Raw genomic sequence first — 121,896 nt, 5'->3', positions numbered from 1 at the left:
AAAGAGAGTCACCCTTCTTGGTTGAAGGAGGAGAGGCTCCTGCTGCTGGGTGAGACCCGGGTGCCTGGGCCCTAAGTGTGGAGGGCCTGGGAGGCAGCAGAAGGGGAATAAAGAGAGTCACCCTTCTTGGTTGAAGGAGGAGAGGCTCCTGCTGCTGGGTGAGACCCGGGTGCCTGGGCCCTAAGTGTGGAGGGCCTGGGAGGCAGCAGAAGGGGAATAAAGAGAGTCACCCTTCTTGGTTGAGGAAGGAGAGGCTCCTGCTGCTGGGTGAGACCCGGGTGCCTGGGCCCTAAGTGTGGAGGGCCTGGGAGGCAGCAGAAGGGGAATAAAGAGAGTCACCCTTCTTGGTTGAAGAGGGAGAGGCTCCTGCTGCTGGGTGAGACCCGGGTGCCTGGGCCCTAAGTGTGGAGGGCCTGGGAGGCAGCAGAAGGGGAATAAAGAGAGTCACCCTTCTTGGTTGAAGGAGGAGAGGCTCCTGCTGCTGGGTGAGACCCGGGTGCCTGGGCCCTAAGTGTGGAGGGCCTGGGAGGCAGCAGAAGGGGAATAAAGAGAGTCACCCTTCTTGGTTGAAGAAGGAGAGGCTCCTGCTGCTGGGTGAGACCCGGGTGCCTGGGCCCTAAGTGTGGAGGGCCTGGGAGGCAGCAGAAGGGGAATAAAGAGAGTCACCCTTCTTGGTTGAAGAAGGAGAGGCTCCTGCTGCTGGGTGAGACCCGGGTGCCTGGGCCCTAAGTGTGGAGGGCCTGGGAGGCAGCAGAAGGGGAATAAAGAGAGTCACCCTTCTTGGTTGAAGGAGGAGAGGCTCCTGCTGCTGGGTGAGACCCGGGTGCCTGGGCCCTAAGTGTGGAGGGCCTGGGAGGCAGCAGAAGGGGAATAAAGAGAGTCACCCTTCTTGGTTGAAGAGGGAGAGGCTCCTGCTGCTGGGTGAGACCCGGGTGCCTGGGCCCTAAGTGTGGAGGGCCTGGGAGGCAGCAGAAGGGGAATAAAGAGAGTCACCCTTCTTGGTTGAAGGAGGAGAGGCTCCTGCTGCTGGGTGAGACCCGGGTGCCTGGGCCCTAAGTGTGGAGGGCCTGGGAGGCAGCAGAAAGGGAATAAAGAGAGTCACCCTTCTTGGTTGAAGGAGGAGAGGCTCCTGCTGCTGGGTGAGACCCGGGTGCCTGGGCCCAGGGCCGGCGCGCCCATGGAGGCCAGGTAGGCGGTGGCCTCGGGCGCGCGGGCACTGGAGGGGCGCTGGAGGGGGTGTTGGGGGCAGAGGCGCGCGCAGCGAAGCTGGCATGACAGGGCTGCCTGTAGCTACTGCTGCAGCCAGCCAGCCAGCCAGCCCCTTGCTGCTGCCGCCGCCGCCACACACCTCAGCCGGGCGCAGCCTCTGTGCGCCGCTCGAGCAGCAGCTCGCGGCTTCTGCGCCCAGCTGGGGCGCGCGGCGGCGGCAGCACGGAGCTGGCTGGCTGGCTGCAGCAGCAGCTGTAGCCAGCCACGCCAGCTCAGCTGCGCGCTCCTCCGCCCCAGCCGGGCGCAGAAACCGTGAGCTGCTGCTGGGGCGGCGCACGGAGCAGCCTCCACGCACTGCTCCAGCAGCAGCCCGCAGCTTCTGCGCTCGGCGGTCCGCGCGCAACCCAGCCCCCCCCGTGGTGCGTGATGACGTCTGCGATGACGTCATCACGCCTCCCGTGGGGCGCGTGTGCGCCCGCCGCCGCAGGCGCTGAAACCTCTGGTGCCGGCCCTGCCTGGGCCCTAAGTGTGGAGGGCCTGGGAGGCAGCGGAAAGGGAACAAAAAGAGTGAACTTCCCCTCAGACCACCCCGCCCCCTTAAGGTAGACAGTGTGGTAGGGAAAGCAGGCGGCGGTCCCCCTCAGTGTGATTTTCTGCCCTGTGAGCTCTGAACGGGGGGGGGTCTACCCCTATGTGTGGTGCCTTTACCTGCTTTGTATATAGTGCTCTGTATATAGTTATTAAATTATGCTTTCTTGGAATATAAAGGACCTTGTGGTGCTCTGACTATGGAACCCCCACACACACACACACACACTTGGCACGCTACAGCGAGGGAGGGAGCCCGGGAGAACGTGATCAGGCCAGACCTTGGTGGGTTGCCAGTTCTCCAGGGCCCAACCAGAGATTGGGGAATTCACTTCCCAGGAGGGAAATTCAGCCAGAGGGGTCTCACTGCCCCTCAGTCAGGCGGTGTACAATTCAGGGAGTGGTGGCAGCGACCGAGAGGGTGAGCCACGCCCACCAGGGACGGTGGGAGGCGGATAGCGGGGCTAGCAGGCCCTTGACGGCGGCTCAGTTGCCCGGACTGAGAGCCAGCGCCCGTGCCGCCACAAGCTGCAAGCCAGGCAGAGCTTGGACCGAACCCCGTTTTTGCAGCGGAGACCCCCCCCTCTCAGCCTCAGATTCTCCATCTGAAGATGAACGAAATGTTAGAACTGCCACTTCAGGCCTAAGGGCTGTGGTGAATCCGATTTTTAGAAATGAAGTCACAAACGTGTTGAAATGTTAGATATGTTTTTAAGGCATCAATGCTGCCTCCCTGTATTAACTTGGCGAATTAACTCCCCTCTGCTATTCCCCAACCCCAGCCACAAAAACGACATTACAGTTCGGGGTAGGTCTGAATTTTGGGAGCAAATTAGGATGAGGAGAACCCTCCTGCGTTTTGCTTCTTAAAACCTTTGGTTCGGGCGCGCTTTGGGGAAAGCAAAGTTTAGCGGAGGGAGAGAGAGGGGGGTCTCAGCGAGCCGGAAGTGCCATCTCGTGGCCGAGCGGGGAACTGCACGCTCCGTGTTCCCCAAGGCGCGCGCTAGCCAAGGCCTTGGCGCCCACCTAGCTTTGGGGGGGCCCTCAGCCCTCCTGCCCAGACATCCCATCGCTGACCTAAGAGGAGTAGTTCTCAGGCAGAGAAACTTCAAAGGAAAATTACAACAGAAGATTGCTGAAATTTGGCTTATTTGCAGATTTGGAACCATGGATCGCCTAGGGTGGAATCGGGACGAAGGATTTTTCTCGCACTACAGGTGCTAATTTGCAGAACTTCACACCCAGGCTCTAATCTTGCTCTACCACATGTATTACAGCTAGCCCCCGGACTCTCTAATTTACAATACCCCTCCCACCCTCTGCCTGGATTATGAGACTACTTTCTTTCCCCAGTCCTCATATCTCACAAGGGGACTGTCGAAATCTCAGACCCTGCAAATCGTTGCTCTTTAAGGTACTACCGGAGCCGAATCTTGCTCTGCCCCAGAGGATGAACTGGGAGGAGAGAATCCAGCAGGCGGTTTGGTCCTTTTATACTCTGGACTTCACGGTTTTTAGGGTGGGGGGCCCCTTTCCATGGGGAATTCCAATGCAAAGCTACAGCCTTCTGGGCCCTGGACTTCTGCCCCAGGGTGCTGCCTTCGGCTCCTGGGGCGGGCGGGGGATTCAGCCAGAGGTGCCAAGCGCGGCTTCCCAGAGGCGCTGCCCCAGCTCACCCGGGCTTCCGGGCTTCCTTCCAAACTCTGGGTGCCCCGATGCCACTTCCCCTCCCCTTCTGCCTTCGCCCCTTCAGCCTTGCTCAAAGCTCCCCGCAGCCCCCCCCCGGCCTTATCTGCCCCCTCCCTATAAAACTGCAGGGCTGTTTCTCCAGCTGAGCCACTGCCCCGGCGGAGCAGGCCGAGGAGAGCACCGGGGGCTCCAGCAGCTCTCGGCCATGCGGCCCAAGAGGGACGGCCACCGCCTCCCGGGCCTGCCCGCCTGCTGCCGGCCACCGCCCGGGGCCTGCCGAGGGTCCAGGCAGGGGTGGGCGGGCCTTGCTGGGCCCCGCAGAGCCGCCCGCGGCTGCCGGAGGACACTCCGGGATCTTCCCCGGGGAGGAATCTGGAGCTGCTTTTCCTCTGGCAGGGCAGAGCAGAGCTGGGCCGCGAGGGCTCTGGCCGCTAGACGGCGCGGTCGGCGCCCGGACCAACCCGAGCGGCCGCGGCCGCGGAGAGATGCCCGTTGCCCGCCCGGCTCAGCGCCTTTCCTCGGCTGCCCCGCGAGGCTCCGCCGGGCCCTGCGAGGGCAGCCGTGCGCTCCCTCCGCGCCCCCCAGCGCCAGGGCGGGCGGGGCTCCTTCGCGCCGGGGGCCGGGTCGGCTCCCTCGCCTGGGCTGGGACTTGCCGTCAGGCGCGGCCTGGCCGAGGCTCCGGAAGGATGCCGGGATGCAGCAGCTTGCTGACGGGGCAATTCCCGGCCGGCGGGCCGGCGGCTGCTGAGAGGCGAGAGGCCGCGCTGGCAGATGGCGCTTGGCCGCCTGCGAACCCGGCCGCCTGCAGGCCTTGAACCCGGCGCCCGGGTGGGGCGCTTTCCTTCGGGGGGGGGGCAGGCCGGCAGGGAAATGCCGGGCCGGGCCAGCTGCGCCGCAAGACCAAGCGCCCTGCCCGCCAATCCTCCCTTCCGGGCGGCAGGGCAATGCCAGGCGACGGGACCCCCGGGTCCCCCGGGTCCCCCGTCTCGCCTGGACCCGCTTCCTCTGCAGCTTCCGAAGGCGCCGAGTTGGTAAAGGGACCGGCCCAGGAGAGGCTCTGGGCGAGACCTCCGAAGGACGCCGCGTGCCCCGGGGGCTGCCGGCTGCGCCTATCCCGGCGCACTGGACCACGTGGACTGCCGGTGGAGGGAGCGAAGCCCGGAGCGGCGCTTCTGGATCGGGGCCTGGGAAGGCGTCCTCCGGCAGAGCCACTCCGCTGGTGGGTCTTCGGGAGAGCAAAACTGACCCTGGCCGTTCAGCGCCCTGGCCGGGAATCTTCCTCTTCGGGAATGTGGTCAGAAAGGCTGCCTCGAAGGAAACGGAGGGGCCGAGGGCGCTCGGCGCTGGGGAGCCCGAAGGGACGCTCGAGGGAGCGGCAGCGGAGCCCGGACCGCGCCCTCTTGCTGGCGCCCTCGCAGGGCCTTCCGGCGGGCATCGCGGCCGCCAGGGAGGGGGCGGCGGGTCCGAGGGGGCGCCCGGCCGGCCCCCAGCCCGCCGCGCTGGGGCTCAGTCCGACTCCCGAGCGGGGGCAGCTCCAGGAAGGGCCTGGTTTAGACGCGGGGCTGCCCCAGGGAGCCGGGCGGCCCTTCCCACGCCGGCCCCAGTTCCCAGCTCGCCTCCGCCCGCCGTGGGAGCCCAGCGCAGCAGCCCCTCTTGCCAGGCCCGGGCGGAGTTTCGCAGCGGGGGGTCCTTTGCCGCCGGTGCCCGCTGCGCTTCAGGGCGCGCCTCGCGACGCCGCGACGGGGACTCAGCCCAGGGAGCGCAGGTCCGCGGCCGGCCTGCCCGAAGCGGCCTGGGGCTGGGCGAGGCAGCTGGCCCCGTCGGTTCCCCCGCGGGCAGGCGCACAGGCGAAGCCTCTTCCCTGGCGCACAGTTAGGGGGCCAGGATCTGCCCCCCCGGCTCTGCTTCTTGGCTTGCCGGGAGCCCCTGGCCAGGGCCCGAGCGCCCCCCATACAGCCGCCTTGCCCGGCCCCAGGCGCGCTCCGGACTTCTGCCTCCCCCGGCTCACCCCCCCGCGCTGCCCGGTGAGGTCAGGCCAGGTCGAGTTCCTGGCGGGGGAAGTCGCCAGAGTGTGTTTGGGGATCGCTTCGTGCCGACGGGCATGGGAGAGCTCCCCGATCGAGTGCGATCCCGGCAGGGGCTGCTGACTCGGCCGGTGACTCTGCGGCGGCGCCCTCGGGGCATTTGGCGCAGCTCCGGGCCAGCTGCTGGGGCCGTCGGGTCGGCGCAAGTGTCCGGCAGCTGCATCCAGGAATTGAGGCTGCTGCCGGCCCGGACCGACGCCAGCGCCCCCCTCTCCTCCGAGCACCTGTGGGCTCCCAGCTGGCGCGGGGCCTTGACTGGGGGGGTGGGGGTGGATCCAGCGCAAACCGGGAAATGACACAGCAAGGCCGGGGGGTGGGACGCGGTGGGGGGGGGGGCGCCGCAGTTCAACGACCCTCCCTGAGCACGAACGCGCAGCCTCCGACCTGGAAACTGGGCTTCCTTTGGTTGGACCCACTATGCAGCTAGCGCATTGAAACAGTGCCTCTGAGCATGTGCAGAGAGCTTCGCCTTGGGTCCTGCGGAACCACAAGCAGCCTTAAGTTTCGGGGCAGCCAGATCCAGGGCGGCCTGGGCCCTGGGACCGCAAATGGCCTGGTGGGGCGTTTCAAGCGCATCGGGGTTGCTTTCGGGGGTGGGGAGAGCGGCCTCATTCGATTGGAGGGTCTTCTTCTCCTGGCCTGAGGGCTGCCCGGAGGGAGAGTGCCTCTGACCATGCACAGAGAACCCTCTTCAGTTGTCCGCACAATGGCCTGGTGGGGTGGCCGCGCCTGCCGGGATGCGTGGCTGGCAGGGCTCCCTGCTCGGCCACCTGCTCGGCCCCATGGCCCGGGGGGATGCGGAAAGAAGCCCCCCCCCTTCCCAGCCGCGGTCCAGGAAAGCCTGCCGGCCCCTCCCCTCCCCTCCCGGCCATGCCCAGGCCCAGCTCCTCTCTGCCCCTTCCTGGCACTCTCCGCCTCTCATTTGCTGCCGGCCTCCGGGGAAAGCGGGTCGGCAGAGGGACGGCTCTCCTCCTCCGGGCCTGCGCCCTGCTTAGCGAGCCCTCTCCGGGCTGGAGGATGCGGGCCGCCGGGCACCTCCTGGCCGCCGCCCTCCTCGGCTGCGCCCTTGGCCCCCAGGTAAGGCCCTCCTCGAGGCCTCCGCGCCGCCTGGCCAGCTGGCTGCGGTGGGTGGACCGGGCAGGCGAGAGCCGGAGGCAGCCGGGAAGGGGCCAGCGCTGCTCCCAAGCACCGCCGAGGCGACGTGGCTCTTCGCGAAGGAGGCAGCCCGGGCACGACCCGTTGGCAGCCGCGCTGCGGAGAGCCGGCCTGGCAGGCCTCTCCGGCCGGGACAGACCCCGGGATGGTTCCAAAAGCCCCGGGGCGGAGGGGGAAGCCCCTAGTCCGCCCTCCCCCCCCCAGGCGCCAGATGCTCCGGGCCGGCCTTTCCGAGGCGGCCGAGAGAGCAGGGCTGGGTTCGGGCGGCCCCCCCTTAATAAAGAGGAGGCGCCCCCCCACCGGGGAGATGCTCCGCGGAAGCCCCCCCCCCCGCCCTCAGGAAGGCCGGCCAGGAAGGCTTTGGCGCAGGCCCCTTCCCAACTCGAGGGGCGCTCAGCGATTGCGAGGCTGCGCTTTTCAGCTGTCCCGAAAGGGCGAGACGTAGGGCGGGCCCTTGGAGGCTGCCCTGAGAGAAACGCTCCCGCTCCCTGCCCCGAGGGGGGCACAGCTAGTTTAGCCGGTTTCATAGGGGGTGGCACCCACTGAGGGCAGAGGAGAGAGGCTTCGGGGGCTGTGAGTCGGGAGGGCAAGGCAGGAGGCCGAAAGGCACTGCGCGGCGGCCCCTCCGGCCAGTCAGGCGCAGCTCTTCTGTTCCCCGGGGAGCCTTCGCCCTCTCCCCAGTAGGAGAGGCCGCCTGGCTCGCCGCTAGCCGCCGGCTCCTCCGGGAAATAACTCTCAGCGCTCCCCAAGCCGGAGGGCGGGAGCGTCACCGAGAAGCCTTCCCTGAGGTCGCGGTTTCCGCGGCTGGTGAGTGTGCTGGTGCCAGTTCAGGCTCCTCGGGGCAGGGGCCCTCCTCTCGGTGCCTTTGGCAAGTCTTGGCAAGCGTCGCCTGTCGCTGGGTAAATACTTCCTGGCGACGATCCGGACTGAATGGGGGAAACCAGCAGGGTGACCGCAACAGGCAGCCGAACCCGGGCTGGGACCCTCCCTGGGAGAGGCAGGAGCGGCCCCTGCCCGGAGAGCGCCCCCCCCTCCACACGCGCGCCCCGGGGCCGAAATCCGCTCGGTGCGAATCTCTGGCGGGCCTCGCTCGCCACCTGGCGGCCTTCTCTGGCACAGCAGCTGCTGCGGTGAAAGGCTTCGGGCCTCCATAGAAGCCGCCACCACCCCGCCCCTGCCCCGGGCCCCAGGCCGGGCTATCGGGGCGGGTCTGGCAAGGAAGGGCTGCAGCAGCATCTCTCACAGGATGTTTGTAGCCCGCCTTTCCCCCTCCGCAGGACATGGGATTGTGTTTGTTGCGACGCTCGTCCCACCTGAGCGCTCCCTTTCATTGTCGTCTCCTCGGGGCAGGGGCCTCCCCGCCCTGGCAACAGCGCTCTGTTTCCATGGGAACACGCGCGCTGCAACTTTTGCTTCGGCGTCAAGGGGACGAGAAACCGCCCGGCTGTTTTCAAGGGGGACAGCGGAGCTTTGGGGGGTGGGTGGGCTGGGGCGGGCTGAATCCCCCCTCCCTTCCGGGGCGCCCAGCCCCTCGCCCGCCGCCGCCCGTTCTGACTGCTGCCCCTTCTTTTGCAGCGGGCGCCGTCTTCTGACCCAGCGACGGGAGGTGAGCCAGCGCCCCTCTTGCCCTTCCTCCGGGGCCCGAGCCGGGCCTGCCGCGCGTGGGGCGGGAGAGGGCGGGAGCCGCAGGCCTGAGCCCGCGCTCTGCTTCCCGCAGTGGTGCCCTTCGAGGAGGTCTGGAGCCGCAGCTACTGCCGGGCCCGGGAGACCCTGGTGGACGTGCTGAGCGAGTTCCCCCACCAGGCCGAGCACATCTTCAAGCCGCCCTGCGTGCCCCTGCGGCGCTGCGCAGGCTGCTGCGGCGACGAGAGCTTGGAGTGCGCCCCGGTGGAGACCCGCCGCGTGGACCTGCAGGTCGGGAGGGGGCGGGAGCGAGCGGGAGCCCTTTCTGCCCCCCTCCCCGAGGCGCTGCTCTGGCACTGCCCTCGGGTGACACGGGAGGCATCCCAGCAAAGCGGACGGTCTGCTTGAGTCGCTGTTCGACGTCTGCCTTCTGCCAGGAAAGAATCGAGCCAAGAGCAGGGGCTCCAGCGGAGGGGCAACCAGCTGTCTGTTAAAAGGCCGGGCAATTCTGCGGTGTTTGTGAATTGGGAGCAATTGAATGTGGGGATGGCAGCCGGGCAAAGGCAAGGCAAAATTACCAGCCCCCAGAAGAGACAGATGGCTGTCACCCAGAGCAAAACAGAAAAGAGACCAGTAGCACCTTTAAGACTAACCAACTTTACTGTAGCACAAGCTTTCGAGAACCACAGTTCTCTTCGTCAGATGCAACCGACAGAGAGCTGTGGTTCTCGAAAGCTTATGCTACAGTAAAATTGGTTAGTCTTAAGGTGCTACTGGTCTCTTTTCTATTTTGCAACTAGACTAACACGGCTAACTCCTCTGGATCTATGACCCAGAGCAAAGACTCAGGCAGGTGCAGAGGCAGCCTCCCCTGTTTGGCTTCATAAAAGCCTTCATGTATTTCTCAGCAGTGTGCTCCCGTGTGCTAGGAGCTGTACAGTGCAAGAAAGGGGTGGGGCTGCCTGAAGAGTCAGGACAACCCGGGTCAGTCAGCAGGGAAGAGCGCCCAAGCGGGCTCCAGGGATGGGGCTCAGGAACGGTCTTGAGAAGAAACCTGGTGAGGAGGAGCCCAAGGACTGACTGGCCCAATCGGACCCCAAGTCCAGCCTGTCCCAGTGCTCTGCCTCCGGCAGTGTGTGGCCAGCTGGGTGCCTTGGAGAGTCCACCGGACAGAGCCCAACAGAATGGAGCTGGGCTGGATGCTTGCCAAGGGCCTGGCTGAGGGCCTGCCAGAGGCACGTAGTCTGCCCACTTTCAGCAGGAAATGCCCCCCCCTCCCCGGACCCTGCAAGGGTCTCCCAGTTCCTGGCCTCGGAGATGCTGGAGGCTGTGGGGCAGAGCTTCCCTTTGCCCCCAGAGAAGGAAGAGACAGGGGCTCTCTTATGGGGCCACTGGAGGGCATCTTGCCAAAGGCACACTGAAGTCTGAGGCCAGGCCACTTGGCTGGGGTGGAGAGACGAGGCCAGTGACGTGTTCTGTTCTGCCCAGCAGGTGGTGCAGGTGAGCCCCACCCTGGGCACGACTCAAGAAGCGGAGCTGACCTTCCTGGAGCACACGCAATGTGTGTGCAGGTGAGCCGAAGCGAGGGACATGCCAGCAAGGCAGGGGGGAGAGGTCGGCTGCGGCTGACTGGGGGCGGAGGGCTCTGGCCGAGGCCTGGCCCAGGAGCACTTCGTCTCAGCAGCACTGTTATTCACGCTGCAGCCCTGGCACATGGCCCTCCGTGTGTTTGGGCCGCGCAACGTGCCTTCCTGTGGGCAGATTGAAAGCTCTCCTCTTCTGTTTTCAGGCCACGCCGAAAGCGCTTGAAAAATGAGAGGTATGTGGGGGGCAGCTGGTTGTGGGGAGTGGAAGGGGTTACGCGGGAAGGGGGACAAAGGGGTGGTTGTTAACCCTCACATACTTCCTAGAGAGTGCTGTTTGTCTGATACCTGTTCCAGGCAAATCTGATTCCAAGCATGTTAGTGAGAGTCATTTCCCTCCCCCCTGCTTCAGGCACCATCGGATAGGGGCCAAGAGGAGACCGCGGGAGCCGAGCCTGATGCCTTCCACCCCTCTGTATGTACTCCATATTGCATTTGACAATACACTGTTGCTCTCTGTTGCTCCCGGATCTGTGTGCAGAAGTCCTGCACTGAATGACTCAACAGGTGAAACCACCTTGGTTTATCGAGGTCCAGCTGGCAGTGGCTCCCTGGCAGAGAAAGGAATGGCCGGCACTGAACCTGGGACCTTCTACATGCAAAGCAGGTGCTCTTTTACTGAGCCACCGGTCCCCACTCCAGTTTTCAGAGCGAGCAAGGCTGGGGAAGAGCTCTGTCTCCTGTAGCCTGAGCATATGAGCAGCTGTCAACTATGTTCTTGGTCCCGATCGACTCAACTCAGTCGGGAACACTCCCTTAAGCAGGGACAGAAGCTGCCCGGGTGAGGGGGTGATACCTCTAATTGCCAGTAGGTGGACCCACTGCTTACCTCGCTCTAAGGAACAGGCTGGTTAGAGGCAGCGGCTGGGACCGGGACCTTCCCACAGGGCTGGGGTCTCCTGTAGTGCCCCCCTGGAAGGCAGCAAGGCAGCAGAAAGGGAGGTGATGGGGGAAGGGGGCCCTTGTGGTTCTGCGCCTTGGCTCACTGGCAGGATTCTAGCCACCTGTGCAGCCCCTTCCTCCCAGTCTTCAGTGCTGGCCACAGGTGTAGTGTGTGTGTGTGTGCGATATGCCTTGTGAGGGTTGGAGCCCCCGGGCAAAAGGAGCATTGTCCTCGCTCCCCAAAGCCCTCCGAATTCCGTTCATTACTTTTCCTCCTGCAGATGCAAAGTGCCCCCTGTGGAGAGGCCAGGAGACCAGAGTCAGAGCCCAGAGCAAGTGCTGGGCCCAAGTGCTGCGAGCACAGGCACCTGCAGTTGACCTTGGGAGACAAGCTGCCGCCGGAAGGAGGACCTCCTGGAAAGACTTGCGAGTGGAAAGGCGGCAGCTCCAGCTGCCAGGAGCAGCCGGTGGGCTGGCCTTGGGCTGCTGTTCTTGGCACCGCTGGGCTGTGGGCACGCTGGCTCCTTGTTACCCAGGTTTTTGCCGGAGAATGTTGCTCCCTTCGTTTCCATGGCATAGATATTCATTTCTTCTTCTCCTGATGGCCCAAGAGGGCTTCGGTGTCTGCGCTGGGCTACTGCAAACAGAGGCCTCTTGCAACGCATACCCCCCTCCCAGCCCTCTTCTTGCCTTGTTTATGGCACGTAATTCTTTCATACTAAATACGCTTGCCTACTCCATGAACGTATTGACCTGTGTGTGTGTGGGTGTTCACGCGCGAGATGTCACCGTTGCATTAAATGGCATTTAGCACAATATCATCTGTTACCTTCCACGCCTGCTCTTTTTAAGAGTGTTCCATCCTCTACGAGCAAAGAAGCCAGGAAGAGTCTCTGCTTCGTTTCTTAATCAGAGACGGGAGGTGGCTGTGACCTGTCTGGAACCTCCCTGTAATTCCTGAGGGAAAGGCACTTTGCACAAGTTCAGACATTTCCTGCCCATTATGAAGGACTATTTTGGCTTCTATATCTCTTCCTGTTTTACACTGAGGTCTCCAAAGAGGCCTTCCCAGTGTATGACATAATTCTCCTCTCCCCTATTTTATCCTCACAACAACCCTATTAGGTGGGTTAGGTTGAGAGTGTGTGACTGGCCCATGGCAGAGTCAGGGTTTGAACCTGGTTCTCCCAGATCCTGGTCTGACACTACACCACCATGCTGGTTCTCTATGTTGTCCAGCTAAATAAGGAGAGTCTCTTCTCTTTCCTTGGTGCAGCAGGCTTGTGAGCTGCCATACTTGAGTCTCTGGAGGGGGAATGGTGTGGCCTCCACCACCCCCAACCTCCCTCCTGCCCACACCCAGCCCTCCAGCCACTAGGTCCTACCACCTAGTTAAGCGGGTCTCTCAATTTTGTTCTTAATTTCTTTTCTACATATAATAGTAATACATTTTGTTAATAAAAAACTGCCAGCTGACATTCTGCGCATGCTTACTTGAGAATAAAACCTACTGGAAGCCCTCTAGCTAGCAGTGCAGGGCAGAACTTGGCTGAAATCCAGAAAGAAGACTCAGATGGATTCAGGAAGGAGATGACAGCCTGCCAGCCCCAGACAGGCAGGCCGTTCAGCATGGCTCTTACTTTTAGTGTGAAGGCAAGAGGCAAGGAGCTGGGCTTGGTGGGCACTGCCCCCCTTGCCCCGGTGGACCAGCCGGCCCGGACAACGGATGGACGGGCGGGCAGACACAGATGCACCCCCCCAGGCGGCCTCTCTCTCTCTCTGTGTGTGAAGTCAGAGCAGGGGGCTTCCTGCTTTAAGCCAAGTCAGCAGCAGAGCGGGATGGTGCGGGGGCAGCCTTCTTCCTGTGGGACATCTGCTTGTTTCACACTATGCTTCCTGCTGGTAGGGTCCCCAGATGGCTTCCTATTGGCCACTACCCCAGTATGGGCAGGTGAGCGAGTGATGGAGCAGAGGGGAAGGGGAGACATTGGAGGTGATTCACGAACGCCGGCTGGTGCTCTTGCCAGCTCATGTACCCCAGAGGCCAGCCGCTCCTCTCCCATGCACAAAAATGCCAGACGTTTATATGTCTGGTATTTTAATTCCGTTTCCCCTGGGCAGTCCACAAAAATATTGGACTCTGCAGGTGAAAACTGGACACCTGTCAACTTTCCGGCTGGACTTTTCCTGGCTCATCAGAGACCAAGAAATCATAATTGGGACCCTCTGCGCTAGGGTTGCCAGCTCCAAGTTGGGAAATTCCTGGAGATTTGGGGGGGGTGAAGCCTGGAGAAGGCGGGGTTTGGGGAGGGAAGGGACCTCAGCGTGGCATAATTCCACAGAGTCCACCCTCCAAAGCAGCCATTTTCTTTAGGGGGGCTGATCTCTGTGGCCTGGAGATCAGTTGAAATTCTGGGAGATCTCCAGCCACCACCTGGAGGCTGGCAACCCTACACTGCGCCCATCATGGGGTCTGAGGCAGCGGTGATCCCAGTACAGAATCCAGACCAAATCCTGGCACATCATCAACCCCATGAAAGCTGCCTGTGGACCATCATGGAAACCTTATCAAGGAAACATCACAGGTTTTATTCAAAGTTATCAGTCTGCAGACTTTCAGGTGCCACAGAACTCTTCCCCGACTGTCGCCCTCCCTGTCGTGATCCTAGAGAAGAGGATGTGTCCATTTATCATCCCCCGGGCCTCTCAGGGGCCCTTTCGGGGCATGGGGGCTTTCACGGCCGGAGAACGATGGTTGTTGTGGGTTTTCCGGGCTGTATTGCCGTGGTCTTGGCATTGTAGTTCCTGATGTTTTGCCAGCAGCTGTGGCTGGCATCTTCAGAGGTGTGGCACCGAGAGACATCTCTCAGTGTCAGTTTGACACGGCTTCTTCTCTCTCCTGCCTCATTCACTCTCTCTACAAGATGTAGTCAGATAGCAAGGACTCTATCCCTATCTCTCCCTCTTCGCTATCAAGTATGTATTTCCTCAAATAAACTTTTTTGCCTCTTTAATCAGCACAGTGTAACTTCTGCTCTGTTTGAACTCAGCTAATAGGCCATTCCATCAAGTGGAGGAAAGAATGGACTTTGGGCAGGGCTGCCAGCCTCCGGGTGGGGGTAGGAGCTCTCCTGGAATCACAGCCAGGCTCCAGCTGACAGAGCAGTTCTCCACTCCTCACAGAACTCCCCGAGACCGTGGTCCAGTCGCTCTCAGCCCAAAGCTAGAAATATCCCCCTAGGAAGGGGATGAGAATGGGAGACAGAATCCCTGCCTTGCCTGCCAAGGGCATCTTCTCCCCAGCTCTCTGCCAGGCAAGTAGCCATACTGAAGACCCCACAGGCATCCTAAGCACGTCTTCCCGGGTCCTCTCCTCCTCCCTGCAATTCCTGTTCCAGGCTTTGAAGCAGGCGGGCCTTCCCGAAAGATAAATCCGGCTTTTCCGACCAGCTGATAGAACATACTTCCCTCACAGCCAGGGAACATGCACCCTCGAGAAGGGGATGAGGAAGGACAGATGCACCTGTGGGAGAGAAAGCTGCCTGGCACGTTGTGTGTGTGAGGGAGGGCATAACTTGCGCAAAGATGAACATTCGCTGGGTTATTAGGCATAAAACTGCATGCAAAAAGATCAGCAAGAATGCATCCAACGTGTCCTGCTACCTTCCTCACAATTATCTGTTGAAGACCCTCCCCACAGCAGGTTTTACGTCTTCCCATTAGGTGAGGGCCCTAACCAGAGGCAGCAGTGATTTTCACCAGGACTGTGGAATGTGTGATGTGGGCTTTAGTGTGCTCGGCCCCAAGCCAATAGCCAATGTGCTGGAACTGTAGGTAGTGAACGCCTGGGCCGTAGTTTCTGAAGATGTGGGAAGCCTGTGAAGAGAAAGAGAAGGGACTGTCACCGCAGTAACCACGCTCGGGTGCGTGCTGTTGCAGTACAGCAACTGGAGTGAGTCTGGGCCAGACCTGTGTTCAAACCCTCTCTGCCATGGAGCTTGCCAGCCAAGCGGTGGAGCAGGCCTAAGCTTGGAGCCGCACACCCTCTCCCTCTGTCACCACAAGCACAGGGACTCCAGAGACCCTCAAGAGCTGGGAGTAAAGCAGGCTGTCACAGCACACGGCACCTGCTGAAATGGGACATTCCACTCCTCTGTGAGGTCGGACTCCGTGACGAATCTGGCGATCACCGAGTTCTTGTCTGCTGCCAGGAGATGGATGTAGATGTTGTAGGTGCAGCCACATTTTTCATAGGTGCCCCACCTGTGGGGAGTAGGAGAAGCAATGGGGTACAGTTAAGGCGGCAGAACAAAAGGCAGCAGACTGAAGGGGCGCCGAGAACAGGCCCAGTTGCCTAACAGGATGGCTGCGGAAGCAAGCCAAAGCCCAGCTATTGAGAAGCTGCAACGTCTCTCGTCTGGCTGGTGGTCAGGGCGTTTTCAGATATTGCGTGAACTGATCTGGCCTGGAGCGAAAGAAGAGTGAGTACTCACCAGTCAGAGATAAAAATTTCTGGCTGGAAGGTGTCCAAGAGATCTTCCCATAGACCTTCTTTCACCAAATCAATGAGCTGCGACATCCAGCAGGTGCTTTGGGGAAGAGACAACAAAAAAGCTCCTGGATCCATCCGGTGCAGTCATTCCACCCAAATGCTCTGGCGGGAGGCAAGGGTCCTTCAGGACTACCAGAGGGTTGCGCACCAACGTGCACAAGGGGCTGTACAAAGGAATGCTCCCCGCGCCAGAGGAAGGGGACCTGAACCCAGGGCTGCCCGCTAGAATGCTGCCACCTCACTTGAAGTCGCGGTGAGCTGCAGGCTTGGGACTTGCCTGAAGCATTCCCCGCCCCGCTCAGCTTCTGTCTTTTGTGAAAGTTTGCCGTGCCGAGAGTGTTCTTTTTCCAAGGCAGAGAAGGACATGGAACTGAGAAAGGGGCCCCAGTCTCTGCAAGGAGGGGCCACAAGCTGCCGACACCCTCCAGAGTCTACCCAGGATCCAAAAGGATGCCAGAAGTCCTTCTGGCTTTCCAATGAACGGGGGTAACAGGAAGGGGAAGAGTACCCGGCCCAACTCCCCACAATCAGGAAAGAAACTCACTTGCCCCCCCCAGCAGGCGCCACCCCCATGCCAGACTTGCCAGTGTTGAACCTGTTCTGTGAATGCAACAGAGGAGACATGGACACAGGGCAGGTCCAGAAGGCCACGATTCCCTCTTCCCTTCTTTCGCCTCACACACCCCCAGTCCATGATTAAGCGGAAGCATCCCCAGAGCCCAGGGCTCGCCTTCCAGGCAGGACTGGCCAGCCCCGCCATCTCTTCAGCGGAGGAGAGAGGGACTCTGCGCTCCACATGCTGCTCCCCCCCCCCTGCAAGCCCCCTTCCGACTCGCCTTCCCCCCCCCCCGCCCGGGGTTCTTGATGAGGTTCCTCCCGAAGGGCTGCAGGATGCCCACCCGGCCCCACTACAGTCGGGGGCAGTGAGGGGCAGCTTCAAGGGCGGCCCAGAGAGCTTCCCGCTTAGAGGGGTCCCTCTCCCACTGATGCCTCCAGAGGACGGGGCTGTCAGCCAAATCCCTCCACTGGCGGCACACCAGGCGGCGGTGAGTCACCACTGTCCGGCCTGGCACCCAGCTCAGGATCAGCACCAACAGCTCATGCGGCAGGAGGTGCAAGGGGGATCCTGCGGGCCTTTCGCCTGCTCTTTGCCTGGCCCATGGTCAGCCCCACAGAACTCGGGAGTCTGAAAGAGGAAGGTTTCGGGATAAATTTCAGCGGCTGCCAAGACGGGCCACACACAACAGCAGGGGTCGCTTGTGTTCAAACCGGCACCACCCACCAGTGTGGGGCCTGCATTCCGGCCCTCCCCGCCCTTAAGGGGCTTCTGGCATCCCTTTAGGGCAGCGCTTCCCAAAGGGGGCAATCCCGCGGGGCGGGGGGGGGGGGTGCTGGAATGATCCAGGTGGGCGGTAGGAGCCTCGGGTGCAACTGGGGGGCGTTGAATAAAAACAAGGGGGCGGTGGAAGCATAAAGAAGGGAGAGTCCGGAACCTCCCGAAAGCAGCCTCTCCGGGCCTTCCCGGGAACCAGGGAGGGAGGGGGCAAATTCGCCACAGCATCTTTTTGTCCGCTCTGCTTTCGGGTACTGCAGAGACGCGAGAGCCGGGCAAGGGCGGGCCAGCCTAACTCGCCCCCCCTCCCTGCCCGGAACGGGGCGCCACCTCCCCCGGGCAGCCCTCTGCCCCTGCGGCGGGCCAAATCGCCAGCAGCCCTCCCAGGCCCCGGGACCCGCCCGGGGGGGGGGGGGGGGACGCAGCAGCTCCGGCGGAAAGGCCCGCCCCGTGGGACTCTTTCCGGGGCTGCGCATGCGTCCCAGTTGCGGGCGGGGGAGAGAAGACGGCTACTTTGCTCCTGACGGTCGCCCACCAGAGGGCGCCCTCGCTTTCTGGACTTTTGGCCGCGGGGGCCGCCACGCCACCCACTTCTCGAGGAGCCCATCCGTCCACGTCCGCGGCAGCCAATGACCGTGTCCGCCCCGCCCCCTCCTCTCGAGTTCACCCGCTGATTGGGTAAGCGCCTCGCCTATCGTCGCCCGTCCGTGCTCCGCCAACGAGGGCGAGAGATCCTCTCCTTCCGGCCTGTCCGTCCCCGCCCCTCGGAGGGCGGGCGGCCTGTGTTGCCAGGGCGACGGGAGGCGCTGTCCCGGATGTGGCTTGGCCGTCTCCCAAGATGGCGGCGGCGTGAGGGGAGCCTGAGCGGGACGAGGAGAGGCGAGCAGAGCCGGGAGGCGGCGGCCGCGCGAGTGGGACGGGAGAAGGAGGCCGCAGGTGGGCGGGCGAGGAGGGCGGGCTCGGGAAGGGGCCCGCGGGGCCGAGGGAGAGCTGCTCCCCCCCTCCTTTGTCTCCCTCCGAAGGAAAGCGCAGCCAGCGGCCCCTCCCGCTATGCCATCCTCTCAACAGCCCTGCGAGGTGGGACAAAGCCTAATTTGCTCGCCTGCCCAGGGAGGCTTTTCTCTCGCTCTCCCTGCCTGGTTCTCTTTCCCCCTCGCAACAGCCCTGCGAGGTAGGACTAAGGCCGAGAGAGAGCTGCATTGGCCGTGGGAAGGGAGGGCCTTGGAACCAGCTCTAGGCCGGCTTCACCGCTAGAGTGCGGGACTGCTGGTGTCAGGGCCTCACGTGAGATAGCTCGCCTGCTTCTCTGGACTCCTGGCCTTCAGTTGCTCAGGGCAGAGGACGTCGCCCTTTCCCTCCATCATCTTGACCATGCAAGGGCCCTGCGAGGTAGGCGGTGCTGAGAGGGAGCAGGTGGCCCAACTCACTAGGAGGAATTCGTGGCCAACGCAGGATTTGAACCCAGGTCTTCGACACCTGACATTAACCGCTGCCTGAGGTTGGCTGTAAATCACCAACTGCTCTCTCTTTTCCTGTCCCCCTCTCAGGTTATGCCCCACTTGCTCCTGAAACAGCACGCAAGGTCCTTGACCAGGGCCAGGCTTTGCAGCTCCAGCTTCACATCAGAAAAGAATCAGCCGCTTTGCTGCTTCTGTCTTTGTATCCCCTGTGCTTTTCTTGCCTGCCCCCAATGCCCTGGGATGGGCATCACAGAAGACAACAGAGGAAGTGGGGCAGGCAGACAGGGACTTGGGGCCCTGCAGTGGACATTTTGGAGCCAGCGTCACCCGTATGGTGTTGTATGCTGGAGTCTGGCACAGAGTGGATTTTTGCTTCTGCTGAGTTCTGTAAACGGCATATGGTTCATGCCCACAGAAATCACCAGTCTGTGTTTATTGAGCCTTAAATAACAATTTAAAAAGAGTGAATGGCATTTCTCAACCAAGTGTTGCCAAGCTGCCTTCCTGTGCTAGCACGCTGGTCTACCTCCTGATTCTGTTTTTGATCCTCCTCTGGGTCAAGATCTTTTCTCTAAAGGCTTCCTTTGCCCCCTTAGTTGCATTAAAGGTGGGCAGGAATGATCCACCTTTGCTGGGCAGAGAAATCAGTGGCCTGCCTGTCTAGCGAGCAGAACATTTGGGCTGTGACTGAGCAGCCAGGAGAATCCTGTGTTGTCCAGGAATGCAGTGGGGGAAGTTTTTCCTGGTGGGCCATAGGATGGGGGTTCAAAGTGAAGGGGGAAGTGCTAACATCCACTCATGGTAACTGGGCAAAGCGTTCTCTCCCGTGCTTTGAAAGTTAAGAGTAGAAGAACACATATCCATGGGGAAGCTGGTGCCAACTGTTTGAGAGGCAGGAATGTGACAGGTGTGCTTTTGAACAGCAGTTGATGTGACCACGGTTCTTGCTGCTGGACAAAACATATGAAGAACTGCAGTCATTTGAGTCAACAGCTGCCCGTACACAGGCATTCTCTGTGGTGGCCCCTACTTTATAGAACAGCCTACCTGAAAAGGTCAGGAAAGCTCCCACTCTCCTGGCTTTCTGTAAACTATGCAAAGCTGAATTAATCAAGAGGGCTTTTGACTCAGGTAGGAGGACTGCATCAGTAAAGAGACAGGGACCATAGCCTTTGCTAGTGTGTGCTACTGTGTAGTATTTGTTGCTTTAAGTATGATATTACTAGGTTTTATGTTGCTTAACATGTCAGTTTTACAGTTGCTAATGCTCCGTTTCAGCGTTTTCTTCAACTCTTTGTTGAATTTCTGTGGGTTTTAAATCTTTGCAAATTTGCATTTATATACCCTATTACATTGAAACGTCTGTGAAATTGACTGTACTGACTCACATTGGGTAGTCTGCCTTGAGTCTCAATAAGAAATGATGAAAATAAATAAGCTCAGTGGTCACCTGCTCTTCCAGTTGGAGCGCTTCTGAGGAAGCCTTGCAGCCCAACAAACGTGTTGTTTAGGATGATTGTGGTTTCACTGGGGTATGGGAGTGCAGTCTATGGCTAGAAGACATGAGCATTTTTTCTAAATGTTAGTGTACTTTTGGAGATGGAGCTTTTCCAGCCTTAGAGCAAGCATCAGAATGTCTTTTGCACGGGCTGGCTTCTTTGCTTGGCATGTTTCGGAACTGCATCCCGTGGAAGAGTCTTTCTGAGCAAATGTCTCCAGCAGAAGAGTACAAAGTTTCTGTTGGCCTGCCTTTAATTGCTAGGAAGTGGAATGCAAGCGTGCATTAAAAATGAAACTGAGGCTTGTCCTCTGTCAGGTGATGTGCCTGAAGAGTGTCGCCTTTCACTAAAGCATATTGGTCGGTGAATGTGCTTCTGGGCTTTTCTCTTGACAGTTGCTTCTTGTGATGGATGCAGCTTGACTAAGCAGACAGGACCACGGCTTGCAATTCACTTTAAAACAGCGATTCACTCACTTGGAGTGACAGCCAGGGCTCAGCAACACATACACGTGTGTGTGTTGTGCCTAAATAGTTGCAGCGGCAAGCAGAGAAGCTTGAAGGACAATTCTGTAACTGAGCAGGGGGACAGACCCTCTTTTGGAAAACATCTTTGGCTTATTTTTTCCCAGCATTTCTCTGAGTTTATGGAATTCAGGCTATAGTTACAAAAATATAAAATCTCCAGTTGCACCCAATAAAACATACTAGAGCGCCACTCCTTACCAGTTTGATTTAGACCACCGAAATGATGAGTCTCCAGGGGAAGAATGTTCTGCAGCTGTGAGCCAGCCACTGCGCATCGCTCTCTGGGTCGGTTTGGAACACAATCTCTGGGGCTGAGACTGAGCTCTTTGGCTGCGTATTCAGAAGTATCACTCACTCCTCTTTGGCTGTTTAGGATCTGTGGTTCTAATTATTTTTAGGTTGCAGAAATGTACTTTGAGAGTACTCTGGAAAGGTACAAAGGATCAGATTGAAGGAACTTGGCTCAGTGATATATTTCATCACTTTTTCTGAGCTTACTGTATACCTGTTCTTTTTTAAGGACTGGCATATGATTTGCAGAAATGAGAATGTCATAAGAAAACTCACCGCATTTATTGAAACGTCAGCTGTTCTGAATGCAAGTGGCAATATTTGCATCTTGCCAGATGTTCATAGGGTTGCTTTAGCATGCATGACAGCAGTCCTGTGAGGAATCTCACAGGAAGTGAGGAAGTGTGACTTGGTTGAGACCATCCCTCTTGCTTCATAGCTGAACGCGTTGGCTGCAGCCACTGGTCTGAGCAGAGCTCCGGTGGGTCTCCTGGCCCTCTGGGAGAGGGTGCCAACCAAGTCCAGTAGAGTAAGGGTGAGATCTCTGCTCTGTGTTCCTTTGTGGTCTGTGTTTTTATAGCCTTCTTTACATAATTGCGGGTCAGAGGCTATCTTGGAGTGCTAAACAAATAAAGATGTCCTTACTGCATACCTTTGCTGACTTTTTGGAGTCATTCGCAAAGCCAGTGGTTTTCTCAGTGGAACTGCAATTTCTGCCCACTGTAGGTAATAGTTGGTGGCAGGCCAGAGAGAGAGGAGCCAAGCACCTTCTTTAGAGAGGGCTGTAATTAAAAAAAAAGGAGCCTGCCCTTGCCAGGATTTGAGGTTTTCAGCTCATTTCAGCCTCTGGTTTACCCTGTGAATGTGTGAGCGAAACAGAGGTTAAGTTCATGGGCTTTATTATCCCTGGATATCTTATGTTAGCAGGCTCTAAGGAATTCTGAAAATGTTTCACAAAAAAATGACAAAGCATCTGATGCTAAAAGCAAGTCTCTAACTCATGGCCTCTTTTGACTGGAGGATACTTCTGTCTATCATTATTCCCAGTTTGGAATCACTTGAAAGGAATAGAGGGTCCCTCCCTCCACAAGGAAGAGGATCCCTCTGCAAGTAAACCTCCAAAGGAAAACCCAAGGAAGTGGAAGAGGAAACGCTTACTAAACTTGGCAAGAGTTGATCAGGCATGTGGCAGAAAGACAAATCGCTCCATTCTTGAGGATAGCTGGATTGAAAAAGTTTGCCGTTGTGCACAAGAACACGACTGCAACCATGAGGACTAGAAATTTGCATTTTTTTTTAAAAAAACACTATAATTCTTATTGTTGAGTGGGCTGGGCTGGGCTCTTTGGCAAATGGGATCTTCTTGAAAACATCCAGCTGCAAGGTAGTGGGAGGGGAGCTGTGGATGACCCCAGGAGCTCCAAAAATGCTTTCAATACAATGCAGTAAACAAGGTCTGAAAGCTAGCCAAAGAAACCGCGTTCTCCTGCCAGTGAAAATATTAACTAATCCCAACAGCATTATTTTTTTTAAAAAACTTGACTTCTGGTAACAGAATAAACCTGCTGGATGAATAAATATATTGTTCTTTGCATCTGGTAACTGGCGTAGGACAAAATAGCTTGTAAAAATGTATGAATAATAAGCCGGAAGGATTATGTTTGAACGGAGGCAGTAGGGGTCATTGAACTGTAGGCCTTGAGAGGCGAGAGGTCTGGCTGCATCTCAGGTGGCCTTGAGTGCTTGCAGCCAGAGTTTCCAGCTACCCAGGACCAGTCTTGTTGAACGTCTTTGTTTCCCCCCCCCTTAAACCGAGTTACGCTTTCTAGATTTTTGTTTCCTGTTTAGCTGTAGGAACAAGAATCTCTTTTTAATTTTATCATCTATTTGAGTGTCGCCAGCTTTTTATGGATGAGAGCATAAGAACTGATTATGCTATATCAGACCATGGTTCTGTCTTCAAAAACAGCCAGCTAGAAGCTCGCAAAAAGGATAGGGCAGTTGCAGCCTTTCTCTCTCCTTTGCATGCAGCCTGTGTACACGGGGGCTCCATTCAGCGGCAAGGGCTGGTTGCTGTGGAGGGGGCCTGCTCCATGTGTTCTGCCTAACCCTTTTGGAAGAGCTGCCTAAGTCTGAGGTGGCCTCCCCTTCTGGTGCTAATGAATTCCAGATGCCTGGTGTGTGCTGTGAGGCATCCTACATGATTGTTAGTGCTGGAACTCCAGTCAGTCAGCTGCATTGACTCTTGAGTTCTCATAGGGGAAGAAAGCGATTTAAGTTTCCCTCCATATACTGATCATTTTATAATCCCCCCCCTATGGTGATGGCTGTTTCTAAACTGAACAGGCTCGTTTGGCATCTTTTCTGTAAGGAGCCCGTTCACGTGGACTTACGCCCTCCTTGTTGTGAGTTCACCTCTGTGTGATTTATGCCGCTTACTGTTCTATGAACAGGCATGTAGTCATCATTGTAGCCTGTTTGGTGAGAAAATTTTAGTTAGGAGAAAAAGACATAAAAATTATCAGTATTAAAATAACCCTTAAAATGGCCCTCAGGCTAGAAGCAGACCATAAAACACGGGGGAAAGATGTAGCTGTGTGGCTTGTTGTGTGCTGCGAAATTCATTTGCTCAGAAGTAGTAGTAGTGTAAAAGAGGATTTGTTGGGTGAGGGGTGTGTGTATTTCACCCAAGTTTATCAGCAATCAGACAAATTGTGGTGTGGGGTATGATCAGGCAAGTGGCTGCTAGCAGGAGCTCAGAGGATTTCTGGAGACTGTTGAGGGGGGTCTTGATGAAGCAGGTGCCCTTGGGGTGGGATGTCCAAAATGCTAGTTTGCCTTGGCCTCTCATGAGAACCGTCTGGGTGCTGATGGGTAGAAAGGCAGAGGGTTTACTTCTTGGCCAAGAGCAGGAACCCACCGGTGGGCCCAAAACGGCGGGACCAGCACGCCCCCCCATGCCTCTTCCTCACCTTGCATTGTCGTAGTTGTTTCACATGTTGCTCTTCATGTGAATTCACCTTTTTCTGTCACTCTGTGGTTAACCCTCCATACACTTAAATTGTTGGTTTTATAGTGAGAAATACAAGTTTATCATGGAATTTGCTTTTATCTGACAGCAACAGCGGTGAAGTTTCAGTCGATATCCACTTGTTTTGGTGACGTCAAAGTGAAAATACACGAGGCTGTTTCCACTGTTTATTCCATTGACCAGGTGTGGCTTTAGATACTGTGCTTTGTTCCCTGTGTGGTGTTTTGCTAACATTTATCAGCACCCCCAAAAGGAAACAGTTCTCTAAATAGATATATAAAAAACTGGCCTGCTTCCTTGGGATTGTGGATTGAACAAATATTTGGGGTGGGGGGAGCGGGTGACTGCATTCATTCGTTGGTCATTAATATTCACATTTGTATAGCATTTTCAGAGTGCAAAGCAATTTGTATAGGTTTTCTTGTAATCCTTGTCACAGCCCTGTCAGGTAGGCTAGTACTCTTTCTTCTCTATGGCAGATGGGAAGCTGCAAGAGGGTTGGCTTGCCTAAGGCCACCTAGTGCGTTTGTGGTAGAGGGGGATTTGAATCTTGGTCTGCTTAGTCTTGTTTGGATTGTCTTAATTACTCCTTCATGCTGCAAAATCAAAAAGAGTCTAGTAGCATAGGAAAATGCGAAGCTGCTTGGAACCCTTGGTCCGCCTGGCCCCAGCATGGCCTGCTCTGCTCTGTCGCTCCAAGGTCCTGAGCCACTTTCTTTCCCAGCCCTGCTGCTGGAGCGCCATTCGTGCTCTGTCAGGGAGGTGGAGATAAGATAAGCAAGGAGGGGAGTTTAGTGCATGAGGTCAAGGCAGAACTGAGGAGGAGGAAGGGGGTGGGCAGAGTGTATGTAAAGAGCACCAGATTCTTCCCAGGCTTTCTCACTGATTCCATGGTATGTGTATTCTCCCCCCCCCCATAAAAATTCAGGGTTTGAGTGGGTGAAGGAGAGACAGGAGGGGAAGGTTGTATTTTTACATCTGAGCCTCATCTTCTGTACAGCCTTATGTTATAATTTTGAGTGCCTGCAGAACATAAGGACGAGTGTCTCGTCGAACAGCTATGCTAGAGAAGGAAAAAAATTGCCCATCTGTTCAGCGTTCATTTTTTTGTGTTCGTGGGTTGCAGGAAGCAGGGAGGGGGAGGGTGTCGTTTGCCTGTATGCTCTGCATTAGCCTCAGCTGCATGAAAGGAAGCTGCTGATGCAGTGGTTGGAGCAGAGCTGGCTGCCTCGAAATGGGGATGGCATGTATTTGTTTGGGAGGTCTTTACTCCAGCCATCTACTAAGACAGGGCTTTGAACATTTAAATATATTAGAGTAAAAAAAAAAAAAAAGCCCATAGCAGAAGTCAGTTACAAACAGAAGCAGGATGGGGCCATTGTAAAAGCCAGGACTTCAGCCTTGTTGAGCGGCAGTTTGTGACTGGATTCAGGATCTCCTTGCTGCCCAGGCCCCTTTGCTGTGATGTGGGCAGCCCTGGAATGTTAGCAGCCAGTCCGTTTCTCTGGTGAGCGGCTTTTCCTTTGCTTTAACAGACCCAACTGGTGAGCGTTTAGGAAGTTCCCTTTCTTGTGTGATGTATGCACACAGGAGGATGGAATGTGCAGTGTGCACTTTGCTTCATCAGGGTGACAAGAAGAAGTGGGTAATCTGTCATCTTGCTAAATAGATTATTTGAGTCAGGCACGGGAGAAAAGCAGGGGGCAGTCACTGGGACAGGGCTTTTGGCACGCAGAAATGTCTGCTTGAGTGGTTGGGCCAGACGGGTGGCGTTGACTTGAGTGTGCTGCCTAAGCCAGTGAAATCTGGGGATGGGAAAAGCTGGTAGAATGCTCTCCATATATCTCGTGTGTTGTTAAGCTAGGCAGCAAGTAGTCTGTAGAAATTTCAGATACTATTTTACTTTTACTGTCACCCATCCCAGGGTTCGGCTGCGTTCGGATGTCACAACAAACCTTCATTTGTTCACGACTGGCAGAACCGCAGCTACTTTTCCTGCTTGCACTCTTTTGCCTCCTCGTGCATGGAATGTGTTTGAAAGCTTCTTGGCTTGGAAAGCCTTCAGTCACTTGCCACTACACCTGGACGCAGGCGTCTGGGCACATTGGGGTTTTCCTTCCCACGGACCAGGACTGTAAGCCATGGTTAATCCCAACTGAGAATCCAAGCTTCTGGGGAGAAAACAAACTCAGTTTGCCCAGGCATGTGCATTAAAAAGCCACAGCAAACTGGAGTCTGAAGGCTTCCCAAACCAAGCGGCTTTTGGCCACGTGTCATGTTCTAGGGGAGGAGGGAGGGGAGTGTGCAGGCATGAAAATAAGCGGCATTCTTGCCTGTCGCGAGCAAACAGGTTTGTCATGCTGTCTGAAGGCAGCCATGCTGTGCATTCCTAAATGTTCTCAGTGCCTCTGATCAGGTGGTTTACATTGTGACCTTGAAAAGCAATTAGGGTTTGGAATGCTAGAGCTGTTTGAAGCAGCGGGCGCTCCAGGGAGTCCCTGTTAGCAAGGCAAACAAGCAAAAATACCTTGAAGGAGGAAAAAATAAGAGGGAAGTCCAAGTTGATAGAGTGGTCAGGGCAAGGCAATTGGCAGGAGAGATTTTAATAGGGAAGAATTGGCTGGAAATGACTCTCATTATAAGTGGCTTGTACTGTAGCAAGATGCAAGATGATGTACCCTGGAAAGGAGAGGTGCAGGGAGGAAATAAGTCTTGCTTATAACAACTCAAGGCAGAAAACAGCAGAAAAATCTGGAAATCAACAAAACATCCAGGTGCGTCGCGCCCCAAACCGGGCAGTATTGCCTTGAATTCTGGCTGTTGGGATTTGGTGCAGTTACTGTTAGTCAGAGTAGGCCGCTCCAACTCTAGGCTGAGTCTCTTAGTTGTACTTTGTTCTTCTAGAGGTGGAAATGGAGGGATGGCGGATGCTCCGCAGTAGCCCAGGGAGAAGCGTCTTCTCTGAGGCGGGCAGGCACTCGGCTGTGCCTGAGGAAGGGTGGGTGGGTGGGGGGGTTCTGACGGTAGCAATGCTGCCTTCTTTGAGATGTGCTGTCTTCTCTGCATTTTCTGAAGTCATGGGTGTGTTTCCCGGTAATGAAAACTGGTAATGTTGCAGGGAGAAGAGCAGTGCTACGAATTCTGCCTGCTGCTCTTTTCAGCCATCCCACATGTATGCTTAGCAGAGCGGATGCTCTGTAATTTTGGTAAACAAAGTAAAGGGCTAATTAAGGGTCTTGCATAATCAGCTTGCAGCTTAATTAGTAGCAAATAGTACTCACTGGCTGGAATGCGGCTGTGGCGCCACCTGAGAGCCTCCTGTGAAGCATGGAAGCGAAGCTCCCTTTGTAGGCCCCCATCATGGCTGGGACTTCTGGGGGTGGCAAAGACCCCTCCTGCATTTCCTTTCGGTACTTAAGCACTCTCCTGGTGCTGCTCCAGGGGTTCATTTACCAGGGCCTGTAGCCAGCAGATTTCTGACACTAGGAGGAGACTGCAGTGTGTGTTTGTTGTGTGTGTTTGTTGTGGGTGGGTGGGTGGGGGTCACACTTCCCGCATTGCACTACGGACCCTGCTGTTGTACTCAGTGCTGTTTTGGGGAGTCCCTTGCACCTTGCAGACAGTGATTCTGGGGCTAGAGGGGGTTACAGCACGGAGGGGGGAAAGTGGAAAAGGCCGGTTCCCACCAACTCTCTTCCCCGTGCGGTTCTTGTGGGTCACAGCCGGCATTTCTATTTACCTTTCCTCTGGGCAGCTCCGTGCATGATATGTATTGGTTCTGTGTGTTCCTTGGCCTGATCAAGACCTTTTGCTTTTTACTTATAAAATATTTATTAATTTTTTTACCTCACACTTTTAATCATGGTTCTCAAGATGGCTTATGATTCATAATTAAAACTAGTCATGCCATAAAAGTGTCTTTTTAAAAACTCATAAGAACATAAGAACATAAGAACATAAGCAAAGCCATGTTGGATCAGGCCAGTGGCCCATCCAGTCCAACATTCTGTCACACACAGTGGCTAGAAATCCAGTGCCATCTAAAGGACTGTCAGTGAGGCCAGGACACCAGAAGCCCTCCCACTGCCTTCCTTCCAGCACCAAGACAACAGAGCACCACCTCCCCACAAAGAGAATACCATCTATCTCCTGTGGCTAATAGCCACTGATGGACCTCTGCTCCATATATTTGTCCAGTCCCCTCTTGAAGCTGGCAATGCTTGTAGCTGCCACCACCTCCTGTGGCAACAAATTCCATGTGTTTATCACCCTTTGTGTAAAGTAGTATTTTCTTCTATCTGTTCTAACCCGACTGCTCAATAATTTCATAGAGTGCCCACGAGTTCTTGTATTGTGAGAAAGGGAGAAAAACACATCTTTCTCTACCTTCTCTAACCCGTGCATTATCTTGTAAACCTCTATCATGTCTCCCCTCAGTCGTCTTTTCTCCAGGCTAAAGAGCCCCAAGCGCCTCAATCTTTCCTCATAGGGAAAGTGTTCCAACCCTTTAATCATTTTAGTTGCCCTTCTCTGTACTTTTTCCAGTGCTATGATATCTTTTTTAAGGTGTGGCGACCAGAACTGTACACAGTACTCCAAATGAGGCCTCACCATCGATTTATACAGAGGCATTATGATACCGGCTGATTTGTTTTCAATCCCTTTCCTAATAACCCCTAGCATGGCATTAGCTTTTTTTATGGCAGTCGCACACTGTGCTGACGTTTTTAGTGAGTTATCTATCATGACTCCAAGATCTCTCTCTTGGTCAGTCTCCGCCAGTTCAGACCCCATCAACTTGTATTTATATTTTGGATTTTTGGTTCCAATGTGCATTACTTTGCACTTGGCTACATTGAACCTCATTTGCCACATGGATGCCCACTCTTCTAGTCTCGACAGATCCCTTTGGAGTGCCTCACAATCCTCTCTGGCTTTCACCACCCTGAACAAACTCAAAAAGAGTCCAGTAGCACCTTTAAGACTAACCAACTTTACTGTAGCATAAGCTTTCGAGAATCACAGTTCTCTTCATCATGCATCTGACGAAGAGAACTGTGATTCTCGAAAGTTTATGCTACAGTAAAGTTGGTTGGTCTTAAAGGTGCTACTGGACTCTTTTCGATTTTGCTACTACAGACTAACACGGCTAACTCCTCTTTAAAAACTCAGGCAGTCTAAGGGCCAAATAAAGGGGGCACAAAATAGTAGAAAGAGCAGAGATAAAAGCACAGCAAGGTGAGATACAATTTAACTGTCATTAAATACCTGGAGAAATGAAACTATTTTTGCCTGTCACTTGAAGCTCCACAGAGGTAGGTGCCGGCTGGATGGGGAGAGGGTGGGGGTATATCATAAATGAGTTGCCACCACAGGTAAACCCCTGGCTCTGGTCGCCACCCACTTTGCAACCTGGAGCGGGGCCTTTGACAGTGATTTCAGCCATCGGGCAGATTTATGTGGGACCAAGGAGTCCTTCCATCCCAGACTGAAGAGCAGCTTGAACTGTGCCTGGAAAAGAACTGGCAGCCAAGGCTCTTCTTTCAAAATGTGCAAAATCTGTCCCCTCGTAATCCTTAACCAGCTAGCCATTCCGCATTTTGAAGTAGTGCACAGCTGCAGTTCACAGGCTCTTTAGGTGGGACGGCTGGCAGTTCTGGTGTTGGCTCCTTCTGCATTCCTGGCATGCCTGCTTTCCCGTTCTCCCTCCTGCATCCCCTTCCCTTTGAAGACCTCTCGGGTTCTTTGGCAGAGTGAGTGCTGCTAAATTGTTTGCATCTCCTAGAGCTCCAGGAGAGAGCTGCTTTGTGTGTGCGCCCGTGGGGGAGGGGGCTGTGCATGCATGCATGATGATGGCTCTGTTTGATGCCTGTACCCTTTACCCCCTGCATCCGCTAATTGCTAGGAAATTGGGAGGGTCCAGCCCTGAAAGTGGGCAGTGGGTGAGTGTGTTAGTTCACCCACCAGGCAGGCAAGCACTGAAGTTCCCTTTGGAATGTAGCCATTCTCTATGCCATGGAGTTCTTTGGTGTCTATACAGCAAAAAGAAGTGGGGTGGAGGCAGAATATTTCAGCAGTCGTTGTTTTTTTTATTATTATTAATAAACAACTTTTATTAATTATAAAACAGAAACAATAACAATAAACATTAAATAGCAAATACCTGGAGTAATATATTGGTTATACAAGATGGCAGGTTTCGAAGAAAAGCATTTAAAACACTTGCTTACTATAGTTTGTAGTTCATATACCACAAGAATAAGTCCCAGTATATCGGTATAGTTGGTCTAGTTCATAGTGCTAGACTTTCAGTATATCTTGGTATAGATGGTTGGGAGGAGGTGTTTCAGTTTCGTCAATGAAATTTAAGAGCAGTCCTTGTTTGAAGCCAGAGGTTGATCCCTGGGTGGGACTGACTGGCCCAAGCTGGGAGCAGTTCCCCTGGCAGCCTGTGTGACGGATTTCTGAGACCCCTCAGAGAGCTTTCACTAGCAGCTGTTAAGAGAAACCAGCTTGAAGAGTTTGGGCGGTGCTGCTGGTTCAGTGGGTAGGGGTCAGAGTTTGGCTGTGAGAGGGCCTTAGTTAGCTCGGTACTAACGTTGTGATCTTGGGCACTCTTTCACCCACACCTGCCCTGTCAAGAACTACTCCCCTGGGGCAGGCATTTGCCTCCTTTGCCGCTGCTGTGTGCTGAGTCAGCTTTTTCCTTGAGACCTCGCAAGACCCCCAGCTGCCTTTCCTGGTTGGTCACTTCCAGTTCAGTTACCGCCAGTGTACAGGTGACATGAGTGGTGGTGGTGATCCCACCGTGTGTTGTTTTACACTGAAACCCATTTGCCATTTTGCTGCCACTTTGAAACTATTTGCAGTCTCCTTGCCTTTCACCACCCTAGATAATTTGGTATCCTCTGGACACCAGGCTCCTTCAGTGCTTGCCCCTGACTCTGGGTCATTTACAGTCAGGTTAAATGCTGTCAGGCTGTTGTTGGGCTATGAATGTCTCACACAAGAAGCCTTAGACACACACACACACACACCCAGCCCTGCACATCTAGAGTATAGTGATAGTAACGCTGACCTTGCTTTACAAAGTGGTGGAATTTACTGCTGGGTAGATATGAAGCCCTTGAGTAGCTCTGTTCAAGTGCTGTATCAGTGCCATAAAAAGGTTGGAAAGTGCATAGAAACAGTGGACTTACAAGGCTCCCCGAAATGTACCTGTGTGGGGAATCTGAACGTTCAGTCTCTGAGAGGGCACATCCGCTTCCTCTTGGTGCATCTAGAATTCTGAGTGTGCTCAGAGGGATAGGAAGACCCTGAGCTTAGGGTTGCTGGGTCTGCTTCCCTGCTCTGTGTTGAGCCAAACCAGCTTGTTCTCTGCAGTGGGATGTTACGCAGGATTCCAGTGGGAAGGGAATATCTGGATAAGACCTTCAGCTGCAGTCCCCCCACCCCCTGGTCCAGGGTTTGTTTTTGGCCGCTTCCCTGTTGCCCCCTCCCATCCTAGCAAAAAAAATCAGAATGTGGAATGATGTAAACCAGCGGTTGGATAGGTGGGTGGAGCCTAGATAACCCCTTACAATGTGGTGGTTGGGATTCCTGCTGCTGAGCACTTCTGGATTCTCTGGTGTCAAGTGTGTCTTTGTGGTGCTGGATAGGAAGCAGCTTGAGGCATGTGAGGCAGCGCCGGGTCTGTGACGCCTCCTCTTCTGCTCATTAGTCACAGGGAAGTCCTCATTTTTATCTCCCCCACCCCCCATACGGCTGCTTTCCCTTCACAGATGTTTTTGTTTGACTGATTATAAACATGGATGCGCAATCTCTGGGTTACCTACAGGGGATGTCTTTGGATGCCCCCAAATTACGATGTTGGGAAAACTGAAAACCGCAATGAAATTGTTTGTCCTCTACAGTGATACGCAAAGGGCTTTTAAAGTGGGGGGCAAAGTCGTCCTCCGTAACCTTTTCTCATGGGCTCTTCTGAGGAGCTTGGCGTTGGAGCTCCGTGTGTCCCTTCTGGAGCTGGATGTCCCCTGCTAGGCCTTTTTAAACGGATGGCAGCTGTGGAAAGGGGCCCTTGGAATGGCGCTCCCGTGTGCTGCGTTGTGTTGGGCTGCATCAGCTGAAGCGTACTTGTGAGTGCATCAGCCATGGCTGACCCTGAAACAACCCCCCCCCCCCCGTCGGACTGAATTGCTTTGAGCGCATCTTTTGGTGCATTTGCTGTATCAGTGGGACTTGGGTATCTGGAAACTCTTGCGTGCCATTGCAAGCGGGGAAACAGCTGGGAAGTCTAAATGGAGCTTAGGAGATCAGCAAGCAAGCTGCAGAGGGGAAAGGGCTCCCCCCCTCCCCCGCCAGAAGTGCTCCCATGAAATGCTTTTATGGCACCACGTAGTCAACAGGGACAGATTTTGTTGTTGTTGTTACTTGTTATACTAGTGATGTGGCCAAGTTTGGAAGTCATGGGCTTGTATTGCAGATTTTTTTTGTGATACTCATGTCCAATCACTGTTGCCTTACAGCTTCACAGTTCAATGTGTATTTTGAGTGTGTGCACTATTTGTCTGGTCAGAATTCCTCTGGCTGGGCAGTTGAGGCTAGAAAACCACCCACAGCACACTGATTAATCCCTTGTTTGGTCTCAGCCAGAGCTTAATGGCTGAAATTCACTTGCTTTTATTGTAAACAGGTATATGCTTTACAGAACAGCGCAATGTAGTATTGTCATGTACTCCCTAAGGCATTCTATATATATGAAAAGCCACCTCAAGGACCATAAATAATAGCATGTGGAGAACTATTTAAATTTAAAAGAGTTGTACAGCTGGGAGGAGGGCTGTTCTCAGGGTGCGGCTTACTTATTTAAAATATTTCAGCGCTTCTTTTTCACCATCTGTGGCCCTCAAGGAGGCTGAACAAATCCATCAAAAATACACCCCGTTAGCAGCATCCAGACAGCTGCGCTTGTGGCCCACCTGCCACGGTGCTGCTCTTCCTCTTTCTGGGGCAGCAATAGGTAAAATACCCCCAATCCAGAAAAACATTGCCAAGCTTAGACTTGGCCAGATGTTATCTGTCTCTTCCTATGTGCAAGTGCAGAGGAGACGATGGCAGCTTCCTCCCCTCCCACTGCCCTCAGGAATGGCCATTGGAAGTGTAGTTACAGTAAAATGTGGCATTCGGTTAGGTGGATTCAGGCCACGAGGCCGGATCTCATTCATTTTGACAGTGGCTCTAGGAGGGAGCTGCTGGCTCCCATTGGACAGAGGAAGCTTGTCAAGTGTGACTGTGTGTGGCTCGGATCCCATGGATTGGTGCTTTCCTCTGACACGTGGTGGGGTTCAGCCCTTGTGTCCCTACTTAAGATACACTTGGAATGCAGGTCTTCCTGGTCGAGGTCCGGAGTTCTGCCCCCTGGCCCATCTGGCTTTCTCTTCTGCATTTGAGGATTTCAGTGGGTGGACATTTATCTGAACGAACAATTCCACTCAGTGAGGTCTAGTGCCTCAGGCTCAGAGGAGCCATCAGCAACTGTGGTGCCTGTAGTAGCTCCCCTTGGGCGTCCCCTTCGGAGGCGGGTGGTTGCCTGCGGAAAGGGGTGGTGGGAGTGGGCTGTTTGGTGGGCTGCTGCTTCTCAGTTCTGCATAGGAAGAGTTGAGGAGGGCTACAAGGTTGGCACCTTACCAGCTGTGAGATGGAAGGGAAGTCAGCCTCCAGTTCCACTCCTGGAAATGCTTAGGGGCTGGGTTGGCATTGCCCTGGGAGGAGTCTTCCATAATAGCCTGGGAGGGGAAGGAAGAATCCTTTCTCTACCATGGTTTGTCCAGCAAAAGGGTAGTTTTTAAAAACCTAATTGGTTCTGTTAGTGGAGTTTGCTGCCAGATGGTATTAAAATCATTGTTATGACCAATTCCTCTTGGAGGCTATCAGGAAAGGGAGATTTTATTACTTTTCTGTGGCCATTTGGGGGAGAGCAGAGCTGTCCAAGTTAGGCTGACCTTGCAGAGGAGTTTTGTGTTAAAGGTGAGCTGTCCCGTTTTATCTTGGAGGGTGACCTTGGCATGTCTTTGAATGGAGACTATGTGAGGGAGGGGCTGGTTCCCTGACCACTGAAGCGCTTTGAAGCCTGGTGGGGCTGCCTGGCAGTGAAAGTGAGTGCCGCTTCTGCCAGGACGGGCATCTTGATGTTACTGGGATACCTTGCATGGCACAGTCCTGTTCTTTGTGACCGTCTTCTGTGGCTGCTACAATTTCGAACTGCTTGCAGTTGGCCTGGTTTTTTGCATAGTAGGGAGGTGGGCACTTTGGGATGCTGCTGTGATTTGAGGGTTGTGTTTCCCCCTGATTGGTGTTAAATTGGCTTTTCCTTGGACTGCTACAAGGACCTGATGCCCACGCCGATAAGGATGTTGGCTCAGTTTTCTCTTCCACTTGCTGCCCTGCATGTCCTACGTGTCTCATGTGGGGACAGCTCCGAGGCCCTTCTCCAGATCTCCTCCCCTGCACTCTGCACCGGCCTCTTTGGGGGAGAAGTGGAGCTGGCTGTGAATTTGTTGGGGCAGGTGGCTCCTAGTGGGCAGGGATTGCTGGCCCAAGCAGAGGAAGCAGGAGTTACAAGGCCCACTGAGTAGTTAGTGGTATGCAGAGCAGCAGTGACTCAGCCTGGTGAGTTGTCTGGCAGTGAAGCCTGCCAGCCTGTAGTTTCAGCCCCTTGCCCTGGTGATGTTGGAAGTCGAGTCACCAGATGGGAATGAGGAGGTCTGAAGGGAAGGACTGCCATGTCTCCCAGGTGGCAGAGAGTTTCAGCTGACTTGAAGCCTCAGTATTTTTAGTAGGATGGAAGGACAGGAAGTCAATCTCTCTTTTGGAGGTTGGTGCCTCCTTAGCAAGCTGATTCTTCTCCACCACTCCTCGAAAAGGTGCAGGGCCACCAGACAGGAAAAGGGATGCCAAACTCCCGAGAGCCCAGAAAAGGCAGGAGGGATCTTGAAGCCTGTTCTACATGCCGCAGAAGGTGAAAGAAGAATGGATTGTACCAATTAACATTACGGCTACAGCATACCGCTTTTAACAGCTCTGTGAGTATAATTAAAGCCTCCCAGGAAGTAGAAAACTAGCTCTATAAGGCACAGGGGAACCTGTCTCCCTGGTGTGCTGGTTTTCCACTTGCAAAATGATTTTTCATGGGGAGTGTTCAAAAATGGCAACCCCTCTCTTGTTGTCTGTTCAGACCACTACCTCATGATTTTGCCATCTCCTTGTTCTGTTGCATGCAAAGATCAGGCCTTGGTTTTCCAGGATGTGTTATTCCTGATCTTAGGACCTCTACATTTGAGAACCAAAAAGGCAGACTTGGAGCTTGCTCAATGACTTAATTACCTTTCTTAGGGTTCTTTAAAAAGGATGGGTACCTCTGTGGGGCCCTGCCTCTCGGTTTTGTAGTGCGTGGGTGTGGCCATTCGTCCTTGCTGTTTCGTAGAGTGTAGAGAATTGAGTCATGCGGAGTATAGTCATAGGCCCAGTATTCCTTCTAGCGAGCCAGGAATACTGGGGGAATTCCTGCTCCACTAACCCACTTGCTTGTTAAGGATCTCCAACCGGGTTTCTCTTTAGAATGCTGAGCCTGGGGATGGAGGAAGTGAAGGCATTGTTCCAGTGTTCTCCTCTGCAAGTTGGATACCTCCACACACACACACACACCACACCCCTACAGAAATACTCCTGTACGGAACTGGCAAGCTGGTGAGGGATGAACTAAGTATAATGCAGTAAGTCAACAACCCATCAGACCTGGACCAGGGAGAGCTCGGCTGTGAGGATCCCTGGGTGGTCTTAGAGTGTATGACTCACCCAGCATCGCTGTGGAGGAGAAAAATGGGCTCTCTGCATGTGTGAATGTGATCAGCAATTGAATTAATGGGGCCAAGAAATGGAGGGGCTGTTGAGGAAGGCCCTGTGAATTGCATCTCTGTTGTCTTGCAGGCTCGGGTAATTTGAAGGTTAGCTGTTGGAACACCTTCGCCACACCCGATGGCTGATAATGGGCCATTTTCCTGGTTAGCAGATGCTTTTATGATGGTGCACTTCCCCTGTGGTGTGATGGTGCAACAGGACAGGCTCTCTAGTATCTTAAGCGTTCCTTTTTTCCATCCTCTGTGTTTCAGCTGGGAGCTGAGTAAACAGCGACCCCCAAACGTGTTTCAGAAAGTAGGATCCGTTGAGCTGGCCAAAACCGCCTTAGGTTCCGAGGTGTAACTTGAGGTTGTAATCTGGGGAAGCCACTAGTTCATAAACCCTTGGAAGTCATGGTTGCTGTAAGGAGGATTGCTGCAATAATGCGTGTGGAACCATTTGAACACTTGCCAGACACAATATAAATGAAAAGTGGCGGGCCAGTCGCATTTGCAACGGTTGACAGGACCGCGGTTGCCACAATCTCACATTCTGCATTCTTCCTGTGTTGCTCTGGGTACAAATCAGAGTGAAGGTTTTAATCTGTGAATCCCTAAAACTAGTTCTGCCATATTTATCTTGGGGGTGAGGAAGAGTTGGTCTTCAGTGAAAAGCCTTTTTGAAAATAATAAGGATGTGGGTGTCTTTTGTGCAAGATTCGAGTTCAGGAGCACCTTAGAGACCAGCTTGATTTCCAGAGTAGGAGCATTTGAGAATCAAAGCCACAAAAGTGGCAGATTGGCCACCTCTCTGTGGATCAGAGCTGCTCAGAAGCAGTTCCTGCACCTTTGGTGTTTGAAGAACCCAGGGCTACCTTGCTCTCCCCCTTTGATGTTGACCCGGCAAACAGAGTGCTGGATTGGCTGCATTGGTTTCAAATGCCACTGCCTCATTGGCTGCTGGCTGAAATCTCTGTGTGCCGTTCTGGCTCCAGTCCTTGTGTCTGTTAACCCCTTTCGCTTCTGCAGGCTCATGTGCACAACGAGGTTGGCAGGCTAGAGCACAGCCCAAAAGCCAGGAAAGGGGAAAGCTGCCAGCAGAAACAGAAGCGAGGAAATCTTATGATCCCCAACTCATTAAAGCCTCGTGTGTAGAAACCCTTAAAATCCCAACACATTTCAAGACTAAGGCTGCGGCTTAGGGCAGCTTGTACCTCTTTGGATGAATGGTCTTGTACCAGAGAGGCTTGTTTGATCTGCATGGTTAATTCGCAGCTATAACATTCTAATGTCTGCAGGCGGTTAGATGCAGGAAGTTCGGATTCTGGGGCCCAGCAGCCTGGAAGTTCAGCTCCTCCCCCTCTGCAGAAGGACGCAGAAGTCCCCATCCTGGATTGCCAGGAGGTTTGTACCTGATGAGACCCTTCTGCACTCCACGTGAGGCTTCTCAGACTCTTTAGGCCATGAGTGGGCAAGTTGGAATGATCCTCTTCCCCTTACAGCTTGTCCAGAATGTGATCTCTGCGGATTGGATCCTGTAGCGCTCTTCCATTCGTAGTGACATTGGGCTCTTGTGTAAGGAGCTGGACGCCCTTGTGCATCCGAGGAAAATGCCTCCATTAATGGGACAAGTCCACAGGCTCCACCTTCAAGCACTGAAGAAAAATATTTATTTTTAAGAAGCATTACTTCACTCTGGCTGCTAGGCTTTGTGAGATTTTGCGTCTCAATAATAGTATTCACCAACTTACTTTGGTGTACATATCAGTACTCATTCTAAATCCCCAATTTCTTTGTTGTTGCATGTGCCTTAAAAATCTCAGCAGTCTGGTACGTTCACAGTAAAGCGAAGAAAAGCCCTTTAGAAACTTGACATTTTTACTTCATGGGGAAAATGTCCTCTAATAGTGTTTTTTTTTTTAATGAGGAAATGTTCTCCATGGCTGGATCTTTCCCCTTTGTTTTCTGTGTTGCAACAGCTCAGAGCCCCTCCCTTGCTTCTCTGATAGGTTTAGATTTTGTTCCCAGCACTGGCAATTCAGCCAAGTGAAACTGAGCTGATAGAAAAGTCCAAAGTCCCAGTTTCGCTGGATCACTGTCTCAGATCGGGTAGAGTTACCATCTTCCCAAGATGGGAGAAACTGGTGGTGTCTATATTCACTTACATTAGCATGTGCAGAGAGGCAGCTGCTGAGTCTGTGTGTGTGTGTGTGTGTGCAGGGGGGGTATGGTTAAGGGAGGTTAAAACCATCCAGGTGCCACCAGTGGCAGGGAATCTGGTAGGTTTAGAAGAGAGGAGCCTGGACAGAGGGTGCTTCTGTACCTTGTGAAGCAGTGCCAGCTTCTCCCCTCAGATAACGGCCAGAAGAAAAGGAAACTACGGGTCTGTGGCAACATAGGAAGGTGTTTGGAGATCAAATGAGTGTGTGTGTGCGCACATGTATGCACACGTGCACATGTGCAGTTTACAGACTCATGGATCTGCTCCTATCATCTAAGCGTCATTGCAAAGAGAAAGAAAGACTTCATAAACTGCTGGGTCCTCCCACTTTGGCTGCTGCAGTCTGTGTGTGTGGGGAGGGGTGTGTGTGTGTGGGGGGGGTAGGTTATGGGACGCTGTTGTGCCCTTTCAGGTGCTACAGTAGTAAGGGAGGAACCAAGGCGGAGTTGGGATGCATCCCCACAACACAGCATGCACTTGAGCAACTGTATTCTAAATTAGTTTGATCTGTACTAACTGATGTGCTTCCTTTTACTACCTAATGCTGGGTATAATCCTCCCCCCCCCCCCCCCGCCGCGCAAGCACAGAAGTCTATTCAAATCTCGGGGAAGGGAGAATCCATCCTGCCTTCTCGGATAGGCCTTAATCCGAGCCAAAGCTTGCTGGGATTGAGCACCAGACCGAAATGTCAGAGGTCAACTGTACTTCTGAGCATGAGCAGAATTGCGCTTTCTGAGTAACTGCTCCCACCACCTCCAGATTGGATGTAGTTTTAGAGATGACAAATATTATCACGAACAGGAAACTCATACATAATTGATGCTCAGTATTTACCCGTAAGTGTATCTCTTCTAATGCTTAGAGGAAGATCTGGGCCCAATAGCACCTTAAAGCCCAACTAGATTTGCACGGTAGGAGCTTTTGAGAGTCAAAGTGTTTGTACCTATGAAGCTGCTGCCTACAGAGTCCCCCCGCCCAGCATTGTCCATCCTGGATGGCTGCTCCCCCCCTTTCGCTGGAGGCAAGATCGTCTGCCTGCCAAGCCCTGAGCCCCCCTCCATTTTTAGAGGAGCGAAAGTGCTGCATTTGGGTTACCTTGGCATCCTGACAACAGCCCTGCTGAGTAGGCGAGTGTTGATAGCCACGGTAATACTGCCCAATTCTAGGGCAGCCCCTGCGTGAGAGTGCCTTGCTGAAGGAAGGCCGCATCTAATAAGTTTGTTTGTGGCAGAGGCCAAATGCATGCTGGGGACCTGCTGGGTTATGGGTGGCTGCCCTGCCCTGCCCTGCCCTGCCCGCTTGGCTTACGTGGGGTTACAAAGAGGCCTGGGAAGCGGCCCCGAGCCCAGCCCGCCTTTTCCTCCTCCCGCTCCTCTGAGTCACTCTGCCGCCGGGAGCAGCCGTCCTCGCTGCCTTTGCTCCTCCTCCCCGGAGCGGGGGCGGGGGCGGGGGCGGGGGGGGCGGCGCTTCTGGGCTTGCAACGTCAGGAGACGTGTGTAGTAGCCGAGGGAATGCGAGCGAGGGGAAGGGAGCGTGCGTCCGCCCGCCCGCTGCAGGACCCGGTGCCTCCGGCTTAGCCGAGCCAACTGTCTCTCCCTTCTGCTGACCATAGAGGAGAAGCCAATAAGTTTCAGGAGGGGGTCGCGTGGGTATTTCCTCCTGTCCCTCAACGTACTTGTTGCGGTGCGGCTCGTTTCTCTCCGGCACCTTGGGACTTTTCAGGAAGTGCAGCCATGGCAGAGGTGAGTTCCTTCCCTGGTGGTTCTGCTCTCCCCCCCCCCCCCGCCAACTGAGCAAAGGCTCTTCCAGGAAGGGTGGATTCCCTGTCCTTGTGGCGGAGGAGGGCCCGGCCCGGCCCCTTTCTCCCCTCTGCCCCATCCCCGTTGCAGTTAAGACTGGTACTCCGGCAACAAATTGGCCTCTGGTGAAGGAGGTCTTGCAGCAGAACTTGAAAGGCAGCCTTAGATTTTATGGGGTGGCGAGGAAAGGGCGGTGGGTGGGGTGGGGGGTGGCTCTTCTGTGTAGATTTCAGGCACCATTCTAGTAAATCTGTGGTGGGTTCTTTCTCCATCCTCTAGAGAAGAGGGATCTTTTCAGACTCTCTCAAGTGGGAATTAGTAGAGTCCCCCCCCCTTCTAGAATGCTGCCTAAAAAGGAGGGGGAGAGGGCACGGGAGCTGATGGCCTTAAAAATGTCGTTAGGGCTTCCTTGGATTTGTTGGATGAATGTCTGTCCCACCCTCTTGATTGTGGCACCTAGGGCTGGGGACTAGGGGCCATGTGTTTGGGCAGGGGGGAGCTTCTTGAAGAACTTTTGAAAACCTGGGATTTGTGAGACTAGGCATGGAAAGGGTTTGCAGGCCCACTAGGTAAAGCCAACTTCTAGATGCCGTTAATTTACTCACATATGCAGTGTTGCAAAACCGAGGGTGTTAAGAGAGACTTGGAACAGTTCTCTTACAAAAGAAGCAAGAAGGGGACCAGATGGGCAGAGGGTTTGATGCTGGAGATGTTTAGTGGGTACATGAACTGGAGCAGTATTGGACCAGGACAGGAGGTCCCACCCCCTGGTGCTATCATCCTGTTGTTAGGCTTACTCCCCTTCCATTTTCTTGAGGACCAGCAGCCTTACAGAAGTTTCCTGAAGTACCTGCCCGTAGTGGCAGGAAAGGCAGAAAGTGCTAGTGGTGGTGGAAGAGTGGAGAATCAAACCTGGCACTCCAGATTAGAGTCCTGCCTCTTAACCACTACACCAAACTGGCTTTTGGAGACATTACTTGAGTGGGGCCTGAACTTCCATAGGCGGTTGATAGTTTGTGCTTTGTGAAACATTTATTTTAAATGGTGAGAAATCTCAGGCCATAATAACACTGTAAGCTTTTCGAAAGCTGAGATTGCAGTGCTTTTCCTCAGTTGCAAGTACGGAGCCTTGTCTGGGTGGTGGTGGGAGAGATGTACATGCAGAAGAGCGGGGATGGATGGTTTTCTCTTCTTCTTTGAAACATAATAAATACTTGTGTAAAGTAAATGATGGAGGTGGACCATTTGCAAAAATGGACCATCAGAGACCTTAAACCAATTTGTTCCTTTGCTTTTCTTCCCTGGGTAAGACCCAGTTTAGGAATGCAAAACAGGTCAATTCTTTTTAAAAAAATACCTAAACCCAAAGAAGAGTTCTGTAAAACTCTGAAATTTCCAGGTTTCATTTTGAACAAAGGTTGGTTTATTTTAAGATTTTGTTTTTTTTATCTTGCTGTGTCTCTGTGACAGAAGTGAAAGGCAGGTGGAGAACAGCACTGGTTGTAGCAATGGGTGCTGCTCCTACAGCTGAGGGCGGCCTTGGGAGACCCAGTTGGCCAGCTGTGGAACTCCGCAAGAGGGATTTCGTGGCCCACAGCACAGTAGGGGTGGTGCAGATTTCTAGATCCCCCAGCTGATGATTGTGGCAGTTGTGTTGTTGTTCCTTTTGCTTGCAGTTTTCTTTCCCTGCCTGCCAAGGACTGAGCCAGCCTTTCTTCCTCACCCCCTCCCTTTTTGCCTGCCGCACAATGGTGTGTAAATGCCACTGAACTTGAATGGGCCTCTGCTGGAATTTTCTTTCAGCCTGTCAGGCCCAAAGCAGTGATTGGCTGAGCAGTGCTAAGGACCTGACGGTGGGGTTGCCAGAAAGCCCTTTGGGCCTGCAAGCCACTTGCCCTTGCTTGATAACTGTCATGTGGAAGGCGAAGCATGAGATCGGTTGGCTTACCGTGGCGCATGCCTTTATCGGCAGGCTCCTGTAGGCATCCAGGCACAGTGCTGAGTAAGACGAACCAATGGATGAGTGCAGCAAGCTGCCTCAGAGAGCTCATGGCTCAGTAGGCCAGTCATTTGGGCTCCAGAGCATTTGGGCTCCCTTACTGGTCTTTGGGGGGGGGGGTGACTGGCACTTCCCCACAGCATTTTAATCAGAGCTCTGTGAGTGGCATTGGGGGACTTGGAAGAGGTGCCAGGGCTCAAGGAGTGATCGGCCCCAGAGCCTGAACAGCTTCTTGGTTGGTCTTTACCCATTTCATTGAACTGCATAGAATGGGACTCTTTTGTCCATACCAGGTTTTCCCTTCCTGCCTTTCCCCCCTCACAACAGCCCTGTGAGGTAGATCAGGCTGAGAGAGAGTGGCTGGCTGAAGCTCACACTGAGTTTTGTGGCTGAGTGGGAATTTGAGCCTATATCCCCCAGACACATTGGGCCACACTGGCTCAGTCTTTGCAGTCGTGAATGCCTTTCTGCTTCATTAAGGCCGTGTGGGGTGTTGGCTTAGACTGCTGGTGCCGCACGTGTGTTTTGCCAACTGTGGTGGCCAGCCACAGAATGAGCTAACAGGGTGATCTCGGGGTGTAGCACAGGGGAAGGAGCAAAGTCCTCTGTCCCTTTCCCCCTTGCGACAGAGAAGACCCTGGAGCTCACCCCAGGCTGCCGCTTGTCCTAGGAGGATGGGGAAAGGGTCAGGCAGTTGGTGTGCACCGGCTCCTCTCCCCAAGTAGAAGACTGTGATCTCTGGAACTGCCAGACGTTTTTAAAGTAGAGGTGAGCTTGTGTGTGGGTGTGTGGGTGTGTGAGGGTGTGTGTGTGAGGGTGCCTCTCTCTGCCCCCCTTCATGTAATAGTTGCATTGACGCTGTTAGTTTTGCCTGTGTGGAGCAGCGTTCCAGTTTTTCTTCGCGAGCACAGCCAAACCAGTTTATATCTGATCCTGCAGAAACGAGTTCTGTCAGTCTGCTGTTCTTTAAGTCTCTCGCTTTCTCTCTCCCTTATTTTTAAGGTGGTGGTTTAACTTCCAGCCACTGGCAGTGTCTTAACTGCTGGGTGTATGCTGGTGGAAATAGGTGTGCTGGGCTGCTCTGTTTATCTCGCCATGCTTGTGAAAAAAAAAGCTTTGGTTTACGGCTGCCTAATTAAACAAGGCAAGGAGATAAAGGGAATTTGACCTAGGAGAAGGTTGTTGGCTGTGGCGAAGGGAACCTGGGGCAGCTGAGCCTTCTTCCCAACAGAGGGAAAATGGATTGGCTCAAATCCCAAGCAAAGGGCTTGAAATCAGCTGATGTTTTGAGAGGCGTTTGAGGGCCTATGCTTTTCTGCATCCTAGGAAACGTTGTTTAGCAGGCTTCCTTCCACAGAAGTTATTCTGGGAGTCAAAAGGCTTTAGTTCTGGACAGTTACGTGGCCTCTGGGGATTAAATTGCTGGTGGTACTTGTTGCTTCAGAGGAGGATGGATCGGGGCCTTTACCTATAATTGCTCGAGGTCCAAAGCAATGCAGAAAGGGAGACTGGCTAACAGTGTGATGAAATCTTACCACTCTGCCTGTGTGCTCTATCTTTTTATTTTCTTTTTGCTCTTTTAGTAGCTTTTGTGTGCATCCTTGTTTAACAGTTTTAGTACAGCCAACTGCCTCCAGCCTGGGAGAGGCAGTGTAAAAATGTTTGAAACGAACAGCCGCTGTTGGGAGAAGTCCTGCATTCACCAAGCGCTAAGCGATGGGAAATGGCTGTCTCTGGCTGGTGCCAGAAGTGGGGTGCAGAAGTGGCTCCACAAAGTGCTGGGAGAACGGCAGAAGGCGGTGGCAGGATCTTCCAGTGGTCCACGACCAGCAGGAGGACCCAAGTGCTGCAGGGCAGTTCAGGGACCGTTTCAGCCTTGTTTCCCATCTGACCCAGAATTGGAAGGCACTTTACTGAGTCACTGAGCATCTGAGTCCAAGGTATCTGGGTACAAGGCGTGTTCTGTCAGAGGGCAGGGAGACCGAATGCCCTGTACCCAGAGCCCCCAAGCTCTTTCCTGGGAAGCTCTCGCTATCAGCTGCTTCATAATACGGAGTGGTTTGAACTGGCTCTTCCCCTAATGGATGAGTCAGACCTGTACCTGTAACGCCGAACCCCATTGCTGCTTTGCTTCCCTTCTCCTTGATGCAGAGGGCAAGGAGTTGCCCCTGTTCTAAAATGTGAAAATGGAGGCTTCCAGTGGAGTCGCTGCAGGGGAAACTGGGATCAGGGCCGTCAGGCCACCTGCGCCCACTGAAGGTGCCGTTACTAATAACGCCGCTGTTTCCAGCATCACTGGGAGGCTGAAAGGGTGATTGCGCCTCTGCTCTGTGCTGGATTCCTCAGAGCTTTGAGGGTCCGGAGGAATTTTCTTTCCTGTGGGCTGGTAGCCAGACGTGTGGACACTCTCTGCTGGCTCGCCTTTGCAGCTGTGATTTCCTCCATTCTCCAGGCATTTCTGATATGGCAGACTTTCACTACTTTTTGTGGTGTGCTCTGATCCAGCTGTGATCCAGAGTAATTTGCAGGTAGAAATCAGAGGTGCTGGACTTAGAGTTGAATCATCTTAACTGGGCTTGATAGGGTGTCAGTTGCTTTGTGCAGGGGGTGAGTGGTCCTCAAGTTCCAAAACATTTTGGACTATTTTGCGACTACAGACTAACACGGCTAACTCCTTAAGTTCCAAGGTCCCTTGATTGTCTTCCTTCTGTCTGCCTAGAAGGGGCAGATCTTACCATAAATGGTTCTTCTCCCCGCCTCCACCTGTTGTGCCTATGTGACCTTCCCCAGAGTTTCTTAGGATTATGTTCTTAGAGAATATTGTTTATATTTATTAATGCTTTTCCATCCCGCTTTTCAACCATACAACTACTCTTTCTCCTCTTTCCAATATTTTAGCCACTTTTGTGGAGCTTGGTTCTGCTATAATGCATCCTCTCCCAACATTTTGTAAACTGTTCCTGCTCACCATTTTGTAATTTACTACACAATTAAAGAAAAACCACCCTGGTACAAATATATGCCGTTTACTGGAAATGTTTCTTGTCTTGAAGTGGTGGTGGTTCAGACATATTCTGGGCATGGGAGCAGGGGTCACTGCGGGTGTGTGTGTGTGTGGGGCGTAGTTGTGAATTGCCTGCATGGTGCAGGGGGTTGGACTAGATGACCCTGGAGGTGCCTTCCAACTCTGTGATTCTGAGTCTTCGGTTCTGGCTGCTGCTTGTCCTTATGTGTCTTGGGGTCATGTTAGAGAGGAAGAAAAACAAAGGGAAACAGGAGCTCGCCTCTTCTGTAAAGAACAGAAATCATGGGGAAATGAAGTGTGACTGTGAATTGCCTGCTAATTAGTCCTGCCTTTGATACACGATATGACACATTCTGTGATCCAGGAGGGCTCTGGGGCCATTCTGGACTTTGCTACAGCGTGCGTATGTCAGATCCCAGGAGTCTTTGGAAACCCACTTGGACTGAAGTGGGAGAGCTGGCAAGGCCCCTTCTCACGCCATGGTTTTGTACAAGGAGCAGAGGAAGTTTTGTGAAGGTGGCTCTGTGGTGGTGAAGCCGCTCGGTCTCGTGTTTGGGCTGGGCGAGGAGGGATCGGCTTCTCTTTGTCTCTCCCCTCATGCTTTGCATGTTTGTCCTGAAGCAGGAATGACTGAGGGGTTCTAGCCACAGTTCTGTCTTTGTTTCCTTAGCAAGTGTGATGCAAATAATGTGAAATTACCAATGGAATTTGAAAAGACACCCTCCTTCCTGACTAGTTGGGGGACTAGTTGGAGGTTTTCCCTTGGCCATTCCACTCAGGTCAACTGGTGGCCTTTACAGCCAATGCCAGACAGAAAGTAAACTGGGTTATCTGTCCTGCGTGTGTGTGAGAGGTGGGCGGGGGAATGTGTGAGCAGGATCGAGAGCTCTTTTGGGGTCTGCCTAGCCTGCATCTGGGAATCGAGGGCACCGCAGAGGTGCTGAGTGTGTGCAAGCATGTCCTCAGATTGCACTAATGTGACAGGTGAGTCCCAGTGGGGCATTAGTCTTCTCGCAAAACACAGAGAGTCGTAGGGCCCCTTTAAAGATGATTGTGGCAGAAGCTTTCATGGGCTAGAGCCCCTTTGTTAGAATAGTCTACTTTGATCGTGATCTTGCTGCCCCATGCAGTGGATTTTAATTGCAGCACACTGCAAGAGACTTTTTGGCCAGGTGCATGGGAGAGAAGCACCAGGAAAAAATCTGCCAGACTGCAGAGATGGCGGTTGCCAGCCTCCCTGGGTCCTTGCCCTGAGCTGTGGCCAGCTCCTGTTTTCTCTGTATCTTCCCAAGGATGCCCAGTTCTAGCGGAAGGGATAGGAGAGGTGGAGAAGGAAAGGCCCAGAGGGTACAGCTTTCTTCTTCCTCCTCTCCTTCATAGAGAATTAATAAACGGGTTCTTCAAAGTCTATCCATGAGAGAGGTTGTATTTGAACGTGGTCTGGAGTTCAGACCCTTGGCACATCAGGTATGTTTGGTCCTGCCCCTGACGTTGTCAGTTTAAAAGGCTCTTGGGTAGGGGCTGCTCAACACCTCCTCTTTGAGGCCCCTGCTGAGACGTGATGGGGCAGAGGTTGGTGTGGTGGGGCACAAACTAGTTTCAGATGAAGACCAAATAGCAGGGAAAGGGTTGTGTTTACATTAACCTTTTGTCCCCTTTTGGAATTAATGCTTTTCATCCTTCCGTTTATTCAGCTCTGTAATTATGCCTCGTTTGCATCTCCCTTTATGTCCTCCGCTTTATACTGGGAATGGCTTCTCCACAGCCATAGGGCAATGCAGCAATTGTGGAGGACTCTGTTTGTGTTAAAACCCAGGGTGGGGTTGTGTCTGAAGGGTTCTGTAGGGTAATGATCATCTGGAAATGTGCGTGGGGGAAGAAGGTGGGTTGCACTCTTAACCTCCTCCTGCTACCTCTGAGAATCTACTTATTATTAACAGCCTTTCCTACACTCAGAGTAGTTTGACAGCAGGCAATAAAACAATCACCTCCTCAGTAAACACTAAGATGCACCAGTAAAGTACAAGCAAATATAGAAACATCACAAGCCTTCTCAGCAAAATGCCAACAGAAGAGCTTCAGTTAACTCAATTGAAGGAAAAACCTCTCCCATCCTCTGGAGAAGCTCAAAAGCATCGTGGCTTTCCCTACCTCTTCGGGGGGGGGGGCGTTGTTCCAGAGGGCAGGAGCCAGGACCCTTGTCATCCTCCCTTGGCAAGAAGCGCTTGCTGATTAGGAAACACAGGTGTGTGTGTGTGTGGGGGGGGAGTCTTTCAGGAAAGTAGACTTCAGGTGGAGAAGGCAGCTGTGTTGCCACGCAGGTGCTGTGCTGCCGTTTCCTGTAGGCAATCCAAGTAGAGCTGAAAACTAGAGTTCGTGTGTTGTAACCTTACGTACAGTGGGGGCACAGTAGTGGCATCCCCGCCATCTTTCAGAGAGGGGAAAGGACAGAAGAAGAGATTAAAAATTAGGAGGGCCTTTTGTTGTTTGTTGGGTTGAAGGCGTGTGCTGGGGCTGGAAGGAAGAAGGCCACGGTCTCCACAAAAGCAAATGCTTTCAAGTGAGGTCTAAGCAGCAGAATTTTTTTTTTGGTATTTGTGTTCCGGGACCAGCTTCTGGGCCTGCCTGCCAAAGCTTGCACTTTAGTCACTGCAGAGGAGCAGATGTGAAGAAACTTCCACCCAGCCAAGGGAGGGGTTATCAGCCATGTAATTGGACAGAGGATGGGCTAAAAAGCCGTGAATGGGTGCTCAGCACCTCCCTTCTCAATGCAGTACAGAGACCAGATCAAGATGAGGTCCCACACAGAGGAATGTGTTTGTAAGTCTGTGTGCATTTCTCCTCTTTCCCACAGCATCCCCCCTCCCTATTTTTGAGTCTCTTTCTTCTGGGATTGCTCATATCTGTCTTGACTGCCCTCACCCACTTTGGTACCACGGGGGCGGGGGGCGGGAAAGCCACATTCTGAGAGTGCGTCCTCTTCAGGCAGATCTGCTGTGTGTGCCTTGAGAATTGCAGTTGCTTGGGGGTCGGGGGTTATCAGCTGACTCCTGACTGATGGAGATCACCACGTGAAGTCAGAAACGGTGTTCTTTCCGCAATGGAAATTGGGCTGGTTTAAGAGGCAATGGTTTATTTCTGTGTCTTGTTCTCTGGAGCCCGTGACGTATCAGCTCTTCCTACAGCTCTAACCTGCTTCAGGTTAGAGGAAAAGAGCGATGCTTTGGTTGCGCAGAGGGCTTTTAACACTTTGGGGGGGGGGGTTGAGTTGGCTGGATTTGGAATGCGTCTTGGGGAGAGTTTTGAACTACAGAAGCGCTTCATGATACGGGTGACTTCGAGGGTGTGGATGGAAACTGAATACCACAGAGATGATGGGCTCTGTGAGAAACGCAGACTCAGCCCTTGGAGATCAAGTTAAGGCTGTCTGCCACGCTGTGTGTCCGCAACATTTTCGGCAAGCCATTAATATGCCTGGGGATGTTTGGGAAGCCGGAGGCGGCTCTCTGAGGAACTTCGAGTCACAGGGAAACTAAGACTGAGAATGTCTGCGTAGCTTCTCCTCTCCCCGGGCAGACAGTGGAAATAGACTGAATTATGCAAAGTACGTTTAATTGGTAATTTGGTTTAATTTGCATAATGTTAAGGTGCTGAACTTAGCTTTGCTATTGGTGCAGATTTGTGAATTTTTATTTTCTACTCTAGGCTTCCCCCCCCCCCCCCAGTAGAGCTACTTGAGAAGGAGATGAAGGATGGTGGCCCATTCTTTCCTCCCAGTTCTGTAAAGTGAAGTATGCTAGTCAGTTCCACTGCCACTCTTCCCAGTTCATTTTATTCTCCTCTACACGTGCCTGTGTGATAGGTAGCTTGTTTGACTCTGGGGTCCCCGGCGCATTCAGCAAGCTTCTCAGGCCCAGCAGCCCATGTTGAGCATCTGCCCCTGGGCAGAACTGCTGGTGTTCTCAGGTGTGACCATCAGACGGGCCCGGAGAGTAGGTGCCTGGGACTCTTCCAGATCTGGCATCGCAGTGGCAAAAGAGGGCAGCGCCTGTTCCGCAGCCTGGGTGGCTTCTGGGCAAACCCCAGACAAGCAAGGCACCTCTTGTCCGTTGTGTGCCCCAATAGGAATGATGTGCTCACGATCTTGCATTGAGGGGCCGTTTCCTGAATCTTGCCAGTGACAGGATATTGGCAATTGAAGAGGCTCCTCTCTCCTGCCGAGCAGGGAGGAAAGGGCATCAGTTCTCTGGAACAGGTGATGTTATTCCACATTGGATGAGCTAAAAAAAAAAAGTTAATTTTTTTAAATCTCAGAGGCGGTCCCTCCGCTGTGCAGGAAAGCCTGTCCTGTTTCACTGAGGTGTTCCTGCTATGGCAAACTATTTCTGCTTTCACTTGCCCCTGGTTTTCCCTTGAAGCAAGTAACACCGCTTCTTCCTTTCTTTTTGCCCCTGCCCCCTGCCATTTCAAGGGGGTGTGGCTGTGCGTGTGGTCTCTTGCAGCTTACGACTGCCAATTTGGGGGTAGGACGCTGACTGGCACCCTTTCATTATGCCTGGATTCTGCTCAGCGAGGCTCTCCCCACCCCCGGGAGAAGTGTTTTGAGTGTGTTGTCTATATTCATAGTTACTTCCTGGGAGCCAGTTGGGAGCTGGCCGAGAGGCCATGTGTACCTTTCTCTGAGCCCAGGTCCTACACAGCAAATAACTACCCTGCCCTTTTAACGTGACTCTCTTGGGGTTCGGAATACCTGTGCTCCTCAGCTGTGCTTGAGCACAGTGTTGGCAAGGGTGTCAGTGCGGATCGAGGCTGGACATCTGGGGCTGCTGTTGGATGTGGCTCAGGTCTTCTGTCTGGCAGCTCAGCTCTAGCCCTAAAGCCCCTCTTAATCCGATTTCAGGTGTGACGGCCCTAGAACTAGCTGGGTACATTTGGGGTCAGGGCAGACTTCGGCTCTGCCAAGTGTTTTCTGAAAGATTCGTTGAAGGGATAGAGAATGCTTCTGCCGACTTTTGTAGGTCACCAGTTCAAATCCAGTGCGGCAGCTGAAGCCATTGTGACAAGTCCAGCATGAATCACAAAGCAGCAGGCTGGGAGCTGTTCCGGTGGCCGGGTGCCAGCATTGCCACCAGCAACCTGGGCGTTGGGGTTACGGAGGCAGGCTTTGAGGTTGTGGCTCTTTCCCAGACATGCCCTGTGCTTGCCTCTGTTGACCGTATTTCTGTATTGATCAGTCGTAAAGATACCATCTTGACCCTGTTCGGTCTGGCAAAACCTGACTTGCCATTTCAAGAGGCGTTCCTTTCCCTCCTCGTCTTTCTTGCTGTACTTCAGGAGTTTCCTGTTCTTAAAAATAAAAATTGGGGTTTTTTTATCACAGTGTATTTACATAAGGCTTTGTTGTGCTCCCACCCTGAGTGCTGTCTCTTTATCAACCTACTCAGTGTAAAACAGAGAAAACATTTATTTTGTTTACTTCATTCCCCCCACCTTTCTCCCCACCGGGGACCTGAAGGAGCATGCATCGTTCTCCTCTCCTCCATTTTATCTCACAACAACCCTGTGAGGCAGGGGAGGTGGATTGTGTGTGACTGGCCCAAGATCGTCCAGCCGGCTTCCCGGCAGAGGAGAGGAATTGGGTCCTGGGTCCCCCAGGCCGCAGTCTGCCACGCTAAGCACCCCACTGCCCGGGCTCCCCTTAGAGTGTGTGGGTTGGGCCTCATCTGTCACCCCCCCTTTCTGTTCTGGAAGGGGCTGCTTGGGCTGCTTGTGTTTCAGGCTGTGCTGTTTCCCACCTGAGATTCAGCGCTGGCTGTTCCTTCAAAGGCTGCTGCAGCTGAAATGTGGTTCCTTTCATTTCGTAGTGCGAGGCGGCTTCCACGGGCAGGTTCTGGGCCTCCGACCGGCCCACCCCTGCTTTAAACTGCTGGTCCCTGATGGGGGTGAGAGGAGGGAGGTTGTACATCATGTCGGGGGCCTGCTCTTGTAAGGGCTGCTGTGTGCCAAGGCGGAGTCCTCAGAACGAACCCTTACTGCCCTCTCTGAGGCCTCTGTAGGGATGACTAAATATAGGGATGGTAGGGACCGTTTTGGAGGACCCCTCCCTCCCCGTGCCGCTAAAAAAAAATCCCTGTGTTGTGATGGCTACAGGTCCAAATGCCTTGAGCCAGTTGAGTCGCTTTCTACAAGGCCTGCGGAGCAACCTGTGCTTGTCCTACATAGGACAGGGCCCCTCCTGGCCACCAGATGCTTCTGAGAGCAAAGAACTGCTGTGGACCATCATTCTTTGGATGAGCCTCCCACCTGAGCAGGCATCTCTTTGGCTGCTGCCGGCTTTTGTTTTCTGTGGGTGATCTTTCTGGATCTCCTTCCTAAGCTGCTTTTTGGCCATTATGTTTGCTTGACTCTCCCTCTGTCGCAGAGGGAGTCGGCCACCTCCTGCTCTTGAGAAACACCTTTATTTTGCTCCACTTGCAGTCAGATCAGGACAAGGAGGGCATTTGGTTGAAGGAGGCCCAAGAAGTAACCGAGCCAGTCCTGCCAGTGTTTGGACGCCACTGTTCCTGCAGGACCTTCCTGCCAGCGTGCCAGTGGCTCCTGCACATGACTGCTGCCAGAAACACTCAGCGCTTTGAAGGATCGGTCCCTACTCAGTCCTGTCTGGCCTCCCGTTTTTGCTCTCTACTGCCAGGGCAGGAAGGGCCCCCTCTTCCAATAGGGCTTTCTGACCATGGCAGATACAGAAGACAAAAGACATCCATCCCCACCCCCCCCACCCCCGACCTGAGCTGCTCCATTGCTTCTTTGCCAGGCAGGTTTAGACTTTGGAGAAGGAAACCAGGCCACAGACTCGGCTATTCAGATCCCAGCTTCGTCTTGTTGGCCAAAGAAGGCTGGGTAACATTGTCCCCAGTCATGCTCATGCGAATACTCCAGCGCTGCCTTGTAGCTGTGCCGGCTTGGAAGATGGGCTGCAGATTTAATAAACACAATTAATTGTTTTTCATAAATAAAACCAAGGCTCGGGGGCAGTCAACAAGTATACTGGAAAGGCACAATAATAACAGCTGAGCGTATATACTGCTTTTTAAGATGACACAGTAGAGCGGAGAACAGTGTTATTATTATCCCCGCAATACAGCCGGGGGGCTGGGCTGGGAGGAGGGGCTTACCCAAGGCCACCTGCTGAGCTTCTCCTGGTGGTAGTGGGATTTGATTCACACTACAAGCACTTAACCACTATGCTACAGCAACTCCCATGTAAACATGACGTTAGAGGAATGAGGCAGGAGTACAGGTTTCTCTGGAAAGGAGAGCAACAGTGAGTGATTCTGCACACGTTGGATAATGCACTTCCAATCCTCTTTATAGATCATTTGGAACGGATTTTTTTGTGTGCGGAACAAAAAATCCACCTCAAACGATTGATAAAGTGCATTGAAAGTGCAGTATCCAACGTGTGCGGAATCAGCCAGTGCCACTCCACCACAGAGTGTGGGGCTGCGGGAGGAGAGACTGTGTGTGTGTGCGTGCGAGCAGGCATTCATGTTGTACATGCACTGCAGGAATTGAGCCCTGGCTCTTCCTCCAGCTGTAGGAAGCAGCACCAGGAGGAGCTCCCTGGGACAACTGCCCCTGCTGCTGACATCCCAGGAGCCTGTCCTGCTGGGAAGACCCAGCAGAAGATGTTGGCACTCTGAAACGGTACTTGAGCAGGGTGGAAGGGGGGGGGAGGCTTGGAGGGACAGGCTAGCAGTGGCCTGCGGGCTCCTTTCTCACACTCACGCAAGCCACATTAATGGCTCAATAGGATGCTGATTTTCTGCTCCTGCTCGGACTCCCGACGCGAGGGGGTTCCAGACCAGCTTCCCCATCCTGTGCTGGTCTGTCCTCAGGCAGTCAGGCCCTGAATGGCTGGCACGGCCGTCTGCCTGGCTTCTAATGCTGCGCTGAGGCAACCCCTTATCAGATTTCTCAGACAAACCAGGGTGGAGGGATTTTGCAGTGCAGAAAAGCTTTAACTTCTGACCTCCAGAGGAGATCAGCTTTGAGGGCACAACTTGAGGCACAGGGGAGAGGCTTGGCAGAAGCCCGAGTCATGAACGATCCCTCTTGGTTGACATTTTCACTTACAAAAACAGAGTGAATGTGCTGATGGAGGTCAAATTTTTTTGTTACCGCAAAGCCCAGGGGAAAGTTTGCCCCCGGGGCGGAGGAGAGCGCAGTTCATCTCGGATGAGTCACTGATGGCCTGCTTGGGTTGACCGGGTGTTCACGCTCTCTCCTTTCTTGAAGTGTCTTCTTTTGTGCTTGCTGAGGGTGTGGGTTGAACAAACATGGCGGGGACCTTTACACCCGCCTGGCTGAGTCTGTTTAGGTCCTTTCCTCTGTGCTGACCCTCAGAGCTGTGACTCCTCCTGGGGCGATTCTGCCCTGGATCTCTCAGGCTCTTCGGATATTCACATTGCTTAGAAGGTGCAACAGCAGTCTTTATTCTCATACTGCTTAGTTTGAGCTGAGATGCCAGCCGGGCTGTGCTGCTTTTCTGTGTTGATAAAGTGCCTTATCCGCCCAACCGTTGTGCAGTTGCCACAGCATATGGCAGCCACTGCCCGTCTGCCTGCAGGGCCTCCCTGGAGCAAATGGTGTGTGTTTGTGTATGGGGGGCGGGGGGGGACCTGTATTTTTCGGCTCTGGCAGTCGAGGCTTCTGGAGTCTCTATTGCTTACAAGACTTCTCCAGTTCCACGAAGGGCATTTGTGTTAAGCACTTTTTGAACCCTGATGCCTGAAAGGAAGTCTCTTCCTCCTGGCTCGGGTTTGGCCGCCTTTGATATTTTAGGCCTGCTGGCTCATCAGATGTGCTCCAAGAAGCCATGTGTCAGAACTTCAGGTGGAATATAAAGCCTGAAGCTTTGTATTTGACTTGGGGCTTGACAAAATACTCCGCCTGGCTGGCTTATGAAGTGTATTTGTTTCATTTATGTTGTTATAGTCCGCCTTTTTCACTGAGACTAGAGGTGGATTACCCAGTATAAGTTAATGCCTATCAGTGACTGTGCTCAGTTCAAGATATTGATTGTCACATACAAACCTCTTCATGGCCATGGTCCGGCATACCTAGGGGACCGTAGGTACCTCCCTATGTCCCTCCACGGCAACTTTGCTCACCTGAACAGGGCCTCCTGCAGGTGCCACCCTGCACATGGGCCAAATCAACAGCAGCCCATACACAGGCTTTCTCAGTGGTGGCCCCTACCTACCCTGTGGATCTGCTTACCTGAAGAGGTCAGGAAAGCTTCCACTCTCCTGGCTTTCCACAAACAAGGCAAAACCCAATTATTCAAAAAGGCTTTTTACTGAGATGGGAGGGCTATGTTGTAGGGAGGGGGTCTCAGATGCTTCACGAATGAGTTAGGGACCATAGACTTCACCACTATGTTGCCTTACACATTATCTGTTGCTCTAAATATGTGCTCCTATGAGCTCCCTGTGCTTCATGTTGTCTGATGTCGGCCCTAGAATTGCTTATGTTCTGTTCCAGCATTTCTTCATCTCTCTATTGGATTCTTAGTAACATTATGCCTTTGCAAACTTGTATTTATTCACCCTATGGCATTGTTTATGAAAATGTCTTGGATATTGACTGTACTAATCTCACATTGTGTAATCCACCTTGAATCTCAGTGAGAAAGGCGGGCTATAAATGACATAAATAAATAAAAGAATGGAACATCCAATAAACATCTGAAACAGAGCTGAAACAAAGCATAGGTGTTAACATGGCACATTAAATGGTGCAGAAATTACATAGCAGAATCATACATACAGCAACAGCCAGTACTTAGTTTACAGACTAGTGTAGTCTACCGTGCCTGTCCCTTTACCAAAGCATTTTAAAACCATTTTGATTTAGTACAGCCCATTACCTGTGAAAAAATGCCCTCCTGAATAATTAAGTTTTGCATAGTTTGCGAAATGTGAGTACAATGGGTGCCACTTGCCTCTGACCTAAACCAGCAGGGAATCTCTGGAGCCAGTCGCTTCTGGATCTGTCCTGGGGTCCTGACATGTGAGTTCCTAAGGGTGCCAGCATGTATAAGAGGCCTGTCTTTCAAGAAGCAGGACAAAGCAGCTTTGAGTGTGTCTGTTGTGTGGTGTTTGCCTGGGAGCTGGGATACCCAGATTCAAACCCTCACTTGGCTATGAAACTTACCCTGTGACCTGGGGCCAGTCACTTTTTTTAGCCCAGCCTACCTCACAGGATTGTTGCCAGGACAAAAGTGCAGGTGTAACGAGTCAGTTCCCGTGTCTAAAACCAAGTTTCAACTTGCCAAGAGAAAGATGGATCTCTCTCCGGGGAAGCAGAAAGCAGTTAGTCTTTAGACCTGTCAAACAGATAAGTTCTTTGAACCAGCTGTTTATCAGTACATTTATTTATATAGGGTTCAATATTGCTTTGCAACTCCTTATCAAACACACAGACACTAATCTAGAGTTTATTTCACTTTATTGAAAATACACCCTAGTTTTTAATGAAGCAAGCAATCAAAATATAAATGGCTATTAATATGAATCCTATAACAATAGAACATAGAAAGGCAATAAGAAATAAGTTCACTAACATTTCTCAATAAATCCTAAGTTTAACATTGCTCAAAGTTTCTATGAAATACATAGGTAGAAATAGTTTCTCACCTAGATTCTCTCAAGAGATTTCTTCCATCAGTACCCTGCTTATTCTTTCTGTGTTTGCAATGATATACCTAATCATATGCAAATATTTAGGGTCTATTCACATGATAGCACAAACAAATATTGATTGGTTTGACACTTCACTGAATATTCATAATTTCATAGTACAGCCTTCCAATTAGTTAAAAAAATATGTCATAATCTGTACTTCACAACAAAACTACAAATCTCCAACAAGTGTCAGGAAAAGTTAAGTTGGACGATCACCATTGGTTGAATCTCTGATAGAGGAACATCAATCTCAGTAGAGTCCACTATTTTAATTAATTGTCAAAGGATGAAAGCACACCTGCTGAATTACCTTATACATAGAAAAAATACACTGAAAGTTCATGTAAAGTTTAAAAGTTCATCTAGAGTATAGAAGCTAGGCCTAGTATTGTTCAGTATTGATTATTGGCATATGATTTTAATCTATATTGGCATAACACAGGGGCAGAGAACCACGTGTGCTATGCTTAGCTTGGAAGAAGGGCGGGATAAAAACATAGGGGCAAGGGTGGTTATTTGTGCACATGGAAGGCTTTTTCTAGCACAAATGTTTTCACTTCTCGTGAGCCAGTGCTTTGCATACTGCCCATATTTTTTTGGGGGGGGGGTGTCATGATGGTGCTGTTTGCTTGGTTCTTTTGGGTAGTTTCACTTTTTTTTTTTGCCCCTTCTTCTTTCTTTCAGGTGTGCTAGCCAGCATCACCATGTTTGGCAAGAAGAAAAAACGCATTGAGATCTCTGCCCCCTCCAACTTTGAGCACCGAGTCCACACCGGTTACGACCAGCAGGAGCAGAAGTTCACAGGGCTGCCCAGGCAATGGCAGGGCATCATCGAGGAGTCGGCCAAGCGGCCAAAGCCACTTGTGGACCCAGTGTGCATTACTGCTGTCCAGCCTGGTTCGCAGAAGGTAGGCAAGCCAGCTCCACTTGGCCCTGTGCCGGAGCTTAATTCTCCTCCTCATGTCTGTTGGATGAAAATGTGTCTTCAGGCGGTGGCTGTCACTGTTAGGAATAGCGAGGTGATAACGGGACTCTCCCTCCATTGTCTCAAGGGCAAAGGGGAGCAGTGCTTCTCTGAATGCTGCAGTCATGTAGTGTCTGTATGGAGCTTTGTGTGTGTGTGTGTGATGTGCCATCAAGTTGATTCCGATTTATGGCATCCCTATGGAGCCTTACACATCTGCATAAGAGGACCATTTGTTTGGCGGGGGGGGGGGGGGTAGGGAAGGAAGAGGAAAGCCTACTGGGCATTGAACTTCAGAAAACTATACTAGTAGATTTCCAAAATAGCCAGTGACTCTTCGTCATTGTAACTTGGTTTGGTGTGTTAAATTGTTTATGTCTCTCAAGTCCACAGCTTTCTGCCTCTTGGAAAAAAAATTAGAAATACTGGTTTAGCCAAGCCAGAGATAAGTCTTTGAGGTGGGGAGATGCGTGTGCGCCATCCGGCAGTTACTTGAATTTGGAGGTGAGGGAGCTCTATGGGACTCTAACAGGTAGTCAGAAGTCCGGCCTCTCTCCCTCCTCCCCCCTTTACCCCGATGGGATCCTAATGGCGCTGTATGCATGCAGGCATTACCGTTGGCATGGCTTTGAGATACAGCCCTGGCAGAGGAACTCATGTTGCTGTTGATCCTGCAAAAGCCCACCATCTTGCTCCAGGTGTAGACATGGCAGCTGCTGGGGCTGTCGATGTGTGATGAGATCGAGGCTCCCTGCAGCCGGAATTTCTTTGCAGCGGGGGAGGTGGTGTGCTGCTTGGGCACACTCAGAAATGCTCAAATATTCTCCTGTGCTGGATCACAGCGTAGCAATCCAGGAGTACCAGACAGCATTTGAGTGAGCTCTGAGTCAGCCTCATGGGGACAGAAGCAGCTGTTGCCCCTCCAACTTTTCGGAAGTGTCCTGGGGATCAGCTGGGGCACGGGAACTGGAATTTCTTTCTGCTCAGGGGATTGGTTTGGGACTGGGTGCAGGTCAGACACTGGTTGCTGTGTTTACTGAGTCGACAGTGACCCAGAACGGTACCTGGCAGTTGGGTCTCAGGCCAAGGAGGGAGGGTTTTCTTCCTGGGGTTGCTAATTTCTCCTCCTCATGAGCAGCTGGGATTAATTGACTAGGTAAATATTGATTACACTTCCCTGTCAGTCTGGACCTGACCCCACAAGCTAGCTTGTCTCTGCCAGCTCCAAATTGCTAAGCTTGGCTGTATGGACATTTGAGGGGTGGGGACTGTTTTTGTACTCTTATTTTAATGTGGAAATAGTACAGGAAGTCTGTTTCAGCAGTGTCTGTTCATGACAGGAGCAGGTGGAAGTGGGAGTAACAATTCGGGACCCTGAGAGGAGCAGAGATATATCTTAGGGTGGAGGTGGTGGTGGTGGGGGCGGGCTACATGGTGCATCTTATTGCAGGGTGCAGGAAAGCTAAACGACACTACTGTTGAGACCAGAATGTTGGTATGTTTTCAAATCTTGCCAAGTAATATGGCTGTAGGGGTTAGCTAGAATTGTGCATTAGCACATCTTGGTATGTTGGGGTCACTGTCCTCTTGTGTAGTATGTGATTTATAAATTAAGCCATCGGGCACCACAGGCCAGGTATGGGCAGCAACCTTTTCAAGTGCAACTTGCTGCCACTCTTGCTGCTAACTGGACCTCGCTGGAAGTTAACGCTGCCGCACCCTACACCACAGAGGCAGTAGCGCTGGGTGATCAGCCTGTGAATCTGGCAGCACTTGCGGGGTGGGGGACCAAGATAGCCCCTTGTTCCAGTCCTGCAGCAGCCCATGGTGGAAGTTCGTCTCTTTGGCTGTGTGGTGAGGGCTGGCCTCCTTTGGCCCAAGATACATGAGATTCGTGCAGTCGGGTCTAGCTGTAATATGCCACTAGAGCCCCTTTCCTTGATGGTGGCCCGCAGATCACGGCAGGCCTTCTGAGCCCCCTGTCTCTGCCGCGCTCTCCTCCAATGGCTGTTGAACCACACCGTTCCTTGCTGCTTGTGATGGCGGCCATTGTGCCGGGGCTCTTAATGGCCAAGTTTGGGCAGTGAATTCCTGGAGGCAGAATGTAGATTGTGGTGTGGAGGTTGCTTGACCTGCTTCCCTCTAACTCTGTGGCCGTTTTGCTGGACGTGGTATTGGAGATGCTCCGCGCTTTTCTCCTCCTCGGCCTTGAAGTGAGTCCGGGCTTGGATCTGTAGCAGAGAACACTTAGGTAGCTCTCCCAGAGGGGTGATGTTCCACATCCATTTGCACCCACAAAACAACTCTCTGGTTTGCCCCATGGGATACTTTAGAAACTCAGTCAAAGCAACAGGCTCCTCAGGGCTACTTTGTGGAGGTTCCGAGCACCTTTTTGGGTGCAACTAATGTGGTGTGAAGTTTCTCCTTTCCATGCGTGTGCCCAAAACCTGTTACCTGGTGTGGACTTGCACTTTCATTTGCCATTGTTATTGTGAAGAAGTAGTGGAATGCTGCATGGCCAGCAAACCAGAGGCAGGGCTTGGCCAGCCAAAGAGTCTGTCAGCTGACCAGTCGGATATCAGATAAGAGCTGACTTCATAAAGTGATTTAGAAACATAGAGCTTGAAGGTACCCCAAGGGTCATCTAGTCCAGCCCCCTGCACAACGCAGGAAATTCACAGCTATCCCCCTCCTACCTCTCCCAGTGACCCTCGCTCTATGCCTGGAGGAAGGCAAAAACCCTCCAGGATCCCTGGCCCATCTGGCCTGGAGGAAGGTTCCTTCCTGACCCCAATTGGCATTACCCTGGGCATATGAGCGAAGGCCATGAGAGCCAAGAAAAAAGAGATTTCAGCCATCAACAAACTTGCTCCTTAAAGCAGCCTGAGGGTTGGATCCTGTGGCTCCATTCTGTGGATGGCAGCCCTGTCCTCCTCCTCCTGTGCAATCACAGTTTTGCTTGCAACAGAAGCCTGCTTGAACACGGTCCTTTGTCAGACGGGTTTATGGGACCCAGCCCCCAAACGTGATGAATTATTAGAGCTTTTACCAGTGCCTGGTAAGGTTTCAGCGAATGCGGACAATTTGCACAACGGAGGTCAGTCCACAGTCATGAAATGTAACGAGAGAGAGAAAACAGGAAGCAAGGTGAAAGCAGCTGATTCAAGTTCGTTAAATGCATTTCTTGCAAACAAATGACACGTTCCCATCAACTCCTGATAGAGGAAAGGGCAAACCAGCTTTGGGCAGCATTTGAGGGCTTTTGTCTGGAAATAGTAGACAGTCAGTTGACCAACAGACTGCAGTCCTCCCCCACCACACATCTTGCTGTCAAGCCTCTGCCCGAAGGAAATCTTCCATTTCTCTATCAGCGGCTCTGAGGGTGGGTGTTGTGTGAGGCTGGAGCCTTTTTTGTGCAAAGTGTGTTCAACTGTTTGCTGATTTGCACCTCTTAATGTTGATTGTTATACATATTTTCTAGGCCCAGAATGGGGACCTGGTTGTCTCAAAAGCTAGTTGTTTTTGTTTTTGCCTCTTCCTCTGGCGTTCTTCTCCTGCACTTGTTTCCCCGTCTCCTTCATTTCCAGATCTGATCTCCCCCAACAACCGGCCTCTTGCAGTTTTCAGCTGCTTAGGTGAGGCTTGAGCTGTCCGATAAGGAAATCTTTATGCGCTTGCACGATCTGTATGGAAGCCTCACAGTGTGGGGGCTACACTGTGCAGGCTGGGGCTGCAGATCGGCTCCTGCATGTTACACATTCCAAGTGGGGAATGGGAGAGGAGCTGCCAGTAGACATGGGCATGAAACCGGGGGGGGGGGGCACAAAAAACGAGTTTCGTGTTTTGCCACGCTCCACGAATCGCGAATCATGAAATTTCACAAGATTAACACGTTTGCCAAAACAATTCATTAGTTTCATGATTCGTCAGAACCCGGGGCATTTCAGCGCCCCCCTTCATACCCGGAGATGCCAAACTCGCACAGAGACTTCAGCTGGCTCTCCTCCACCCACCCTCCCAGTTTGCAGTACATTGATCGGGAAGGTCAATGGGAAGGGTGGGAAGGGAAGTGCTGCCAGAGTGCATGACTGAAACGGGGACCGGGAGTTACTGGATCAGAGGAGGACGAGGGACCGGCTGTGGTGTGGAGCTGGGCCGGGAAGACGGAGTGAGGGGTGGACGGCAGGCAGGGACAGTCCCACGAGTTTGGGATTTGAAGGACAAGCTGGATGTTTCTCCAAAACCCCGCCATTCATCCCGAGGACAGGAGGCCTGTAGTTGGCCGACAGACCTGCCTAACACGATTTGGAGGGGTGAGATTGGTGTTACCGTGGCTACAGAAGCCCACCTTCTTGGTTGCCTAGGGGATTGACCCCCAGCTCCTGGCTGTATAGGGCAGAATGGAAGCTTTCAAGATGGCTGGGAGAGCTGCCAATCAAGGGTAAGTGGGCTACAATTGGGGTTTCCAATGGCAACAAAAAGTCTGGGCCCATTGTTGCCTAGGGAATCAATGGATCGGTGCCAGCCTGTGTGCAATTACGAATCGTTCGCTAAGCTAACGAAACAGGCCAAAAAGTCATACATTTTGTGATAACCGCGGCCTCACAAAACGCTGTTCCGTAACACACGAAATGGCCCCTTTTGTGACGAAATTTGCTTTGTATTTCAATTCGTGCCCATGTCTACTGCCCAAGTTCAGAGTGTTAATGTACCAGAAATAGGGCCCCCCCCCCAGTGATCCTGTCAGGGTCTGCTTATGCAGTCAGCAGAATCACATAGTAAACGGACTGTACTTGTTCAGGTTGCCGGGGATATATGGAAGGTTTTCCGGCATTCATGCGGAACAATTGCATGTCAGGAAGAAGGCTAGCTGCTCTCTCATCCCTGAGAAGCCGGCTTCCTGTGCACAGGGAATGTTGTTTCTGGAAAAGGAATTCTTGTTCCCAGGCTGAAGTGGTACAGTCCAAGGGAAGGGCCTCACCCCCTTGATTCTGGCAGTTGTATTTACCAGTTCCGTCTCACTTTCTGCACCAAGCTCAAGGATCCTTGAAAGGGCTGCCTCTTGCTTTTAAGTCACTGGTGGGCGTGGGCATGGGGTCCTCTTGAGCGTGAGAAGGATTTCCCAATCACTCCACTAGCACATTATCAACAGCAAGTTCTTAGGGGTTGTTCTGAATCAATTACAGAGGCACAGAGTGCCGGAAACTCTGCCTTGTCTTTACGCTCCATGTACCAAAGGTGGGAGAGCACTTTCTGCCTGTTGGTTGGAGAAGGTCGTGCTTTTCGGTTTGCAAGCGGCTTAGAGATCTTGCTTTCCTTGGATGTGGTTTGGGGAGTGAGTGTGGAACTGCCCAAAGGCTCCATACGCCAGACTCCCAGCGTGGGACAGAGGTGGAGTCACGGAACCATGTCATAAAAAGTGTAAGCGTCCCGGTAGTGCTCACATCAGCTGCTCACCTCTGAATAAAATGTGCCGCCCTTGTTTTCTCTCACCACTGAGTGGCCCCAGCCAACCCCCAGCTGTGGAGTTGGGGAGCAGGAAGGGTCCTCAGGACAGAAGGTGGGACCGGAGCTTGCAGGCCTCTTCAAGCACAGTTTGTAGGCCAAGGATAAGAGACAGGAGGTCGTGTGTCTTGGGAAGCTCCTCTGCTGCCGCCGTTCTGGAGTCTTGGCCTCTCTTGCCCAACATCTGAGGAGCTCAGGATTTCTTCTAGGCTCTGTGTTGTCTGGTGGTTGCTAGGGTTAGATATCTTGGTAATGCACTCCACATCTGTGGTGAAAACTTGCTTCATCTGCAGCCTGGCTCAAGAGCTTTTGCATATCGTGTGTGTGGTGGTTTTGCCACAGCTGCTTGTTGTGGATGACGAGGCCTGCACGTGGGCTGTTGTGTTGCTGAATATGCAGCTTGCAAGAGGCCTGTGCGCCACACAGAGTTCTGCTTCCAGGGGGCCAGTAGGTACAGTCCTTGAGGGAGAGAACAGGATGTATAAGATGCTTTGGTTAGAGGGTCACAGGGAGTGGAGGGTTGGGTGGGAATGCAGAGAGCGCTTTAAAATGGGAAGAGCTAAAATTGTGTTGGTCCCAGTGAACGTGGTGCACACCAACAAGATTTTCCCTGGTGTGAGCTTTCGAGAGTCACAGTTCCCTACTTCAGGTACCTCTGGCTCTCAAAGACTCATACGTTGAAAATCTTGTTGGTCTCTAGGGTGCCCCTGGACCCAGATCCTGCTGTTTTTCTAGGCCTGTTTCCCTCGTTCCTCCTGGAATGAACGTTGGTGGTCTTTAAGGTGCCGCTGGACGTCTGTTTTGTTTTTCCATCAGGTGCAAACAGTGTGAGCTCTGACTCCTGCCAGCACCATCTGCTGGCAGTCCAAGGCAGTGTGTAAAGTTTCTGGAATCAGAGCCTCATCAGGTTTGAACCCTGTAACCTGTTGGGCGGAGAACATTTTAAGGTCATTTGGTGCTTAGACAGCGAAGTGAGAAGCCTTTGGTTCCCTTGCACCCCCGATTTCAGAGGCAGCATTATTTTTGGGACTCGTATTAGTGGTTAATGTCTGGACAGCATGGGGTTATGTGAGCCAGGAGGTTGTCTTCTGTTCTGCAAAGTACCGTGTACGTTGCTGGTGCTATGTAAATAATAAACTAATAGTAATTGCGGGCCTGGGAGGCCTCCTAAATGGCCTTGCTTCTCCAGTGCCTGCCTGCCTGCCTCCCTCATGGCTTGCTCCTCTGTTTTGTTGTGTGTGCAAATCCCAAGGCTGCTTAGGTCATGTTGTGCACTTACCAGGCATCTTAATTTCTTTTTCATTTTATGTTGCTTATCTTATTTTTTGTTTGTGTGTGTCGTCCCGTCTTGTCCCTCTCCCCCCCCACCACCATTTTTCTGTGCCCCTTGTGTAAAGACCATCGTGCGAGGGAACAGAACCGCCAGGGACGGTTCCCTGGCTTGGCTGCTGGATGAGTTTGAGAACATGTCGGTGTCACGCTCCAATTCCCTGCGTAGGGACAGCCCACCCTTCCCAGCCCGGCACGAACAGCTGTACCAGGAGAACGGCCTGAGCGAGGCCTTGGCCAAGCCCCGCCCCCGCCCCCCAAGCGAGGAGGGCGGCCGGAGCCGAGAACAACACAAGGAGCGGAGCCGCCACGCAGCCAGGAGCGAACTGGACCAGAGCAAGGAGAGGACCAGGGACAACAGGACTGCTGCACAGCACCCCCGGGGGCAGGAGCCCCCGGGCAAATCCCACCAACTCTCCAGCCACCGGCCGCCCCCTCCGGAGTACCACAAGGTCTCCTCGGACAACAGACACAGAGCCCATGAACGGGACGGGAGGAAGGAGCCCCCAGTGGAAAAGGAGCCATCTGACCGTGTAATCAGGAGGGACCGTTCCGACGTCCCTGACAAAAGACCCAAGTCTACATACACGGGGGAGACCAGCCCACAGTCTCCCCGGGAAAAACGGCCCCTCTCAGGACCAAATATCCGGACCCCTAACATCCCCATCTCCGAGGGGGTGATGAAAACGGCACAGCAGACTGGACGGCCTTTTAACACATACCCACGAGCCGACACAGATCCTGTCAGGGGCTCTCAGGTAAACTTTCCCCATCTTGTCCCCTTTAGGCCTGCCACAGGGGCGGCCACGGAGTCCTTGCCCTCTTAGTCCTTGAGCTCATCCGCGCTGAAGAAGCTGTTTCTGTAGCCAGTTTAAGCGGGGCCGTGTCCTCCCCGGCTTGTTCTGGGTGGTGGACGCTGTTCCAGCCAGTGCCCTCGTCAGCAGTGGCGGCCCCGCACCATGGCGATCACCCCGTGTCTTCTCTTGGTCTCACGCTTTCTGCTTTTGCTGTGTTCTCTGGCCGTGTTCCGCAAGCGGCACCTCTTCAACTACAGCTCCTCTGCAGCCTGCCCCATTCCTGCCAACGCTGGGCTCCCTGTGCCGCTGCAGTCTCTTGCTCCCTTTAACCTGAGCCCCTCCTGTGCTGTCTGCCTTCTGAAGGACATCTCCAGTCTTCCGCTTTTCTCCTCTGTGCTCCCCATGTGTGCATCCCTTTAACGACCTTCTGCCCCGCCTTTTCTCTGCAAGGCTTCTCCTCTCTGCCTCGTAGCAACAGCTAGCTTGACTGTAGAAGCTCCAAGCTTCCTCCATAAGGAAATCTACCATGCAGCTGCCAGGTGTCTGGAGCCATTTTCTGGATGCGTTTCTCGTGCCTTTTCACCTGAGCACCTTTCTGCTTCCTGCCAGCACACCACCCTCTTTACTTTCTTGTCACTTCCAGCTCACCACTAACCCGGCCCCTGGTCACGGCCCCTTGTACAGGCCACTTCCCTCTTCCTTTTTCCCATTGGTGCCGGGGAGTGGGTGGGGTTGACTGAAGCAGTGCTCCCCCCCTCCATATGCTGCTACCTGTCAGGTAAGGCCCAGTTTGATCTGCGGGTGTGACAGATGGGAGGGGCTCAAACTTAGTGGTGTAAAACACACGCTTTTCAAGGAGGAGGTTCCAACCTTTGGATCCCCAACAGTGAGATCAGAAGGCTGGGAAAGACCTTGTTCTGGGTTTCTGGAGAGCAGCTGCCAGTCAGGTAAGACAGTTCTGGGTTGGATGGACCAATGCTGCCTAAGGCAGTTCCACAAGGAGAACCGCCTGCACCTCTGCATAAAAGTGGGAGATCACAGGGGAGTCAGTGTAATCTTGAATTTCAAGGCGCCAGCGTCACCTGTGGATCGGCAGTGTCAGCTTTTAAGGAAGAGAGACGTCAGGCTGCTAGGTGCGCTGGCAGCCAGGCCGCTGGGGTGCTTCCATCATGGCTCGGTCTCTTTCTCAGTGAATTCAGTGGGGGCTAAGGGATCTTTGCATCTCCCATATCTGCAGGAAAAGCCCCTGATGCAGCCTCGGGTGGGTGCCTGTGTAGTGGGATTCCTCTTGATGTAACTTCTTTTTTTCCCCTTTTTCTTCAGGGGGAACACAGAGGAAAGCCCCAAGAAAGTACATCCAATGGCCCCATAAGTGGAAACAGCGGATCCTCAAGGGCCCCGCAGTCAGGCCCAGCGAGATCCAGAAATGCAGAGCCACCTCATCTCGGACTCTCCCAGCATGCCTCAGACCCCCACTTAACACACAGCCCGCAGCCTGCCCCTCAGCAGCCTGCCCCACAGCAGCAACCGCAGCAGCCTCCCGTTCCTCCTCCCTCCGCCCCACAGCAGCCCCGCTCCCCACAGCGTGAGCCCCAGCGTGTCTCGCACGAGCAGTTCCGAGCCGCCTTGCAGATGGTGGTGGATCCCGGCGACCCCAGGGCCTACCTGGACAACTTCATCAAGATTGGAGAAGGTTCCACAGGCATCGTCTGCATCGCGACCGTCAAGAGCTCTGGGAAGTTGGTGGCTGTCAAGAAGATGGATCTGCGCAAGCAGCAGCGGCGGGAGCTGCTGTTCAATGAGGTGGGTGGGCAGTGTGTGTGTGTGGGGGGGGGGGTGCCCTTCTCTGGAGTCTTTGTCCAGGCTCCTGCTGCTCCATGTTCGTGTTGTGACAATGGTGCTTCCCCTCCATGGACGGAATTCCTGCAGCCTCAGCCCCAGACGTGTCGCTCCCTGGGGTCTTGCTGCCCCCCTACCGCGTTCATGTATACTTTGTCCCTAGACCACCATCCCTTCTGTAACTCCTGGGCTTTGGGCCACTTTGGAAATTGATCTGAAGGGATTTCCTTCTCAGCGTGATGGAGGAAAGAAGTCCTCTCTGCCCATACTTAGCAGAAACAGCATATTGGTGATGCCAGTTTGTGCAGGTGGTAGAAAGGAGCCTGGATATCGTTTGTCCCATGAGTCCCTGCTAGAAAAGGTGCAAAACAATACTGAGAGGGGAGAGTTTCTAGCAGGTGTCTGTGTTAATACTCTTGTTGCTGGGCTGCCCTGGAGGGCCTAGAAACATCCATGTTGTGCTAGTGCTTTGCCCAGGGAAGCAGTTCATGCCCCGCCCCCAAGCATGAACTAGGTGGAAGCCCCTCTCTTAAAGAAGCTCTTTCCTTTGGTCTGTGGGCATTTTTGCCAGTGATGACTTGACTTGACCCACCAGTACTTTCAAAGTGAGGAGCCCCAAGAGGCAGGTGATGTGCACCAGACCTGGGCGCTGGCACTGCTGGTACTCTCGCTTGCTTGCCAAATCCGTTGTCTCTGAAGCAACTTAGTTTTGCTTAAACATTTGTATGCGGCCATTAGGACCCGCTGTGAGGTCATTTCAGAGTTGCGTTCGGGTTGGGCTTCCCTTCTTCTGCCCAGTGACTCCACTCGGCCCGTTTGCCTTCCAGGTGGTGATCATGAGGGACTATCAGCACGAGAACGTGGTGGAGATGTACAACAGCTACCTGGTGGGCGATGAGCTGTGGGTCGTCATGGAGTTCCTGGAGGGAGGCGCCTTGACTGATATTGTCACGCACACCAGGTGTGGAGTGGAGTTCTGCTGGTGGCCATTAATGCAGGCTCAGGAGGACACACTTCCCGCGCCGGCGTCCCTGGGCTTCTGCCTGCCGTTTGGGGATCTGGTTCTCAGACGAAAGGGCGCCGGGCCTCTCCCTGTCCCCTGCTGGGTGTGCTTCTGTAGCTGTGCGTGCTATTTGCAGCCAGCTGAAAGGATTTGGGGATGTGCTTGTGACGACGCAATGGCTTTTGGGAAAAATGAGTATTTCCAGACTACACTGGGCGGGGGGCGGGGGGGGTCTGTTAAGTGCTTCACTGAGATCTGACCTGGTGCTTGCGGCAGAAGATCCCTCCTCATGACTTGAAAGGGATCCCAGTAGGGATCCCAGCCTCCCCTCAGCCGAGGTGGGGAATTCCTCTCCCTTCTCCTCTTAGCCCTGCTCACCTGGCTGGTGGGGGGAAAGGAGCGGGGAGGCAGGCCAGGACCCACTGAAGCACATGGAGAAATGGCACAGGCATTTTGGACTGCCTTATGATGTGCTTCTGATGAGAAATGAAGCTACGGGATCTCAGCGGGGCCAAGTCGGCCCTAAACATAGCTATGTTTGGAGCCAATTTTGGCCCCACTGATATATGTGGCCTCCAGTTTTCAACCAAAAGTGATTACATCAGGGTCTCTAAGGAGCCCCATACCTCTCTTGCGTTGTCTCCCCCACCCCACTTCTGCGGTAAGGGGGGCTAGCAACCCTGGGCCCCAGCATGGCCCACAGAGCAGAAGCTGAAGGAGGAGGTGGCTGGAGGGGGGAAGAGGGTTGAAAATTTCCCCTTCGCTTCACGTGGAATGGCTCTTCCACCATGAGCCTTCTGGAGCCCAGGACTGTCTTTTCTTAGAAAAGATTCCCCCCTGGGCTTGTAGGCTGGGATTTTCAGGCAGGGGCCCTGACTTCCTTGGCCTGGTGTGGTATACAGGGTTTCCCAAAACTGGAGGACCAGAAACCAAGAGAGGAGAGTACTAATCGGAAGTCTTGTGGGATGGGGGAGTGGGGAATTTCTGCCTCCTTACCCAGTCGAAGTTTAGGGGAAAGGGTTAGAGGAAAGAATAAGACAGACAGGGTTAAGTTGTCCCTCTCCCTCTCTCCTGCAAAGCAGTGTGAAAAGAGAGGAGCTGATAACAGGTGCTGTGTTCCTTGTCCTGCTTCTAGAATGAATGAAGAGCAGATCGCAGCTGTCTGCCTCTCTGTCCTGAAGGCCCTGTCTGTCCTCCATGCCCAGGGAGTCATCCATCGAGATATCAAGAGTGACTCCATCCTCCTTACGCATGACGGCCGGGTGAGTCATGAACGTCCCAGCTGCTGCTTGCTGCTGCTCTTGAGCTGAGGGAGGGGGATGAGATGTGGAAGGAAGATGCCAGTGTTTCCTGAGGGCAAGAGTATTCTTCCGAGAATAAACAGGGTTCTAGTCCATGAAAGCCAGTGCTGGGATAAAAACCTGTTTTTCAGGTGCCCCCATATTATTCCTCTTTCATTTTGCTGCAAGAGACTAGCACAGCCAGCTCCCTGGAATGACTTCTTCCCAAGAATTAGCTCTTTCCTTCCTCTGAAGCCCAGCCATTTGTTGCCTAGGAGGTTTCCTGCATCCTGTGGGGCTGAAATCATGTGTGTCTGTAGCACCGTCAAGGGGGTGTCCCTTGAATGGCAGGGGGATAATCCTTTGATTTCTCCCAGGCTCAGTTACAGGAAGATGGCTTGCAATGCAATACTTAACAATTGGGGAAAAAATCCCCCTCCCCCAAGATTTCACAGGCTCTCCCTACCCCTCCAGAATCTGTTCCGATAGCAGGTTTTGCACCTCTGATACTTCTTTCTGCCTTCACTCTCCTGAAGGAAGGTCCAAAGCAATTACACGTTAATAGAGTGGATGAAACTGCCAGCCAGCGTTTACTTTTGAATCCAAGCCATGTTGAAAAGGCAAACGAAAGCCTTTGGCGTTGGTGAACTCTCAAGGGTTCTTGCATTGTGTCACAAATGGCAAACTGCCAGCACCAGGAATCTTGATCTCGTTTGCCTTTCAGAGATGCGGCTCCAGTCATCTCTGGGACGGAGATCTCAGAAGTAAAAATTCAGCCAAATAAACAGCTTGTTGGGCTGATGCTTAGTTTGGATCAGTTTTGGAATGAAGCCGTGTGTTAATTTTACGTGGCATTTTGTCTCCCTCGCACAAAGCTGGCTTGCAGAGGCAGGGCTGGAAAAGATGCTTCATAACATCCCCAAGTGCCCAGTCTTGATTGCGCCTGCTTGTGGCACCACCATGGAAATGTCCTCCTCTCTGATCCCTGGCAGGTCAAACTCTCTGACTTCGGGTTCTGTGCACAAGTGAACAAGGAGGTGCCACGACGCAAGTCTCTAGTTGGGACCCCTTACTGGATGGCACCAGAGCTCATCTCCCGCTTGCCCTATGGTCCAGAGGTAAGAGGACACCAGTCCTGGGCGGGCGGGTGACTTTGAAGTGTGGGAAGAGAGTTTTCCTGCTAGGTCGGGAACAGGCTGGTTTAACTGTAATGGGCAGGGGTGACTCTGTTTAGCCAGCACTCCAGAGGGTTTTTGGACCCTGGCACTGAGGAGGAATCATAGCTTGGGACATCACCTGTGGTTTTTGCAGGGAGATTCCCAGACTCAGTCCAGGGCATCTCCCAGTGGTCTAGAGGAGCAGGCCTAGGGGAGCCCTTTGCCTGGAATCCTCGAGGGCTGATCTGGGCTTGGCTGGGTGGAGAGGCATTCTCGTAACTGCCCCAGACTCACCCAAGCAAATGCAAGATCTTCTTACGTCAGCCGGGCTTTGGGGCAGGGGAGGCCCTACTGAGGCCTTTGGAACCTGTTTGGTAGGTCTCCTTGTTTCTGCCTCAGTTTTCCATCCCAAGCCCTGAGGATGGGGCCGGCAGTGAATCCAGAGATCCAGAAGAGGAGCTGCTTCCCCTCAGAACTGCTGCTCAGAGCAGCTCCTTGCTGGAAGCGCCCGTGTGCCCCTCTCACTGACAGCTGTGCCCCATCCTCTGCCCCTTGCTGCAGGTGGACATCTGGTCCCTGGGCGTGATGGTGATAGAAATGGTGGATGGGGAGCCCCCCTATTTCAATGAGCCCCCACTAAAGGCAATGAAGATGATCCGAGACAACCTGCCCCCCAAACTGAAAAATGTGCACAAGGTAACACCCCCTCTTCGGCTCACTCCCTTTTCCTGTCGCTGTGGGGAAATCGGGGCTGTACACCTTCGGATGCCCCCCCCCCCCATGCCGCTGCCGCCACTGGAGGAACGTGTGGCTTCTCAGTAGGACTCTGCAAGAAAAGCAGACTGCAGATGAAGCCACCCAGACTCCCGGACTGAAGGGGCTTCCTCCGTCCCCAGGAGCCCAGGCGCCCCCCTTCTTTCCCTCACACTGGAAAACAGGCTGCTTTTTCTTTCTGCGCAGGTTTCCCCTTCCTTGAAGGGCTTCCTCGACCGCTTGCTGGTCAGAGACCCGGCCCAAAGAGCCACAGCAAACGAACTCTTGAAGCATCCCTTCTTGGGCAAAGCTGGGCCCCCGTCCTGCATCGTGCCGCTGATGAGACAGAATCGGATGAGATGAAAGGGGCAAAAGGAACTGGACGCCTTACCAAAGGGCAGGGCCGGGGGGGGTGGAAGTGGAAGCACCGTCACCCCCAGTATATTCTCCCGCATGATGATGGGCCTTTGTGGCATCTCCTTGTCCTCTTCCCCTCGGAGGGAGGGATAGGGGCGTCGTGTCCCCCAGGCGAGGTGGGCAAAAGCAGCTCAGCAGGGGATCCCCCCCCCTCCAGGGCTGGCCTTTTTCGCCTTCCAGATTGGTGAGACTGGAGCAGCTGATCCCATAACTGGAGGCCTGCCTGCCTGCCTGCCTGCCTGCCTCTGCACCCCTTTCTGTACTACTGAGCTGAGGTGGGATTTAGACTGCAAAGGGATTTTGTTTGGTTTGTTTTGCATTTTAGAAGACTAACATTTCTGATTACCAGTTAATTGTTTATATTGCCAGTGTAGGAGGAGGATTGGCAGAGGGGAGCCAGAGCCCAGAGGGCATCTTCAGCATCGAGCCCTCCCCTCCCCTCCCCTCCCCTCCCCTCCCCCAGCAGCACAGCCTTTCCTGGCTCCTGCTTGGAGTGGGCTGGGGCCATCGGGAAAGGGCACTCCATGCGAAGGTCTTGTGCTCTCGAGTTGAGCTGCCGGTGGGTGGGTGGGGGGCGGCTTCTCTCGCTCCAGCCAAGGAAAACTCTACATGGATCTGGTCACATCTCTGATGGAAGGAAATGCATCGTGCTGCTGATGCTCTGCTTCCTCTCGTTTTGAGGGAAGGGAGGAAATGAGGCAGATGCTCAGGGCCCCAGAAATGTGCAGGAGGCTCTTGGTTCTGTGAAGTGTGTTTCGTTTTTAAGAAGAGGGTCTCTGCAGCCCCTTCCTTGTTCACACTTGCTAGAAGTGGCTCTGTTGGGCTTGGTGTCGGAATCAAGAAGTGGCTTGCTTGCCTAGCCAGGCAGGGGCTGCTCATCTCTTGCTTGTTTCATGGGGATGGGATTGCTCCTGGGACCCTGCGAGGATGCTCTTGGTCGGGGCGTGCAGCCAGCAGGGGTTCCAGTGTCTCGCCACCACAAAAGAAGCGACTCTCGAGATGGGTGAGATGGCATTTTATATTTTGGAGTGGGGACGGAGGGCAGGCTGTAGCCTCCGAGCTTTCTCACTGTGTGACTGCAACTTTTGAGAGAGGCAGACACAACCCAGGAGCTTCCAGCCAGGGTGAACATGCCCTGGAAAAGGGTGCCCTGGACGATTTCTGGCTGCATCTGTTCCTGCTCCTCTGGCTTCAGAAAGAGGTGGCCTGCTAGCCACCTCTGCCAGCCAGCTGCACCCCTTGGGCCACACAGCCAAATGCCCTGCAGGACGTCGCTGTGGCTTATCTCCCCCTCCCCACGTGCTTTTGCGAGCTGCTGCTCCCTGCTTGGCCTTGTAGCCGAGTGCCGAGATCGCTTGCCGCTTGGATTGCAGTAGTCTAGCCTTCTGTGTGCTTTTGTGGTTTCCTAAAATGTGGCTTGTGGATTTTGTCAGCCTGGGATGGAGCCTGACTGGATTTGTGTTCCTGTCTGACCTCTCTGTTGCAGGAAGAGTGGGTGGGTGGCACTTGGCTGCCCCTTCACTGCTTCTGCTTGGGGCAGGAAATAAAAGAAGCGGAGCCTGGTTGGGGCCTGCAGACTGCAGAGCAAGAAGAGAATGGGGGCTGTGCATTTTCAGCACATTGGCAGCACTTTGGGACTGCGTGGGTCAGAGCATTTGGCAGCTGTGTGTGAACACACCTCTGCACCCTCGCCAGTTTTTTAATCTGCCCGTAATCCCGCAGCATCCCACTGGGGGTCAAGGGAGGCGGGGAGAGTTGAGGCCCCCCGGCCATCCCTGTGCTCTGGTCTAGCTGAGTGAGCACAGCAGCAACACACCCCCTTCTGTCTTAGTCTAAGCCGGCTGTTTCTTCCACGTAGTGCACAAGGCCTAAGCTGCAGAGCCTCCTGGGAGGGGGTCTCTGGGGTGGGGGAGACTGTGGGGGCTTGAGGCTCTCAAATACGCCCCCCCACACACACACACACTGTGCTTTGGAACAGGAGAGGCAGGAGCCTGAGGCAGAAGGGAGTTGCCTCCCTTCCAGCCGAATCACCCGTGCAACCACCACACAAAGTGCCCTGGTTTGGCTGGGGGGCGGGTGGCTGCCCTCCCTTGCACGTCCACTTTGGGGTCGGGTCTCCAAGGACAAGTAAAGTGGGAAAGGTGGGGCGTGCTCCTTGGTCTCCTGTGAGCTCTTGGGGTTCCAGGGGTTGGCTAGACCAAAGAGGGCAGGATGTGGCATAGACCTTTTGGAATTAGTGCAGCTGCCTTGATAGGAGAGAGCGGAGAAGTGCTCTTCACAGGGGCTCCACCCCTTGCCCTTGCATGCGGTACAGTTGGGGCCCTTCTGCATGCATGACAGGGAATATTTTTTAAGAGCAGGATACTTCAGGGTGTATGTTATGCAACTCCTTCCCAGTGCCACATCTTTTAATGCACTTCCTTCCCTTGCGGGGCTCTGATGATGGGCGTTTGATCGCTGCCTCCTCTTCTCCCTGTAAATCAGGATTTTGCCAAGCTTAGGATTCTCCATACAAAGCCTCTGCCAGCCCATTTCCCTTCCAGAGAAGGACCTGCCGCCAGAGGAAATGCCCCTGTAGGGTTTCACTTTTCGTCTCTGAGATCGGGCAAAGGAATGCCGGGGGGGGGCAGTGCCTTTCTCCTGCTCCCCAGCGGAAGCCGTGCAGGTGGCCTTGGTGCGCGCGCATCTTTAGACTCTTCCAGTGGCACTTTTGTGCAACGGTGTTCCCAGTTTGTTTCTGATGTGTTGTTTCCCTTGTGGAAAGCCTTTCCCTCCCCCCACCGGAGTGGACTCACAAACGGCTGCCTGGCCTTTGTGGGTTTTTCCATCTCCACTGCTTTTCTTATTGGCTGAAATGTGTTTGACCTCTGTGGGACGCTTTCTCTCCTCCCCCCACACTTGCTTTGCTTGCTGAAGGCACCCCCTGGAACACCCATTCCCAGTCCCGCTCATATGGGACTGCCAGTTGCCCAGCAGTGAAGTCAGCTGAGGCACGGTGCTTTCTCTCGGAGTTTTCCATTTGGACCTCTGGACGGAATCCTCTTTGTGGACAAGCAAGCAAAACACTACAGCTTGTTTCTCCTGACAGGGACCAATCTTTGTGCCCTCGCCAGCACTCTGGACTTGCTCCTGAGCGGGAGGGGGGGGGGCTTTGCTAAAAAGCTGGGCTTCTCCACTTCTGGGAAGAGGTTTGGACTGGATGGCAGCATTTAATCTGAGCCATGCCGTGGCTGGCTTCATCTTGGCCATGCAAGCGAGGACGCCAGGAAGGAGCTGCTGGGTGCCCTCTCCCCTGGTCAGCCAGCCAGCCGGCCGGCTGCTGCGGTCTGGAATCCCTTTTTCCTCACAAAAAACTTTAAAGGCACTAAACCCTCAAAGGTGCGAAACACTACATTTTTTCTGAGGGGGGGCAGACTTTGAATCGCTTGTACTTTATACAATATCTGGGCAGTTCAGACTCTTTTATCTCCACAAAACGCTGCTCCCATCTGTCTCTTTGTATGTCAGATGAGAGGTGGGAAGGAACATCCAGTGTGGGCCCCGTGGGCAAGTTCTCTGGGGGTCTAGAGACCTGCCCTAGTGCCCCACCCTGCCTGTTCTGCCTCAAGCTAGCATGAAGACTTTTACATAACTGGAGGCTTGGAATGAGCCCTTCCGCCCCTTCAAGAATGACTACTGATTCATTTTGTGGGTTTTTGTTACCTTTTTTTAAAAAAGAGAAGTTATTTATATTGTAATTTTTTTTTGTAACACAACAGTATTTTGCGTTGGGATGTTTTCTTTATTCCCCACCTCCCTCACCTATTCTTCTGGACAGACCTGCTGTGACCAAGTCCAGTGATGGTTCAGCCGTGAAATGTATAAAGGACTGGACTTTCATGTTATGAGATGTGGCTGTGGGGTGGTTCTTTTTTGTTTGTTTTTTTCCTTCTCAGATGTGGTGTTAACTTGGGTGCAAGTTTTTTAAATAGTCAAAATTCTAGTTTTGCAAATAACAATGGTGTGGCATTTCCTTTCTGGTTTTTGGAGGTCCAGTGTGCAGTTTTGTGTGTGTGCGTGCATGTACATGAGTGTGCGAGGGCTGAGCTGCTTGGGGGTGACGTTCCTCTAGAACTGCAGCCTGTGCTGCTTGGGGGAGGACCAGGTCTTAAAAGGCTCCCCCCCCCCAGTGAAAGCCAGCCTTCTCTGGGGTTTGCTGCCGTTCTGTGCCTGAGGAGGGGGAGCATTCCTCACTGGGGGTGGGGGGGTGGGGGGGATGTCCCTGCCCTTGTGCTGCCCCACAAGAGCTGGCCCCTGGGATACTCCTGCGAGTGTAGCTGAGCCAGCAGCCCCTCCTGAGCTGAGCTGTCGCCTTCCAAGCGGCATTCAGCCAGCCATCCTTTTGGCCCCCCAATACCAAGTGCTGGATATCTGGACACGCTGCAGGCATCACTGGAAGGCGAGAATCCCCACTACCGAAATGCCACCGAGTGGACGTAGAATTGATCACGAGCAGTAGCAGGGAGACATTTCCTCAGGACCAGCCCAAAGGGTCTCAGATAAGAGAGGGAACCGTTGGCAAGCAAAAATACAAACCGGCTTGCTTACTGTAGAAGAGTTTTGGTGCATGGGAAAGGTTGCTCCTGAACTTGCAACATTTGGGGTTGGCCCCAGTGAAACGTGCACGACTTCTTTGTGTTTTAAGGCACTCGTGTGGCTGCCCTGGGGTTCTGTCAGCGTGATAGGGGGCACGTCCATTGTCTCCCATAGCGCTCTGAGGATAAAATAAATCTACCTTTATTTCTGTGCATCGTTTCCCTTTGGAAAACCAGTTTAACCAAATTCCCCCCCCCCCCCATCTCACCTCTCTTGGAATTCCCCCTCCCTGCCTGGAGGTGCTTTTAATTGCCCCTGTCAGTTCCAGTAAGAAATGGGGAGGGGAGGGGATGGTTGAAGTTCTAAATTAGACCAAAATGTGTGTTGGGGGAGGAAGAGAGAGGAGGGAGGACCGAAATCATGAGTTCAGGGTCGGGGGAGGGAGGCGTGCTAATGGATGGAAGCCTTTTATCTATTAACAGCCGGCCACGGTCACTGCTTGGGGAGGAGAAGCTTGCTGCAGATGACCTTTGAAAATATCAGAACAACTGTTTTAATTAAGTGAAATTAACAAATCAAATCAGATGAGCTCTGGCATGTTGACTTTTTTTTTTTTTTAAAAAAAGGTAAGCACATATTGGTGGACCGTTTTCATCCATGCGTGGTGTGAATGTGTGCAGTTCTCACACCATCACTCTGAACCTGCTCCAAACCCCTCATGTCTCTGAACGCCAGATTTCACACCACCTTTTGCAGGGGTGACGTGCAACCTGCAGCAGGAGTACTTTTAACTCTTGGGGACAGGGCAGCACCGGGAATAAACTTTGGGCCTCAGCATGAGAAAACTGAGCAGGTACTTCTTGGGCTGCATGGAAAAGTGAACTGGAGTCTACTGAAGACACTCGTGATAATGCGCGCTTGGACGCCCTGCACATGCTTTATTTTAGCGCCCCCCCCCCCTCTTCTGGAGAGGTTTTTATTCTGTGGGAACCCACAGTGGAACTGCAGCTGGGCAAGAGGAGCTACTGCATGCAAAGAAGGCGGGAGCCTTCAGAGCTCAGAGTGCTTGTTGAAGTGGCCTCTCAACTCATCCTAACTTTTGTTCAAGCCCTTTAGAAACTACAATTACAGAAAGCAAAATAAGCAGGTTTATGGCAAGTCCTCCCACCATTCTCTCCCAACATAGCCGAGCAAAATACTCTGAGAATTGCCCAAGTAAAAGTCCTTCAGCAGCACATAACAAGGGGGGGGGGGGTCAAAGGCAATGTGCCACCTGCCCCTAGTTCTGGCTGTTTCCAGGGGCCCCAGAGGCAAATCACATGGTAGGGGCAGGTCCTTATGGGATCTGGTGGCCTATCAGCAGCCCTGGGCCTCTGGAGGCCATAAACTCCTCTCTTGGGTTGGAAAATCCCCATCTTCAGTCCCTCTGGATTGGCTTAGGTGGGAGCCATGTTAGTCTGTAGCAGAAGAGCAAGATTTGGGTCTCGCAGCATGGTAGAGACCAACTAGATGTCTGGGTGTGCACTTTTGAGTATCAAAGCTGCCTTCATCAGACCCTGGACTTCAGCTCATTAACCCTTTACAACCACCCCCACTGCTGCCTCCTGGCACCTTTTCAGCACCTGGGGAAACGGCGCTGAGTCTTTGCAAGCATACCCCTGGCCTTTTGCCCTGATCCCTGCACAACTGTAGCCAGCAGTTGCATGGAAATTGCACAGGAGTCAAAGTAGAGCCCCGGGGAACTTCCTCTAACATTGGTGCCAGGCCCCAGAGTTTAAAAGCCCCGCTTCCATCTTGGGTAATCTTGCTTGCCTGGCAGCTGTGCTCCCAATTCCTGTAGTTTCAGGTTTATAGCCATGCTGGTCTGCAGTAAAACAGCAGGATTTGAGACCAGGGGCACCTCGGAGACCAGCAAGATCTTCAGGGTGCAAACTTTGAAGAGTTGGAGCTCCTCTCAGGTACTGAAGATAGCACTGGATTCAGATCCCCCCAGTCCAAGTAGGTGTTCCAAAAGGGTATCTTGGTTGACAGTACTGAAAGCCACTGAAAGATGCAGGAGAATCAGCAACAGATTGCTACCCCCAAACTCCCAGGGTAGGCAGCCAGTCCACATGGGCAAGGCTGTTTCTGTGGGGTGGGGGTGGGGGTCCTGGAGCAGGTCTCTCAGGAAGCGCATGGCGTGGCACAACCTGGCCGAGACTGGTTTGGACAAAGCTTGAGGGCAAGAGTGGACTTTGGAGGGAGGAGCCAAACGGTCTGCTCAGGCAGACCTTCGGCACTCTACACGGAGGAATGCGGCATCCTGGAGATGCCGGGCTCCTTCCGGAGTCGCCTGAGCAGCCCAGCCCCTCCTAAGCAGGGTGAGGCTCCCCAGCCCACAGTCGATTGGTTAAGCAGATCAAATTTTGGGGCATGGGGCTGGGAAGTCGGTTGGTTTGGAGATGGGAGCAGGAACTCAAGGCTTGGACTCCAAGGACGACTCGGGCTTGGGGCCTTAGCGAGGCAGGCTGGGTTTGAGCCAAGCAGCCCAGAACCGTCCTCCACTGGCTTTGTGCCTGGCCATCAGCGGCGTTCCAGAATAGCAGTCCCAGAAGAACCTTCATGATAGTCCAGGAGCACCTTTAAGACTAACCAACTTATTGTAGCATAAGCTTTCGAGAACCAGCTGCATCTGACAAAGAGAGCTGTGGTTCTCGAAAGCTTGCACTATAATAAAGTTGGTTAGTCTTAAAGGTGCTACTGGACTGTACTAATTTGCAACTATAAACTAACATGGCTAACTCCTCCGGATCTATCTTCACGGTAAGCTAAGGGTCAGTTCTCTTCTGCGGGGTCTTTGGAGTGGCGCTCAAGGTCCGAGGGCTGAGCGCAAGAAGAGCTTTTCCCGTCTGCACTCCTGCAGGCGCCGCGAGAGCTGCATTTCGCCCGAATCTCTTGCTCAAACGTGCGACTTCCTTGTTCTGAAATGTGGCACATTCCTGCTTGTATGCAAGAGGCGAGGGAGCCAAGAGCTGGTTATTAGGCAGGGCCCTGCAAGGCTGTTTTCCCGGAGGAAAGGCGTTCAGCCGGCTGGGAAGTCCCGCGAGGTGGTTCGCGCCTGCGCCAGCCACTGAGGCGCAAACGGAATGGGCGCAGATCCAGAGGATCGCCTTCAAATGTGCTTTAATGTGGGGACAGACGAGGGACCCGCTTCCAGGACTGCCCGCCATTGGCGGCCGCAGTAGCCGAGCCTGCCTTTTCCAAGCGAATGTTTAGGTGACAGAAGCGCCGGCCCGAGTGCGGGGGTGGCCTTCCGAGGCGCAGCAATGCCGGGAAGGGGGTTCCCTTGGCCGAGGGGCCGGCGGGAGAAGAGCTCGTTGGGGAGCGGGGTGGGCAGCAGGGCCCAGAAAGGAAAGGGCCACGCTTGCCCCCTCCCCCTTTCCCGATGCTCGAAGCAGTCGCGAAGGCGCCGAAATCCGGCCCCCGGGGTTAAACCCCCCAACCTGCCGGGTTTCCTCCCGGCGCGGGACTGCGCGGGGCGCCCTCTGGCTTTGGCGCTGCCATCCCCCGCGCAGGGCTGGCTGCTCGCGCGCTGGCTCCGGCCTCGGCCTCGGGGAGACGCGCCCGCGGAACTCCCCGCGGCTGGCGCCGCACCTGCCCGGCGGGGCCCAGAGGAGGGGCGTCGCTCGTGGCCCGCCCACGGGGCTGGCGCTCTCGGGCTTCAAGAGGCCTCGTCGGCCCGCGGAGGGCGGTTTGGGCCCAGCCGTCTGATCCGGGGCAGGTGAGCGCGGAGAGCCGAGGCCCGGGCGCGGGTTCGGGGCGCCCCCCCCCCCACACACTGAGGGCAGCGCTTCGAGAGCCGGCCCGGGTCCCGCAGCGCCTGAGGCGTCGCTGGGGCGGGCGGTGGGGCTGAGCCCCGGGAGGGTCTCCCGCGCAGCTTTCCTCTCCGATCCGAGCGTTCCGGGGGAGCCGGCCGGCCTTGCGCGCCCTGGGTGCGGAGAGCGGCCGTCGGGGAGAGCGGGGGGAAGCCGGGCGCGCGGCCCGAGCGGAGGGTGCCCAGCGGAGCTCCGGGCCCGGCCGGCTCCATTCGGCGCGCGCTGCGGGCCTTGCACGGCGGTTCGACCGAGGCGCGCGGGGGAGCACGTGGCCCCGACGGCCCTGCGCGGCTCGCCACCGCCCGCCCCCTTCCGTGGCTCCGCTTCGCAGCTCGCCTGCCCGGCGGCCGGCCTGTGCCAGGCCGAGGCTTCGGGGCTCAACGCCCCCCTTGCCCGCCCTCCGCAGCAGACCTGCAAGCGAGCGCCTCGGGGCGGGGGCTGCGCCCGCCGTTGCGCAAAAACCGGCGTCCAGCTCGGGGGCTGCTGCTGGGCCTGCGGAGCCGGCCGGGGACGCAGCTGGCCCTGCTTGGGAGGCAAAGCCACCGTTCCTGGACGGAGGCTCGTTGCATCCCGCGGCCACCTCCAGACCCAGGCCCGGCCCCGGGATGGCGGTTCCTGCGAGGCAAATGCCTCCCCGCCCAGGAGCCTTCAACCGAGGCCTGGGGCGATTCTCTGCCCTGACGGAAGCGCGGGATTTGCATGGCAATAGAGCAATCGGTCCCTCGCTTGCCACTGCCTGCCTGCCTCCCTCCCCCCAGGGCTGGGAGACACCGCCGGGGGGGAGGGAGAGATTCAAGCTTTCCAAGAGGTTTGCAATTCAATTGAAGCAGAGAATGAACGGATTGCTTTTTATGGCGCTAGCGCGGCCCTTGATAAGGACGCCCCTTCGAGCAATGCAGCCTGTTCCTTGCAGAGCCATCAAGCTCGCTGTCCTTGTGCCTCCTTGCCTGTTGGGTGTGACTTCCCCTGAATCCGGACGGCAGAGCTGGGCTGGCTGGAATGCCACCTTGGGAAAGATCTTCTTGCCTGGAAGGAGGGCTGTGGCTGGAGGGGAAGGCTTGGTTCATTGTCGTGCGTCCTGGGACTGCTTGTGCCCCAACTGCATTAAGACCCAGAGGAGTTCGCCCTGTTAGTCTGTAGTCGCAAAATAGTAGAGTCCAGTAGCACCTTTAAGACTAGCCAACTTTGTTGTAGCAGAAGCTTTCCAGAACCACAGCTCTCTTCATCAGACGTAACCTGATGGTCAGATACAACCATCAGGTTGCATCCTGATCAACTTTGTTCTGCTTTGCCCATTTGGAGAGTCTTTGCACTAGGAGATCCGAACCTTAACGGGGAGGGTTTCCCTTGCCATTTGGCTCTGCAGGGGAAAATTCCCTAACAGTATGCTGTCAAAAGGTTGTGGGTGTGTCTACAATCACATACAAGTTACAGACATGTCCAGCAAAAATTTTGTTTTGATGTGTAACTTTTTTTGAGGGAGGGGGTTAATTATTGCTGTTGGCAGCTCTTTTCACTGTCCGCAGTTAATGGAAGCAGGTACCTCACCTCCCAGAATCCTGGGTTCCTACCCACGGCTGCTCAGGGATGAGAAAGATGGGCTGACCCCAGAGACAAATGGGGAAAAGTATCATTGAGGGCTGTGCAGAAAGAAAACCCCAGCCCTCCTCTGCCACAGGTCTGCAGTGTGACCTTGGTTCTCTTCCCCTCCCCAGATCCTGTGGCCGAGATGCGCTTCCTGGCGGTGTCCCTGGTTCTTGTGGCCCTGTGTCAGGCCCAGACTCTCCACAAGGGAAAAGGTGGGTGCCGTCCAGGGATGTGGCGGCTGTTGTTGTGGTGCATGTGTTAAGTAAAGGGAATGTTCAGTATAGGGCCTGTTTTGAAGAATGTGCAGTTTTCCACTTGAGATACACAAGTCCTTCCGAGGCAGTGTGGAAATAAATGTATGAATGTAAACTGTTGCCCCCTCAGTGTTGGTCTCTGCCCCCCACCCCACAGCACCCGGAATCCAGCGTGGGGGTGATGCTTGCTTTCATGTGCCCCTCTTTGGCTTGCTGACTTCAGAAAGGTCCTTATGCCACTCATCGGGTTGGGGGTCTCCTTCCCTTTGCCCTAAGCAGGTGGTCCTCTGTGCAAAGGGAAATAAACTGCTGTCTCAGAGCAGCGGGTGGCTGCATTGTCTTTCCTCCAAGATTTGGGAAAACTGCTGTGACTCAGTTCTGAAGAACTGGCTTGTGGTAAGCAGGGCTGAGATAGCGGAAGGAGAATCCGTTTCCTGAAACTGGAGCTCTGAGGCCTAAGGGGAGGTAGTGCCACAGGTCGGGAGGAGGTGGATTCTCTGTTCTGCAGTAGTGTCGGAGGGGAGGGGAGGGGAGGGGAGGCACCCAGGGCAGGGTCCCTTTCAACAGAATGTCTCAGAACAGCTGTAAAGAGCCTGGTCAAGCTGGGCTCCCGGGGCTCTCTGCCCCTCCTCTTGTGGCTTGTGTGGCAGCGTGGAGGAATAAAAAGGGTGCTGAATGTGTGCCTGGCCGCCGTTCCCTAACTTTGGGGGCTCCCCACATCCTCAGTCACTCTTGGCCTAACCTACCTCGCAAGGTAGTTGTTGGGAGGCTAAAACAGAGGAGGAAAGAATGATGGTGTAAGCTGCTCTGGGTTGCCATTTGGACCAAAATGTGGCACAAAATTTTATTCGTATTTCGATGTCCCCTCTGTGTGTCTTTTTGTCTTACAGCGTGCGGGGCACCAGACATGCCGCTGCATAGCACCTGTATATGCCAACCCCCCCTGTGCCAAGGGGCCCTGGACTCTGGCACCTTTAAAGAGGACACCGAGCTGAAGTGCTACTGCCATCCTGGTTACGGCCAAGCCGGTCTGCCTGGTGTTTCCATCTGCCGCGGAGGAAAGTGGGACGTGGTGCAGGATGTCCTTTGCAAGCCCCAAGAAAGTAAGAATTGTGTGTGTGGGTGTGTGTGTATGTCCCCTCCCTCCACTTGGCCTCTGTTCCTTACACCTGCTAACCCACACTTTGAAGCAGGAGGCGAAAGGAATACATTTTTGTATAGCTGGAGCTGGTTTGACTGCCTCAGCCGCCCCACTGGATGGGGCTGCTTCATGCGCTACATGACCCACGCAGATGCTTGCGGTCTTGCGTGGCTTGTGCAGCACAGCTGTGGGGGACAGCAACATCTCTTAGGCTGGCCCTGGGTACACTTGACGCACAGTGCCAAGTACCAGCATCTGGGCAGCACCCGGGGCTGCCCTGCCCCCTCGTGGTTCAGATTGGAATAGCTGCTCACCTCCCTCTGTGAGTGTTTGGCCCCTTCAAGGGGGCTGGGAGGAAGGACTCTTCTGCTCTCCTCTGCCCCGTGAGCTGGGCTTCATCCTGCCGTGGCCTCTATTCTCCCTCCCCAACATTGCTGGCGCCTTTTCTATCTCCCTCACTAAACTTTGGGCAAGGAGCAGATTGGGATCTTCAAGTGGTCCTGGGATAAGCAGAGCCCCAGTGGTGCTGGCAGCCCCGTGCAGCTCCTGTGGGGCTGAGGGTACCAGTGGGGCTCTGCTTGCTCCTGGGCACTAGTGGTCCTCCGGTGCTCCCACCAGGGACTGTCCTAGTAAGCAAAAGGGTCGATCTACCCTGGGCAGAAGCCCCAAAGGAAGCGAGGAAGGAGTTGCTCCCTTGGGCTCTTGGCTACCTGCCACCATGCGGCTATGCTTAGGCAGTGAAGTTTCAGGTGTATTCCCAAACCCAGGTGCTGCACCTTCCTCTAAGAACAACCTTAGAATCACTGACTCAGAAGCAGGTCCAGTCACCTTTACTGCAGTTTGCTGCCGAGTGAGTGTAGCTTCAGCTGAAGGCGAGTTCCACAGAACTTCCTCAGAACTCTTCTCGAGCCATTTAGTGGAGAGTTCTGTGCCAGCAGGAATCCCAGTAAAATGGCTCTTGTCTGTTCATTGTCGTGTCTTCTGTGCGGTCTCACAAGGGAACTGCGCGTGCTCAGGCCAGCCACGGACGTTCTAAAGCTCCTACAGGTGCGAGACACTCGCCTAGTCTTTCCGTGCACTTTTCCTCCAGGCGTGGCTATAAAAGGCGGGGCGGGGGCCTTCCTCCCTCAGATCTTCTTTTGCTGCTGCTGCTGAAGAAGGACACGTCTTCTCTCCACTCCTCGATTCCAACCATTACAGATGCCGGTTCGGGTCTTCAGCTCCATGGTGTCGAAGGCCCTATTCAAGAACTGTTCACATTGTGGAACAAAGATGGCCCAACTGGAGGGGCACGACAAATGCCTTCCATGTCTGGGCCAGGGCCATGGCATCTTGTGGTGTGCGGCCTGTAAACGGTTTACGTCCAGAGCCTGCCATGAAAGGGCGTCACAACCTAAAGCGGCTCTTTGGGAGTCAGCCCTGACGGGCTCTACAGACTTCGATCGTCATGTCACAGATAATGGACCACAGCACCCAGAGCAAGCCTCTGCAGTTCCTCGAGCATGTTTGGGACCCAGCACCTCCCAGAAGGACCAGTCAGTTCCTGCCACACCTTTGTTGGTTCCACCTCGGTGCCAGTCAGAACCGGCTACAAACAAGGCTAAGCTCAAGTCGAAGCATGCTGATGAGACATTGACTTCTAAGTTGCAAAAGAGGGGGAAACCCTCTTCTTCAGCACTGAATGTTTCAGTTGCATCAGTTCCACCCAGGAGTCCAAGAACTCTGCCTCCAGCCCCCAGAAGGTGCTTTGGTTCCATCCCTCTGGGAAGGTGAGATCCCAGAAGTCGTGGAACCGTCTACAGCCATTTCTCCATTGCTGCCATCACCAGTATGGCCTGGAGAAAGACAGAGGGGTTCTTTGGTTCTACCCGAGAAATGATAGTTGCTTGGAACTGGCTCCTCATCCTAGAGGCCACCGGTTTCATTATCCTCCATCTGGTTCCTCGTACCGTTGCTCTGCTTACCACCCCCTCCTTCTTCCATGACGAAGACCCTTATGATTCAGTTTGCTCAGAACCAGGAGGCATCACTAAACCGAGTTTTTAGCAGGGGTAAAACATCTTTTAGCGATAAGGTTGTCCTCTGCCCGGTCCTCCCCTTTTCGCTGAGAGTCATCTCCACTTTTTGGAGACATCGTCTTAGCAGTATTTCCCCCTACTCCTGAGACTAACATAGAGAGACTTTTCACACCTTGATGTTAAATGTGCTTTGTGTTTCTACTTGGACAGGACAGCTCCTTTCTGAGGATCCCGGGGAGTTAGCCGTGTTAGTCTAGTCTGCGGTCTCAAAATGGTAAAGAGTCCAGCAGCACCTTTAAGACAAACCAACTTTATTGCAGCATAAGCTTTCAAGCGCCACATGCATCTGATGAAGAGAGCTGTGGTTCTCAAAAGCTTATGCTACAATAAAGTTGGCTTGTCTTAAAGGTGCTGCTGGACTCTTTACTGTTTTGCGACTGCAGACTAAGACAGCTAACTCCTCTGGACCTCCGGCCATGGAACGCTCCTCATTCAGCCGAATGGGGAAGAAATCCATCAACCTCCGGAAGAAACTAGCTCAGATACAAACAGACATCTTTCTGAAAAGACTCTAATCTCTTTGCTCTGTTTAAAGGGCCCCCAACAGGTCTGAAGGTCACCACTAGGGGTGTGCAAGCCAAAAATTTTCGGCTATAGCCGAAAGTAGAAAGCCGAAAGAAGATTCTCTATCGTTAAAGCCGAAAGCCGAAACAAGAATCTCTTTCGGCTTTCGGGATTCTTTCGGCATTCTTTCGGCATTCTTTCGGCTTTTTTCTATGGGAAAATGCCTCTGTCTTCCAGGACGCCTGGAGGAGGCATTTTCCCACCGAATAAACCCAAAATTGGTGGGGACCTTCCTCCAACCCTTCTCTAACAACCACCCAAGTTTCAGACAGATTGAACTTTGGGGGGCCATGTTATGGCCCCCCCAAAGCAGGTCCCCCCATCCTCCCATAAGAAAGCGAAGGAGCAGCATATTGTTAGCATGCTGCTGCTCATCTTTCTTCATTATTTCCTATGGGGAAAAAATGAAGAGGCAGGCTTCCTTTGCCAGGCGTGGCATTTTGCATGCTACACAGCAGGGGTGGAACACCAAAGGGCATGGAAGCAGTATCTTACACAAAAATAACACAACTCACTTCACATTAAAGAATCACCCCAAAAAATTGCTGTCAAAAGCACTTTATTTTTGTAACTGCTTTAGGTTACACAGTAGGAAGGCACCACAGAGCAGGAAAGCAGTGTACTACACAAAAATAACACAACTCACTTCACATCAGAGAATCACACAAACACAATTGCTGTCAAAAACGGTGAAGTGGGTTGTATTATTTTTTGTAGTACATTGCTATCATGCCCTGTTGTGCCCTCCTACTGTGTAACCTAAAGCTGTTCAAGAAATAAAGTGTTTTTGCCAGGAATTGTGTTTTTGTGATTCTCTGATGTTAAGTGAGTTGTGTTATTTTTGTGTAAGATAGTGCTGCCATGCCCTTTGGTGTTCCCCCCTGCTGTGTAACCTAAAGCTGTTCAAGAAATAAAGTGTTTTTGACAGGAATTGTGCTTTGTGATTCTCTGATGTTAAGTGAGTTGTGTTATTTTTGTGTAAGATAGTGCTGCCATGCCCTTTGGTGTTCCTCCCTGCTGTGTAACCTAAAGCTGTTCAAGAAATAAAGTGTTTTTGACAGGAATCATGCTTTGTGATTCTCTGGTGTTAAGTGAGTTGTGTTATTTTTCTGTGTGGGGGACTGCTGGTGTAATGTGTCATAATGCTTTGCCTACTTGTACTTTGGAAGGGAGAAAAAAATTTAAAACTTTATTTTGTGTTCTTGTTTTATTCTTTGTTGTGCAGTTGGTTCCCATCATAGGGAACAATGGGGCTGGCTGGCCAGCCATCTCTGTAGGTGGTGGGGGAATTTGAGGGAGGGTGTCTGTGGTTCAGGTGCTCTTTCACAGGGACCAGCTGGCACTCAGAAGTGTACCCACCATTGTGGCACCCCTGGGCTGTGCAGAATTGCCCAGGGAAAGAGAGTTTAGAAGTTCCCAACATAGGGAACAAAGGGAGAGGGCTGGCCTTTGCCAGCCTGTTCCTGGGGTTATGGGTGTGGGGCAGGTGGGGGTGGATTTGGGTCTGTGAGGGGCTAATGTGGGGATTTGGGTCTGTGTGTGGCAGCTGGGGGGGAATTGGGTTTGTGTGGGGCTGTAAGGGGTGGACTTTAGGGGCTGAGAGGACCTACTTGGGGAGGCCATGAAATGGCCCCCCCAAGTGGGAGCAGTCTGAGCCTTGGTGGGGGGTGGGAGGAGGGGTGGGAGAAGGGCCCCAGAGGGTTGGGGGGCATTTTGCATGCAAAATGCCACCCCTGGCAACACAAGCCTCCCCCAGCTGTCAGTGGTAGAGATTAGAGCACCTACTTGGGGAGGCCATGAAATGGCCCCCCCAAGTGGGAGCAGGCTGAGCCTTGGTGGGGGGTGGGAGAAGGGCCCCTGAGGGTGAGGGGGCATTTTGCATGCAAAATGCCACCCCTGGCAAAGGAAGCCTGCCTCTTCATTTTTTCCCCATAGGAAATAATGAAGAAGATGAGTAGCAGCATGCTAACAATATGCTGCTCCTTCGCTTTCTTATGGGAGGATGGGGGGACCTGCTTTGGGGGGCCATAACATGGCCCCCCAAAGTTCAATCTGTCTGAAACTTGGGTGGTAGTTAGAGAAGGGTTAGAGGAAGGTCCCCACCAATTTTGGGCTTATTCGGTGGGAAAATGCCTCCCCCAGACGTCCGGGAAGACGGAGGCATTTTCCCATTGAAAAGCCGAAAGAATCCTGAAACGTTTCGGCTTTTTTCTTTCGGCTACCCGAAACGTTTCGGCATTCCCCGAAACGTTTCGGCATTCCCCGAAAGAAGCCGAAACACTTTTGTTTCGGCATTCTTTCGGCATTCTGAATGCCGAAACGCACATCCCTAGTCACCACACAGACCATTTCAAATTGGATAGTTTGGCTCATTAAGGATTGTTATAATCAGTCTAAACGACCGTGCCCATTGCACATAAGAGCGCACTCTACAAGGGCTCAATCCACCTTGTCGGCCTTCAACTTGGGCATCCCTGTAGTGGAATTATGTAAGGCAGCCACCTGGTCTGTGCTGTCCCCATTTATCAAACCTGCCATTGATGTAGACCCCAGAAAGGACGCAGCTGTGGGCAAGGCCGCCCTCAGGAGTCTCTTCCATTAAAATGCCTCACACCTACTGTCTGGGTAAGTTAGCGCACTAATCTCCCACAAGGGATTGCACAGAAGACACAATGATGAAAGCACGGTTGCACTTACTTGTAATTGTTGTTCATCGAGTGGTCTTCTGTGCAGGCACAGACCCCTCCCTCCTTCCCTGCCATGTGCTCTTTTTTCTTCTACACTGATGGCTTAGAGAACTGAGGGGGAGAGAGCTGCTCACCCCCCCCTTTTATAGCCATGCCTGGGGGGAAAGCACGCGAAAAGGCTAGGCGAGCGTCTCGTGCCTCCAGGAGCTTTAGAACATCCACGGCTGGCCTGCACCTGCACAGTTCCTATGCGTGACTGCACAGAAGACCGCTCAATGAACAGCCCTTACAGGTGAGTGCAACCCTGTTTTCCTCCGTCTCAAGAGTGACTCATCTAAATGTCTTGCAATCTGGGACATCAGTCCAGACATCCTAGGCTGTCTAAACAACAACAGCCTCCTGAGACCGATTTGGGGGGAGGGGGTTGCTCGCAAGGTTTCCCTGCCCTTCAGTCCAGCCTCCACGCCTTGTTCTGCTCCTTGGACATCATTGACTGAATTGTTTTCAAAATATTTTGTAATCCGCCTTGAGTCTCCATGAGGAAGGCAGGTATCATGATTTCCAGGCTACACGCGGGCGATAATTGAAGTTGTGAAGAAGTGTTATTTATTTCCTTGACCTTTTTTCTCCTCTCCACCCCCAGCCTCTACAGCTCCAGGTGGCGGTAACCTGACTCTTCTCGTCTCCACCTCTTTGACAGCAGCAGCTTCGGTGGTTCTTTCGGCTTTAATCTTTGCAGTTGTGCTGTGTGTGCTAGTGAAGCCCAAGCCCTGCTCTTGCAGCTACCGCAGGTATGTTCTGAGCCTCTTTCCTGGGCTCCTTTGCCTTAGGCTGAGGCTCTGACCCAGAGCGCTCTCTTTTCAGTGGAGAAAGCCCGCTCTTGGCTTCTGGGCTCAAGGGGGCTTCCCTCCATCCTGAGATGCTGTGTGTGAAGGAGGCATCGGCGTAGCATGGGTTGCAGGCACCCAGGGCAACTCCTGGCAGATGGTGCCCCTGTCACCACATGTGTGTGCGTGCAAAGCGCGCACATGCTCCCAGGACTGCGTGATGACTTCACTTCCGGGAAGTGATGTCATCATGCAGGGCGCGCCTGCCTGTCAGCAGCGTTCCCACAATTTGGGCCGCTCGCCTCCCCGCTCGTTACCTGGCAGCACACTCCTGGCCAGCAGCCGCTGCGTCGGTGTGGCAGGTGGCCAGGGGGGTGCAAGTGGCCTCCCAGGCCTCCCGTGCTGCCACCGCCAACTCCACGCACTCCCGGTCAGCAGCAGCAGGAAGGCCAGCTCGGTGCCCAGCGTGTGGGAAGCCTCCCAGCTCTCGCATGCAGCCGCCTGTGCTGCCACTACCAGCTCTGTGCACTCCTGGCCAGCTGCTGCACCCGCCGCCCTCTCCCTGCCCTCCCCTAAATACGGCCCTGGCCTTGGGGAGGGAAGGAAAAGTTGGCAAGCAAGCACTATGCAATTTTGTCAGGTTCTACACTATTTTATTAGGCCCTGTACAACTTTTCCCTCCATCTCTGGCCCACTTCTTTTCTAGGCCGGGTGTGAAGGGCTTATCACGGAGCAGATTAGTACAGGGAAAGTGAGTCTTAGCTCCCCCCACCCCAAGACACACAGGGAGTTTTTGGTTGGATAAAGCTGTTATTACCCCTGGGGAGGAGGTGCTGGTATCCGTAAGTTTTCCCTGATGAAGGAGAGTAGAAGTGGCTCAGGGTGGCCCGGCAGAGGAGGGAAGCTCTCTCCAGTTTCTCTCTCCCTTCCCATTTTCCTTGGTAAAGCAAGCCAAGCAGCTCAACCTGTAAAAGGACAGGAGAGCTGAGGCCCAAGGCTGCCCTTGTAGTTTCTGGGCAAGCAGGGCCCTGCTTCTCCGCTCGCTGGGCCTTCTGCACCTCTCTCCAGCATCCTGCTTCCCCAGTGCTCCTCGAGGTTCCGCATGCGAGCCCACGAGCTTTGGGCACGCGGCTCTGCCAGGCCCTGCAACGGCTCTTCCAGCTGTGTTACAGGCGTGAGGCAGACCCTGGCTTGGTTGGCGGTCAACTCGCTGGTTTGTGGCAACATTTCACTGCTGGGACCGTCACTCTTCGGTACTTCTGTGCCAGGCTGGTCGCCCTGCTTGCCCTCTTAAGACCTGTTTTGGTGAGCTCTTTCCCACGCTGACAGAATCCCCCCCTCAAGAAGCAGGGCTGTAAAAACACTGTTTGCGTTTCAGGGTTTGGCATGCGGGACTCTCGTGCTGTTGTGTTTTCTGTCTGACAGCCAGGTGTACGAAGTTTTGGAGGAGCCGGACTTGGTCGTGGTGGAGGGCATGGAGGAGCCAGGCACAACTCACAGGGAGGACACCCCAGAACCCCTTCCCTCCTACGAAGAAGCGGTCTGTGGTCACACGGGGGCCCCCTCGCCAGCTGGCAGCCAGTGGCAAATGCCCCTTGTCCTTTCAGCCCAACCAGAACTGTCTGATGGCAGCCCTGTGGCTGGGGGGCCCGTGGAGGTGGTTGACCCACCCCCCTCATACCAAGAAGCCATGGCAGCAGCCTGCACCCTCCCAGAGAATGCTCCAGGGAAGTGAGCCATCGGCAAGGTGGGCAATGCTGTCCTTGTTTCTCCTGGAAAGGTGAACTGAGCTCAGTGGCGGGGTCCAGGAGCCCCTGTGCCTTGGGGCTGATCCCCCTGCTCCAAAGGACTTCCTCATCCAGTGGGGGCCTCAGCAGTTGGAAGTGCCCCAGTGACGGCTGGGGCTCCCCAATCAAGCCACACCCCCTTCTATCAGGGATGCTGCGGGAGTGGAAAGGGGGCAGGCTCAAGCACCCACGCAGGGGGGCCAGGGCGCCTCTTTCCTAGCCCCGAAGGGCCCGCTTCTTCCAAGCAGCAACTGCTCTCTTTCTTGATTCAGATTCTCTCCGACATCTTCCTGTTTTGGATGGAGATTCTCTTGAGTTTTCTTTTTAATTGCAGTTTTTCTTATTTGTTACATGGTTTTATTGAAGCTGCTATGGGGCCTTCAAAGTACAGTGTGTGCTGATTGGGAACGGGGCGTTTCCATAGCATTGCGGGGTGCGGATGTGGGGGGAGGCATTGGACCTCTTTCTCACCTGAAGTTTACATTGGTGCTAACTCCAGGATAAGTACCCTGTACGTACTGGCCCTGATTATGTTAATACTCTCAATGGTGGTGGTGTTTTAAAACTTTACCTTTATTCTGGGATCATTCTCCCCCCCCCCTTTTAGTGCAGTATGAACTTTCAAACTACAAGGTGTTAATAAGGTAGAAATGAGGGCGGAATGAGTTCCAGAAGTCCCCCCATACCTTTATTAAACGTGTTTCTCCACAGTTGTGTGTCCTGGCAGTCCTCCTCTTCTGCTTTGCCTCCTGGAGTGAGGAAACAGCCCCCCGCCCTGGCGTGTGAAGGAGCCGGCTGTCCATTGGGGGGGGGGTGAAGGGAGACCCAGCCAGCCACGCCCTGTGCTTGGGGAGGGGGGGGCGTGCCTCTGTCCAGGTCCCCTTTCCTTTCCTCTGGCTGGGAGGGGCTGTGTCCCGAAGGCTTCCGCTCCTGCCAGAGTGGGGTGCGTGGGAATTGCAGTGTGTGTGTGTGTGTGTGTGAGACGGAGCCCCCTCCTTAATGCAGAAATAACTGCAACCCTTTCCTGGCCGGGGTCAGAGACGCAGGACGTGGAAGTGTTGAGCCAGTGAGGCATGTAGGCCGAGGGCCCTGCAGGAGAGCGGGCACCTGTTGTCACCCCCCCTGCTGCTCTTTGAGATTTTGCCTGATCCAGACTTCTCTAGATCTATCCATCCATCCACCTATCTAGTCCAGCGTCCCTCTTTCCCACAACGGCTGGCCAGCCAGAGCTTTCTGAAGCACCGTAGCATGCCTAGAAGGTGCCAGGCCTCCCCCTAGGGCACTGTTTGTCCACAGGGCACTCCCGGTACACTGCCTGTGAATGTGGAGGCTCCGTTCATCTCTCCACCTAACAGATGTTTAGGCCCTTGCTCCTTCATGTGGCCTAAATGCTTTCGTTGGTCTCTGCCTGCTGCAGCAGTGAATTCCCTTAATCTGTGCAAAGTACTTCTGTCTACTGGCTGTTGACTTATGTGGGTCAAGGGCTTCCAGGGATGGAGAGGGGGCAGAAAAACCTCACCTTTTGCAGCTTGAGCCCTTCCAACAGAATGGGGGGGGGGACTTGCTGGGCTCTTCCTCAGGTTGCTCATTGTTTGGCTTTTTGTTGATGGAGGCCTTTCGGGGGGGGGGACGCCTGAAGGGGTCCAAAGAGACACCACCAGAGAGGTGGCCACGGCGGTTGGCCAGTCTGTCCCATTTTGCTGTCTGATTGGCCAAAGGCCAAAGATGCTGTCCTTTACCACCCAATAGACACCAGAAATGTTTCTTTCCTTGTGTAGGGGGAAACAATCTTTCTACCGTTACTGGAATATTGATTTCACTGAGAGGTTTGACAGTGGGTTTGATTTTAAAATGCACGGATAGAATAAACTAGCCAAGAGGGATCTGGAAAGAAAGACACCAAATGCATCGAAGAAAACATGAAGCCCGAATCAAGTTGCAAACAAGCCCACGTTGCGGCTTGTGATAGTCATGGGGGTGGGTGGATCCAGGGAGGGTAACAGAGTGGGTGGGCATTCCTGTCTCAGGGTGGGCTGGACTAGTTGGCCTCTAGGCATCAGTCAGCTCTTGTAACTGCTATAGCCAACCACTCTTGCTTCCTGGCGCTCAGTTTTTCCATCTGTAACAATGGGAATGAGGTGCCTCTAAGCAACTCCGGCAGGCTGGTCATACGCCAAGACTTTACTTCTTGGGGGGAAAAAATAATTCTAATTGGAGGCTGGAGCCCTTCTGCTCCCTAAGGCCCCGGAGAGGGGCCTGGCTTCTTTGTCCTAAGTCTCTTCCGAGGTTTCCCATATGTTTTCAAGCACTGCGGCCCAGGTGTGTGCTTTGTCCACTCCCTAAACAGACCCAAGGATGTAGAAGTTTGAGCCAGCTGCCTCCAGAGCACAGCTACAGACAGCAGGTGTCCCTGTGCAGCCGCGGGATGGCCGGGGAGGGAGAGAATGTGTTTTATGGCTCCCCTGGAACCGAAACCACAGGAACACCCTCTGGCCCTCCAAAGAGAGTTTCTTCTGTGTTGATTAGAAGTAGATATTCAGGAGACAAAGAAGCATTTTTCATGGCTGTTGATGGGTTTCTACTTCGCCCCCTCCCTCTGTACACAGATGAAGGCTCTCTGCTCATGCTTGAAGCCTCTGTTGTTTTTAATATTATGACACATGTTGCAGCAGGTCAAATACCTGATGCTGAAAACAGCCCAAGCATTGGCAAATACCTTCTATGGCGCAGTTAACCCCAGCTGGCAGTAAGTGGTCGCACAACACACAGCTTGCTCTCTGCACCCCCAGTATACTGGAACACAATGGGCACTTCCAGTGTGAGAATTGTTTCTGGTCTCGCTGGGTGGAGGGGGGTGTTCAAGGTGTACTCTCTTCGGGGGTTGAACTGCTGTAGCATAGTGGGTAAGTAGGTGGGCTCTGAGCCATCACTCTGCTGGTTTGACTCCCACTGTTTCCCTGAGCTCAGCAGGCGGCCTTGGGCAAGCCTCTCCTCTCAGCCCCAGCTGTATTGCGGGGATAACAACAACACTGACTTTGTTCCCTGCTCTGAGTGGGGCACTAATCTGTCCAGAAGGGCAGTATATTAGCACATGGTTATTATTGTTGTTGTTATTGTCGCTGTTATCTGCCATAGCCTGGCAAGCTTTGCCTGAATAGGTCCACCCTGGGAGTTGGCAGCGTAGAAAAAAGCCCCCCTCCTGGGGCCCCGATGATTTCTCAACTTCCCAAAGCCTAGCAGGGGCCGGGCATTCCACGTAGATTTTAGGGCTGTGGGCCAGTTGCTGCAGACCCCTCAGCGCCCCCACCCCCACCCCCTTGCTCAGCTCCCAGCCCTCTCCACGCGTGGTCCTGTCAAACGGGGAGATGCCTCTCAGGTAGGAGCCAATTGAACACCATTTGTCTGGGAATGATCCTATTCTGTTCTCAGGTTGCTGCCAGCCTTTCCCAAATAACGCTTATGCAAGAAAAAAAGAAAAGCGCCCGTCATTTGTCGACCTTGAGCTGCCAAAGAACAAAGCCCAGACACACGGCAAAGCTTTGTTCCTTCACTTTTAATTACGTTTATTGAGGAAAAGGCACAGGCATAGGTGGGATCAGAGGGGGAGAGAACGGCTTTGAAGATGGAATGTCTGTCTGGAAATCGCTGAGAATGAACAAAACACTTGAGATCTTGAAATGTCACATGGCTGCATTCAGAACAAAACTTTCAGGCCCAGAGCTTCAAAGTGCTGGGAACTCCCTTCTTGCCACTGGTGGCGGGGGGGGGGGGGGCTGGAAGATGCTCCTCGGGTCTTGCTTCTCTGCTGCAGCGGCATGCCCCACAGTTTGCGGGCACTTCAGAAGACTCTGCTGCCACCACCAGATGAATTTAGGCCCCCCCCCCGGTGTTCCATTTCTGCAACGAGGTCTCCCATTTGAACAGAGCTTGCCAGCAGTTGTGTGGGTGAAGGGTGCTGTGAAAGAGGTATCCCGGAAGACTCCGTGCCAAAAGAGGGGCTTTGGGGGTTAGGAGTTTTTAGGACAGGACATCCTTAACCAAGACAGGCAGTGAGATGCTGGGAGCGAGGTCACAAGGGCAGGGTCTGAGGAGCGGCAGGTGGCCAGCCCCTCCTTGGTCTTTCTTGGGCAGGCAGCCTCAAGAGCACTTGCAGTAGTAGGCCGAGATGGCATTGTCCCAGTCTCCGAAAATCCCTTTTCTGTACTCTTGCAGCCGAGGGAATGCCGCAGCCTTAAACTTCTTTGTTTTGCCACCTTTGCCCTTGCCGGACCAGACGGTGAGCTCGCAGCGAGTGGCCACTACCAAGGAGGAGATCTTGTTGTTGAAAGCTGACGGGATGTAGGGCTGGTCTTCATTGGGCAGCACCTGCAATACGCTCCCCCTGCAGCACTGGTCGTAGTAGGGGCTGTCGTCCGTGTACAGGAGGGCGCAGATCTTGGTGCCGTTGGAATCCTTCAGCTCAGCAGGTGCTGGGCACTGGGCCAAGGCCAGGGCGAAGAGCAGCGGGAGGAGGAGGATGCTCCGAGAGGCCTTCATCCTGAGAGACGCCGCAGAAGAGAAGGCTGGGTGGCCTTGGGCAGGAGGGCTCATTTATAGAGGGATGCCAGCTGAGCCCCAAGGCCATCCGCTGGAACCTGGGCTGGCACCCAAGGCCTGGGAGGGGAGATAGAGGTGGGAAAGGCGCAGCTGAGAGTGGCCTGTGCTGCTAGAAAGGGTTCCCAAGGGCAGGGGGGGGGCTGAGGGCGGCAGGAGTGCCACGTTTCTGGAGGGGGGGGAATGGACAGTCAGTACTTGAGAAGCTTGCCCTTGGACCAATCTGCGAACACTCCGTGTAATCCCGCATCCTTCCCCACAGGCACTGAAAGCTCCCTCCACAGTGAAATTCAAAGGTATGCTGCTGCTGAATGTGGAGGCTCCATTGTGGCTAACAGCCTTTCATAGTCCTATCTTCTGACTATGTTTAAAGCCATGGTGACTGCCCCAGTTGGTGGGGGGTTGTTTCTCCGAGTGCAGCCATGTCCAATACCTGGGAGGGCTCTGAGCAAGAAGGGAGGAGAAGAGATGCATTCGGAGCCCCACTGAGACTAAAGGAACCAACCAGAGCAGCAGACCTGCCCCCTCCCCCGCTTTACCTCCTGAACTGCCCCCTCTTTGGATGTCTGGGTACAAATGCTGGTTGCTGGGTCCCAAAGCCCCTTTCCAACTGCTAGGCACTACTGCCTTTTGCACAGCACAATCTAGAACCCACAGATGCTTGAACCTTCATTGCAACTGAAAGAGACCCAGACCTTTGTGAGAGAGCCTGAAGACAGGCAGACGCTTGGCTTTTCCTCGCAGTACCTGGGGGAACAAATGGACGCATGGCTCTACAGCAGAGAGAACGGGTGTCAGAACGGCACCGCGGGCCAACTGGGCATCCAGGGGCCTTTGCTTGGGCCTCCATGTCCTGCTACCTGAAGCCCCCCCCCCGCAATTGCTAGCTGTACTATTGGTCTGCTGCAAAGCATCCTGGGTTCGCCCTGACCTCCCCTGCCCTGTGCCTTAAGGGGGGCTGCCTCAGTTTCCCTTCTCATGAGCCAGTTGGGAAACATTTCTCCAGTCCTGTATGGGAGGAGGGAACCAGTCCCTCCTCCAGCCGTGTAATCTGCCCTCCCAGTCTTTCCCAGCTGGAACATTTCTCCTGTGATTCTCTATCTGTCTCCACCTGCAGCCCTTCCCAAGGCCTGACTTGTATGGGACAGGTGTGGATTTCCTGGGAGAGGCTGAGAGAGGAGCCCCCCTTCCCTCCTCCCGCTTCTGGAAAACAGTCTCTCAAGGCCATTGTCCTGCAGTTGCCCTTGCCAGCCCCTGCACTCCCCGCAAGGGCTTATGTGGGAGCCGGAAGCTTGTTTACTGTTGCTTTGGGTCAAAGAACAGGTGCAGGCAGAGGCACCCTGGCACCCTTCCCCATTCTGAGGCATCCCAACCCTCTCAAGGCTTGTAGCAAAGGGGTGCTGACCCCATCCTGCTCCAACCTCCCCCACCCCACCCCCAAAATGAATGCAAGGTGTGCAACGCGGGGGCTCGCCTCCTCCTGGGGCACGTCCACTGGTAAAACCTTTCCGCAGCCTCCCAGCTTCTTTCCGGACCGGCTCAAATTCCAGACCTCTGGGGCACTCCACAGACTTGGAAGTTTTAAACAGCTTTTACTGTAAGCCATCTTGGGGAAAAATATTATTTTAAAAGCATGATAGAAAAAAATAAATCCACACAGGTACTCCATGCTGATAAATAAATCATTATGTAGACTCCAGAAACCTAATTAAAGGATTCCATGTTTGGGCCATTAGCAGAGTCTATTGTTTGGCACAGAAAGTGTGATTATAGGTGGTTGTGAGCTCGTTCTACTGGCTGGGGTGTGTGCAGGAATGAAAATAGTAATGCACTTGCTTTATATTTAGAAAAGAAATGAGAGTTCTTAATTGTAGGAACTCCATTCTCTGATAGGAAAGGAGAGACAGATCAACCTATCTAGTCTAAGGATGGACATGGATGGCAGGACAAGTCCTGCATCCGTGCTGCCAAGATGGAGGGAGGAGAAGGAGAGAGGTGTTGCCTGGAACAATGCCAGGAAGAGAAGAAGTGAGAGGGAGGAAGTCAGAAGGAGGAAATCCTGAGAATAGCAATCTACATATCAAAGGACAGTCAGAGCAGGATACAGTAAACAGTAAACAGAGTGCCCTGACCTCTTTATCTTTGGAACTCTTTGGTTTGTCCCCCTCTGAAACCCAAGGAAAGGGACAGCATTGAATCCTCCTCTTCCAACACATGCTCCCCTTCAGAGGCTGGGCCATCTCAACATCTTCCAAGGCTTATGCCAGCATGCCCCCCGCCCCCCGCCCATGAAGTTCTGGTCCACTTGCCTGCCCAACTGCCCCCTTGCCCTTCTTTCTTCCTTTTGGACTTCTGAGCACAGTCTTCAAAGCAGCATATGCACAAACTACAATTCCATTCTACAACCTTATCATTAATTTCCTTTTTAAAAAATGACAGCTATAAAATAATGGGAGCTAGGCAGAGAGAAGGGGGAAAGAAACCCAGAATGTTCAAATATTGCACTGGCCAAAATAAAGGCGCTCTCTCCCATTTCCCTAAGGAACTGCGGCTTGTTCATTAGAGAGTGTGTGTGTGGGGGGGGGGCATGAGACTCCTGCCCTTGTGTCCTTAAATCTGTTGGGGGAAGAGATGCTCTCTGACATCCTCTCTGCCCTGCGAAGCTCCTAACCCACCTGGCAGGGAGCACTAAGGGAGCGCAACAAAGCTCAGCTTGAAGTTGGGGGAGGACACGAGAGGCGCAGGCGCTCTGCCATGGAAGCTTGCTGGGTGACCTTGGGCCAGTAAATGGTAGGGATGCAAATCAGCACTCTGCTGGTTCAAATCCCACTCAGCCACGATGACTCCAGCAGGCGGTCTTGGGTAAGCAGCTCCTCTCAGCCCAGCTGCCCAGCTGTTCTGTGAGGATGAGAATAACACTGACTTTGTGGCTCTGAGTGAGCACTGATCTGTCTAGAAGAGCCGTATTTAAGTGCAGTTATTATTATAAAGGTGCTCCTGTAGCATGGTGGTTAAGTGGCTGGACTGCAAGTCAGCACTCTGCTGGTTCAAATCCCACTCCTGCTATGAGCTGAGCAGGTGGCCTTGGGTCAGCCGCTCTCAGCCCAGCTGTATTATGGGATAAGAATAACATTGACTTGGGTCTGAGCGTGGGGCACTAATCTGTCTAGAAGAGAGGTATAGAAGCACAGTTATTATTATCCTACTTCATAGGGTTGTTGCGAGGATAAAATCAAGGAGAGGAGCGAAATTATTTTGAAAGGCAGGATTTACAAGGAGTTAATAAAGCAAGGGGGCGTTTCTTATTTACCATTTTACTCATGCGATCTCTCTCCAAGCCAATAATAATAATTAATTAACAAAAGGCAATTCCTAGCCAATAAAAACCCAAGACGTTCTTCGGACGCTCTTTCCTCCCCTCTCCGGATTCCTTTGCAACGATTGGTTCATTTTTCGTTCAGGGCTCCCTCCTCCCCGCTCGCTCCACCCCTTCTTGAAAACGTCACTCATTCATGAGGTCCTGACTCCGCCTGCCCTCCCAGGCGGGCTAGGTCTGAAACTCGATGACGCAGTTGTCTAAATTTGCATAGAGGCCCAGAAACCTTTGCGGGGAGGCGCCCGGACACCGCCGAAAGGGAGACGCGGGAGAAATCCGGCTCCGCAGCCTCCGGGACCGCGAGTGTGGGGCGCGCGTTGCGCGGGGAGGCAGGCGGCCCTTCCGAGCCTTCCTGGCATCGCCGAGAGGAAGCGCCTCGCTGTGACCTGAAAAGCTATCCAGCCGGAGAGCCCTGGAGCCGGTGCAGCGCAGAGGTAGCTTTGCGCAGTGGCAGTATCGTAGCCAATGAGGTTAATCCGAGGCGCGATTATTGCTAATTGAAAACTTTTCCCAATACCCCGCCATGACGACTTGAAATATAGTCGGCATTGGCAATTTTTGACAGTCTCTACGGAGACTGAACTTTTCTGGTACAAAGAATAGATATGCAGTGACTCACCTTTTTTTTCTTACTATCAACTACGCTTCTTTCCTAATTCAATCCTCTTATTTTCCAAACCTTTACCAAATCGACGCTTTGTAATATAATCTTCATTCTTTCCCCCCCAGCGTTTACTTTTGCAGTTCGTATTTTTTTTCAATTAGATACTCTTCCTCCTAAAGGCAGGTAGCTGAGCTGGCCTGTATTAGAAGAGAAAGATCCGGGCCCAGCTGCACCCGAAGGACCAACTAGATTTCCGGGGCAGGCGCTTTGGAGAGTTGGAGCGCTCTGGAAATCTACCCGGGAAATCCGGTTGGTTTTGAGGGGCTGCTGGACCCGACTCTCGCGCTTCCGGCTCAATCGCGCTTCAGGGCCTTTCTTCACGGGCACGGCTGCCCTCTGACCTGCAGTGGGATGCCGCCGACCAGCCGCGCTTGTTCGCAACTGAGCCCGGAGCGCGCGGAGCAGCCGCCTCGCCCGCCTCCAAAGGCCCCGGGCGCCCCAGTCGGCTCCCGGCGGAGTGTTTCTCGAGAGCAGGAATCGGCTACCGCCGCGGGGACGAGCCAAGGACCGGGCTGGAGTCCTCCGCAGAGCATCGCTGCAGGGCGAACTCCGCACCCGCGCCCCGGCCCGCTGTTGCTTGGCTCCCGGGACCCCTCGGAAGGCGGGGAGCTGGTCTGGACAGCTGCCCCCCCCCGCTCCTCCCCAAAGGATGCTGGGAAGTGTAGTCCAAGGAGGAGGCCAGAGCATCCTGTTGGGCGGAGGGGAGAGGAGGGGCTAGAGATGTGGCATTAGGGTTGCCAGGTCCAGGTTAGGAAATTCCTGGAGATTTTGGAGGTGGAGCCGGGAAAGAGTGGAGTTTGGGGAGGGGAGGGGCCTCAACAGGGTATAATGCCACAGAGTCCACCTTCCAAAGCAGCCATTTTCTCCAGGGGAACTCACCTCTGTGGCCTGGAGATCAGTTGTAATTCCAGGAGATCTCCAGCCACAACCTGGAGGCTGGCAACCCTATGTGGCATGGAGGTTCAAGGGACAGGCAGTGCCAGCCCGGCCTTGGGTCTGGGCTGTCCTCTCCTGGGCTGCTTTACCCACTTTGCCAAGGCCCCAGATCCGACTTTTGTCTGCCTGTATGGAATAGCCAGAGGACCCCAATTCCCCTCCCTGTTGCCCCGGGGGTGGGGGTGGGGGTGGGGGGGCAGAGGGGCCTGGCAAACAGCTTCTTCTCAGCTGATCTCCAGACCTGCAAGCCAAGCAGTTCTGCCCCCCCCCCCCGCCTAAGGGCTGCTTGCACACAGGGATGCCCTCTTGTTTGGCCCCAGCCTCTCCCGCTGTGGGTCGGCGGCAGCTCAGAGTGCGCTCGGCATGGTTCTGCTTCCAGTTAAAGCCGGATCTCGGTCCCCTGGTGCTGGGAGAGGCGCCGCCGAGACCTCGCAGAGTCAGCAGGAAGGGTTAGCCTTTCCACGCCGCGGGAGGCCACGCCTGTGTTGTCTGTCCTGTGCTCCTTGAGGTAGACTGCTCTTGCACATGGCTGAAGGGTTCTGTGGAGCTGAGCAAGAGAATTTCCCAGGGCCTCGTGCCCTGTGGCTCTGACCCGCCTCCTGCACAGCCACCGTCACTGGCATGTAAAATGTGCCCCTTCCTGGCAGCTGCCGCTCTCATCCCCATGGCAAGGCTGGCTCTGTTCACGGAGGACAGAGGAGAAACGCGCCACTCCCGAATCCACGGCCCTCCTAGTGCTGCTCCCTCTCTCTCACTCTCTTTCTGGCCTTACCTCTACGTTTTCTTCCCCCCAACAGATGGGAAAGACTTAATTTATTTAAATGAAAAAGAAACAAGTGGAGGTGTTTAATTGAATTACATGTCGGAAAAAAAAATTACTAATCCCATCAACACGTCGTTAGCTCCAGGGTGATTAATGCTGACATTAAGTTGAAATAATTCTAAGCAGGCTTTTATGTTTGCAGGCAGGCTCTGTGGCTGTTTGGGTGGGAAAGGGACCTGGATCGCTGCTCTGGCAGGACCTCTTGGCTCTGGAGCTCTCCGGAAGCACAGGGCACTGTGGGTGAGCCTGGAACATCTGGGGTCTGCGGGCAAGAAGGGGTGGGCTCTGGCTCTGGCGTGCAGCCCCCCCCCCCCGGCCATGCAGCCGGGGCCTGAGTGGAAGCACCCTGGTGTTCCATGTGGCATGGCCTGGGGACCACGACAGGTATCTTTTGCAGAAATCTCGCTGTCATAGGAGATGAGGACGGACCTCACAGGAACAGAAATCCCAGAGGGGCACTTGTTTGGGATGAATACTGGTGGCCCTCAAACTGCCTACCCCCTTCTTCACCCTCTCTTCGTTGTCCCATCCCACGCACCTGCAGGTTATAAGGCAGGATCTTGGGGTAAAGCACACTTGTGCCCCAAGATTTCTCACTACGCCAAACTTGTATGCCAGATTAACTCTCCTCCCACCCCTCAAGTTCTGGGAACTGTACAGTTTTGTGAAAGTGCTGAGAATTCTGTGCAGAGATCTTTACGCCAGGGGCAGCTCCACCCGGTAACAGACCAGCGGACCTGTTCTGGGGCAAGGCACCCGCCGCCTGTAACTGGGATGCTGGCACAAATGGTGGCGCTAGGTGAGCCATGCGTGGATCCAGGAGCATTTGCTTCTTATGATCCTCAGCAGAATCAGGGCCGCTTACTGCATACTGGAGATGCAGGAGTCTTGGGGCAAGTTCAAGAGGAACAGGGATCCCCTCCTAACTCCTGTTGCCACTCCTCACTGGAATCATTACTGCAGAAGGGATATGCCTTGGCGGTTAAGAGATCTCAGTGTGCAATTCTTGCTTTGTGAGTTTAAAACACAGCACTGGACCACGAGGAATGCAGGGTAAACTGTAGCCAAGTAGACCACACCATGTGGAAGTCAGCCCTACCCAGCTCTGCCCAAGGCCTCCTGTCACTGCACTACGTTTCCCAGAGTTCCCTGGGGAGAGGGGTGAAAGTTAAACTGGTAGAAAGGTAGAAATGGCTGTGTTGCTCAGGACCTGCTCCAATCAGATTGGTGAGCGGGCCCTGGGGCGTTTTTTTCACTCCCCCTGGCTTGGCTCACCTGCTTCAGTCAACTGGGATTGTTGGTTCTGCAGCCACCTTTCAGAAGCACATTGGTTCCCTGCTTGTGCATGTTTGGTCAGTCTTATGGGCAGGCATGGAGGATCCTTCTTTGAGCGGGGGCCCCTTTGCCCCCATCCCCGGCCCTCTGTGGGCCTGAGCCAGCCAGGCTAGCAAGTTCCCCAAAGCAGAGACCGAAACCGAGATGCAGAAGGCCTTTCCTTCCCAATAATTTATTAAATCTTTGGTACATTATGAAACAATACTGACGGTAACAGTTGGGACACTGTGTAAATAATAATAATAATAATAATAATAATAATAATAAATATAATTATTAGGGTAAAATAATAATAGATTGGCCATGGCCCCTGAGAACATGTAACAAACAACACATAAGTGACAAATGTTGAAGATATGTTAACAACCATGTATAAAAACCTAACGATTATTTGGCACTGAATTTACTGCGTGGGGCTTGCTTTGGAGGCTTTCTTGCCCAAGCCCCACTGAAGCAGATTGATCTCTTTTTTGCTTCTGTGGCTGCGCAGGAAATCCTCCAAGATGAACTGCGCCCACTTGGAATAAGTTAGGAACAACATCGGAAAGCGTGGCTTCCTTTTTTCCCAATCCAGACTCTTCCCTTCTCTACCCGTCCACCCCTCCAAGTTGCTTAACAAAATCCTCCACATCGGCTGCAATCCACACAACCCAGTTTCTCTAGAGCAGGTCTGTTTTAAGTGGATCTTCTCTGGAGCAAAGCAGGTTCTGGCTTGTTGCTCAAACAATGTAGAACACGTTTGCTTTGTTGCTGCCCAATCCACAAAGGGGTTTGAAACCCAAACAATGATTCCAGTTGTCCTGCTCAGATCCTTCCAGCAGGGGGCAGCCTTGCCTGCTCCTTGCAAGAGTCGCTCCAGCACCCACAGTCCCTCCTCTTGGAAAAACAGTGTTCATTCCGGGCAAACAGACAGTGATGCATGAATAAATAACTCTTTTATGAATACAATCCACTTTAAATAATGATTCTTCACCTCCCTCCCTCTTGAACTTGTTAATTCCAGACCCAAGGAAATTAAAACAAATTACATAAATAAAATACCCCGGTTGTAATAGCGTTTCATCACAATTTAGCAAGCCGGCACTTTTCAAAAGGCCCTGGGGAACGGCTTCCTTCTCCTTTCAGAGGAAAACCACATTGTGCCCACAATCCCGATGGGACTGGAGAAAGGCTCTGGGTGCACACCTTGCATGAGAGCGTGAATCTTGCACTCCTGTGAAACCACAGCGGGCTGTGTGAGCTCGCTTGGGGGTTACGGCGTGGAAGACATGAATAAGGCCTGCTTTCAGAGACCCACAAAACCAGTAGCCTTTGGAGGGCCAAAGTTGAGCTCTTCAGCATTTGAGGCAACTGATGAAAACTGTGTACGAGTTGAAACTGTAATGGGGGTCCTGCCCCTCTTCCAGCCCCCCTCCCCCCGTTTGCTTTGAAGACAGTCAGGAAATGGAAGCCAAAATACGATGAACGAGACTGGATGGCTTCTTTGCTCTTGCTTTGAGTGTCGTCTTTTGGATGTGCCAGGGAAATGAAGGGGAGGGGGCGCTTTGCAAGGTGTGGTTGATGGTGAAGGGATGGGCTGCAAGGTGGAAACCGTGCCTGAGTTAGAATATCAGCTGGTGTGGTGGATGTCTGTCTTCAACAGGCGGTACATATCAAGGCCGACAGCCGCTTCGAGGCACTTTGGAGATTGCTGGGATGGAGAAAGAGATGGTAAAACCATAACCGTTTCTGTATTGGGCCACTACTTGATTTAACTCAGCATGCTGTCTCCAGCAGAGGACAGCCAAGCTGCTCCTAGGATACTCCAAAAGCACAGCAGGATGGGAACAACAGCAACCTCATGCTGTTTGGTTCTGGCATCAGGTAGACTGCCCCTGAATATGGAGGTTCTACCCCAGTTCTTAGGATCCCTAGCCACTGAAGGACCTGCTGCCCATAAATGTATTCAGTCACCTTTGAAAAAATTATGCCAGTGGCTGTCATAATATCTTGTAGCTGTGAGTTTCCAAGATTAATTAGTTTTCCCTGCTGAACTCTTTAACTTTGTATCCAGAGTTACATGGAGAGTATCCCGAAATCTGCCTGGGGCATTTGTGGTGGTCTTGGCAGTGCTCAGCCAGCAGCCCATTGAGGGCAGCTCCTTGGCATGGGATGGGACTGGCCCCTTTTCACTCATGGTTCACTTACCTCAAAGTTGTCTTTAAATTTCTGAAATTCTTCCTTAAACTTGTGGAGGTTTTCCGACTCATTGTGACCCGAAGGTTTCTTGATTATCTGAAGGAGAGAGAGGCAGAGAGGGTTCTACAACACTTCCTTTCCCAAAGAAATTGTGGTGCTGGAGGTGGAAACTCCAGAGAGTGACCCCCCCCCTTGCATCCCATCTGTTAACACAGGCCACAATCCACTGGGAAGTTCTCCTGCATGCGCCCTGTTGGTGAGAATGGGATTTGAACAAAAACAGGGGTGCTCCTTTCGAGGGGGAATGTGCCAGAGAACTGCCTGCTAGCTGGGCTGTTCCAGAGATTTTGGTGCCCTGACCAAGGGACAGCCAAGGGGCAATGTCCTTGCCTCCTGCTTCTCCAATGGCTGGAAGTGAGCCAAGACCCCATGGGGCCGCCCCAAGCAGCCCCTTGAGTTGCAAGACTTTGACAGAGAACTGCCCCTGCCCCCTTGCAATGGCCTACATCTGTGACCACCTGCTGGAGAGAGCTGTTTGGCCTCTGGGGATGGGGAAGTTGGGGGCTCCCAGGAAGGGACACAACAAAATGCCTCTGCTGGATGGCTTATATACTCACGCAGGCCTTGAGGTTCAGCCTGAGCGACATCAAGATGTCCAGCACTGGTACGGCGATCTGGTCCGCTACCTCCTCGCTGTGATTCTGCAGTACTCGGATGGAGAGGCTCACCACCCACTCCAGGGCCTGCAGCCTGTCCCAGCCCTGCCGAAAGAGCATCACAGAGGCACTCAGTAACGGGCCTTCGTGTCCTGCGGAGGGGCAGTCCTGGACTCCTCCGCAGCTCTTGAGAAGCAGCCACTTCAAGGCTGCATTTCTCTGGGAAGATGCGGAACTCGGAACAGCCATGCTGGAGTTCCCTCCCACCCACCCCCACCTTTGTTAAGGCCACCCCACCCGCTGAGAAGGGGACAGCCTGGCCTTAGAGTCTCTCTACACGAGACTTCTGACTCCTGAAGAACACGTGTCGGGAGATGCCATGTTAGCCGGGAAGGGCAGTTTCAAAAGACAGAGCCGGTGGCGGGGCAAAGGCTTTGCAGTACACTGGAGCTGTGTGAAGGGGCTGTGAAATGTCAGAAGGGTTGACTTCAGCCCGTGATAACCTCTCCAGGTCCAAGTCCAACTCTGGAAGGCAGCTCCAGCCCATTTCTATTCCTCGCTGCCCTCTGGTTGCCATTCCATAGAGTTTTAGACTGGAGAGATGAAATTGACAGAGCCTTCTGGGAATGAAGATGAAATTTACAAACCCTCTGAGGAGCCATCTCTGCCAGATCTCTGTCTTTTAAAACTATGATTCCCGGCTAATATTGCGTCTCCCTACACGTGACGAACATGCGCCAAGGCGTCTCATGTAGAGAGACTCTTAGTTTTCATGACAAGTGGCTGAAAGGACTGAAACAGCTCTGAGCCTTCCAGATTCTCCCCTGAGCAAAAAGGTGCTTGGAGGATTCAACAGGCCTCCCCCGAGATTCAGGCCGAGCGCCACATCTGGGCCCCTGCCTGCTTTTGGGGCCTCCAAGCAGGGCACCTGCTCTTCCGAGACCCATGCTGTGGCTTCTAATGCCCCCGCCTAGGTGTTTAACATATTTTTCTGGGTGGGAGGGGAATGGTGCACTCGCTGGTGTTGCCATCTGGCAGGGTAAAGCTCCTGAGAGCTGGAGAAGAAACTCCCTGGGGCACTATTTGCCCACCTCTGCTCTTGTGCATAAGCCACATTAGCACGAGTGTTGTGAAGGGGGGGAGGGGGAACGCTGCAGGGACTTTTGATATCATTCAGGAAAAATGTGGATGAAAGTGGAAATTGTGTCAAAGGCCACATTGTCTGAGCCTGCCCTCCCCTGCCTGCGGTGTGGGATTCTGTGGGGAGGCGGGGTGGGGTGGGGGGAGTTCCCACGGAAGGTCAGACTCTTCCAGCTCCTGAAAGAAAAGGGTCCCCTCTGGTCCCTGCCTACTGCTTCCCGAGTTGCAGTCTTGCTCACCTTCAAATTGTGCAGTTTCCAGTTGGGCCGGCGATGCTTGATGGAACAATTCTGCCATGGCTCCTTCTTCATCAAGGCCTCCTTGAACAGGAAGGTGGAAGCAAAGTTAACTCACTCCTGCAAATAGTTCTGGGACGTGCCTCTCCCCCCTGGCCTTGGGACAGCACGTGGCCTTTCTTGCTCAGCATGTGAGCTGAATAGTAATTCATAGCCACGTCCCTCCCCATAATGTCTAGCTCTTATACGGTGCTTCTGTGGAGATTCCTACTAATTCATACAACAGACCCGAAAGGTAGGCCAGTATTATGACTTCCGTGCTGCAGATGGGGCAGGGGGGACTGAAGGAGCAGCTTGCCCAAGTCTGACGTAGCCTCCTCTTTCTTCCCCTCCTTGCTTCTCTTCCTACCATTTTGTCCTCTCCAGAACACATTTTGCCTCCCCGCCAGCTGGGGTCCAGCATCCTCAGGGCATCTTTGGGGACACTGCCCAAGATCCTGGGGCATGCCTCTGATGGGACACATTCATCGGTGTCCCCCAAACTGTGGCCCCTTGAGAATGGACTTGCCCGTGCTCGTGCAGCGGGTCTGCCTGGTTTGGCCTGCGGGGCTCTGCAGTGGCTGAAATTCCTGCCCCAACCTAGCCAGTTGCAGCAATGCAGGGCCAGCCAGGCAGGGCCAGCGGATGGGTGGCCCCCTTTGAGGCTGCGTGTGTGCGCGCAGGAGTTGTCTTTCAGGAAGCCTTGAGCTCAGCTTATGCTGCAGGCTGGATTCCTTGGAGCTCTCCGAGGCCCTGATGCAATTCTTTGAGCATGTTTTATTGATAGCCCCTTGGAGAGCTCCGTTTGGCTTGCTGGCTGCCTGCTAGTCATAAAATAAGATTGCAAAAGCCCTTGTCCATCTCCTGTGGGCCCTTGGCCTCTGCTCTACAGGAGGCCCGCAAGAGGGTTGAGTTCCCCTGGCCCTTGCTTTTATTGCGGGTGGACTTTTCTTTGGCACAAAAGCTCTGGTGGACTTCTGCGAGGAGGGGAGAAGTGTAGCAGTGCGATTCATTTCCTGCACCTGGTTTGTCTGGAGTGGAGAGCAGAGGAGGGGGGCTCTGTGTGGCACAACAGCCAGTAGGGAGGGGGGGTTAAGCACCCCTCACCCATCATTTCTCAAAATGAAAAAAAGAGTGGCACCGAGCGGTTGGGGTGTGTCCCCTTTGGCTCCTTAGGGTGAAAGAAGACTTTTGAGGGCTGGAGCCAGTTTGTGCTACGTACGTATCTCATCCGGAGCTTTCTGGCAGGCTCCACGTGCAGCTTGAAAGGTCTTAGCTGGACATGTAGATCGGGGCACGTCTTTGAAGGCGCTCCATTGGCACAGAGAATGCCCAGGAACGTCACCGTGGCACAGGAAACCAGCAGGAACTTGTTGAGGGTAGCTGAATCAGAGACGGTTAAGAAGGAAGAATGAACTTTCTCCAGGTCATGGTACTTGTCCTTGTAGAGAACCCACAGCAGGGTGGGTTCCATAATAATTAATTTCCATAGTAAATAAATTCATTACAGTGCAACGTGCAAATGTGCATAAGTGTCTCAAGTAATTCAATACTAAATAAGTTAACATTCAAAAGTTAATAAATATCCAATAAATACATCTATCACAAAGTTAATAAATATACAATAAATAGGGTGTAAAAGCTGATCGATCAAACACGTCATTTAAAGGTACAGCCTGTCTAACTGCACAATTACAAATGTAATTTTTCTCAATGTAAATAAAGTCCAAGTGTCGTCCAGCGGGGTGTTTGACGTGTTTGATCAATTGGCTTTTACACACTATTTGTTGTATATTTATTAACTTTGTGATAGATGTATTTATTGGATATTTATTAACTTATGAATGTTAACTTATTTAGTATTGAATTACTTGAGAACTTAACTTGAACTTACTTGAGAACTCGCACGCTGCACTTTAATTCCTTTCTCTGCCCAGATTCCTGGACAGCCACTCTCAGTTGAAAGAGGCAAGACTGTGCTAGATGGGTTGTGGATCTGACATGCCAAGGCAGATTTATTTTCAGGCAGCAGGTTTGGAGGCTGACTACAGGAAGCGCATGATTAACTTGTGAAACTCACTGCCAACAGATGTATGCGGAGTGATGGAGTTCCGTAAGTTTGTTATGCAAGTTAATTCATAGAATCGGGAAGCTGTTCGGTTCACATACCAAAAGGAGAGATTTCCTGCGAAGGAGCATTATGCGCCACCAGTTTGGATGGCTTTTGAAAAGGGTGAGACAAGCTTATGGGTGACAAGAAGCACCAGGGGCTATTTGCCATGATAACCAAAGGAGCCTCCATGTTCAGAGGCAGTCCACCTCTCGGTACCAGATGCTGGGGGTGGGACAAATGCTTTGTTTGGGAGGCATCCAACTCTTTGCTACTGGAAGCAGAGTGAACTGTCTTTAATCTGATACAGCCAAGGAGTTCTTAGGAAAAATAAAATGCCATCAGACTCGCTGTCCTGATCTCTGGTGGCGCTGCTTGAAAGGATGCCCAGGCTGTGCTCTGGCTTTGGGCTTGGGCCATTGCTGAGCGGGGGACCCCAGTGGAGGCATTTGGCCATTCCCCCCATGCCAAAGCAATTCCAGGCCGACCAGAGCCCGAGCTGCAAACCCAGATTCCTCCTAATGGTATGCACACTAGATTTCCCAGGGCACTGCATCGCTGGCTTTATGGTTCCTGAAAGACAGCTAATCTGTGCCATTATAAAATCACACACAGTTTCACTGCTGTGCCCCGAGCCAGACGGCTGGCTTTGTGCAAGATCTGAAGCAACGCTGGGACACCTATAGATAACGTTCAAATGACAGACGGGGTTGACACAGGCCGGGGAGATCTCTGCCACAGCCATGGAGCCGGCTGTCTGGGTGGATATTTGCATCTTCAGATGCAGAACCTCAAGGCAGGGGGAGGGGGGAGGCCCAGCCGTGTGATCCGGCGTGCAGAAATGCGGCAAAGTCGGCGCTGCTAATTAATAGCGAGCGAATGGGACGGAGTTGCTCACCTTCAGCGTGCTAATGACATTGGCAGTGTGTCTTGCATTATTGCTGGCTTTAATGGAGCTTGGCGGACGTTTCGATAAGGGGGGAGGAAAGGTGGCGGGTGCCTGGTTGGTCCCTGGCACGGGAGTTGTTTAAGGTAGCCAGCTGTGCTGGTAGGTAAGAGGCAGCAAGAGGCTCTCTGTGATCCAAGACCCGGTTCTGAGTGCCCTTCAGCCCTTCTCTCCTGCCTGCTGGATTTGTGCCCAAAAGCAGGCATATATTGCAGGTTGTTATGTCAACGGTGTAATATTTCATGAGCTGTTATCACAGGGTGAGCTGCCCTGAGATGACCCCTTCTGAATTTTGACTGTATAAACCAGCTCTGATTGAGGCCGAAGAATGCAAATGCGGTGGGCTTGAAAGAGCTCCTGAATATGTTGCTGTTGCCAGAGTGGGGCCTGTTTGGAAAAAAGGCAGAGCGTGCAATGGAGAGACTGGCTCTTTCCCTTTGAGCTGGCCCCTTTGTCTGTCCCGCGCCATTTCTGCTCAGTGGGTTCATTTCCTGACTGTCTGGATTGCAGCTTTCCAAAACCCGCCTGATCCTAATTTCCTTTTCTTGGGAGTAATCCTCCTTCATTTCAGTGGGGCTCATTTCATTCTCTCTCTCTCTCTCTCTCTCTCTCTCTCTCTCTCTCTCTCTCTCTCTCTCTCTCTGTGTGTGTGTGTGTTTAGGACTTCTTCCATGCCAGGCGAGGGGAGACATATGCCAAGAGATCGGATAGTTTACGGCAGTGCGGAGGTTTTGGGGGCCATAGCAATGAAGCTTGCTTTTCAGAACTGCCCCCTGTGTAATCCTGGTGCAATTAGCCTGCTCCATCATTGCTTGGGGGGAAAACTCTGATAAATAAAAGATTGAGCGGAGTGATGGCCTTTCAGAAGCACTGGAAGATAATTACCTTGACTCAACAGGCCTCCTTGCGCACCAGAAATGCTTGTCATTGTTTAGGGCTTCCCTTACCCTGGGAAGCTGTGCAATTAGCTGATTAGTGGGGGGTGGGGAGGGGCTGGGGCACCCCAGGAGATGTGGGGGGCTGCCCTGGCATGTATTTTTGGGAAAGCCTGGCCACATTTTGAAGGGGAGAACAAGGATAGGGCTCATGACAGGCCAGCTGCTACCTCCCCTCCCTAACTTCTGCCTGCCCAGTTTTCCCTAGCAGAGGTGTTGTGGAGAAGGGCTAAAACTCAACAGGTGCAGTTTTCACCTCCTAGTGTACAGGTGTGTCAAGAAAAGCAGGTATGGCAACATGACTCCCCTCCCCTCCACCTGCGTCTATGCGAGGGCAAAGAAGGTACATTGAGGGGTTCCAGTGAAGGCTGGTGAACTGGCTTGGCCATAAACTGCATGGATGGCCCTTTGTTTGTCCCCATCTGTTATATGGGGATGATGATACTGGTCAACCACGCAGGCTTGTTGTTGTAAAGTTCACTGAAGGTCAACCTAAATGTTCCTTTATTCACTTTATGTATGAATATGAAATTGTGTGTGTGTGTGTAGTCCTGTAAATAAAGTACAAAGTACGTGGCTGAAGGGTACAAATACCACACTGTAAACAACGATCCATATAAAGAACTTGTAGTGAAATAACAAACAATGATATACATGTATTTCAAACCATCAAGGTACGAAGGTACAGGTATATCATCGTTATTTCACTGCAAGTTCTTTATATGGATTATTCCATCGTTCTTTACAGTGCGGCATTTCTACCCTGCAGCCACGTAGTTTGCACTTTATTGGCAAGTCTCCTTGTGGCTGGGCTACTGTCCTTGGCTTGCATGTGTGTGAGAAGTGCCATCAAGTTGCAGCCAACTTATGGCAGCCCTCGTGGGATGAACACATCCTTGCTGATTTTTCCATCTTGTGTAAATTTGATCCTGAGGAAATGTTTTTGAGCACTCAAGAAAAACATTGTTGTTGTTGTTGTTGTTGTTAACAACAACATTGCTATTAATATTATTACTATTATTAATATTATTAGTCATCATAGTAGTAGTAGTAATTTTAAAAATTACAGATTGCTTTAAATGCCAGGACGTCATGCCCCAAGGAACCCTGGGAACTGTAGTTTTGTGCATTGCTGGGAATTCTGCATTAGTTGGCCCATCTCCCTGTTTTCAGAGCCTCCTGGCATAAAACGTGCAGGCCCTGAAAATGGCTTAGGGTGGTGTGAAGTGAGAGACGCCAGCCTTAGGGACGACATCTGAGACGTCAGTAGACCTGGCTACAGAAACCTGATAGATAAAACTTGGTTTTTCCGCCTGAATGCCCAACAGCTGAAGACTTTTTGAAACAACTAAAACCATTCCCTAAGAACCCATGGCCACTCGGGGTAGAAGTTGCTTTGAACTCCTCTCTCAAGATAAAAAAAACACCCAGTGGGACCTACTCGTGTGCAAGTGCAAAAGAGGTTGGTTTTAGTGTACATGTGCAAGCAAAAGAGGAGGAGGAGGAATGGCGATTAGGGTCAGAGAGTGGCCTTGGATGAAGACCTGGGCCTGCAGCACTGACTTTCTTAACAGTCCCGCTTCCTGCCATCCTTCTTTAAAACTCAGAGGAATTAGCTGTGTTTGTCTGTAGTTGCAAAATAGTAAAGAGTCCAGTAGCACCTTTAAGACTGTTGTAGCATAAGCTTTCGAGAACCACAGCTCTCTTCGTCAGATGCATTGTCAGCTTTCGAGAACCACAGCTCTCCTCGTCAGATGCATCTGGTTCTCGAAAGCTGACCATGTATCTGACGAAGAGAGCTGTGGTTCTCGAAAGCTTATGCTACAACAGTCTTAAAGGTACTACTGGACTCTATACTATAAAATTGGAGATGTGTGAGACTGAGCGAGGGACCTCTGCAGGCAAAGAAGTGCTCTTCCAGTGGATCGTGGCCCCTCTGCTGAAAACTGAGCACAGGACACCACCTTCTGCTCTTGGTCTCTGTGCTCTGACAGGCAGCTGCTCTCTGGGGTTTCCCCCATCCCTGTTCCCTGAAATTCCTTTAAAGGGTGGGGCTGGAGCTGAGCTCGCATACAAACCTGGAGCTGACTTCCAGCTCCTCCTCCTCCTCCTCCTCCTCCTCTGCAGCTGCCTTTTAATGGGCCCAACCAAGGGTCCCATCTGAGGTGCCAGGCGGAGGACAGCCTTCCGCAGCATTGCGACCTTTGAACTGGATGTGCCGGGGACTGAACCGGGAATCTTTTGCACGCAAAGCCATTTGCCTCCACTGAGCCAAGGCCCCTGCCCATTTGGCATGGGTGGGATTGGGGGAGGCTTACTTCATGTTTTGAGGATCATGCCCCCCCGGACTGCTTTGAGAATGCAACACCCCCCCCCCCCGTTTCCATATATCTCACTGATTTCTTCATTAATTTTCAGTGCCGTTCAGGGACAGAGGAGACTCCTAGTTCCTTCCTAAGCAGGTACGGGGAGAGACCCTCTTGTGGGTTCAGAGATCACATTCCAGGCCCAGGGGTGGTTGTTTATTCGGGAAATCGGTATCTCACCTTTCTGCTATTAAAATATCACGCGAAGTAGATTGCTATGACTTTGAAATGGACTGTAGCTGTCGCAACCCAAGTATTTTAGAAGAACAGCAACGACAAAAGCAGCAAAAAGAAAAGGAAAAACATCCTCCAGATCAGAAAAAACAGCCAGCTACAGTAGAGATGAAGGCAGATTAAAACAACATTGACTCAGAAAGTTTAAAACACCAACTGCCCCGTGAAATGAAATGGCTACGATGAATTTCTGGAAAGCCCAAAGGAAGAGAGTTCAGCTAGCCTCATGGGGCAGAGAGTTCCACAGGCTTATGTGAGCACTGAGGTGGCTCCTCTGCATCTGGGCTGTACCATTTAAGACAGCAGGTGTCAGCTCAAAGGACGGAATGCTCCTCCATACAAGAAAATTCCTTGCACCCAGAAATCAAATATGTCAGGCTTGGAAGAAGACTTCTGCCATGTTCCGTTTATCTTCATCCTGTGATCCCCATATGTAGCAGCAACATAGCCGAAAGACAAGTTTGCTACTAGGAATCCTTGCATCATACCAACATGCCTCTATGTGGAGACGTGGGATGAAGCCCTCCCTTCTCCTAGTTGGCTCCAAATCTTCCTTTCAGTCCTTCAGAATTTTGGAAGATGGGAGGATATTGCGGACACGGCCTTTGGTGGGCGTGGACATCCCTGCACCTGTGATTGGCGGGGAGGCCCCGTTAGCTCTACTCCTGGCACCCAAATCGCCAGAAGGGCCTCTCTGGTTTCTGAAGCAAAGGTGGGGGAAAGGTCTCCATACCTGTCTCCATCTCTCTGGGAACGTCTCTCTGGGTCCTCTTCAGTCCCAAGCCTCTTTCTGGAGCGCTGACGCCGTGCTCTGTACCTTGGAGCCTCCGTGGCCCCAGGCTTTATACCCATTGAGCTTTCCATATGTAAGATCGTAAAATGAAAATGGATGTTGCTCTGGGTGCAAGACACACCGGCCGGGAAGCTTCCCTCCATGATGTTTGGAAAGTGAAGGAAGGAAAGTGAAAAGCGGAGGTGTTCTGCCACCTGGGGAAGAGGAATTCCCAGGTAGAGGGAAACTTCCTGTGACCTCATCCTCCCAGATGCTTGGCAGGGAGGTGTGCCAGGAGGTGTGCCCAAGAGTCCAGAGTCCCTTTTCGGCAGCCAGGCAAAAGGAGGGAGGACAGGGCCTCTGGGAGCAGACATGACAGTGGGCCTGTGGGGCGCTGGAAGGGAAGAGCCCTGGAGGAGAGGTGCGCGCGCGGCGGAGCGGCTTGTGGTAGCCCTCTTCTCGTTTTTGCTCTTCCAGAAGCTGAGACTGGAACTTCCGAGCTTGAGGTGGAGGTCAGCTTTGCTGGGGGGAGGAAGCCACACAGACGGGTGGGCGGTGGGGAAACCATGCGGCTGGCGGGGGGGGGGGCTTTCTTTTTCCTTTTCACTGTTTTCTCTCTTCCTCTGAATCAGGTGAGAATGGGGGCTTTTTCTCATTGATTTTTGGACCCTTTTCTTTCTCTTTTCTTTCCCCCTCTTTCCTTTGCTCTCCTGGGACAGACTTTCTCTTCTCATTTTTTCCCTTTGGCCCCCAAAGTTTTCCACGGCAAGAACTTGTAATAACCACTTTTTTTGTTCCTGGGATGCCAGAGTTCTGTGCAGAGAAGTTGAGGACAAGGGGGCTCATTTTGCCTCTGCTTCTCTGCCGCACCAGGGGGATGAGACCCTCTTTGCCCCTTTTGCAGCAGCGCGAGAAGATGACACGGACAAGGGGCCCTGGCCGGTAAGACAGAGTCAGGAGGGTCACCGTGTGGGTCTGTAGTAGAAGAGCAGCATTCGGGTCCAGCGGCACCTTAGAGACCCTCAAGATTTCCGGGGTAGGAGCTTTCGAGAATCAAAGCTCTCTTCATCAGATGCGAGTGAACCAGCATTGGGTTTCTTGCTATGCTTTGGCCTGGCAGGTTCTGATCAGAGTCTTGGACTGACCGGAAGGACTAGGAATGGCGCTGGATGTTTCCCGGGCAGGCAGTTCCCCTGCAGGAGTGAGTGGTGCTGGGACTAGAGCACGGGAGCGTGTGGCGAGGCATCGCCTGCAGGTTTTGAAAAAAGCCCCTAGCAGCCCTGTGTACGCATGGGGCTGCCACGCTTCAGGCCATGGCCTTGGGATAAATAAGAACATAAGAACATAAGAACATAAGCAAAGCCATGTTGGATCAGGCCAGTGGCCCATCCAGTCCAACATTCTGTCACACACAGTGGCTAGAAATCCAGTGCCATCTAAAGGACTGTCAGTGAGGCCAGGACACCAGAAGCCCTCCCACTGCCTTCCTTCCAGCACCAAGACAACAGAGCACCACCTCCCCACAAAGAGAATACCATCTATCTCCTGTGGCTAATAGCCACTGATGGACCTCTGCTCCATACATTCGTCCAGTCCCCTCTTGAAGCTGGCAATGCTTGTAGCTGCCACCACCTCCTGTGGCAACGAATTCCATGTGTTTATCACCCTTTGTGTAAAGTAGTATTTTCTTCTATCTGTTCTAAAATGTTCTTAACACTTTCCCCACTCCAGGGCTGCTTGGGTCAGCACAGTGAGGAGGGGTGCCAAGGCCTGATGGTTGCATCTGATGAAGAGAGCTGTGGTTCTCGAAAGCTTATGCGACAATAAAGTGGCATCTGACAAAGAGAGCGGTGGTTTTCGAAAGCTTATGCTACAATAAAGTTGCATCTGACAAAGAGAGCTGTGGTTCTTGAAAGCTTATGATACAATAAAGTTGCATCTGACGAAGAGAGCTGTGGTTCTCGAAAGCTTATGCTACAATAAAGTTGGATTTGATGAAGAGAGCTGTGGTTTTCAAAAGCTTATGCTACAATAAAGTTGCATCTGACGAAGAGAGCTGTGGCTCTCGAAAGCTTATGCTACAATAAAGTTGCCTCTGACGAAGAGACCTGTGGTTCTCGAAAGCTTATGCTACAATAAAGTTGGCTAGTCTTAAAGGTGCTACTGGACTCTACTATTTTGCAACTACAGACTAACACGGCTAACTCCTCTGGATCAGCTGAAGGTGAAGCACCTCTTGGGGTCTCCCCAGGATCTGATGCAAGACAGTGGCTCTGCTGTCGTTCCTTTTCACCTTAACTTACCCTCTGCAGGTCTGTTCAGGAACCTAAGCTGCCTCGGAACCTTTAACTGCCTGGAGAATTGAAGGGAGCACGTAATAATGTATTTCCCACCCCAGCTGTGTTTAAATGCTCACTAGGACTTCTTTGCTGTCCTGCACAGCATGTGGGTAGAGAAAGCTCCAAATGTTTGTGGGAGATGCAGAGCCGCAATCTTTCTGGATCTTCCGGGGGCTGAGCAGGCGGACGGTTTCTTGCCGGTGTCTGAAGTGACCCCCTGGTATGCCTGGCTGCACACGAGCGAGTCTCAGAACCACAAGCCCCTCTCTGGATGCAGAAGTGACGGAGTCGGCCGACTCTGGTTCCCAGTTTACAAGCCCGACTGGTCATTGCCTCCCTTGTGGGTGAAGCAGAGATTCCAATACGTTTGTGTCACTGATGGAGATCTTGGCGCCAGCCCTAGTGATTATTCTGCAGCTGGAGAATCACAGAGGGACCCACAGAGGTGGGATCTGCGCATGTATTTATTCCACTGTTTCATTTGAATGTCCCTCCACTTCCTTCAAGGGGCCTGCAGGAGCACGTTATGCTTTCCCTGTGTGTTTAGGGCAGTGCTACGGCTATGATGTCATGCCATACTATGGAATGTTGGCAGGCATTCCACCTTCTCAGGTGTGTGCGTGTGCCGCTTTCAGTAATAGAATGTTGATGGGATTTGTTTGGGAAATGAAATCTAAATCTGGCTGGGACAAAATTCACATGGGACCTAAGGAAAAGAGGGCACTGTTTGGGAGGAAGGAAAAGATAACCGAGGAAAGGAATGTGTCAGAGGATGAGGCCAGTGAGGGCTATGATGCTGACGGAGCAAGAGACAGAGCCGCTGAAGAAATGAGGACTGAGCAGGCTTGAGCAGCAAGGAAGGGCCCCCGGGGTGGGGGGTGGGGGAGAGAAGCAGTAGGTTTTGCAGCCTCCAGGTGGGGCCTAGAGGGATTCTGGAATTGCCACTGTTCTCCTCGGAGGAAATGGCAGTTTTAGAGGGCAGAGGCTGTGGTTTCACATCCCTTCTTGAGCTCTTTCCGCTCCTCAAACCCCCCCCTCCCCTCAATCTCCCTGGAATTTCCCAAGCCAGAGTTGGTCACTCTAGGAGGAAAATAGGGCCAAGGAGAGAGACAAGGAGAGGGGAAAACCGAGGCCCAGGACAGGCGGACCCTCAGGTCTGGTGATGGAGGGCTCTAGGCTAGGAAGCCTAGAGCACAGCACTGCTGGTTTCACCTGCACGGGTTCACACAAAGGAGCCGACAGACACGGCACCGCAGGCTCTTAGCGTGAATGGGAGGGTCTGCAGCCCAGTCTTTAAACTGCATCTCGCTTCAGTCCCACACTTGCTTAGTGGCCATAGACAAGCCACTGACCACTCATCTCCCCCCACAGAACCAAGGAAATGTAATACTGGCCTTCCTTGCAGAGCAGCTGTAAAGATTATGGGTGCCAAATGCCTTGAATGCTTGGTGCCGCTGTTGCAGAGTGGTCAAGAGGTTGGGTTGCAAATCGGCACCCTGCTGGTTTGGCTCCCGCTCCTGCCGTGAGCTCAGCAGGGGGCCTCGGGCAAGCCTCTCCTTTCACCCCCAGCTCCCCAGCTGCATTGGGGGGGGGTAATCATACATTGACCTTGTTTGATGTTTTGAGTGGGGCACTGATCTGCCCGGAAGAGTGGCAAATAAGTACACTTATCATGGGTGGTTGTGGCTTCTCCGGGCTGTATCGCCGTGGTCTTGGCATTGTAGTTGGCATTATAAATTACCTGCTAACATCTTCTCCACACTGTGACACTGAGAGATCTCTGTCTTTTGGTGCTACACCTCTGAAGATGCCAGACTCACAGCTGCTGGCGAAACGTCAGGAACTGCAATGCCAAGACCACGGCAATACAGCCCGGAAAATCCACAACCACCATCGTTCTCCGGCCGTGAAAGCCTTCGACAATATATTACCCTTATTATTATTATTATTATTATTATTATTATTATTATTATTATATAAAACGTGTGCTGAACTTGTCTCTTCTTTTGATCTTCATCTGCCAGATACGACAGGACTTGACCGAAGCTAGTAGCCATGTGGGGGAGGACCTAACGGTCTGCATCCAACTCTGAGCCCCCTGGCAAAGCGCTGTGTTGCTTGTCCTGAAAACTGCAACCAGCACATTTCTCTGTGGTAGCTCAGACTCAGAGCTGCCAAGCCGACCTTGGTTTATTGTCCCTCTACGCGCCTGGCTCTTTGTTTCACTGCCTGCTCTTCTGCATCATTTTCTGCCTTTTCCAGCCTCCTATTTTTCTCATCAAGACCAAGCGCTGGGAATCGAACCACCGATTCCTGGGGCAGGTTATGCTATTCATTTATTCTCATCTCTTGTCGGCATCATTTTCCATCCCGGTCTCAGCTTTTGTCTCCGGACCGTTGAGTGAATCTCTTCAGGGGAGCTACCTGGTGGATCGTTTTTTCCCCCTAGCGATGAGGGTTTGTTTAAGCCTCATCAAAGCCAATGAGTGGTACAAACGGCCCTTTTTGGCAGAACGGTCCTTGCTCTCCCCCGCGAGGCCTCTCTGTCTTGCAGTTCAGCTATCAGTCCTGGAGAAAACAGGACTGCGGCTGTTTCGGAGGAACGTGGGGCCTGGCGGCTGGGAGCGGGTGTGCTGCAGCCAGTCTTTCCTGAGGCACAGGGAAGAAGCTGCTAGCCACAGAGGGGAAGTGTATCTTGCGCCTCGGGGCTCTGGAGTCCTGGGCTTGGGGTCTGCTTTGGGGCCAGACCTTCCTGTGGCCTGCCACACGTCTTCTGTTTCTTTCCAGCCTGCCAATGTATAAGAGAAAATGCTTGGAAGAAGGCATTCCAGGGCTGGCCGTGTGAATCTGTTGCTGTAAAAATGAGCAAGGGGAAGGCTAACCCTCGGGCTGGAGACCACAGGATCCAGCTTCCTTCTCCAAAGATGAGCCGTCTAGAAGACTTGGTCCTTCTTCTCACCAACCCTGTTTCCTCCGAGATGGCGGGTGTGAGTTACGAGAGCAGAGCTGAGTTGTGGCTGTGATTGGAAAGGGCTGCTTCCTCTCCCAGGGTTTTGGCTTTATCTTCACACCGCGGTGCACAAGATCACACTGGGGCAGGCAGCATGGCGCACGCCAGCCAGCATGTCTTCCACAACAGGCAACTGAGTCCTGCCAGGCCTGGAGAGTTTGCCATTGAACAGGCGTGTGGTTGTGAAGTAGCACCTCTCTGCTGTGGCAGGGGCTGCCCCAGTGGCTACAGCTTCCTTGCAGGGAAAGGAGAGAGGAGGAGACGGGGTAAAGACTGCTGAGCCGGAGTCAGATTAAATGCCACCGTGGACCTGCCGCAGGGCATAATGGGTCGGGGCGTGAGGCTTGTTTTCATCTGAGCACCTAGTGGTAGTGGGTTCCACAGGCTCTTTTTAGTAAATGGGTACTTTGAAGAGCTGATGAAGGGAACATATGGGAGAGAGAAGAGGAACTGATATCCGTGGCGCTCTGCTACAGCTTTGCCTTTACCCCAAGCCCCGCTTAGGGCCCCATCTGGCTGAAAGATTCACCTCTGGATGATCCAAAAATTGTTTACGATCAGGAGGCTTTGCTGCACCAACGGTTTTTTACGGGCAGTGTGCTGGAGTCTCTCGAAAAACCATGCCCGGGCTGACGTGGCCGCCTCTGACCCGGGCACTGTGACTTCAGTGCTGTGAGCGCCAGCTCTCATTCAGCCAGGAGGCAAAGGCACTCTGCTTGTGCTCAGAGGTACATGCTTTCCGGGTAGGTCTGTCGTACAGATTGACACTGAGTTGCCCTCCCTCCCTCCCTGGGGATTGTAGTTCTAGAACAGGGACAAATTCTCTAATGCAGAAATCTGGGCACTCCAACCTCGTGGGCTACCATGTATTTATTTAGGAGAATTTATTTAACAAGGACATCGGGCACTGCTCTCCAAAGACCTGCTTGGCAATTCCCTGGGTTCTTTGGGTCAGGGGAGTGGAGACACCTAAAGTGGTGTGAAGTGGTTTAAAATCTGCCCTGCAGACATTCTGCTCCCTCTCAAAGTCTTCGGAGGCTGGTCTCTACCATTCAAAGCTGCTTTGGGGGTGAACCTCGGGCCCAGATAAATCTCTTTACAGCCCACTTTGTCAGAGGCACAGAGCAAAACGGAGGCATTCATGGGGCCAGGATGTAAGCTTCAGCGGGGGAAAAACTTAAGGAAGACGGATGGCCTCAGGGGTGCCAGTCATAAACTAAATAAAATCCTTCCACTCTGTGGGAGACAATTCCCTTTTGTCGAGCGCGAGCCAGGATGAATGGCTCCGTTTCAGTTGCTGAGAAAGGGCCAATCGATACTGCTTGATGAAGTCCAGCACTTACGGAGCCTTTTGGAGTGGGTGAAGGGATTGGCGCACATTATCTCAGGGATGCTTGCAGCAACCCTGTGAGGTGGGCCAGTGTGACATGCTCATATCGCTGTGAAGTGGTTCAAGTATTGGACGAGGACTGGTGAGATCTGCGTTCAAATCTTAGCTCAGCTGTGAATTTCAGTCGGTGACTTTGGCCGGTCACTCTCTCTCCTCCTGCTCCACCTCACAGGGTTGTTGTGAGGATAACAACATGGAGGGGGGGGAGAACCATGGAAGGAAGTGGGATAAAAATTGTCAGATTCTGGTACTTTCTGATCTACAAGTGCTTTTGTACAGAATGTATCGCTTGGGGTCTTGTTTTCGCCCTTGAGAATATACAATTTGAAATAAAAGACTCAAACAGCTGGATTCTCGCTTTGAAAACTTCTGCGACGTGTTCATTCTGTGCAGAATCTCATTCTGGAATTTCCAGGGGAACATCTCGTCCTGGGTGAGTCGCCTCCCGCTCTCGAATCTTCTTCCTCTTCTGGGGAGGCTAGACTGGGCTCCCCTAGGAACGGGGCCTTCTCAGCCTTTGCCCCAGAGTCACAGCACTTCTTCCTCAGGAAAGCTGATCCGCTCCTTCCATGTTTTCTCATTCATGAGGGAACGTGAAAACTTTTCCCCCTGCAGTGTGCTTTTGATGTTTAACGGGTTTCTTACTCGGCTGTGCTGTTTCACTCCACAAGTCAGAGCGGATGACACGGAGCCACCCGAACCAACGCTTTGACTCTGTGCCTGTTCACAAGTGAATACCCATATAGTCTGCGTTCCGCGTACTCTTGATTTCTCTTTATACGGTCAGTTACAGAATACGTGCAGGATGTGAGTGCATTCACTGTAACGTGTGAACAGGGCTAAAAGAAGGCAGCCTGGATAGACTGCGCCTGCTTGGAGGCTGTTCTGCAGAAAGCCTTTCATGTGAGGTCGCCAATTTCGTGCTTCCCCATTTAATGGGTGAATGTGCTTTTCTCTGTCAAGCTGTGACAACATGACCTGCTGCCCCCCCCCCCCCGAACTTCTGAGCAAGCTGATCTCTGGCTTTCCAGGTGGCAATCCTGAAAGCATGTTTAACTGTTCCATCCGGGGAGGAAAACATTGCATGGTTTAACGTCACTGTTCGCATACTGCCAGATGCCCAGTGCTCCCTTTGTGTCCCAAGCCAAGGTGATGCCCGGAGCAGGTACCCATCTCTTCCCACCTCAGTTAGGCTTCTTCCCAAACCTTCCCTTCTCATGCAGTGACGGATGAGTGGCCGCTGTGCTCTTCCTCCCTCTCCCCTCCCCGCCCCGTCCCCGCATGCACCCTGGCCCACTCCTTTGCTCACTGTTTCCACCAGTGCAGAAGAGATTGCAATTGATTTATGGCATTAACCAGAGGGGATTAAAACTTTATACATCAGCTTAAGAGCCTGTGTGTGTTGGGGCGGGGTGGGGGGGAGACATCGGTGATGGGCACTGACAGCTGTCCTTGGAATTCCTTCCTTCCAGACTTCCTCACCTTTATGTTCCTCCACTGCAGCCCTTGGGAGGGAGAGAGAGAGAAGGGGGGAGGTGCTGAAGAAAGCCTCTCCTTGTGAGCAGAGACCCCTCCCCTTTAATACCAGGCTGGCTCTCCTCCAAACATGGGGCCCCCCAATGCTCACACAGCACCCCAACTTGCGCACCCTCCGCTGCGAGGTGCACCCTTGCCTTGGGCTTTGCTTGCAAGTGCTGAAGACGGGGCTCCTACAAGGATGGCGTCTTTGCAGAGGGGAGGGAGGGACCAATCTGATGGGTGGTTCTCCAGCCGTCTTGGAGGTCCATGTGAGAAAGGTGGAATATACATCTTATAAAATAAAGTAAATAAAAACTTGGCTGCCGGAAAAGCAGTTGCCAAGGCTGACCCTCCGCCCACACAGCGTTGCTGTAGTTGTAGCTGTAGACAAATGGCTTGGGACCTTCTCCTCCTCAGTTCTGCCCCAAACAATAGATTCTGCCCCAGATCTGCTCCCCCTCCGGGCGAGAGGGGCCGTGCCTCGCCCCTAGATATTTATTTCTGGAGCACTCATGGGTGTTTGTGAATTGGGGCAACCAGGCCATTGACCTACCCACCATGGGGCTAATAATCTGTGCCTTTATTGGGCTGGTGTGGGAGGTGGATCTGGGGCCTGGGGAGGGGCTCCCATGTCTGAGCCAGCTCTTCACAT

General features: G+C 53.3%; 4 protein-coding genes, 1 non-coding gene and 1 pseudogene across 9 annotated transcripts; 4 read left to right on the top strand and 2 right to left on the bottom strand.

Annotated features, from left to right (window-relative positions):
* Nucleotides 1-6,179: 6,179 nt before the first annotated feature.
* LOC129343545 (snake venom vascular endothelial growth factor toxin vammin-like) lies at nt 6,180-13,887 on the top strand. 2 transcript variants are annotated; one of them, XM_054999809.1, is made up of 7 exons: nt 6,180-6,647; nt 8,301-8,331; nt 8,443-8,639; nt 9,840-9,919; nt 10,138-10,167; nt 10,344-10,406; nt 11,155-13,887. In XM_054999809.1, the coding sequence occupies exons 1-7, from the start codon at nt 6,366-6,368 to the stop codon at nt 11,249-11,251; spliced, it is 780 nt and encodes a 259-aa protein (XP_054855784.1). In that variant the 5' UTR covers nt 6,180-6,365; the 3' UTR covers nt 11,252-13,887. The 2 variants fall into 2 exon arrangements, with proteins under 2 accessions (XP_054855784.1, XP_054855783.1); XM_054999808.1 differs by having other exon boundaries at nt 10,344-10,598.
* Nucleotides 13,888-14,605: 718 nt separating this feature from the next.
* Nucleotides 14,606-18,122, bottom strand: LOC129343008 (F-box only protein 17-like; annotated as a pseudogene).
* Nucleotides 17,607-74,286, top strand: PAK4 (p21 (RAC1) activated kinase 4). 3 transcript variants are annotated; one of them, XM_054999406.1, is made up of 9 exons: nt 17,607-17,694; nt 55,935-56,158; nt 63,117-63,806; nt 65,169-65,648; nt 66,512-66,645; nt 67,823-67,949; nt 68,960-69,085; nt 69,686-69,820; nt 70,085-74,286. In XM_054999406.1, exons 2-9 carry the CDS (start codon nt 55,955-55,957, stop codon nt 70,238-70,240), a joined length of 2,052 nt encoding a protein of 683 aa, XP_054855381.1. In that variant the 5' UTR covers nt 17,607-17,694; nt 55,935-55,954; the 3' UTR covers nt 70,241-74,286. The 3 variants fall into 3 exon arrangements, with proteins under 3 accessions (XP_054855381.1, XP_054855380.1, XP_054855382.1); XM_054999405.1 differs by lacking the exon at nt 17,607-17,694 and adding an exon at nt 39,271-39,424; XM_054999407.1 differs by lacking the exons at nt 17,607-17,694; nt 63,117-63,806 and adding an exon at nt 39,271-39,424.
* A 3,783-nt stretch (nt 74,287-78,069) lies between these two features.
* On the top strand, nt 78,070-90,346 carry LOC129343519 (sushi domain-containing protein 4-like). Of its 2 annotated transcripts, none has more exons than XM_054999773.1 (5): nt 78,070-78,124; nt 80,439-80,522; nt 81,455-81,667; nt 87,678-87,825; nt 89,287-90,346. In XM_054999773.1, the coding sequence occupies exons 2-5, from the start codon at nt 80,453-80,455 to the stop codon at nt 89,594-89,596; spliced, it is 741 nt and encodes a 246-aa protein (XP_054855748.1). In that variant the 5' UTR covers nt 78,070-78,124; nt 80,439-80,452; the 3' UTR covers nt 89,597-90,346. The 2 variants fall into 2 exon arrangements, with proteins under 2 accessions (XP_054855748.1, XP_054855746.1); XM_054999771.1 differs by lacking the exon at nt 78,070-78,124 and adding an exon at nt 78,557-78,629.
* A 2,840-nt stretch (nt 90,347-93,186) lies between these two features.
* Nucleotides 93,187-94,199, bottom strand: SYCN (syncollin). Its single transcript, XM_054999328.1, has one exon. It carries the CDS (start codon nt 94,182-94,184, stop codon nt 93,786-93,788), a length of 399 nt encoding a protein of 132 aa, XP_054855303.1. The 5' UTR covers nt 94,185-94,199; the 3' UTR covers nt 93,187-93,785.
* Nucleotides 94,200-98,053: 3,854 nt separating this feature from the next.
* LOC129343751 (U4 spliceosomal RNA) lies at nt 98,054-98,194 on the top strand. The gene has a single exon (XR_008598327.1). It is a non-coding gene; the product is annotated as a U4 spliceosomal RNA (small nuclear RNA).
* Nucleotides 98,195-121,896: the final 23,702 nt, after the last annotated feature.

This window comes from Eublepharis macularius, chromosome 15 (genome assembly GCF_028583425.1).
Source record: "Eublepharis macularius isolate TG4126 chromosome 15, MPM_Emac_v1.0, whole genome shotgun sequence".
NCBI classification, from domain to species: Eukaryota; Metazoa; Chordata; class Lepidosauria; order Squamata; family Eublepharidae; genus Eublepharis; species Eublepharis macularius.
The sequence above is the reverse complement of the archived record's forward strand: the minus strand, read 5'-3'. Positions and strand labels throughout refer to the sequence as shown.

Excerpts from the sequence above, each read along its gene's own strand:
- LOC129343545 (XM_054999808.1), top strand. The coding sequence starts at position 6,366 with ATGCGGAAAGAAGCCCCCCCCCTTCCCAGCCGCGGTCCAGGAAAGCCT. Across the intron at positions 8,640-9,839 it reads CCCGCCGCGTGGACCTGCAG|GTGGTGCAGGTGAGCCCCAC; the intron begins GTCGGGAGGGGG and ends TCTGCCCAGCAG. Across the intron at positions 10,168-10,343 it reads AAGCGCTTGAAAAATGAGAG|GCACCATCGGATAGGGGCCA; the intron begins GTATGTGGGGGG and ends CCCCTGCTTCAG.
- PAK4 (XM_054999406.1), top strand. The coding sequence starts at position 55,955 with ATGTTTGGCAAGAAGAAAAAACGCATTGAGATCTCTGCCCCCTCCAAC. Across the intron at positions 56,159-63,116 it reads TCCAGCCTGGTTCGCAGAAG|ACCATCGTGCGAGGGAACAG; the intron begins GTAGGCAAGCCA and ends CCTTGTGTAAAG. Across the intron at positions 65,649-66,511 it reads GGGAGCTGCTGTTCAATGAG|GTGGTGATCATGAGGGACTA; the intron begins GTGGGTGGGCAG and ends TTTGCCTTCCAG.
- LOC129343519 (XM_054999773.1), top strand. The coding sequence starts at position 80,453 with ATGCGCTTCCTGGCGGTGTCCCTGGTTCTTGTGGCCCTGTGTCAGGCC. Across the intron at positions 80,523-81,454 it reads GACTCTCCACAAGGGAAAAG|CGTGCGGGGCACCAGACATG; the intron begins GTGGGTGCCGTC and ends TTTGTCTTACAG. Across the intron at positions 81,668-87,677 it reads CCTTTGCAAGCCCCAAGAAA|CCTCTACAGCTCCAGGTGGC; the intron begins GTAAGAATTGTG and ends CTCCACCCCCAG.
- SYCN (XM_054999328.1), bottom strand. The coding sequence starts at position 94,184 with ATGAAGGCCTCTCGGAGCATCCTCCTCCTCCCGCTGCTCTTCGCCCTG.